Genomic DNA, 142,815 nt, shown 5'->3' on the forward strand with positions numbered 1-142,815 from the left:
AGTGGTCCGAGGAAGGACAACCGGTGAACCAGCGAGAGGGTCATGGGCACCCAAGGGTCATGTGTGGGGAGCGAAGGCTAAGCCCGTCTGGTCCGATCCCACAGAATTCAATTCAATTTTCAATTCATTTTTATTTGTATAGCGCTTTTTACAAAGGTCATTGTCTCAAAGCAGCTTTACACAAACAAAAGTAAAGTGAAGTGTGTGTGTGTGCCGTCTCTGATGAGCAAGCAGGGCGACGGTGGCAAGGAAAAACTCCCTGAGATGGTGATAGGAAGAAACCTTGAGAGGAACCAGGCTCAACAGAGAACCCATCCTCATATGGGTTTACACTGTAGTGTGCGTGTGTGTGAGCACAATGTGTGTTGGTGTAGTCCATGGAAAACAGCTGAAGCGTTTTCGTGGCAGTATGAAGCATTGCCGGTGGACAGGTCCAGAGTGAAGGGGGGGAGGTCTGGATCACCGGCAGCTCAGGAGTGTAGCTCGGCAGAAGGAGAAGGAAAGTGGTTAGGTACACTCACAGTCACCGTGTGGAGATAAAACTCAACATCCACGAGTCCCCCAGATCTACTCCTTTGATAAAAACACTAGTCGCTAAATGCTAGGTTAAATAAATAAGTCTTCAACCTCGACTTAAACACTGAGACCGTGTCTGCTTCACGTACATTAACTGGGAGACTATTCCATAATTTTGGGGCTTGGTAAGAGAAAGCTCTGCCCCCTGCCGTGGTTTTGGCAACGCGTGGTACTGATAGACAGCCTGCATCCTTAGAGCGAAGTAGGCGCGGCGGAACGTAAGGTACTAACATATCGCTTAAATACTGCGGAGCGAGACCGTTTAATGCTTTATAGGTTAGGAGTAATATTTTAAAATCGATGCGGAATCTTACTGGGAGCCAGTGTAATGTAGATAAGACTGGCGTGATATGCTCATACTTCCTAGTCCTAGTCAGGACCCTCGCTGCTGCGTTCTGAACTATCTGAAGCTTATTTATGCATCTAGATGAGCATCCAGATAGTAAAGCATTACAGTAATCTAATCTGGACGTGATAAATGCATGGACTAGTTTTTCAGCATCACTTAGCGAAAGTATATTTCTAATCTTAGCAATATTTCTGAGGTGGAAAAATGCTAACCTGCTTACATTATCTACATGCGCCTCAAATGAGAGATTAGAGTCTATAATCACACCGAGATCTTTTACTGTTAGACTACTTGAAACAGAGAGACCATCTAAAGTAACAGTGTGATCTCTAAACTTACTTCTAGCGGCTTGTGGTCCCAGTACCAGAACCTCTGTTTTTTCTGGGTTTAGCAGGAGAAAGTTGCTTAGCATCCAGTCTCTTATGTCTATCGCACATGCCTCAACTTTCTTTAACTGGCTATTCTCATCTGGCCTAGCTGAGACGTATAACTGTGTCTCATCAGCATAACAATGGAAGCTAATATTATGTTTATGGATTATGTTACCTAAAGGGAGCATGTATAACGTGAAAAGCAGTGGGCCTAAGACTGAACCCTGCGGAACGCCATATTCTACTCGATAACGTGCTGAGTGGTCACCGTTTAAATCTACAAACTGATAGCGATCGGTTAAATAAGATCTAAACCAGTCGAGGGCTGAGCCCTTAATTCCTACGACCTTTTCCAGTCTGTGAAGAAGGATATTATGGTCGATAGTGTCGAACGCTGCGCTAAGGTCGAGTAAAATTAATAGACTAATGCAACCCCGATCAGAGGCTAATAGCAAGTCATTGACTACTTTGACTAATGCTGTCTCTGTGCTGTGGTGGGGCCTGAAACCTGACTGATAAAGTTCATAGATATTATTACTTTGTAGATATGAAATTAGCTGCTGCGCTACTACTTTCTCTAGTATTTTAGATAGAAAGGGAAGGTTTGAAATCGGCCTATAGTTAGTTAAGTTGTTAGGGTCAAGGTCTGGTTTCTTCACTAGTGGTTTAATAACAGCTAATTTAAGTGATTTTGGAACGTACCCATTGAAGAGTTACTGCAGCACAAATTGCTGAAAAAGTTAATGCTAGCTATGATAGAAAGGTGTCAGAACACACAGTGCATTGCAGCTTGCTGCGTATGGGGCTGCGTAGCTGCAGACCGGTCAGAATGTTTTCTTTTACATCATGTGGATGGCTGGGCTCGTGTGCGTCGCTTACCCGAGGAAGAGATGGCACCAGGATGCACAATGGGAAGAAGGTACGCTGCCGGAGGCACTGTGATACTCTGAGCAATGTTCTGCTGGGAAGCCTTGGGTCCTGGCATTCATGTGGATGTTACTTTGACATGTACCACCTACCTAAACATTGTTGCAGACCATGGCTTTAATGTTATGGCTGATCAGTGTATATATGTACAGTAGATAACATTTTTAACTGCATATTTCCTCTCATTGTATAATGCCGTAATGTTATAGTGATTCTTTCCAACTGATCTGCTGGATACGTGTTAAGTTTTTAAATCATTTTAAATCATTTTTAATAGAAATGTCAAATTTGAAGTTTTCACATTTGTAGTTCTCTTAACTGACACTTCAATCATGCAACCTGTCTATGTGCAGCTCTTAAAGCCATCACATCATGTTGACGCTTTTCTGTGACGTCAGCCATCGACGACCTGTAGACTAGGAGCATCACAGCTGAGTATGTAATCCTATTTGTGTCTATCTACTTGCCTTCTGTCTCCTCTACTCCCTCGACACCTGTTGCTCCTCAGATTGGCAAATTATTTCCTTCCTGATCACATGATGTGGCATTTTTCTTCAGTACATGTATTCCTTGACATTTATATGAGGGCTTTTTTGTCCATTTGTTCTTCATGCTGCAGCTTCAAAACACTGTGGATTACAATACAGCTCGTAGGTTATTAGAGCAAATAATCCCTTATGGAAAAGTGCAAATGGATTTACAGCACCTCTGAGCAAAGCAGGAAAATATGTGTAGACAAGATGGTGAGTAGTTTCATTTTTTTAATTCTTTAATTCTTTTAATTTTCAGTTGTATTATGTAGCGAAACCCACTTAAACACTCCAATACAACTCTTTACCATCGTGATTTGTATCAACAGGGAAGACTTACTACACTTTCATATTTAATAATGAGCCATATACCCTGGGAACATCCAATTTTATATGGATATATACATTTTTAAAAAATGGATGTTCAGCAAAAGTCAGAGAAGCAACCAAGAGGTCAAAGGTAACTCTCATCATAATGCTACCACCACCATGCTTTACCATAGGTATGGTGGGGCATGGCGGCTTGGTGGTTAGCACTTTTGCCTCGCACCTCCAGGTTTGAGTCCCACCTCCTCCCTGTGTGCACAGAGTTTGCATGTTCTCCCCTTGCTTCGTGTACCGTGGATTCCTCCAGGTACTCCAGTTTCCACCCCCAGTCGAAAGATATGTGTTGTAGGCTGATGTGTGATTGTGCCCAGCGATGGGTTGGCACCCCGTCCAGGGTGTCCCCCACCTTGTGCCCTGAGTTCCCTGGGATAGGCCCAAGGCTTCCCCGTGGCCCGTGTAGGATAAGTGGTACGGAGCAAATGGATGGATGGATATGTGTGTGTATGTATGCGTGTTATATACCAGTTTGCAAAGTGGTTTTTGGTAAACAGGTTTTTGGTACACATTGATCACTGAAGACTAATGCCACCATTTCCTGAGGTTCCTAGCTGAGTTGATCTAAACAATTGGCCCAGGAATAGCTCCTGTGTGCCAGAGATTTGATTTCAGCTGCTGTCTGCCTTAACAAGCTCAGTACCAAATCTGGCAACCTGGCTCAGATCATCTAATGACATCTGAAATAGCTCCATTCTGTCCTCTGAGGGGTTCAACGCCTTCATCTCATCCTCGTTTAGAATGAGACTGTGACCCCTTTGAGACCAGATAATTCATGTAACTGGATGTTGTTATGCATTATTGGTGTTATGGATAATCATTGCACCTGACAAACCCTGTACTCTGGTCTTAAACACGACTCTCTATCTGATGACTTCTGTAGGTCTGCATGAATGGCAAAATTGGTATGAATATTATTCTATTCGAGCCAATTCAATTTTATTGAAAAGCAGACATTGTCACAAAGCAGCTTTACATAAATCAGGATGCAGCTTTAGATCCCTTGATGAACAAGCCAGAAGCAATAGTGGCGAGAAAAATCCCTGAGACGACATGAAGAAGAAACCTTGAGAGGAAACTAAAAGAACTCAAAAAGAAAGCCGTCTTCTCCTGTGTGACACTGGTTAGTGGGATTATGAATCATTGCAGCATACAGGTGTAGAAGAGGAAAGAAAAACAGTGCTGAATGTGATAAAGGATGTTCAGTGTGAGCAGAACGTAGAATAACAGTCCTAGGATGAGCACAAGGCAGTCTTTATGATTACAGCAGCAGTTCTTAGGTGCACATCTACAGTATCCGAGTGAGATTATCCACTGAAGCAAGAGTGAGACTTGAGTGTAATCTGTTTTTGGGAAGTGCAAATTTTTAGGGTGTCCACGTGGAACCATCCACAAATGGCAATGGTACACAGCCTGGACAATCGTAAAAGCTTCAGCCCTTCTTACCCTATAAGACAAGTATACGATGGCTGTTTTAGCCCAGTTGATTCCACAAATACCTGTCATCTGTTGGTTCATGTATACAGAAAAGTGCAGACAGCACTTTCCTCCAAGCCTGTTCAGCTGCCCCATTACACTGCAAGAGTGGCAGTTCACAGAGATTTGGCCTCTTGTCATTTCATGAACAAGAATATCATCCTTAATTAAATGTCAAGCCCACTACAAAGCACTGTGATATTAAAGCAATGATGAGTTGTTGGATTCATTGTAGTAGATTCAATCATTCATCTTTAGTAACCACTTCGTCCTGGTCAGGGTTGCGGTGGAACTGGAGCTTATGCCAGGAACACTGGGTGCAATGTAAGAGAATTCACCCAGGATGGGATGCCAGTCCAGTAGAGAGGGTGTTGTGATTGTGCAGTGCAGTCCTGAGCTTTGGTTGCATCTGTGTATGGAGTTTCACATGTTCTCCTTGAGGGCTTGCTCAGGGTTGTCAAATTGCTTCCCACTTACCAAAAAAAAAAAAACTCTCAGAGGAGGTGTACCTCCTTTATATTGAGGTATAAACGACAAAATTTCTTATTTCTGGTTACTAAATAATGAATATTCATAATTGTATAGAAAGGGTGCATACAAACTTCTACATCTCCTTATTAGGTAATAAGAGCTTCAGAAGATGATTCCCTATAACCTTGTGCATATAATATTGATAGGAATAGTGGCAGAATCATTATAAGAAAAGATACTGATTACAACAGAGAAACAACATACAACAGTAAAAATTACACAGCATATTCTTGCCTTGTGCCCAGTGATCCTGGGGTAGTCTGCAGATCCAGTATGACGTTGACCAGGATAAAGTAGTTACTGAAAAAAAATTGAATGAATTTTTCATGAAAATGAAGGAAATGATGATGACGGAAAGGTCTCTTTTTTGTCTTTTGCAGGTACATCTGTCTCTCTTACCTGAAAGACAGACAGGATTGTTAAACTTGCCATAATGTCGGGAGGGAACTGCTTCAACGAGTCCCACAACATGCAGAGGATGCAGGTCCCGTCCCATCTTGCCCCATCCTTGTCTCCGGGCCTGCGGCGCAAGCAGCTGATGTGGAAGAATGCCGTCAAGCACATCATCAGCCAGCCTGAGCTAAAGGAGCAGTATGGTGGCGAGCCAGCACACAAGATTTATGTCACTGACGTCTACATTGAGGAAATAAACCAACAGATACGCAGCAAGACATCACGTGGTTGCACCAAACGCCGTTCCTCTGTAGTCCGTGTTCATCCATCCTTTTTCAGAGAGCAAAACTGTTCCAACAGCGTGCAGGCAGGTGTAACGGCTGAGTTTGCCAGTGACGCTGATTTTTTTGTGCGCCCGGGTGGTACTATTCGTGGAGTCTATGTCCCAACTCTGAGACACACCTTCAAATCTCGTGATCTGGAGAAGCTCTACCAGAGGCACTCATCACACACCAGACGTACCTCACTGGTGGTCACGAACATTATAGACGCTGCTGCAAAGCTCCACCTGCTGGTCCTGTATCTGGCCCTCGCCCCAGATGGAATACACCCACTACATGCCTGGATAACTGGCTTTTTCATAGCATTTGCATTATTGCTTTGTGTTCTTGTGTTCACCTGCAAGCGTTCCCATTTTCCAGAGTGGCTACATTATGCTGGCATGGCCAGCTGGCTGTCACAGACTATCCAGGTGCTGGTTAGACTTGGGTACGGACTAGAAAATGACCCATCCTGGTATGTACTGTTCACCCTGTTTGCCACGTACACACTTCTGCCATTACCGCTGCTGTGGGCCATCGGGGCTGGCTCACTAACTTCAACACTGCACCTTATTGTAGAGACTGTACAGCACTTCAATGAAGCGGGACTGCTGAGAAAGGTGATGGATAGTTACTATGAATGGAGAGATATATATTCACTCAGACATAGTTCCCTTCCACAGATACTTTTCTACAATGTCTAGCTTTGGCGTAGGGCTGCATCGATACCATTTTTTCACTACTTGCTGAAACTGACAACGATACTGACACCAAAATGAGTAACCTGCTTAGTACTAATCACTCAGTGTCGTCATGGAGCAATTTGTTTATCTCTCTTAGTGTTTCCCCAGTCTAAATAGTGGCCTTGAAAAGCGCTTATCTGCATGTTTGTGTGCTTATGCTATGGTAGCCTGGTAATTTTAAATGAAGTGCATTAGCTAGCTACATTGTTTAGCTTGGATCAAGTAGGGTTGCAGTGGAGAAGAGCAGGGTTTTTTCACTTCCAAAAAGTGTTTCTGTCCATTTTCATTGCGGCTGAATCCCAATAACAACATGCTGGGTAAGAGCTGCTTTGTTCACTCACTTAGCGTCGTCTGTAGACAAATTTTTCTTGCCTAGCCAGCGTTTGATGCAAGTAATGAACTCCTCATGCTGAGTTTTACGTTTAAGATTTTTTATCAGGTTACCTGTATTGTAGGAAGATGCTGTAGTTCACAGAGCACAGGTTGCAGTCTGCTTTACTTTGATTGCCGTCACTAATCACGATGTACGTCATTAGGCTTACGTCACATAGTGTTACCTGAAAACAGATGTTGATATCAGAGCATTTTTACACGTACGAGTAAATGAACACAGTATCAGACGGATACCCGATACTGGCATCGGTATTGATGCATCCCTGCTATGGTGTATATGGGACAATCTTCCAGATCTCCGTACTTGATCTCTATGCTCTTTTCCCACCCCAGATTCTTGCAAAGGCCTTGCTGTATATGAGTATGAACACAGCAGGGCTATTCATCCATTATCTGATAGACCGGGCACAGAGACAGGCCTTCCTCGAGACTCGGCGTTGCATTGAAGGCCACATGAAGCTGGAGATGGAAAACAAAAGACAGGCAAGGAAGCACACGTAGCATCAGGGGAGTCATACACCATGCTGACTGACTGACTGACTGCAGAAGAGAGCTTAATGTTTATGTCTTCAAACAGGAGCGTTTGGTGTTGTCTATACTGCCTCGCTTTGTTGCCTTGGAGATGATTGCTGATATGACCTCCATGGATGATGAACTGCTGCCTCAGCAGTTTCATAAGGTCTACATCCATCAGTACACCAACGTCAGGTATGGAAGACCTCCTTTTTCTCTGGCTATTATGATCGATTAGGCTAAACAATTAAAGTAAATCTCACTTAATTCCAGTTTGGATGGAGGTCACTGATATTGTATTTATTGATATTTATTTTGAGTTTTGAAATGGGGTTCAGGATATCACCAGACTACTTTCTTGACCTTGCTAACTAGCCAAGTTGGGGGAAACTTTGCTATCTACTGTATCTATGCCATTTTGCTGACCTAACAGATAATAGATAAATATTTACATGTAGGCTTTTTTGATTAAACCCACAATCCTCCTTTAAAATGTCTTATTTGTGGTTGTATTTGGTCACTACTTCCTAGTGGAATATATATTTATATATATATATATGCATGTGTGTGTGTGTGTATAAAGTAATTATTGTATTGTGCATCTTTGAAAATTCCTATTTTCTGTGTTTTATGCTTCTGTCCTCCTGCCAGCATCCTCTTTGCTGATATCAAGGGATTCACCCTGTTGTCCATGACTATGTCTGCACAGGAGTTGGTGCGCACCCTTAATGAGCTCTTTTGCCGTTTTGATCGTCTGGCTGAGGTGAGAGAACGCGGTTAAATAAAGAACTGTTGCACGTTGCTATTATTATGTGTATAATGTTAACTCATTTTCCAAAGCGTGCAGTTAATAATTTGTGTGTGTGTGTATGTGTGTGTGTATGTAGGAACACCACTGCATGAGGATAAAGATCCTGGGTGACTGTTATTACTGTGTGTCTGGAGTCCCGGAGCCACAGAGAGCTCATGCTCGGTGCTGTGTAGAGATGGGTCTGGCCATGATCATCACCATACGGTACACAACTAGAACTCTTGATCCCACTGATCCCACTGTGCTTTTGTCATCCATTACAAACTGTGTTTCTGGCTTAGACTAACTCTTTACTTACATTTAACATGAACTTGCTTGTATTTTTTTGTCTTGGCTCTTAGAAATGTGCGAAAGCAGCTGAACCATGACATGGACATGCGGATCGGGATCCATTCTGGCTCAGTTCTGTGTGGGGTTCTGGGCCTGCAGAAGTGGCAGTTTGATGTGTGGTCCTGGGATGTTGGCGTAGCCAACATGCTAGAAGCAGGCGGTATCCCTGGGTGAGCAAAGAAGGAAAAACACCCTAAAGAAAAAGATTACCCTGACCAAGTGTATACTGAAGATGATTGAATGAAATGCATGTTACCCATCAACCTCAAAGATAGGAGATTTTGCTAGCTAGATTGTCTGATTCTGGATTTCTGTCGTCTGTGGTTAGCCGTATCCACATCTCACGCGCCACGCTGGACTGCCTGGAGGGGAGCTACGAAACCGAGGATGGCCGCGGTTATGAACGCAGCGAGTTTCTGCGCAAACACAACATCGACACTTTCCTCATCTGCCCCAAGGAGGAGGAAAACGCTGTAGAGGTGGACCCTTCCAAAATGCGCATGACCACTCGCACCCCCAACACAGATCATTTATTTGGCAGCGTCAATAATATGAGCTGTGTAAGAATCTCTTGGGTATAACAGATCAGATTTGACTGTAATGATGTGAGTGATAACGATCAGTTCGGTTCCGATGGTTCTAACGATGAACTCTAACCTTCACAGATCTTGGCCTCATTCACAAGCGGCTCTCTGGTGCAGCTGCCCAATTCGAGAAACAGGTATTCCAGCTCCAAAGAGATTAATAAACGGATAGAGCACGCTATTGACCTGCGCAGCAGTGAGCGTATGCAACAGGAGCACATCACCCCTTACACACTGGTGTTCAAGGACACACACATTGAGAAGAAGGTATGGAAAAGTGGCCAAGGTCTGGGGTTTGTCCTTATTTTTTTTTTAGGCTAACCACCACACATTTCTAAAATTATTTACAATTTCTTCTTATATTGCAAATAAAATAAGTGTAAAATATTACATTATAGGTAATAGTGAGTTTGCGTGCACATCCCTCACCCCCCATACACACCTTTCTTCCTCCATCCACCTATGATTACAAGTAAAAGGGGAAAACAAAAAGAAAGAAAGGAGGGAAATAATACAAAAAAGGAAAAGAAACCAAAAAGACTAGAAAATCCAACACTAATCATAAAATAGTCACAAATTTCTTAATAAAAAATTCAGAAAACAGTGATGACGGCTGTCATTTCGACTTCCAAGTAACAGTTGTTTCTTGCGTTCCAGTTCTCCCAGATGAGGGATGAAACGTTTAAGACCAACCTGATCTGCTCCTTCATCATGCTCCTCTTCCTCATGGCAGTCCAGGCTCTTATTCCTGCACCCAGGTAAACAGCCCACACTGAAAAAAATGGGAGTATGCAGCCGGTCAGATTTACGAGAACATATTACATATAGTTTACATAAAAATATTTAGTTTCTAATTACTAGTTTCAGTTATGTAAAGTGAATGCGATTCATTCGCATGGTATTAGCGTGATCCAAGTATGTTATGAAATCTCGAGAGGATGCTGGTGCTGGTGCTGATGTTGGCTATTAAAACAGGTGCAGTATAATATCCTCAGTGTAATTGAAAATACATGATGAAATCATGTTGGATGTACAAAAACAAATTGTTTTAATATTTCTTTATTCAAGTCTTTATTTATCACATATACATTACAATTCTTTTTTTTTTTTCTTTTTTTTTTTTGCATATCCTATATGTTAGGTGACCCCTGAGCAGATAGGGTTAAGGGCCCTACAGTGGTACAGTGGCAGTACTCCCAACCTTCTGATCAGTACCCTACAGCCTTTAACCAATGAGCCACTCTGTTTATATTAACAGAACGTGTGGAGATCTTAGAGTACTCTAGAATGATCAAGACTTTCAGACTTTCATTCTTCTTAAAATATTTTAAACTGTGTCTCTATATTATTGCACTGAGTCCGCACTTTTAGGAGTGCTGTAGATTCCAGTGAATGTGCCATATTGGTTTAATTAGATCATAGCACAGTCTTTGACATTGATCATGGTTTAGTTTTCGAGCATCTTAAAGTAGTGTGTCGAAGCCAAAGGATTAGCGCTTAAATGGTTTACCTCGCTTTTTCTCATCAGCTGCTACTGTCACCTGTGAGATCCCACAGGGCTCCAAATTTAGGACAAGGTTTATTTTCTTTCTTTTCTTTTTTTAATTAAATATAAAGTCTACCTCTGTGCCCCTGGAAACACCGGAAAACGCGGGAGATAGAAATGTCAGCAGTGTCAGGATAGTGTGCGAATTCTGGCTCTGACAGTTCCTCAACCTCAGCTACATCACTCCAGTCCACAACTGGTCTCAACTAGGGATATGGACTAGTTAAAGACTGCAATATCTTCTAACGAATTCAGTTCTAGTTCTATTTAGTTATATTTTCCCAAAACTCTAGCCTAATTTAAGCCACTGCAACCCTGACCAGGCAGTTACTAAGGATGAATCAATGAACACTTTATATTAATGTGTATAATGTGTTCCTAATGAATAAAGGAACGTGGTCTTTGTTTGTCTCTGAGCTTCATATCTGACCATTGGCTTGCACTTGAATGAAAGTAAAAATTTCTCACTTGGGCAAGTTTTTTGTTGCATCCCACAGTATCTTGATACACACCTCTAGTCTTGACCAGATGCCCTGTGAATCTTTCTGGTAATCTGAATAGTGTGCCTCCTATTCATATCTGTATTTATATCTGTTTATTAACATTAACTGTTCATTCTGAATAATATATTAGAACATATACTCATGTATGCATAACATTACATTAGCTTCACTTCACTAGCCCCTGGTTTTTTGGGATTTTAGTATCCAGTACAAAATTTTACCGTTCATCCTACAACCCTTTTTTCTGCAGGCCATATCCCATGGTCGTCCAGTTCTGTGTGGTGCTGCTGGGATATCTGCTGTTGCTGGTGATGGCTCTTGCTGAGGAGTTTAAACACTTCCCCAGTGCACTTCAACGAATCTGCTGCTGGATTCATGAGAACAACTTTATGCGCTCTCTGCTCACCATCACCGCCATAGCCTTGAACTTCGGCATGGCTTCTGCTGACATGGTAAGGCCCAGCACCACCAATCAGAAGCTGCAGTGGTTTTCTAGTAGTAACAAAAAGCTACTGATGATGCAGAGGAGTGGCTAAAACCCTTCCATTTGCACCACTGTTGCTTTGATTTATTCTTACTGGAAGTTTAAACAACATTTCTACGACTCCTGAGTGCTTTACTTGTCTACGGTTTTGCATTACCATGGAGGAGTCATGAGTTTGAATCCCAGTGATGCCACAGCTGCATGTGGCAGAGAGTTAAAGACAATCTAATTAGCTTTACCCTGGGGCTTTCCGGGTAAGAAGAACAGTTTAGTTCCCTTTCCCTCTGATGACTTGTGTAATGCTGTCAGGGATTGAGTCAGGGGATTAGCATTCAAAGGGTTATCTTAGAGCCTGAACCATTTTAGTTAACACGATTCATTTTTTTTCTGCTACTGCAATATGTGGGGTTCCACAGGGGTCCATTTTAGGACCGCTCATTCTGTATGCTATGCATTAGGTCAAATTACTTCCAAGCATTACATTCATTCCATTGTTATTCTGACAATATGCAGCTTTACATTTCTTTGAGATATGGCTCCTTACACAGGTTTTTGGTGTGATGCTAGGCAATCACTGGTTTCTGTCTGTTCATGTAAACAAAAAAATAGAAGTTTGCATACTAAAACTTAAACTTACAGCATTACCTTTGACTGTTACAACGTGCTGGGACTCCTTATATGCATGCTAAATAAACATCTCATAAAAAACCTTCACCATATCAACATTTTCATGTTTTTGATGAGCATCTATCATACAAGTCCCTGTGTACGTTGTAACTATAGAAATGATGACATATTAGAACGAGTGCATAAATATAGGCTACAGTTATAGAAAATTAATCAACAAATTAATCTAACTAGTCAAAATGGAGACTATAATAGTATTGTGGTATAAGATTCGTTTCAGTATTAGTTGTGATTGTTTAGATGTGGTGTAACTTCATGCATGAAGATGTGGAAAGCAGTGAAGAGACCAGCCAAAGACCTCTAACTGTCTGCACTTATCCTGAGGTGAGGCTTTTATTCCTTATAACAATATAACGATATTTACGTACTTGAACTGTTTTTTAACCTACTACGCGTCTCACGCTTTCTTCCTCTTTCGCGTAGTTTTTCGTACTGAGTGGCGTTGTTTCCATGGTTACCTGTGCAGTGTTTATAAGACTCAGCTCCCTTCTAAAGCTCACCGTTCTGTTACTGGTAGCCACCGTCTATACTTACTTTGTTGAAGTGGCCTTCCATAGTCTTTATGTCAATCAACAAGAGCAGGAGCAATTCTCCAGGTAAACGTCTATGAGGAAAAAAAATAATAAAGACAGTAGAAAGTGTTATACTGCTTTTACTCCATCAGCTCAATCTTATGTGTGTCATCTCCAGATCTCACTACCTGAGAAGAAAAGGCATCTCAGTTCTGTTAATGGCGATGTTTGTGATAGCTGTGTTCTACAACGGGCGACAGGTATGCGTCTGTATAGCACAAAAGTTTAGTGTAGATCAAGTGTTTAATCAAAATTCAAATCTAAATAAATTTTAAAGGTGCAATATGGAGTTTTCAACAGTGTTAGAACTGGAATAACTGAATAATAACAAAGCTACCTTTAAAAAACTGTGATAGTGCAATACAATGAATCACACTGTTTTTAGGGTTACTTATAATTTTCTGGCCCAGAAATTAAAAACAGCTGCTTAGTGCCACCCCTTTTCCTTAAAAGGCAACTTACAAGCCATACGCTATGTAGTTTCAAGAACATTTTAGTGTGGGAATATTGTCTCAAATCTCTAATATTCAAAAATAATAAAAAATAATAAATTTAATTAATAAATATAAATTTAAAGGTGCAATATGTGATTTTTTTTAACAGTGTTAAACCTAGAAAAAGCAAATAATAACAACATAACTTGCAAAAAAAAAACAAACATGATTTGCAATGCAAAAAATCTCTAGTTTTATGCTTATTTACAACTTTCTGGCCCAGAAATTAAAGCAGCCTGCTTCCTAATGATGATAGTGATAGTGATAAAGGGGAAATCTGTCATTTTTAAATTGTTAAATCTGAAATAATTAAAAAGTAACAACGCTACTTTGGAGAAACTGTGATATTAGCATGAAATGAATTTCGCTTGTTTTAGGCTTATTCACAATATTCTGGTCAAGACATCCAGCTCCACCCCTTTTCCATAAAAGGCAACTCACACGACATTTCCTGAATTTAGTATTATAATGACTTTCAGATAGAGCACTATAATATTTAGGGCATGATATGTTGTTTCAAATGATGGGTGGGGTCAGATGGAGGAAAGCTTGACCTCAATCAATTCGATTGTAATTCATGTTGCAGCCAACAGAGGGCTCTAAAATATGACAAACGGCCCCTTTAAATGCATTTAGATGATTATTTCTCAGTAATTAGATATCATTTTGAACAGTTTACCACTTTTAGAGTTTGGTCTTTATATTGTCCCGTGTCAGTGGGAGGCCACAGCCAGACTGGACTTCCTGTGGCGTCTGCAGGCCCAACAGGAAGTGGAGGACATGCGAGAGCTGAGAGAGCACAACGAGTGTCTGCTGCACAACATCTTGCCTGCACATGTCGCTCGCCATTTTCTGGAAAGGAACAAGAACGATGATGTAAGTGACGGCACTGGGGGTTTCACAGCAACCATTTATCAGCGATCCTTTATAGGGACGGTGATGAGAAGCCGGGAATATACAGATTTTCAGGTAGCACTTAGAACAGAGTTGGAGCTAAAGGGCCAAGCCAGGAACACTGTCTGGTTTATATATTAATGCACTCATTCTAGTATGTTATTGTTTCTATAGTAACAGCTAATTCACAGGAAATTGTATGGCAGACGCTCCACTTAAACTGATTAAAAAAACCGTGTAATTGTTGATATGGTGAAGTTTTCGGACAGAGGAACGTTTTCAGGTCATCTCCGGATTCTCCGCTTCTCCGCTTTGAGGTTCCTCTGTAACATGACAAGCTGCATTTTTTTTATTAACTTTAAGAGAGAGAACAAAATTGAGGCTTGTGAGGGAACGACTGTTTACAGAACAAGACCTAACTTGATTTGTCGATGTTCCACAACGATACACGTAACTATAAATGGATAAAAATTATGATGTGTTGTTGTCAAATGGACAAGTCAAATGGACATACAAGATGTTACGGAATGGAGATGGAGGCGGATGCAAGTGAAAACACATGAAACATAAAGACCATGAAACAAAAACGAGGAATAACGAGGCAAGGCAACAGCTTAAACATAGCCTGAGTAGGAGAGAGTGACAGAATGACAACAACGACAACAAAAGACAAACGCTAGACCCCGAAGTGCTGTACAAGACGTCACTTAAATACTAGTGCTTATTAAACATAAATGTGGATCAGGTGCAAACAGTCATGTGACGTGAGTATCATGATTATGTGCGGTGCAGTGGCTGATGGGAGTCATAGTCCTGCGCCGTGTTTGGCGCAACCATCACACAAGACCTGGACATGAGCCTAGAGTCAGTTGTGGAAATGAAGATTATTATTTTTTACAGAATATAGTCTGCACATGCATTGTCAAATTTAGGGGTGGGTTTTGAGGTTTTGTGTGATTGATCCTGATGAATCAAGCACAGTACTACCAAGGGCATGAATTAACAAGGTAAAAAAAAAAAAAAAAGAAATCAGTTTTGTTGTCAGTGAGTGAATATTTTCATGGTTTGAAATGATATTAGATACTAATTAGGAAGTAGGTGTCATGTCAATAGTGCATCTAGTGTAACGTGATTTTGTTATGTATGCTCATAAAAAGTTATATGTTCTGTTGTATTTCTCTCGATCTCTCTTCAGGAGTTGTACGCGCAGTCGTATGATGAGGTCGGCGTGATGTTTGCCACCATTGCTGGCTTTAATGAGTACTACGAGCAGAAAGAGATTAGGCAAGAAGGGGTGGAGTGTCTCAGGCTCCTCAACGAGATCATTGCTGACTTTGATGAGGTGAGTGAAGAATCTTCTGGAGTTAGTCGCTCGTCTAATGAACATGTAACAGGTTTTCAGAGTCCATTGTCTGGTAAAGGAAGTCTAAAACCCCTTCTCTTTCTTCTTCTGTCTGTCAGTTGTTAGACGAGACGTACTTTTTGGATATTGAGAAAATCAAAACCATTGGGAGTTGCTACATGGCAGCATCTGGCTTATCACCTAATAAACAGGTTGGTCAAGCTAATAACTTGTTTAATTAGCACGAGATAAACATTAAACTTGAATTCTTCATATATAGCGTCATATATGGCGTGTAAAGATGAATAAATGAAAAACAAGCTGGAACTTTAAGGGGACTTTATAGTGTTAAGAATGTTTAAACCATGCTAACTTTCTGCCACTTCAGACCCGTGGTGGCAGCGACTGGCATCACCTGAGCGAACTGGTGCTTTTTGCTCTGGCAATGCAAGAGACCTTGAGAGCGATCAACAAACACACCTCCAACAACTTCCAGCTCCGTGTCGGTAAAGTCACAAATCTTACTTGTAGCTTCAGAGGCTAATGTAACTAAAGCAGGGATGAAATATGTCCTAAGCATTTTGCAGCTCTTGCACAAATACCTTCAGCATTCTGACCCTGGAAGAAGCTGTTATTTGTCACATATACATTACAGTGAAACTCTTTCTTCACATATCATAGCTTGTTAGGAAGCTGGGGTCATTGATGATGCAGGAGGAGATAGAGTTAAGGGCCTTGCTCAAGGGCCCAACAATGGCAGCTTGGCAGCACTAGTTCTTGAACCCTTAACCTCTGATCAGGAACCATTGAGCCACCACTGCTCTAATAATAACTAACATTTATCTGTCGTCACACAGGAATCGCACACGGACCTGTCGTTGCCGGGGTGATCGGCGCTGCTAAACCGCAGTATGATATCTGGGGGATGACGGTAAACCTGGCGAGCCGCATGGACAGCACGGGCATCAGTGGGAGGATCCAGGTCCCCGAGCCCACCAAGAAGATTCTGTCCGACTGGGGATTTGTGCTGGAGCTGCGTGGAGAGATCTTCATTAAGGGCGTGAGCGAGCGGCAGGGACGCATACGCACCTACTTTATCAGCAACAGCAGGGCTTACCGGACCATCAACATATCCACGAAAGGGGGAAGGACAGCCGGACGCAGCATAGGGAGGAACACGCTGGCTTCAGTGGTGTTTAGTCTCCTCCGGGCCATCCAGAAAGAGAAGCAAAGTGGCACAGCTGGACGATTCTCACAGTCCACGAACAGCATGCAGTGTTAATGTTAAATAAGAAAACTGACACGACCTATGAAATGAGCTGTACTAGTTGCCTTCACTCTCCAAGAGAAATTTCACCAAATTTCATATTCCTCAACACTGCATAGTTATAAACAACAAAATTCCCCATTTTATTCATACACAATCTAATTCATATTTACATGCCACATCAAAGGTTACTAGACTTAATATCTTGAAACACTTTTCATTTATGCTGAATTTATTAATAGATACGTGTAATCACATGGTGAAATTTCCTTTTAAGTACCCTAAGGACCATTTTGAATAAAGAGGCAGTGAGGCAATTATGTATATTGTAGCTCTCCAAGAGTAAAGCTATAGTCCTGAGCCGTTACTTTACTATCATTTCATTACCATTCTTAACATGCCATAATCAATGACTTTTTCCTTCGGTTGAATCATTGTTGCTGTACCAAGGGCTCTTTATTTACTTCAATGAATAAGTAAATTTTTTTGATGAGTACTTGGTGACTTTAGAAGCAAAATTTAGTTAATTCAGGAACAGAGCTTGACTAATTCAGGTGCAGAATTATTAAGGAGCAGAATTTTAAGCACAACATGCATAATTCAGTAACAGAACTTGGCCAAGTCAGGGGCAGACCTTGGTTTGTTCAGAAACAGAACTTGTTTAATTCAGGATTCATTCTTGGCTTACTCATGAGCAGAACTCTGAAGTAGAACTAACTTAGTCAGGAGCAGAACCTTGTTAAGTCAGGAACAAAACTTGGATAACTCAAGATCAGAATTTGGATAATTCAGAAGCAGAATTTGGCTAACTCAGGACAGGAACTTGGATAATACAGAAGAAGAATTTATCAAATTGAGGAGCAAGACTTCTAAGAGCAGAACCTGGTTGATTCATATGCAGAACTTGACTAACACAGGAGCAGGAAATGGCTAACTCAGGAGTAGAACTTGGCTAAATCAGAAGCAGAACCTGGCTAATGTGGGAGCATTCAAATTAAAATTAAACTTGGATAATACAAGAGCAGAATTTGGCAAATTTGGATGATTGGTTGAAACTTGGTTGATTGATGTGCAGAACTTAATTAATTCAGGAGCAGAAGCAGAACTCGATTCGTTTAAGAGAATTTGGTTAATTCATGAGCAGAACTTGGCCAATGTAGGAGTATATCTTCACTAATTCAGGAGCAGAGTTTCATCCATCCATCCATTTTCTATACCACTTATCCTACACAGGGTCGTGGGGAGCTTATCCCAGGGGACTTGGGGCACAAGGTGGGGGGACACCGGTGCCAACCTATCACAGGGCACAATCTGGGGGAGGAAACCGGAGAACCTGGAGGAAACCACAGTACACGAAGCACAGGGAGAATATGCAAACTCCGTGCACACAGGGCGGAGGCGGGATTTGAACCGCCACCCCTGGAGGTGCAAGGCAAACATTAGTTAATGTGGCAAACTCAGGATCGGGACTTGGTTAATTCAGAACCAGAGCTTGGTTTATCAGAAGAATTTGTGACTGCACCCTTCTGTACCTTGTTTCAATTGTGTTGTAATTGTCTAGTCATTTCAAGTGGTTCACAGTGGAAGTGGTTCAGGTGGAAGTCAACATGGCCACGTTAAAAATGGTAATGAAATGTGATATTTTTGGGAGATATGATGCTGATGAATGTTGGGGCAGTTATAACATGTTCTAGCAGTAATAGCATGTGAAGTTTTATCCTCAATCTGCTGCGGTGACTGTATCTACTGAATCTCTTTGCCATACTTGAAGCACATTGACATCTTAGTTTTAGTTGAATATTTATATACATGCAGTAATATGTGCAGTCAAAGCCAACAGAGTCTCTAAGAATCCGGTGTCAAATTGTGTTGTTCTTTATTTTAGAGAATCTCCATCTCAAGGCCATGATGGTGTATGAATACCTCACACTTACATAGATGCATATTGTATACAATTTTTTTTTTCACATCCTATTGTATTGTATTATATTCCAAATATTTTGTATGCAACATATTAAAAACAATACAATTTTTACTTCTAATGCGAGTGATTACGAGAATAGTAGATGTGAGGTGTGGGACAAAATCTAGCTAAAGATTAATCTGAATCACCAATCTGCATTATGTAAATAATAATATGCTACTGATTCCCTTCATGTTTAGCCGCACTAGCATGCTAGGTTGAGCTATTCAAGGTTAAGAAGCAATTCAAAAAAATCCAAACCAATTTTTGTAAATTTTTCCCCAGATGTAGCCAACAAGCCCAGACGTGTAATGTCTAAAGTTTTGTTTCTTTATCTCGCAGTGATTACGTAGACACTCTCACGTTCACACTACAAATGTAACGTGGTCATATGCGTCCCAGATCTGAATGTGGTTTGCGTGATCGGCTCACAGCACGTCTTCAAGAGACATTTGACCACGTTCACACCTGTATTTAGTACTGACCAGTTATGATCCGCCAGGTGTGAACGGGACCTATTGGTGCGTCCCAAATCACATACTTATGCACTATTCTACGCCATTTTGTAGTATAAATAGTGTCAGTAGTGTGTTCATACTGAAAATTCCAACAAGAAGAAGTGCACTTAAAGTACCCTGCTGATTCACTTATTCAACTGAAAAAACGAAACGTTGAATGTTAGGCACTTCATGCACTCAACGATCGCAGCTTTGCTTACGTAGAGGAAGAGGGGCGGGGCTAGCAGGTGCTGATGCTGGCTCAAATTTGCTCAGAATCAAAAAAGGTCATGTTAGGCATAAAAGGTACCATTGACATAAAGAGTAAAATGAAGAAATTCATTTTCGTTGACTCTGAGTATTCTGCTAAATCTAGCAGCATTGTGTATTATGTACGTTTGACGTCATTTGCCGTGGACTGGGAAACGGCTTATACTTCCAGTTAGTCAAAATCCCTTAGTGTTCCATTCGAGATGATACTACCCTTCTAAAATTCATACACTAGACGGTAGAGTACATAGTGCATAGCGTAAGTGCATGGCGTACAGTATAGTACGTCCCATACTTATGAGCAGAGGCGTATCTATAGGGCAGGGAAGGCAGGCAATTGCCTGGGGCCTCGCATTCTGAGAGGGCCCCCGAGGGCTGATCATTTAAATAATCAGAAATTTTCTTCTTAAAATAATGCGCAGCAACATCTCAGCAACCCCATTTATCTCGTTTGGAGACTCGTTTATCTCGTTTGGAGACTCCTGCGCCACCCCTTCACATTTGAGTCATTCGAGCTTTAATTTCTGAAAATGAAGAGGACATAGCCTACCTATCTGGCAGCCAGAAGCGCAAGAGAAAACAGGAAGAAGAGGAAAAGACAGCAGAAGATATAATGGACAGCAGAAGATATAATGGAGATGGAGATAATGACGAATGAATGAAGGATAATTAAAGACAACAAACCCACATCTTGTAGTCCAATTTCAGTTTTATTTCACCTTATTATTTGCAAGACTGGTAATGGGTAATGGGAGGACTAGTGTTTAGGCCACAGTGCTCTTACTGCTGTGGCCTGGGTTCGATTCCCAGCCAGGGAACTGACCCCAGCCACTGGAGTTGTGTGCAACAGTGTGGTCTCAGTGCCGGTCCCAAGCCCAGATAAAATAAAACAATGATCCACTGCGCTGACCCTCAACAGGAGCAGCCGAAAGAGGAATAACAACATGGGCAAGACTGGTAAGAGTTAGCTCGAGTTAGCATGTTTTGAGTAGAGTTAGCAGTTCTTAATGTGAGCTGAAATGCAATAGATGTTAATAGGTGTTTGTTAATACATTAGTTCAAGATGGACATTTTGTTTCTTCACTAAGATTTGATTTCCTGTTTGTAAAACACACCATGAAGCTGTAAAAAATAAACACTTTATGTTCTTTTAGATGTGTTTTAAATGTACATTGTATAATTATATCTCTGGGTAACAAAAGGAAGACATAATTACAAAAAAAAAAAAAAAAAAAAAACTTTCAGAAGGGCCCCATGGTCATGGTTGAGCTCTGCTCATGGGTCTAACTTGGCGCCAAATCTATTACTCTGTGCTCGATTATTATTGGATTCTCTGTGCAGGAGTGGCGTTACTGAGTTCTGGTAGTTCGATTAGTCTGGTCTGGTATTCTGCCGCCACTGCACGCGGGCTCTGAGTCGTTTGTGATTGTTTGCCTGCGCACTTTAATCTCAATATCACGTTTAATAGCAACCTTCCTGCTGAGTTTTGTTAGACAAAATGGCGGAAACACAGGACGACAAGCTTTATAAAGCTGAGTATGCGAAAAGTGGACGCGCTTCGTGTAAGAAATGTAAAGAAAACATAGCGAAGGACTCGCTGAGGATGGCCATCATGGTGCAGGTAAAGAGCTGAAGCTAAGCTTAGCAACAACAACAACAACAACAACAGCAGCAACAACAGTGTCTTTATAACGAGGAAAAGTCCTGTGTGTTGAAACTTACTGTTAAAGCATGTTGTAACATGCTGGATTTTTACATTTAATATCCAGTAAATGTGCAGTTTTTCCTTCTAGACTGGTCTGTGTCTGGTCTGAATGAATGGCCTAGCAGAGTCCCTGCATGCCTTTAGCTAGCTAGCATCCTGTTTAAAACCAAAACAATCCAAAATAAAGCAAACCTGTGCATCTCACTGGCCATCATCCATATTATCTGCAGTATAACTACATATAAAACCAGTTTTGCAGCTAAGATTTACTGCTTTGTTTTCAGATTTTAGTGGAAATTTTCCAAAACATCCATTTGGTATAAAAATAATAATAATATCCTCACAATATCTGTAACAGGGGTGCACAAACTTTTAGCAACTCCTTTTCCAGCCTAAAACATTTCCATGGACCCATATTGTGAGCCCAGTGCTGATTTATTTAACTTATTACATACAGTATATCTATTGAAATAACACACATTTATTCATATCTGTGAAGATAATACAGATTGGACATGTATCATATTAACCGCTTTTATTTGTTTATTAAAATTTGCATTTTGATTCACTGAAATGATTTGTACTTGTTTTTTTAAAGTTATGGAGAATTAAACAACCGAACTTGTTAATTTCGAGTTAGATCATTTGTCTTAAAACTAAGAATGGAAAGAATAATGAAAAATAAATCATTGATGCATCACGATTGTCTATTCATCAGGTTTTTTTTTTTTGGTTTTTTTTTTTGCATTGCTGATTTTTTGCTGATGTTATAATCAGACTTTTATTCAAAAATGAAGTCAGGTATGCAAAATATTTCTGATAACGAGTAAATTGTCGCAGTGATTGGCGATATATCCATTACATTTATACATTATTAATGTAATATTTGTAATAAATAAATAAATAAATGGCCTCATAGTTTCTAGGTCGCTGGTTCGATCATGTGCTTGGACTAGTGTCCAAGTGTTCTCCTGCTTACTGCACAAATAACATGGTTAAACATGCCAAGAGAAAATAAATACGCTAGTAATAAATCCAATAATAAATACTAGTCAAAATGTTGGGGAACGACTTTCTGACTGTTTATTGACAGCGCAAATACGATGTGCAACATTATAGAAGATGATGAACATATAAATTTTCAGTTCTTAGTCTGTATTAATGCACTAAACGTTGCATTAGCTACGATTTTTTTAGCCAGCAGTCAGGTTTCCAGCATCCTAATCACGACACCGGGCAACATACCGGAGCTTTTACATGCGCTGTGATCTAATAAAGTCGTTTTGTCCACCGCTGAGGTGACTGGTTTAATCTTTATTCTGTGACATCCATCATCATCATCATCATCAAGTTTGTCATGTGCACAAAATCTCAGGGACAGTTGTACATTGAAATGCTTGTCGTGATGCTCAGGTACTCTACAGCTGCGCAATACAAAGCGTCTAGAGTACGTAAGATGACGATGGGGAAGGAAAAGAAGAAAGAAAAATGTACAAATGCAGTATATACACAAAATATGCAGCATGTATTAAGCACACTGGTTCATCATCATCATCATGAGCACTTTCACTTTGCACTTTTCTCTTTAAGACGTTTTGACGCTTGTTCCTTCGCAGTCGCCCATGTTTGATGGTAAAGTGCCGCACTGGCATCACTTCTCGTGCTTCTGGCTCCGCGCGGCCGTGCAGTCGACTTCAGACATCTCAGGCTTTACCGATCTCCGCTGGGAGGACCAGGAGAAAGTGAAGAAGGCCATCGAAAGCGGGGGGGCTGCTGGAGGTGAGTGTTTTGTTTGTCAGTCTTTCTGAATGCTTTTAGTCTGATATTAACCTAATGCTTGTAACTGGTAGATAAATACAGAAATGAATCGCAGAATGAACCCAGAGGTTTATACTAATGATGATACAAATATCTGCAAGTACAATAAGAGTCAGGGTGCGGTGTTTTCAATTATATGAATATATATAATATATATATGCAATTATAACAAACGTCTGCAAATATATTTTGCATAGTAGTATGCTATGATACAATAGTTGTTCATCCAAAAAAAGAAAAAGAAAAGAAGCTCATATGGTTTCACAGTTAAATTTTGGGAAACTTTGGGAAAGTGTGTACCTCTGCAAAAGCTTTTTTTTTTTTTTTTTTTTTTTTTTTTTTTTTAAAGCAATAAAAAGCAGTTTCATAATCTGTGAGTTAAACTATGAAACCAAAATGTTTTCCTGTGTGTTATAATGCCACTTGTTCTGTCAGGTAAAGCTGGCCGTAAAGGAGCAGGTAAAGGAGAGAAGTCGCTGAATGACTTTGCAGTGGAGTACGCAAAATCGAACAGGAGCACCTGCAAGGGCTGTGATCAGAAAATCGAAAAGGTACGAAACAAGTGTGTGCAACAAGTATGTAGTACATCTCAGATTGAACATATTGCAGTACACAAAAATGACAAAATACTGCATAGTACCAAAGTCCTGCTCTCGGTAGCCATCTTGGCAAGTTTCTTTCTTGGGCAGTTATTTTCAGTCCTGCAGTCAGACACCATGGAGAATGGAGAGAGACACATAAGCCAGGAATGGATTGTTGATGAAAATGAAAATGGCGTGAATAATAAATAACATTTCTGCTAGTAATTTACATCATTGACCAGTAACAGAACAGCCTCTACAGAAACAACCGGCTGTTTTAGTGGAAGAATCTGACAGGCTAGACTTTTCTGGTGACTTCTTAACAAGCAAGGTGATTGGCTCTTTTTAATAATGGGAGGGACTTTGTAAAACAGTCACCATGTCGAGCATTGCATTCTGCCCCATTCATATTTAAACCAATGAGCTATCTTTTCTTATTTCTGCTGGTAATTTACATCATTGACCAGTAACAGAACAGCCTCAAAGTATATAAGAATCTGACAGGCTAGACTTTTCTGCTAACTTCTTAACAAACATGGTGATTGGTTCTTTTTAATAAGGGGTGGGACTATGTAAAACAGTCACCATGCACCATGTTGAGCGTTGCGTCTTGCCCCATTCTTATGTAAAGCAATGAGCTATCTTTACTCATGTCTAGTTGTAATTTACACCATTGACCAGTAGCAGAACAGCCTCTACAGAAACAATCGTGTATTTAAGTGGAAGAATCTGATAGGCTAGACTTTTCTGCTGACTTCTTAAACAAGAAGGCGGTGATTGGCTCTTTTTTTTTTTTTCTTTTCCCCCCCTCTCTTCTTTTTTTTTCACCGAGGAGTGGGACTTGCGTAATACATCCACCGTGTCGAATGTTTTGTGCAGTGGGCTGTCTGTATTCAAACCATCTCTGGTGGTAATTTACATCATTGACCAGTACCACAGTCATCCATTTCAGTTTACAGTTGGTGTAGCAGCGTTGTCGCTCAGTGCGTCAAGGCATTCGGTGAAAGTTAAACCGTGGTGCGTCCTGGTGGCTCCGCCCCTTCAGCTACTCAAGAGCAATAGTCCAACATTCCACTTTATTTTTGCCGGGTCTTTATACTGTATGACGTCTCATTGAACTGCCCCACGTTTATACACAACTCGTATTAAAAGTACGCAAAATACGCCGCTTGAGACGCAGATGAAGAAGTGAATGTGAGCCATGCTGCTGAGTGTGTTCCCCGTGGTCCTTTAATTCCAGGACCAGATCCGCATATCGAAGAAAGCGGTGGACCCGGAGAAGCCTCAGCTGGGCCTGATCGACCGCTGGTACCACACGGGCTGCTTCGTGAGCCGGCGTGAGGAGCTGGTGTTCAAACCCGAGTACAGCGCGCCTCAGCTCAAAGGCTTCGCCGCTCTGCGTGCTGAGGACCAGGAGGAGCTGAAGAAGAGACTCCCTACTGTCAAGACTGAGGGGTGAGTCACAAACACTTCCATAAAAACCCGAATTTCTGATTTCAGCTCCTTCAGTCGAAATAATGAGGCATTGGCACTTTACTGTGCGTTGCTCACAACACTAAGCATAAAAAGATAAAAGTTCACAGTAGAACATTTGGGCTCAGTTTTATACGAGTATCTGTCTCTCTTGATATACTAAAAGGTTTTGAATAAATGTAATTATTTTAAATTCTCTATAGATTTTTCCAATTAAGGAAAGAATTCAGTTGAAATTTTAGTCGTTTTTGACAGATTTTTAATGAAGTCACTGTTTTTTTAGTCGGACTGCACTATATGGTATTTTCAGCGTCGTTGACTTTGTAGTGAGGAAAAATAGTGAATGTGAAACTATTTACAAGTCGGCTTGAAGTCGTCTAACTGCGTTTTTTTTTTTAAAAATTTGCTTTAATTATAGCTCTTAAAATACCCTCGCGCTGATTAGTTGACAAGAAAAGCGTTAACATTCCATTATTAAATTTGTGTTCATTTTTGGTTTTGCTCAAGTACAAAAATTTCTCAAAATATCTATTTCTTATTTGAAGATGAGTTTGTAGATGATGGATTTTTACATGAATTGTCTAAGAAATGAAAAATAGAGCTAAATATCAACACGAAAACACCAGAGTGCTAAATAAGTGCAATCATTTAAATAAAATAAGGAAAAATCTAATGTTATGGGGTTTACAATATTTTTTTACACTTTTTTGTTAGGTACGTGTGTGCTACTTAAAAAAAAAAACCTAGCATCACAAAAAAAAAATTTTTAAATTCAGCAGTTTTTATTTATTTATTTAATTTATTTATTTATTTTTTTTACAGCAACCTTATTGTGTTTGATTACTGATGAAATTACGACATGGCCTCCTCGTGATTTTTTTCCATTTTTAAGAAAACGACACAATTTTCACAATATGTAATTTATCCCGGACAAAGACATAGTGTAGTGCTTCTACTGTTTTTTTTTTTTTTTTGTGTCACTATAAAATGTTAATATTAATAAACAAATATTCAATATTTAAGCGAAAGCATCTGAATAAATTTTAAAGGAATTTGTCAGGCCTATTTCACACCGGTAGAGACTCAGGATCTTTTTTTTTTTTCTTTCTTTTTTCTTCTCTAGCTGTCCCATTGCATTGCTCTGCTTCATGCCTCAATCAGATATATTTATAAAAATGTATGTAAAATTATTATTATTATTTTTTTTTGTTTATTTATTTAGCAATTTTAGCATTTTTGCTTATTACCCGCTTTTCTTTTTTTGGGGATGTAGCGTGATGCTTCTTAGCAAGCTTGGATGTCTTGACTAATGAAACAAACAGAATTATAATTACAGTAAATTAAAAGTAAATTAAAACATAAATAATGTAGGCGTACATTTTTAACCAAAATATTTTGATATATTGTCATTGGAACATCAGCCTCTTGTGTCTCTTTAGCTCTGAGTTCAACACAGATTTTTATAGATTGGACTAGAAATGGTTTTAAAATGTAGATTATATTAAGAAAAAAAGTACAAACAGTATCCATGATTAAAAAACTAGATGTAACTTTATTAAATCTTCGCTCAGTGATACAGTTGATGAAGAGGACACTCAGTTCAGTCATTATTTGCTAAATAGATTACATGACAAAAGTGCGAGTTCAGGATTTGTGTATGGTAGCTACACGTCCATCGTCATGGTGATCCTGTCCCTCGCCGCTGCCTCGGCAGCACAGGAAGATACCTTTAAAAGCCTCCCTGAACGACTTCATCTTGTATGCGTAGAGGAAAGGGTTGACAGCCGAGTTGGCGTGCGACAGGATGATGGCGGTGAGCAGGAGGGGCAGGGGCACGTAGCATTCAGGGCACAGCAGCAGGAAGCAGTTGATGATGTGCAGCGGGATCCAGCAGACGGTGAAGAGGAAGAGCACGAGGAAGAGCGACGTGGCCGTCTTCATCTCCTTCTTGATGTTGGTGGCTCCCTCGCTGTTGGCCTGGCCTCCGCGATCCGCCGCGATCCTGCGCATCTGCTGCTTCACCGTGAGGAAGATCTGCGCGTAGATCAGGAACATGACGATGAGCGGCGTCAGCACGCACGCAAAGAAGTTGAAGTACACCATGTAGGTCATCTCCACCACGCTGACGAAGAAGCAGAAGCCGTCCCCGGGCGGAGTCTTGTGCCAGCCCATGAGCGGAACCAGGCCGATGAGGAAAGCCAGCACCCACGTGATCAGGATGACGAGCAGCGCGTTGCGTGGCGTCATGGTGCTGTGGTAGCGAAAGGGCATGAAGATGGCCACGTAGCGCTCGACAGCCACAGCTAGCAGGCTGAAGATGGAGCTCTGAGTCAGCATGATGAGCACCGACAGCATGAGCACGCACAGGTACAGGTTGTGGCGCGGGATGCCCAGGTCGGTCATGATGGCGCAGGGGATAGCCAGCGCCCCCACACACACGTCTGCCACCGCCAGCGACACCAGGAAGTAATTAGTGACCGTGTGCAGCTTCCGATTAAACCCCACAGCGGCGCACACCAGCAGGTTGCCCACAGTGGACAGGAAGGCGATGACCAGCTCCGCCGCCATGTAGGGCACGTTAATGGACGCCAGCGTTCCTGCGGGAGTCGTGGTTAAAGTGGTGAGAGTCGCGAGAGTAGAGTTAGTCTGTGGGCGTGGCTGAGTGACAGTCGACGTGGATGACGTTGTGGCATTAGTGACGGCTAGAAGGCTGCTGTTTTGATAAGAGGTGATGTTCAGGACGGTGGTGTTTAAATAAAGCAGAGCTGGTGAGAAGGTGGTGTTGGTGGCCGAGTCGTTCATTATGCACTGTAAAGAAAAAAATAGTTATTACAGAGCAGTTTTTATATGCCATAATAATTAGCAATGCATCGGCATATTGGCTGCCAAAAACAACACGTTCAGTTTTCAGCTGAGAAAATAAAAGTACCTAAAAGTTTGACTGGAACAGTTTCCATTTTTATAAAGATTTAACAGTTTACAGTTTATTACTACAGTTTAATCATGAAGGTGAGTTAGAGTTTAGTCATAAAAAGAAAGTGATTAAGTAATTATTAGTATTATTATATACATTATTGAAATCTCAATTTTCTGACTCACTTTTCAGTAATAAAAAGCAATAACAAATAAAAACATTGAAGCATCAGAGCATAATTTGAAGAATAATCTATGAATACTGAACACAGTAATGCATGTGTTGTGTAACACAGGACAGACAGTTGGCTTTAAAGTGTTATATCTCAGAGTACAATGTAGGAGACGGCGATATAACAAATATCATCTCGCAATTCTCGAAGGCAGTTCAACGATACATGACAAGCGACACGACACACAGGTTTGCTCCCAAACTGCCAGCAAAATACCAGCATTGCGTTAAAAAAAAAAACAGTTATAAATAAGAATACATTTCTAATCATTTCGTGGAGCAAATAACATTTTCAAGCAAATAACATTCTTAAGCAAATAACATTTTTATGTTAAAAATACATATAACACTAAAAAAGAGAAAGAATGTAAATTATACAATTTTAAAGATTAAGTACAGAATAACATCATGATAACTGTTTCCAGTCGATCTGTAATTATTTTTAAAAAAATTAATAAAATTTAATAAAAGGATATCAATATTCATGATATTTCAGAAAAGCATATTGTTGCGTAATTTATTGATGTTATATCGTGATACCAGCCCTAGTGCAATGACAAAAATATGGCTTTGTTCACACAGCAGAGTGGATCCGATTTTGATTTTTTTAAACATTTGTCCGTGCTGCAATGTACCACTGACCCAATCTGATCACCAAATCTTAGTTTGGACTGTTTCACAAAAAAAAAAAAAAAAATTGGCTAGCTAGACGAGGCTAGTTTGATTCGAGTTTTCTCTGTTCAGGAGGTTTAGTTTTTATTATTTAGTGCAAGGCATTGATTATATTAATTTCACCTGTAATATATTGACAAGCAGCATGAACATGACATTGTGACATTTCTAATTTGTTAAAAACAGCCTACACAGGCATTTTGTGTAAATCTGACACTACTTAGCTAAAGTGACACGTTCAGAATCAGGACCTAGTGTTACTAAGAAACACCATGATCTTCAATTTCTGCAAGTGTCACGTGATAAACATGATGAGTGAAAAGTCACAGCTTTTTCCACGTTGTTTCACCCCTTTTTCTTCCATAGACTCGCTAAGCTTCGTGTGTGTGTGTGTGTGTGTGTGTGTGTGTGTGTGTGTGTGTGATGGCTTCCTGAGTGCAGAGTATTGAATCGAATCAAGATCACTATTTATTTATTTATTTATTTTTTTTGCAGCGCTAGTCTCATGTAGAGAAATAAAAATTTTAACAAGTTTGATGCTTAATACAAAAGTGATGTGAATCCGAACAAAAACAAATTTTTGTGTGGTTCACATGGCAGAAAATCAAAACAGATCTGGCAGAAAAAACTGTGTGTACGAGTGTAGCCTATACACACACACACCCACACACACACACACACCAGTTTTAAGATGATTTACTCCAGAGTGTTAGCTGTACTTACGCGATCACTGTTGTTTCTGTGTCACAGAAACTTCCCCAGAAGAAACATGCGTCACTGCAGCATTTCTCTACGCTTGTGCTGTATCATTTCTACACTCCATTACACTGAGAAATATCCTTTCTACATCTGCGTCTCTGGCACTCTATAGCTCAGTCATCTAACCTGCATGTGTGTGTGTGTGTGTATATGTTTAGGGGTTTATATAAGACTCGCTGGTTCCTTTGTTTGTGTGGTTTTTTTCCACCGCCGGGGCGTCTGTGCTCCTCGGGTGCCCGTCTGTATATCCGTGGAGTCATTAGTGACCTGTCTGAGGGGTGATAAGTAGGGTAAGATGATAGATTGGGACGTCCCATAGGAGGCTCGTCTATAGAAAGATGATTTAATTAGACAGTAATGTCCATCAGAAAGCTGCCCGCGGGTCAGGAGAGCATGTTCAGACCTGAGCGCTGAGCTACTAATGAGCTCCACTGATAAATGTACATGCTCACGTTGTCTTATTAAAGTTTTCAAATTGAACTCGGACTTAAATGACCTATATAAAATATAAAAACTTTTTATTTAACGTAATTTCTTGTTGAAGTCCTTGATCCTACCTGCGTGAAGCTGAACAAAATGAGTCCTTGATTTGGGCGATATGATGTCGATATAGGTGTTTTTCTGAGATGTCACGGATATCATGATACATTTTTATAATAATTTTTTTTTTATTACAAACTGACAGGAGGCATCTGATGTCGTGTTAAAATCTTGTAGAAACTGTAAAATGTAAAAATTGTTCACAGACTTTAAATGATTTTTTTTTTTTTTCTTTTCCAGTGTTAAATATTTGTATTATTATTATTATTTTTTTTTTAATGTAAAAAAAACAAAACAAAAAAAACATGAAACTAAATGCATGTGATCACTATATATATCAAAGGTATACTGAACCTGTCCCCCTATAAATAAATAAATAAATAGATAAATAGCCTGGATACATAATGTGTTTGTCCTGGACTATTGATGTGTCTGAATTGTGTTTTTTTTTTTTTCTTTTTCTTCGTTCCTTATTTAGGAAAAGGAAAGCCGACTGTGTTGATGGAGACGGAGTTTCTAAGAAGCAGAAGAAAGAGGAGGAAGAGGAGAAAAAACAACTGGAGATGAGGCTGAAGGTCTGAACTTGAGATGAGAGTTGACAATATTTGTTTACTCAGACTCATTTTTTTTTTTTTTTTTAAATAATGTTTTGCCTCGTGTATAAGTGTCCTCCCAGGTTGCATGACACACACGCCTGAACAACAAAAGGTTTCCTGATTTTAATTTGTTTGCCTGAACAAATTAAATCCTGTTTTATTGTTCATACATTAGCGTTTTCCTAAATCCTGTGTGGCTTATTCATGTTTTCCACTTTCTCTACTGTTTTTTGGTTGATTACAGGAGCAGAGCCAGTTGATTTGGGGAATTAAAGACAAACTGAAGAAATACTGTTCGACCAACGACATGAAGGAGCTTCTGATCGCTAACAGCCAGGACGTTCCCTCAGGAGAATCCAATGTAAGATCTGAAAGAAAGAAAAAAAAGATTTAGGCCATTTATTCTTCTGACTTGTTGACATGCTTTTAAGGGATGTATTAATGAGGGGAAACTCCAGAGCTACAAGATTCAGTCAGTGGTTTTTTTTTCCTCTCTCTAAACAGCGGATACATGCACAGATAAATATACACACATGCAGAAGAACAAGGACATGAGAGAAAATATTAAACTTTTATTAAAGTCATATGGAGTCACTTTAATGCCAGATATCTGGGAGTGTTTTTCAGAGACGTGCTGCTCAGTGCTGCTCATTTCTCTCTGGATCTGTTTATACACATGCTCAAGTGTATAATAAGTAATGAATAACCCATTCTGTGTCATGCTGTTATAGGAAAATAATCAAAGACTAGGTGGTGTGATGAAGCGGCGTTACTGTTACCACCTTGATGTTGATTATTTTTCAGTTTTCTGGGAGTGATTTATTCCTTTTGTACCACAGCAATGTCACATTCCTTTTAAAAGTAAATAAGGTGGAAATACTTTTTATACCTGTATTGTTACATTTAATGTTAGGGATCATCCACGAAACAAGTCACTTCCTGTTATCACATACGTTATAGCAACTATATACAGTTGTCTCCCCAAATATCTTTTTTAATTAATAAAAGCCAAAATTTCTAACTGATTGGTCTAAATTAATTCTTGATTCTGACGCTCTGGTGTAAGGAAGACTATCAGATTAACGGTTTTACTGAAAATAACTAATGATTACCTAAACATTGAGGAATGGATTTAATCTAGTATGAAGAATTTGGTAATCAGATAATTATCATATTTTTACTGTGCACGTGTAACACTTTGGTTTTCCCAAGAACTGCTTTGAGATCATGATCATGCTGATTTGTGAACCGGTGCGATCAACAGATCTTGGACCGTCTGTCAGACTGCATGGCTTTCGGGTCGTTGAAGCCCTGCGAGACGTGTCAGGGTCAGCTCGTGTTCAAGGGCGACGCCTACTACTGCACAGGAGACATCTCTGCCTGGACAAAGTGTGTGTTCAAGACTCAGACCCCCAACCGTAAAGACTGGGTCACTCCGAAGGTCAGTTCCTGTTTACAACGTATAGATTTTCATGCTTTTGTGCAAAGAAAATGTTTTGTATTAAACTAGATGAACATACATGCAGGTTCCGCTTAGTAATTGCTGTTACATTGCTCTGATTTCGTTCTTTGTATTTTTTTTATTTATTTTTTTAAGGAGTTTCATGAAATTCCCTTCCTGAAGAAGTTTAAGTTTAAGCGTCAGGACCGTGTTTTCCCCAAAGAGCCTCCTGCTGCTCCTGCATCGTCCACGGCCGCTTCAGCTTCCGCCTCGGCTGCTTCCGGCACCTCCAGCTCCAGTTTTCCCACCGAGCTCCCTACAGAAGTGCCCACAGGTCAGTCTCACCTATTTCAAGCACTAACTGTGTTGTGAGAATCGGTGCACTCAAAAGCTCTTCAGAATTGTGTCAGGGTGACCTCAGACAGATTTCTGTCCCAGTGTAAACACCTACGGTGCCTCTCTGTTACCAGCTGAACATTATTTGGGTCTCTGCAGATAAGCCTCTGACCGGGCTGAAGGTGCTGGCCGTGGGGAAGCTGAAGAAGAACAAGGACGAGCTGAAGGCTGCTGTGGAGGAGCTGGGAGGAAAAATCACCAGCACTGTTAATAAAGCCACATTCTGCCTCAGCTCCAGGAGTGAGTGATTGTATAAGTGTGTGTGTGTGTGTGAGAGAGAGAATCGATAAGCCAGGAATTTTCAAACCTTTCCCATCCACATTTATTTGTGCACCAGTTGTCCTGCTAAAATGCCAATTAAAAATAATCATAATTAGCATCACATTACCTAGGATATGAAGCTAGTGGGTGCAAGTGTTGCGGATGCAGAAGATAGGGATAGGTGGAGAGTGATGATTCGCTGTGGCGACCCCTGAAGGGAAAAGCCGAAAGAAGAAGAAGATGATGATCACAGTACCTAAAAAAAACAAAAACAAAAAAAAAAAAAAAACTGCAGCACTGTTGCATTCAGGATGCTGATTGGTCAAAAGGTGTTTGTTAATTTTCCATAACAGCAGCTCTGACAGTAGTGCAGCTGCAAATCATAGCTTTATATACGTGTCTAATAATAAACAAATTAAAAAAAAAAAAAAAAAAAAAAACGTGTTATTTCAGATGGAAAATTGTAGAATCCTTTACATGGTGATAGGAGTTTTTTTTTTTTTTTTCTTTTTTTTTATCTCCATTGTCAGTGCTTTGTATTAGTCAAAGCTATAACTTTGTTTTTGTGTGGGCGATTTCCCGGTAACATGACAAGATGTGGTGTTTTTTCTTTTCTCTTTTTTTTCTTTTTTTATATTATATTTTTTATATACTTTTTTTAAATTTATTTTTATATATGGATGTGCTGTTATAGGAAAGTAATCAGCTTCGGGGTGGTAACAGTTACTCCGCTTCATCACACCACTCCACCGCTGATTATTTTCCTACAACAGCACCACTCCCTTTTTTAAGTTTTTGCTTAAACCGAGATTCCTGTCTTCTGTAAACTCTGTGAAGGATATATGTGTGTGTGTGTGTGTGTGTGTGTGTGTGTGAAAGATGGCTCTCTCAGAAGTCATGTTTCTCATGTTGTATTTCAGAGGAAGTTGAAAAGATGAGTAAGAAGATGGAGGAGGTGAGGGACGCCGGCGTGCGTGTCGTTGCTGAAGACTTCCTGACTGACATTAAGTCTTCAGGCAAGGCACTTCGAGAGCTCATCTCCCTGCACGGCATCTCGCCGTGGGGCGCCGAGGTCAAACTCGAGGCCCAGGCTTTATCAGCGGCCGCAAAATCCAGCGGAGCCTCCAAGAGCTCAGGGAAAGGCAAAGAGGACGAGGGTTAGAGCCATGGTTTCATTTCTCACACGTCTCACGTTAGACTATAATGTTTAGAGTGTCACTGAACTTCCAGGGCATCATTTGTATCTTAAATACGTACATTCGAAGTTAAAATGCATTGGAATATGAATGAGCCTGTAATGTTCTTGTGCCACAGACATGAGCAGTATGTGTTTATATCAACTAAGATCCAAATTGTGAAAATAATCAGCTTCTAAAGCGCCTTTTCACCATTTAGTTGTCATTTAGTTCAGCTCCCTGCGAACTTTTATGGAGTTTTGTGGGTGTGGCTAAATATAAATTAGCTGTACTGTGGATATAAGCAAAACTTTTGTAAGAAATTATTATTATTATTTTTTTGGCCACAAAAACATTTACACACAACTTTACCAAATGATCGATAAATAATTGATAAATAAATTTTAAATGTTTAGTTAAAAAATTTGCATATAATTTTAAATGACATGAATTTAGTTGGAGCCCGTTTTTTCCTTCATCAAGTGACACAAGGGTCAGAAAAAAAAATTATGTTTTGTCTGTAAATGGTTTTGTCTGTAAATTTGAATAATAGCTAAAACATATTTGTTTATTTTTGGTCATTTGGTTTCTCAGGTGGCAGCAAGTCGAAGAAGATGAAGCTCACGGTTAAAGGTGGAGCAGCAGTTGATCCAGACTCAGGTTATACACATAATCTCTCTCCTTCCTAGTTTTCTTTACACTTGATTCTGGTCATTTCTTTTCGAAGTGTTTTGCTGTATCCTGGTTTAAATAACGCATTGCTGTTGCTCAGGTCTGGAGGACTGCGCTCATGTGCTGGATCAGAACGGGAAGATCTACAGCGCTACACTGGGGCTGGTGGACATCGTCCGGGGAACAAACTCCTACTACAAACTCCAGCTTCTGGAGGACGACGTCCAGAAACGGTGAGGGACAGCACTGGGTGTGTCTCACCATCTGATCTGTCTGTGCTTGTGTTTTCTCTGTCTAATCCAGTTATTTACTACTGTAGCGCTTCTCCAATGGTCAGCTCTACAGCACATCTGTTTCCAGGGCTGTACTGTGAAAGTAGGAGGAGTTTCACTGGAAGGGAACAGGCAGTAAAATACCACTCAAAAAAAACAGTCATGTCTCATAAGATTAACATGCTCTCTCTCTCTCTCTCTCGAATGACTTATTAAACACGAGACACTGCAGTTGGTTTTTATGGCAGCGCACATGCCCAAGCTCGAGGGTGCCAATACTTTTCATGCCAATGCAAAGCCGTTGGAGTGCAATCTTTACCAGTCTACATTATTAAAACAAGGAGCTAAGAAGCAGTGCATCTAAAGGCTGAACCTCAAATGCCTTTCTACACTCACTAAGTAGGACGCTGCGCTCCGTTATGGTATATCCTTTGTAGGGCGCAAGCAAAGCGAACAGGAAGCCGCTTGGGATTTGTTCGTGTAAGATCAAGCTAAATAAAAGGAAGAAAATGTTACTCTGGGTAAATAAATGAGAAAAAAAACTGTTGAGTTTGTTAATAACTAGGTTAGAAGGTTAACCAAATTGATCAGGTGTACTCGATCACGGCTTGCTTGGCGAAGAAAATAGTCACAGCGTGGTGGATTATGGGTAATTTGTCTGCTTTCTTAGTGGAAATGAGTGCATTTTATTGTGTGGTGGTGTCTCTTGCTCTCAGGTACTGGGTGTTCAGGTCCTGGGGTCGAGTAGGAACCACGATCGGAGGAAACAAACTGGAGAAGTTTTATGACAAGAACTCGGCCATGGATAACTTCCGCAGTGTGTATGAGGAAAAGACGGGCAACTCCTGGACCTCGAGCAGCTTCACCAAATATCCCAACAAATTTTATCCTCTGGAGATTGATTATGGGCAGGTACGAGTGTCATGTTTGTGTGTGCTTTTCGGTGTCTCTTTGGAACATTTTGTGTGTAATTTTTTTCCTGATGTCCATTTGTGGTACATTGATCAAGTGTAAAAGCTCTTTCCAAAGCCGTGTGTGTAGGAATTCCTGTGAGTTTATAGTTTAATCTTTTAAATTCTCTCTCTTTCTCTCTCTCTGTGTGTGTGTGTGTGTTTGTGTGTGTGTGTATGTGTGTGTGTGTGTGCAGGATGAAGAAGCGGTGAAGAAGCTGACAGCCAGCAGCGGCACAAAGTCTAAACTCGCCAAACCAGTACAAGAGCTCATCCGCATGATCTTCGACGTGGAGAGCATGAAGAAAGCCATGGTGGAGTTTGAGGTGTGTGACTCGAGTGAGAGATCAAAGAAAAACTTTATTTATAACATCTTCAGCACCAGTTTGTTAGTCAGTTGATTACTTCATTCTATTGGGAGGAGAAATGTGTCTCTCTCTCTATCTCTCACTTTCACTGTGTGTCTCTCTCTCTCTCCTTCAATGTGTCTGGCTCTTTCTTTGTCTCATTCTCGCTCTCCGTCTCTCACTCTTGGGCTCTTTTTTTCTTTTGCTGTTTCTGTTTGACTGTCTCTCTCACTTTCACTGTGTCTCTCTCTCTCTCTATTTGTCTCTTTCTCTCTGTCTCTCACTGTCTTTTTTTTTCTGTTTGTCTCTCTTTTTTTTTGTCTTTTGCTCTCTTTCAATTTCTGTCTGTCTTTGTCTCTTTCTCTCTGTCTTTGTCTCTTTTTCTGTCTTTTGCTCTCTTTCCTTTTCTTTCTGTCTTTGTCTCTTTCTCTCTCTCTCTCTCTCTCTCTCTTTTTCTCTGTCTTTGTCTTTCAATGTCTTTTTCCTGTTTTGTCTTTTTCTCTGGGTCTTTCTCTGTTTCTTTTTCTGTTTCTTTTTCTATCTGTCTTTCACTCTTTTCTGTCTGTCTTTGTCTCTCTCTCTATCTTCCTCAATCTGTCTGTCTCTCTCTCTTTCTCTCTTTTTTCCTCTTTATGTCTCACCATCTTTTTTTCCCTCTCTCTCTCTCTCTCTCTCTCTCTTTTTGTCTCCCTGTTTCACTGTCTCTCTCACTCACTGTCTTCTTTCCTCTGGCCATCTCAGTGTCTCTCTCTCTCTCTCTCTCTCTCTCTCTCTCTCTTTGTCTCCCTGTTTCACTGTCTCTCTCACTCACTGTCTTCTTTCCTCTGGCCATCTCAGTGTCTCTCTCTCCCTCTCTCTCTGAGTTAGATTAACAGAATCAGCTGTGTTTATATTGACTCTGTGTGAATGTAACTCTTTTCTAACAGATCGACCTGCAGAAGATGCCTCTGGGGAAACTGAGTAAGAGACAGATTCAGAGTGCATACGCTCTCCTCACTGAGGTCCAGCAGGTCAGTGTGAACATTTCAGACAGTCTGGCAAATTAGACGACGCTACTGAGACTGTGATGTTGCAAAAATGCTCTGTCGGCATTATCCTGCATCGTTCTGTCTGTCTCCGCGCCAGGCTGTGTCTGATAACGCTTCAGAGGCTCTGATTCTGGACCTGTCCAATCGTTTCTACACTCTGATTCCGCACGACTTCGGCATGAAGAAACCTCCGCTGCTGAGTAACCTGGACTACATTCAGGTGAGACGCGGGAAATGTTGAAGTCTTGATCCAGGATTCCTGTAATCACTTGTGTATAAAAGGGCTGGAAAATAGGCACGGCATATTGAAAGGGTGAAGTATAAGTATTAAACGTATTACTAATAAAAAAGATCTTAATTATTTTCTTAATAAAGTAATTGGATAGGAATTACATAATCTCCACAGCATCTCAGTATGGTCATAGTTGCAGTTCAGCGGTAAGTATGAAAAGGAATTAAATCTGTTTTGTAAAAAATGAAGGCCCTAATTGAAAATGCAGAGTTTTCAGTGGAATTCAAAGGCGTTGTGTCTGTATAATACACATTCAGCAGAACCTTATGTTTTGTGGAACGTTAATAAAAGTGTTTCTAAAAGCTAACAAACCCCAAGTGATCTGATTAGAGAATTCATCATCGCTGTGGTGTATAATTTTAATAAACAAAACCACGACTATTTCTCGCTCACGCAGGCTAAAGTGCAGATGCTGGACAACCTGCTGGACATCGAGGTGGCGTACAGTCTCCTGCGCGGCGGAGCCGAGGACAACAAGAAAGACCCGATTGACATCAATTACGAGAAACTCAAAACTAAGATTGAGGTTTGCTTCCTGCTTTCTGCATTAAAATCCCTTCGCCGTAGCGTGGGATTCTAGTTGTGTAATGATGCCGATGTTGATGACTTGTGTGCAGGTGGTGGATAAGTCATCAGAAGAAGCTCAGATTATTCAACAGTATGTGAAGAACACACACGCCGCAACACATAACACCTACACACTCGAAGTAGAAGAGGTAAGAGGAGGTCTACAATGTAGTGTTTACATTTTTACACACAGATATTTGTATTAAAATACAGTATGTCGCAAATGTAGTACATACACATGTTGTATTACCCTCATATGCTGCAGCACAGTAATAAGTATTTTTATATATTATGCTTTAAAGAGCAATTTTTTCTGTTGTCACATCATTGTATACACACATCGTCTGCATTACTGTGTTATTTATTTGCTGGTGTATAGAGATGTGTGTTTTGGTTGTTCACAGCTCAAATGTTTGAGCGAGTCCATTCATTCCTGTGGTTTAACATAAAGTCTGTTGGGTTTGAAAAAGCTTAAAGGAAGAAATTTTGCTCTTGGGCTGTTGTATAACACATAATGTGTTGTAAATTCTTTATTTTTGCTTTACACGTGTCTAAATGTGAGGCGATGGAGTGCTGGGGGAAAAAAAAACGTTAGTGTTAAACGTATTTTAAATGTTAATAGCTGATGCCTCTTTAACCTGTGCATGGATAGCCGTTTTCGTGCGCACTAAACATTGTGTAGTTAATGAACATTTATTTGGCAAGTTTATAGTAATCTGACAGTTTGCGTGACATATTTCCTCACGTGTAGTAGGAAAGCACTGGAATGAAGCTCCTGGCTCCAAAAAATGAAGAACATCCTGGCCGGTGTGAAATGAAAAGCTTGGCCTGCACAATAAATAAATAAATAAAGATTATGGTTCTTTATCTGTTCATTAATTACTGGTGTTTGGCCGTGGTCTTCAGTTGATGTTGAATGCGTTTGAGTGAGTTTTACTTGACATTCTGCGCCGAAGCACCACGATCAGGGAAAGAAAAAAAAAAAGAAAGAAAAATCAGTTTAGGTTGTAGCTTTGTAGGGGTTCAACCACCAAAGGATGTAGTCATCTATAGGGGTGGGGTTAAATTCAATTAACAGTTGCTCAGACGCCGCTAAACATGCTAGCTGTAAACAGACGTCTGATGATGGTCTGATTTCGGATGTAATCTGACACGAATTGGGCGGCGCTATTTGCAGATGGTGCTTGGACCCCTCAGATCAACACTAACAATAACTCCAGCGCTCCAGTGAGAAAGAGGCTATAGCTTTAACTGTATCACCAATCAGCACTAAACACAGCACTATCAGCATCCTGATAACATGATATTGTGTCTATTCAGATCTTTAAGATTGACAGAGAAGGTGAGTACCAGCGTTACCGGCCCTTCAAAGATTTACCCAACCGCCAGCTCCTGTGGCACGGCTCACGCGCAACCAACTACGCTGGCATCCTGTCTCAGGGTCTGCGCATCGCCCCGCCCGAGGCTCCTGTGGTACGTATCGGTTCTTTCCAGTGACAGTGACTAGTGCTGATGTGCACATGATCACACATAACAGCCGCAGGAATGTTAATGGAGAACTCAACATGATACACAGAATAACAGCCGCAGGAATGTTAATGGAGAACTCAAGCGTGTCGGTAGCATACGCGTGATTACCAGAGACAAAAATTTCAACATGTTTCTCCGTACTAAGAAAAGAACCGAACTCAGTGATACATGGAAATCTAGGGGCAGATAGTGAGCTCTGTAAATAAACATTGAGAGAAAGTCTTTGTAGAGCTGGTTTCCTGAAGGTTTTGTCATGTGCATGCACCAAAGTACCCATCGCTGCAGAACCGGAAGTCCAGGGGTGGAGTTGGACCTGATCTGGCTCCTCCTATTTGGGCGGATTTGAACCATAAGTCCAGGGTATGGAGACAGCTTGGTGCATTTCAGGCTGGATAAGTGTGTTTTTGTTCTTTAATCTCACCAGGGTTACGCTTATAGGAGGAGTTGCATCAGGTCCAGCTCCACCCCCTGGACTTTTGGTTCTGCAGCAAGGACTCTTTCCCATAATGAAAACTTAAGCTACTTTTTCACATGCACTTTACAAAGGAATTCAGTGCTAATGAATTAGAAAAGTGTTAACGTTAACCAATATTTAAAACTGCTTTCACATGGCCTGTATTGGTTAAAATAGCTTGCTCTCTGTATTAGATTTATCATCAGTGATGCAGATGAAATAATCATTGGTGTAACTCTGGTGATGAAGAGGGTGCTATAGCTGTTGCTGTAGCTTTGGAGACAGAAAATCAAGAGAACTTGAGCTGCTTGTGTGACTTGATTGTATGCAGCCACAGCTGACGTACTGGTGAACTTTCTAAAAACAGACCTTATAATTAGTTAGATTTATTGACCTGATGGCTTGGATACTGAAAAAGCAGTTGATGTAACGCCGCTGTGACTAAAAACGCACTTATTAAATACTTTCTATAGGATTGCATAAAAAAATGTGCATTGGCGGTTAAGGGAAAAAAACAGAAAATATTTTCCCCTCAGTACACGGAAATGTCCATTTTTAGAGATTACACTGAAAAACGGCGCAAATGGAAATGAGTGATTGCAGGTGACATATGTTTTATTGGTGAACTCCATTTTAAGGCCCATGTCTGTGTTGTTTCTTTCCCATGTGCACTATAGACAGGTTATATGTTTGGTAAAGGTATATACTTTGCTGACATGGTGTCTAAGAGTGCAAACTACTGCCACACGTCCCAAGCGGATCCCACAGGCCTCATTCTGTTAGGAGAAGTCGCTCTCGGCAACATGTAAGTCATTTCCATTTCCATTTCTCTTATTACTGTGTGTACTGTGTGTGGTTCAGCTTTTATAATGAGAATGTTGTGTGTGTGTGTTCGTATTAAAGGCATGAACTTAAAAAGGCTTCACACATCACAAAACTACCGAAAGGGAAACACAGCGTGAAGGGTAAGACCTCGGGTTTTAATCCTGAATGAGTTATTTAAATAAAAAGTGCACAGAATTTGTAAATAAAATGTCTCTGATTTGCTATTCATAGGTTTGGGAAGGACCGCCCCCGATCCCGGTGCTACTGTCTCTCTGAACGGAGTGGACGTGCCGCTGGGCAAAGGCATCAACACCAACATCGATGACACGAGTCTGCTTTACAACGAGTATCCTTTCCACAGTGGTCTGGTTATTCAGGGGTTTTTCCACATCAGAGGGTTTTGTTTTTTCTCAGCTTGTTCTGTGTAACATGCAGCTTGTCAAAGGGAACGCTGACACAGGACAGAGGCACGTTTTTACTCCATTTTTTAAGATTATTAAAAAAGAAAAAATATAAAGTATGCTTGCATTACTGAAGCTGTTAGTGCAAATAATAAGGACATGTAGTCTTGTTTTGATGATATCATTTTCCAAAAGGTTTTTTTGGTGTATAAATTTATTCATTCATACGAAAGTATACATATGTATGTACGTATTTCCATTCTGTAAATGAGTGCATCTTCTAATTTTTGAGATCTACACTTCGGTATTTGCACTAGCACAACCTCATTTATGCATTTTATGCAATTTATATTTTTCCTTTCTTCTGATCTTTAACATTTTAACTAATTGGTGGAAACAAAACTCTGAAAAGGTTTTAAAATCATCTGGGAACAAGGCTTGAAATTATCTGGATTTTTAAAATTTATTTATTTAATTATTTAATTATTTTACAAGAGAAGGGCAGGAATTCATCCTTTTTATTTACCGTATACTCATGTTTTGAACTTCTCGTTAAGGCTGAACGATATGATTATTATATCAGTAATTACGTAACTATTCATCACAATAATGCAGTTAGTTTAGAGATGCAATAGTTGCATTGCACTTTGTCATTTTTAATCAGTAAACATGATTTTTTTTAATATCATTTTTACTTGAATTTTTATAGACACTGTCATGCCTCCTAAAAAAAAAAGGGATTGTTTTGATGCTAAACCATCTATTATATATAAGCCAACACATTACTGGTGCCTCTGTCAATTAATTTTAATAATTAGCATTTGACTATAATCTAAAGCCTCTGTGTGTAATTTTAATACTGACTGCAAAAGATTGAATAATGTTGTTTTGTCCAGTCAAGAGATTTCTGGACGATTCGAGGTGGGCGGGACTATAATCGGTAGAGGTGACGTCAAGGCTACTAAAGTACCAGTCAGAATTAACCGTCTGCTTACATCAACTCCACTTTTACCCCAACCACAGAAACTAAAGTGACTTCTTTCCTGCTCTCTTGGACGCTTTGTGCCTGAGCGTGAGCACAACTACACATAATTAGAGTTTTTGCCGTTTTTCTATGCGATGTTTTACTGTAGGGATAGGGATGTTTTTGAGAGAATTACCAGCCGAATCAGAGAATGTTTAAAGTATAAATCCTGCCAAATCAAAGTTACAATAAAATACCCAAAAAACTTCAATTCTACCAAGAAATCCAAGTCAACAATTAATTCATCAATCAGGATGATTCCGAAAAAAAGTCTGTCATCAGATGTGCAAGCGAAGTGCACTTTTGTGCACTTTTTTTCCAAAAACATCCTGTTTCTTTGAAAACGTTTGGACCTATGATGAATAAAAGCCCATATTGAACATCAGCCAGTGAATCAGCTCAGCATAAACACAACTGATGGTTCATTAATTGCAGACAAAAATTAAGATCATGATTCTTTTTGTGCAGCCTCAGCCTAGGCGTACAAACTAATGTGCATCATAAATAGCTGCGTGTCATTTTTTTGTGATACGATGTGCGTATATTATTGTGATTATATTGCTACACGTTGTAATGGGATATGCCTTGCAATATATTAAAACAAACTAGGTAAAGATTTATTTGAGTACATTTGAAAGAAAACGTATGCAACCGCTGTCATGGTCAGAGTGATGAGGGTTGACTAACGATCTTCTGCATTTCTTTCAAATACAAGGTCTAAAATAGCAAGACTTTAGTTTTGTGTCTGTGCCCCACTTCCTGGTGATTTCGCCTTGACTTCCTTTCCTCCAGGTATATTGTGTACGATGTTGCTCAGGTGAATCTGAAATACCTTCTGAAAGTTCGCTTCAATTATCAGACGTCCCTCTGGTGAGAGACGCGTTCCTGCAACCCTGATCTCCACACCACCATCAGTTCCTGATGAAGCCCCGATCTTCTCCACAGCACCGTCAGCTAACTGCAATACAGCCATCAAGACCGCGGAGCCACTGAGATCCTGTCGCTTATTCACTTCTGTCGGTTCCTCTGCTTTAGTGTCCAGCGTGGGACAAATAAAACAAGTTCTCTTACACTGTAAATAGTCTATTACAGTAAATGCTCTCTGTGCAACTTGTATTGTCATTTCTATTAAAGAGATGTACAGCTGTGGGATTTGATCTAATGGAGGTATTTCAAGGGATTATGGAGATTTCTTGGATTTCTCCTACCAACAGTATTAGGTGGAACAGTCTTCCATTAGTTTTGTAGACTTTTTTTTTTTTTTTTTCCCTCATATTTGGGCAAGTTATCTTGAAATCTTTTGTCATTGCAAAGTCTGATCCTTGTACGCTTTGTTTTCTTTAGCGAAAACAGACCAACATACTGTACAGTTTTAGTAACGAATGGTTTTCTTGCACATTAGACGGTTGATTGCTTAAACAAATGGCTAAGTGGAGCTTTTACTAGGATTTCTAGTATTAGGGCTTTTAGGAACAACAAAAAATAAATGTGTACGCTTTCTGTGTACCTCACCGATTTTTTTCTTTCTTTCTGGCTATACTAAGGTGTAACGTTAAGGTAAAATTGGTTCATTTTCAAACAGAAGTTGGGTGTTGGAGTTAATTGAAATAAGAAATTGTGTTTTCTTTGTAAAGCAACACCTTGTCAGGATGTCACTGATTGACTGTAAGATGGTTAAACCCTTCATATGCTTTGCTTTGGTTTTTTTTATATATATAATTTGGAAATCTGAATAAAAGCAGTTCTTTGGCCCATCATTTTGTTTGGACCTCATTTGTATTTTCAAGCATGAGATAAAGGAAGGAAATAAAAATGGCTTGAGCACCGACTTCCCAGTTTTCACACTTCATATGTGCGAAAACAAACAAATTTATAGTTATATATAATGTTAAACATAAATATTAAAGTTTAATGACTACTTCTTTTGCGTCAAAGTTGAAATAAATCTGCCTTATGATTAAATATTTTCAGTATAAGCAGTCGTTTTGCTTTCGACGTCTTGTTTTCAAACAGCCCTCTCAGCTCGTCTCCTTCCCACAATGCCTTGCGTCGGTCCGTCTTTGAAAAACCGGCGCGGCTAATTCAAGATGGCGGAGCACGAGCAGCTGTTGGACGAGAGTGAGTGATTAAAAACTAACTCGGTTTTGGCCTCAAACAGCTAAAAATGTTAGCTTGTTGCTTTAAAAACATTTACATACGTGCTTTTCTTTACAACGCGAATTTTTAAAAAATATATTCTAATGTCGTTTCTCTGGCGCAAACTAAACTGCTTAACCTGCTAGCTAGGAAGCTAACTGCTACTTAGCTAGGTGTTAGCTTTCAGGAGCCTTTTTTTTTTTGCTGCCTTTTTTTTCCTCCATCCGTATTCCGACAAGACCCGCCTTCCTTCCTAGGATTGGTTGCTAGGAACTCTTGTTCTGTGTTGTCATTGGCTAGGAGTTCAGACGTGCAGTTTATTATCCAATCAGAAACCAGGGTTGGGGTTTTTGTCTAGGAGGCGGGCTTTGTCATATTATGGGTAGGGAAATTTTGCGTTTTAAGCTAACTAGCTAATATAAACAATGTTGTTTAGGTGAACTTTGCTGTATTTTGGTGGTTATTGTTTGTATCACTGGTTATTAAATCATTGTGACTGGGCTATACATAACGATAATTCCTGAAATGAGTGAAGTGAAATGTTGAATTTGGGAAGGTTTACGAGTTGACACTGTCTCCACATAGCAGTGGTCCATATCGATGACAGCTGCTGGTTTATTTTCCTTGGGATCCTCTGTCACAGACACAGGGTCCATTTTGTTCAGTTTGTCACTAAATCTGACACATTTATCAGCCTGGCTCATGATATATTTCATGTAGTGCTATTTTGACATGCACTTTAATGGGTTAAAGTTAGTAAACAAGTCAGTTAGGTGGTTTGTCTTGTGATTAAATCTTTTTTTAATCATTAAATCTTTTCCTGCTTTCATGACCTTCTTTTCTCATCACTTTTGATCTGTTAGAATAAATAGTCAACTAACACATTTGTTCAATTAAATGTTGTCTTGGTTTATACCTGATTTAATGTAAAATCTATATATTTTAATGGTGAAGGTGAAGAAAAGTGGCACAAAACATATAACCATGTATATATGTATACACAGAGACAAAAAAAAAAATCAGACAAAACAACAATCCCAGAATGATTAATGAATTTAACGAATCAGAAATGTACCAATCTGATCCTAGCTGCATTTACATACAGCCTAATAATCTGTGAATAATCCCACCGGAAGCTTTATGTCTTCCTGAAGGCCGTACATCTCAATCAGAGTGAAATTCCTACCCGATAATCTTCAAATTAATATGTTAAATAGAAGAATAATAGTCGTGTAATCATCTGTGTCTGATTATTTTCACTATAGGAATCTGTGCTTACGTCACGATGCGTTTCTCGTGCCATAAAACAGTCGTGTGTGAAACCACGTTTCATGTTCGAGATTTTAATGTGTTAAAAAACAATTCTGAAGGATCAAACTATCATTCTGAGGCTTTGATAAAACCTTTATTGCTTGTGTTATTCCCAGATAATGACCTTTTAATGTTGTTAACATTAGTAAGGAGATGTGTAAAGCCAGAATGCTGATGTGTGCGTTTTATGTTATTTTCAACAACCAAAGCGACTTTTACTGCGCTCACAGACTGTCTGTGACCCCTGACCTCGTCATTATGGACACTAAACGTCCTTACACAAGAACGTTGGATCAGATTACAGTTATCCTCCATAGAAACCTACAGACTGAGACGCTGTCCCAAGACGCTGTCCCCCATTTTTTTCATGTATGTGTGATAACACAAATCTGAAATCTTGCACACGGAGACAGGACACACAACTTAAAGCATGCCACCATCACGGCTCTGGCGTTTCACATCTCTCGGTAACTGAAGCTCGCAGAGTTTCGTTCTGTTACTCTGAGGACGTCAATGCTGGATATCGACTGACGCACAGAGCTCTGATCATCTGATATCATATGGAAAATGGAAAACTGTTGGATTTGGAAATTCTGATCTGGAAAAAGAGCTTGGGTCTGATTGTGAAGATTTAACGCCTGCAGCGTTTAGTTCCACTTTGATGTTAAAAATGTTGGCTGTAACGTCTCTAAACCTCCCAAAGGATGTATAAAGTGTGTTAGATTAGGGCTGTAACTGATGCCCGGCTCAAAAGCAGGAAATCGGATCATTTTGGACCTCTGTGTTCAAGCTACAAAGTGGGAAAAACCATGGACGCCTCCATGTTTGTCTTTTGTTAGCAACAATCTACTTTCCTCCTCCAAACAGTGGACTGTTTAGTCAGTGTTATAGATTTAACACATCTGCATGTTGATTGATCTAAAGTAAATACTTGCTGAACTCAGGGTCGAGGAAACCATCCCGACTTTACGAGCAGGAAATCCCGAGAGTTAAGGAGGCGTTTTCTTTTGGTTTTCCCTAGTTAGAGTTTTAGTCGAATGCAGCGTTTTCCCTGATTTACATGTCATTTGTATGGTGTATGGTAGCATAGTCTGTGTTACATGTAGGCAGATTCACTGATTAGGGTGTAAATCGCAAGTTTCATGACGATACGATCTAATATCGATTCTTTTAGCCAGTGGTTCGATATTTGCCGATACCTCAATGACTGCCACGGTGCGATTTCGATTTGATCGATTCCGGGGCCTGCGATCGATATTAAACGATGTGTCTGTTCCACACAATCAGTAACGTTAATTCACAGAAATATATTTAGAAAATTTTTTCCACTAAGAAATGCTACATATTTCGTGATGAACTTAAACTTTGACGGACGTCACGTTCGGGACGTGACTGGAATTACAGTATCTTAAATAAAGGTCCAGTTTAGAAATTCTACATGCATCGATGTTCACGCACTGCATCATCGGATCGTCGGTTATTTGATCGATACTCCGATCCGTATCGATGGATCGTGACACGTCTATCGCTGATGTTAGACAGCGCCACTCTTTGAAAAACAGTAAATTTGAACAGTAAATGTTCACACTCTCATGTATGTTCATGACATGTTTGTTGGAGTCCCGACTCTAGTTACTTCTTTAACTGGAAAAGATCTGAATCACTTCTTGCACTTATTAAAAATGCATCTATCTTTTTCATGCATATTACCATAACTCCCCTGAAGTCGATTAATTACCTGCAATAACAGCACGTCCTGAAGTCTTTTATTCCTCTTATACCACAGCAATTTACCAACGAATTATTGTTTTTATTAATTGAAGACTGTTTATAGTTATATAGTTCTAACTTTTATATTGTTACAGCAGCTATAAACAGTCGTTCTCTCACCAGCGTGTTTTTTTTTTCCTCTCTCGAATTTAATAGATGAAAAAAAAAATAAAAACACTAAAACCTCCTGAAGACGTCGATGTTTTGGAAAACTTACTAACTGTTACGAGGAGCTGAAACTGGAGACTCCTTCCATAAATGATTCCATTAAAAAAAAAAAAAATCACCATATCAACGATTTCACGTTTTTCTTTGTTAAATAACAACACAGCTTATTATTAGTGTTCGATTGTGTGGATGGTCCGCCCTACACGTCTCTGTGAATGACCTGTTGCTATAGAAACGATGAAGTATTATAACGAGCGCATTAATTATAAATAAAGCTGTGATTTGCAGCTGCATTACTGTCAGATTAGCTGTGATAGAAAATGAATTAGCAGCTGCTGACCAATCAGAATCCATTTATGTTTAAACTATTCTGTATTATTGGCTTGAAACATATCTAATTTTTTTTTTTTCTTTTAATTTCAGGCTCTTCAGCTAAGGCTCTTGTCAGCCTGAGAGGTAAGAACAGAACTGAGTTAAAAGTCCTAAAATCTGAGAGAATTGTTTTTCAGTCCAAACGCTGATGATGATGATGATGATGATGATGATGATGATTTTTGTTTGCAGAGGGAAGTTTGTCGAACACCTTAAATGAGAAAAATATCCTCTCGAAATCTCAGAACACCAGAGGAAGGAGCAGCTACACGACTATGGAAACGGTGAGAAAGGTGTTTTATGTGAAAATGTAACGATGCTCTTTGTTTATACACATCCTTATACATTATTACGTGACACAATTGTTTCACTCTGTGCACCCCGTGTATGTGAAAACTTTAGCGTGTGGAGAAAGTCTGCTCCTGTAGCAGGTGTGAGGAAGAAATCATTAACAGCAGCGGACATGTTTGAATTCAATAGCACTTATAACTCACAAAATCACGCTGCGCAGTTTCTGTTCGACCTTCTGTTAGATACTGGATAGCGCTTTTGCCGTTATTTTGACTGTATCACTGTAATTATATGTAATAATAATAATACTCTGTATGTTTTTTCCCCTCTCTCTTGACATTAAAGCCAACAAGAAGCTCAAAGAGAAGTCGTTTTTCCTCTGAAGAGGAGGAGCGGTCTCTCAGCTCCAGATCCCCCAGGAGGAGCCAGAGAGTCACCACCGTTCCTCAGGTCAGACGATTAGACCAGGTGTTCTGTGATGATACAGAAAGATAGTTCCAAAAAAATGTCTAAAATTAATTTTTGGATTTTTCTCTTCATGCAGAAACTTGCAACTGTCGCAACACCAGATAAAAAAACCTCACAGAAGATCGGACTGAGATTACGAAATCTGCTCAAGCTTCCCAAAGCGCACAAATGGTGCATCTACGAGTGGTTCTATTCTAATATTGACAGGTAAGCACTCTATGTTGTGCTGGTGTAGGAAAATAATCAGTGACAGGATATTGTTGTTTTCCTATAACAGCATGTCCCGGAGTGTTTTATTCCTCTGACACTACAGCGATTTGCCAACTATTAAATTTTTTTATTTATTAAAGAATGACACATCATACGTTTTATTTTTTTTTATAGCTATGTTTAATGTCTATGAAACACGTTCCTGTTATCACTTGCATTATAGCAGCTAGAAACAGTCATTAGTCTCTCTCATTTTTTTCTCTCTCTCTTAAAGCTTGTGATATTACTGAGAAATTACAAACTCCTGTGTTGGAAAACTAAAATTTACAGCTTTAGCTCTGCCTGGTACAAAGCGCTGACACTGGAGACTCCTTCCGTTAATGTTAAATAAACGTCTCCTTAAAGCAAACCTCACCATATCGACGATTAAATATGTTTTATTTTATGTTCATGTGGGCCGTGTGCCATACAAGTCAAGGTGTAAGCTGTTATTACAGAAATATATAAATGATAACTTATTACAATGTGATTTTTTTATTTATTTTTTTTCAAGTCAAGTGGAGTTTATTGTCGTTTCAACCATATACAGCGATATATAAATGTATAGATATATAAATATAAATACATAAATATAAATATATATATAAACATATATAAAAGATAACTTATTACAATGTGATTTTTTTTTTCTTTTCTTTTCAAGTCAAGTGGAGTTTATTGTCATTTCAACTATTAGTTAGCACATAGTGAAACGAAGCAACGTTCTTCCAGGACCAAGGTGCTACAACACAAACACAGAACAACACAGAACTACAAGGGACTATGTAAATTTATACATAAAGTGCACAATACAAAACAGCACAGTGACTACTGGGATTGACAATGGGCACAGTAAGTCCCAGTGCAGCGCCGACCAGTACACAGTTCTATTTCAAAGTGAATCCAGTGACAATAGTGCAAAGAGTACAATATAAGTAGCTGAAATAGTGTAAACGTAAGAGTAGCAGCCTATGTACAGTATAATAAATATTGTAGTGATGTAATGTGATTTGCCTTGTAGCCAGACTTACTGTCCAATCTGCTGTCACAGGAAATTAATCAACACCTTCTGACCAATCAGAATCGAGCTGTGGTATAAATGTTAACCCGTGTGTTTCTCTTCTCCTCTCTTTTCAGACCGTTATTTGAGGGCGATAATGACTTCTGTTTATGCCTGAAGGAGTCTTTCCCTAATCTAAAAACCAGGAAGTTGACCAGAGTGGAATGGGGAACCATCAGACGACTAATGGGCAAACCCAGGAGGTAAACCTAATGTAGTTTCTTTAACGCGTTCGTTCATGTTTAAAGACATAGCTCGGGGATTATAATGACCTGTTGGTTGAGAGAGCGCTGAGCTGAAGATGAGTGTTTTGGCAGGTGCTCTTCTGCGTTTTTTGCTGAGGAGCGAACGGCACTGAAGCAGAAGAGACAGAAGATGCGTCTGTTGCAGCAGAGAAAAATCACAGACATATCACTCTGCAAAGATCTACCAGAGGAAATCCCTTTGCCGTTAGTCATCGGCACTAAAGTCACCGGTGAGTTTTAAATTTCTCTGGAAAAAAAAAAAAAAAAAAAAAAAGAGGGTGACCTGGAGGTATGAAGCCGAACACACAGCTTGTTAGAGTTATTCCCAGGGAATATAATACGGGAATCTTTCTAGTCTCTTTCTAACATCGGAACTCTCTAAAATTCCCAGAGAAGTCTTTATTAAATATTTAAAACGTTTGTATCATTTTAAACGTGAGCGTTATTTTAAACATCCAGGAGAGATTGATTGAAAAAAAAAAAAACATAACAAGCAGCAAAAATCAGAATCAAGAATTCAACCGTACTTAGTCCTCTTTAATTCTCAGTTCTGATTGGTTGGAAGGTGTTGATTAATTTTCTATAACAGCAGCTCTGACAGTAGTGCAGATGCAAATCACAGGTGTATATTAATGCACTTGTTTTAAGATGTTATTGTTTCTATGGTAACAGCTTGCACAGGGACTTGTATGTTGGACGCTCCACATAAACGTGCGTAATCGTTGAAATGGTGAAGTTTTCCGTAAGGATAGGTTTGTTTAACATTTATGGAAGTAGTCTCCAGTGTCAAATTTACGTTTCCCACCTTGGCACAAGACAAGCTGTGTTTTTTTTTTTTTGTTGTTGTTGTTTTGTTTTGTTTTTTTGGTGCCTAATTAACATTGAGAACGAGATGTTCCACAACGTTAAAAGTAACTATAAATGGATAAAAAAGTACCATGTGTAAAATGAAAATTTTTACAATTTTCTGTGGTATAAGAGGAATAAAACACTCCAGGATGTGCTGTTATTAAGAAAATGATCAACTTTGTGTTGGCAACATTAACTACGTTAATAATTAGTACTAAATATTAACTCATGGTACTTTGTAACCATCATATATTAGGACACGTTATTAAATTGTCGCGTTTATATATCGTAGCTCGACTCAGGGGCGTACAGGACGGCCTGTTCACCGGACAGATCGACGCAGTGGACACAAGTGCAGCAACGTATCGCGTCACCTTTGACAGAAGTGGGCTTGGTACACACACAGTTCCAGACTATGAAGTGCTTGTAAGTCTTCGGTTCATGAATTCAATCATTACATTACTCCAGCTGCACTTCAACACCTCACACACTTTAACACGTATACACACACACACACACACACACACACACACACACACACTTCATACTCCTAACTATTGGATACTTAGTGCAAACGACACGCACATTAACAATGCTGATTATAATGGTTGAAATCAACATTCAGTGTGAGATTGTTATATTACCTTGATTGAATTTTTTTTTTTTAAACAATATTAGACGTGTGTTCATGGGTTCCTGGAGGACTAGTGGTTAGGCCACTGCGTTCTCACTGCTGCGGCCCGGGTTCGATTCCTGGCCAGGGAACCATCCCCAACCACTGGGGTTCAGTGCCGGTCCCAAGCCCAGATAAAACTGAGGAGGGTTGCGTCAGGAAGGGCATCCGGCATAAAAACTGTAGCAAATCAAATACGCGGACCAATGATCCGCTGTGACGACTCCTAACGGGAGCAGCCGAAAGAGGAACAACAATATTAAACGTGTGTTCATATGCTAAGTAGCACACTCTATAGTGCACACTATTTAATATTCAGCCAGAAAAAGCGTGAGTGTGATGCACAGTTAAAACGTAAATCCCATTAAAACTAATTCTACAAGTACATTCTGTTGTAACAGCCACAGCTGCTTAATGCAGAACTTCAGAGCAGTTTAAAACTGAAGTGCTGTTCGAGATGTGTCTCCGATTCTCACCAACACTTCCACCTCACTTACATCCTGGATGCTTACACTAGAAGTACAGGACTGCGCAAAAGTCTTAGGCACATGCAAAGAAATGCTGTAGAGCAAAGATGCCTTCAAAAATAATAAAATTAAATGTTTGTACATTAAAAAAATACTATAAAGAGCAGTAAACAGTAATAAATGAAACAAAGTCAATATTTGGTGTGACGATCCTTCGCTTTTAAAAATAAAACAGTATCTCAGGTGCAGTGTGTGCAGTTTTATAAGGAAATGAGCTGGAAGTGTTACTGAGCATCTTGCAGAAGCAGCCACAGTTCTTCTGGAGACTTTGACTGTCGACTCGCTTCTTATTTCTGCAGCGAAACCCAGCAGCCTTCATTATGTTTTTATCTGAAAAATGTCTCTTATGGAATCTGCTGCTTTCTTTACTGACATACAAACATTTTTCCTGTAACATTTATTTTTGTGCTGGAAAACTAATGTTTTTGTACTGAATCAATAATGTAGAATCATAAAATAAAAATCTATAACAAAGTTTGTACTAAAAAAAAATAGGGTGTCTAAGACTTTTGCACAGTACTGTATATATGGCTGTATATTTGACTCCTACAGTCCTACACACACACACACACACACACACACACACACACACACATTTGTCTTGCTATCCTTGTGAGGACCTGCACGAGGATAATTATTAATGCTATGCGTACATCTAAATCTAATCCTAACCTTAACCTCAGTAACCAAAAGTTAACCTTTTGGATCTTTTAGATTTTTTTAAAAGCAGTTTTTCTTGTGGAGACCAGCCAAATGGCTCCACATAGTCAAACCTGTCAGATATTTCTATCCTTGTGGGGACCACGATATAAAACCACGACAACCCCCCCAAGCAAACCCCCAAATATAGTTATACATTTAGATGGTGTTGATGTTAGGACATTATTCGATACTGTACCTTTGTTATTTAACAGGTTTTACATTTTAATGAAACTATATAATATGTCAGAACCAGTGACAACCACAATCTTTTTTTTTTTTTTTTTTTTTTAAACTCTTTGCAGAGTAACGAACCTCCTGAGACGATGCCCATATCTGCTTTCGCTCAGAAACAGCGACCATCACGCTTCCCGAACTTCATGACTCCACCACGAGGGACGTATCCTGGCTCGGCCCAACCCATCTTAATGGTAATGAGCAGAGATTATCTCTTCAGGAACATTTTAAAACCTCATTAATACTCACGCAGAATGAGTATAACGGAGAAATAAACATGGAATCTCTCACTGTGTGCCTACAGGACAGCGATCCTCTGTTTAGTCAGTCGCCTTGGAAGAATAAACTGACAGGAAGTGACGGAGAGACACTTGGAGGATTCCCTGTCAAATTTCTCGTACAAGTCGTGAGTATGATGGGGCAAATAAACCTGTTTTATATAGATTTTTTTTCCAGAAAATTCCTTGATTCATTTCCTTTTTTGTTTCTTTCAGACACGATTGTCCAAAATACTCATGATTAAAAAGGAACACATAAGGCATTTAAAGGAGATGAACACCGAAGCTGAAAAACTGGTATATATTTTTTAAATATTCATATCTTGTTTACATAGAAAGAGGTTATTCTATTTAAAATTAGTATTTTTAATTAATTTCATAAATTTATCTTTCTTGACCCATTTCCTTTGTGTCACATGATCCAGGATCATATCAAGAGAACTAACGTGCCAGATAACTAATAATAGAAATGTTAATTAAAGTCACCCTTAACTTTATGAAGCATTTTTTAAAATTAAATGCATTTGGCTGATTTAATCTGACCACACATGCTGGTCAGCGTGTAAAAATTGTGCTCTAGTGTGTTTGTGTTTTAAGTTTTACCCAGAGGAAGCTGAAAATATCATTTGGAAATCGGTGTTAGTGTTAGAAGTCATAAAATAAAGTGTTATTGGCTGAGAGTCAGTCATGCTCAACATGCAAATATAGTCTTTTCTAATTTGCATATTTAAAGAAGCAGGATTTCTTGCATTTTATTACTCTATGTAGAAAACGTTAGAAGCCTTTAAAATAATTTGTAGGTGATTTTTAGAAAATGTGTCCCCTCAACTGGACAGATGGAATTAGTGTATTGCCCAAAAAAAAAAAAAAAAATCTAAATAAGACATGGACAACATTATTACCACAGTGCTGTTGAATTCTCAATTCTGATTGGTCAGAAAGTGTTGATTAGTTTTCAATAACAGCATCTCTGACCGTAGTCCAGCTACAAATAATAGGTTTATATTAACACATTTGTTCTAATACGTTATCGTTTCTATAGTAACAGCTTGTACATAGGTACTTGTATGGTGGACAAATAGATTTTTAAGAAAATATGTGTATTTATGTTAGGAAACATTTATTTAACATTTATGGAAGGAGTCTCCGGTATCAGAGGTAAAGCTGCAATAAGGTAGGAACTGCGATAGGAACTAACTTGTTTCGTGGACGTTGCACAACATTAAATGTATCTATAAACAGATTAAAAGTCATTTTTTTACTAAATAAAAATTTGTTTGTCTTTAAAAGGTTAGTGTTGCAAATTGATGTGGTGTAAGAGGAATAGAAAACACTTTGGAATGTGATGTTATTGGAAAATATTCAACTTCGGGGTGGTTTGTTTTTGCTTAAAATTTATCTGACTATGAATGTTGAATATCCTAATTCCTGTCCGTGTGCAGAAATCCTATTCCGTGCCGATCGGATTGGACTTCCAGAGGAGGTACGCAACCACAGTACTGGATCTGGAGCAGCTTAATAAAGACCTGAACAAAGTTCTGCATGAAGTCCAGCAGTTCTGTTATGAAGTGAGTGAGCGTTCTGTGAGAAAATTTTGCTCCACTGGAAATGCTATGTAATGTAAATTCTGTTCCTGTTCATTCTGATGGAGAAAGCTAGTATTTGCTGGTGTTCACTGTTGACACACCGAAAATACAGGACTGTGCAAAAGTCTTAGGCACATGCAAAGAAATGCTGCAGAGCAATGATGCCTTCAAAAATAATAAAATTAAATGTTTGTACATTAAAAAAATACTATAAAGAGCAGTAAACAGTAATAAATGAAACAAAGTCAATATTTGGTGCGATGATCCTTCGCTTTTAAAAATAAATAGTAGTCTCAGGTGCAGTGTGTGCAGTTTTATAAGGAAATGAGCTGGAAGTGTTACTGAGCATCTTGCAGAAGCAGCCACAGTTCTTCTGGAGACTTTGACTGTCGACTCGCTTCTTATTTCTGCAGCGAAACCCAGCAGCCTTCATTATGTTTTTATCTGAAAAGTGTCTCTTATGGAATCTGCTGCTTTCTTTACTGACATACAAACATTTTTCTGTAACATTTCATTTTGTGCTGGAAAACTAATGTTTGGAATCTAAAATGTTTTTGTACTCATTCTATAATGTAGAATCATAAAATAAAAATCTATAACAAAGTTTGTACTAAAAAAAATAGGGTGCCGAAGACTTTTGCACAGTATTGTATCTACACAGACTGTCTTCATGTAACTCTCTCGCTCGTACAGCTGGCCCCGGATCAAGGCATGCAGCCTGCGGATCAGCCCAGTGAGCTGCGGAGACGCTGCGAAGACGAAGCCCAGGACATGGTGAGGCTGTCCAACGCCCTGCCTGATGGAGAACAGCGTGTCCAGAGCCCTGGACTCACGCAGCTCATTTCCCGTCTCACTGCTCTCCTGCTGCAGATCAGGGTGAGCCACTGAGCCACTTCCTCACATCTGTATCCACTGAATTCATTGCTGCTGATTCATTCATTTTGGGATTTTGTTTTCTGCTGCAGTGCCTGGCAGAAGGTGGTGACCTGAATTCATTTGAATTTAAATCATTGACTGATTCCCTGAATGACATTAAGAACTCCATAGACAACTCCAACCTCAGGTAAGACACAGCATATTTATTCTGCTGATGTTCTACAGCACAAATTTAGTGTCACTAAGACAGATTTTAAAGAGCTTACACTCGATTCCTAAAAAGGACTTCCAGAGAATAAACATTGCTGATCCAAAGTGTTATTTTGAATACAAGACCTAATGACCAATCATACAGCTTGTTATTTATTTCCTACACCAATCAGAAGTCTGGACATTCAACAGCAGGTTTGTGTGCGCCCCTAAAGGCCGCAATTGGAGCGGCATTGTTCACGTATTTCGCCTGCGTACCTTCTAGAGAATTAAAAAGTGACGTCCACTAGATGGCACGTCTGAGTCATAACATCCCTGTCCACGTGGATTCCAAGTCGAACTGTAAAATATTTAGCGATTTCATGCACTGCGATGTTATACACACTGATGAGGTCTGATACACCTTTCCGTCGTCGTCGTGATTGTTGTCATGATCTGTGTTTCAGCTTGAAAACTCTGACCTCGCATGTACAAATCTAGGAAATCCAGAAGACTGGTGCTCAAAACAGGCCACACGAGAGGTTTCTAAATTTAAACACTAAGTGTAAATAGGTAAACCGGTTAGCGTTAGTTCTTAAGAACTATCTCGCCTCGTACATAAGTATGTGATTTGAGACACAACGCTAGTTTGTTTAGATCGACTGCAGCCATTTTGCATACATGTATACATAGTAAAAAGCAAATATAATCCAGCCTCAAGAGCTGTAAGTCACACAGATGGGACAAATGTCCATCTCAGTGGGCCATTCAAATCTTTTCTGCATTTTTTAATGTTGTTTTTAATAGTCCCACATTTAAAACTGTAGCCATATAGCCCTGTCTCTGCTGTGTGTGTGTGTGTTCAGGGACACCATTATAAAACACCACACACACACACACACACACACACACACACACACACACACACACACACACATATATATATATATATATATATATATACACAATACTGTGCAAAAGTCTTAGACACCCTATTTTTTTTTTTTTAGTACAAACTTTGTTATAGATTTTTATTTTCTGACTTCTACATTATTGATTCAGTACAAAAACATTTTAGATTCCAAACATTAGTTTTCCAGCACAAAATTAAAAATTAGATTTTATAGAGAGTTACATGAAGACAGTCTGTGTAGATACAGTACTGTGCAAAAGTTTTTTTTTTAGTACAAACTTTGTTATAGATTTTTATTCTATGACTTCTACGTTATTGAGCACAAAATGAAATGTTAAAGAAAAATGTTTGTATGTCAGTAAAGAAAGCAGCAGTTACATAAGAGACACTTTTCAGATAAAAACATAATGAAGGCTGCTGGGTTTCGCTGCAGAAATAAGAAGCGAGTCGACAGTCAAAGTCTCCAGAAGAACTGTGGCTGCTTCTGCAAGATGCTCAGTAACACTTACAGCTCATTTCCTTATAAAACTGCACACACTGCACCTGAGACTACTATTTATTTTTAAAGCAAAGGATCGTCACGCCAAATATTGACTTTGTTTCATTTATTACTGTTTACTGCTCTTTATAGTATTTTTTTTTTTTATGTAGAAACATTCAGTGTCATTATTCTTGAAGGCATCTTTGCTCTTCAGCATTTCTTTGCATGTGCCTAAGACTTTTGCACAGTCCTGTATATATTAAATAACTTGCATATTAGTATGAGTGCATTAATATAAACCTGTGATTTGCAGCTGCACTACTGTTAGAGCTGCTGTTTTAGGAAATAATTCAACACTTTCAGATTTAAAATTCAGCAGCACTGTGGTGTAATCTACACGAACACACGCAGAATTTGTCTGCTGCCTTTCTCAGATTTTGTGTTGTCTTCTCTCTCTCTCTCTCTCTCTCTCTCTCTCTCTCTCTCTCTCTCTACCCCAGCTGTTTCCAAGACAACGTAGAGATCCATGTAGCGCACATCCAGAGCGGCCTGAGTCAGCTGGGGAACCTGCACGCTTTCTCCGCCAACAACACCAACAGAACGTGACCGATACAGAACCCATCCTGTCTTAAACACAGACTGAAAACAAACCTGAAGCAGAACGAGCTTCAGCCAAGGAGCCATTTTCAATCCCACAATGTCTTAAACAAGAGCGACAAGCACGCAGACGCAAGAACAGCGAACGGAAGAGCCATCAGTAGCGCGTTATTTCTCCGCTGTGAAGTCTATGCGTCGGTATGTTTATAATGCGCACTGCAGGATTAACACAGGATAATGTTGCTCACATTCGCCTGTCTTAATCTTAAAGTTCCCTTTACATTTATGGCTGTTTCCTGTAGAGTCTTGCTCAGTTTCGGTTCTTATTTATTTTTTCCAGCTTTTTATTTTATGCTTCCCTCAAAAAAAAAAAAAAAAAAAAAAAAGGGAACTACAGTTTCAAGTGTCTAAGACAGAAGAGATTTTTGAATATGTATATTGTAGATAATTGTACAGTTTATTGATGCAATGGCCATGTATGTATGAACATTTTGTAACTACTTTTAAGTATTTTTGTAAAGAGACAAATTTGATGGAGGCCCAGGATGGAGGTGTAGATGACTGTGTAAATGGTAATGCTCAGATTGTTCTCTTCCCCCGTGGTTAACCTTCGCCAATACCGCTGTGTATCTTCCATTATTTTGGGTTTAGGAATTTTACTTTTAAATGATTTCCACCAGTTGTTTTTATTTACCTGGTATGTGTAAATGTATATACGTTTTGTTAATTTCTAATTAAACATTAAACACAGAAGATGATAGTTTTCCTGGATTTTGTAGTAAGTCAGACATGTTTCATGTACACTGTATTCTCTGTTTTATTATTTTTTTTCAACAGTAACATAGTGCAACTATTTATAAAATAAATAATTGATTGAAAAGCTCTTGCTCTCTCTCTCTTGTTTTTTTTTTTTTTTTTTTAAATACATTGGCTGAAAGAGGAACAAACTAATTATATGAAAGCATTAAATCCAGCCAGGGCTTCTTTCTCCCAGTCGGAGTCAGAATCGGAAAAATCTCCCGCGTCGCTGCTGCCGATCGGTGAAAAATGACCCACGCTGTCGTGTGGCACTCTGACTTGCGTGTGCTGCAGAGGACAGGCAATCTGCGTCGGTGGAGACCGGTTTGGGATGAAGTTCACCTGCGTCGGGACTGGAGGGATGACCACTCTCATGTCAGGGCCGATGGTTCTGTTAGGAGGGAAATTGTCATAGTCCACTAACATGGGCTTCACTGAGGGCTCGGGCTTGCTCTGAGCTGAAATGTGTCCGTTTGCCCTGTGGTACTGATGGAGGTCGCGCAGGTCGTCTCTCTTCACCTGATCCACTCTGATCCGGTCATCGCTAGCCTGACTGAACAAGCAGGACATGGAGTGGGAGTCGTAACCTCGGTGTGGTTGAGGAAAGATGCCTCTCAGCTCCTGGCCTGGTTGAGTGAAGTTGCCCCTCAGCTCCTGCCCCAGCTGCTCGTGTTGAAGGGGGTAAGAAGCCGGAGGTCTGTTTGGGATGATGGGAATGCTTGCTTTGGGCTTCACGGGAACTGGAGCTCCGACCTGACGTCGTGATTTGGCACGTCGGTTCTGAAACCATACCTAAAAAGAAAACATTTCATTAAATTATAGCATACATAATTAATAAGAAATTTCTTTTACAAGAAATGGACAAGCCTGAATGTATTCACACTTTATAGAAAGAGACAAAAAATCTGCCTTTAAATTTAATTAAATATAAAATATAGCACTTTATGCAGCACTTTAGTCAACGGACATTAAGTGTGCTTTAAAAATAAGATTGTGTTTGAGAAAAATAAGAATGTGTTTGAGAAACAAAAAAAATTAAGGTTGGAAAACATTTTACATTTAAGGAAGGGGGGAAAAAAAGGAAAAAAATCCTAGTAGAGCTGCTTTGCTGTTTGTTAAGAAATTCCCTATAAACAGCAGCATAGTGCATTATGGGTATTCTGTAGCAGCTAGGGTACATTGTTTCAGTGCACTGAAATTCTCCACTTAGCTTTCAGGAGTCATTACAAAATAAGAAAATTCCCAAAAAAATCTTGCATTATATGGTACATAAGATGTGTTTTTATATAACTCTTGATCTCCACTTCAGTCCTGGAGACTCGGGACTGAATCCAGCTCTTCAGCTCATTATTAATCCTCCTAAGAGTTGGGTTCCTTGTTCCCCAGGACTAGCGAGTGGACATCCCTTGATCCAGTATCCAGGTTCCAAACCCTGGACCTGCACACTTTTAGTGTTTTCTCTGCTCTAACACACTTTAACTCAGAAATGGATGATAATTAGCTGATGAGGTGAGTCAGGTGTGTTAGAACAGGAAAACACTAAAATGTGCAAGGGTTCTCCATGACCAGCGTTGGGAACCTGTGTTCAAGCATTTAGATTCTGTTAAACGTCTTACCTGGATCCTAGATTCAGGTAAGCCAGTCAGCGCTTCCAGTCTCTCCCGCAGGTAAATATCCGGGTACTTGGTGTCCGAATAGACTTTCTCCAGCACCTCGATCTGCTGCTGGGTGAAGTTGGTTCTCTTCCTGCGGTGTGTCAGAAGAGCCGCGCTGTCCATCACGGGCCTGCTGTTCTTCACCAAAGCCGCTCTCTCGTACACGCTGTAGTCTGCAAGGACAAACACGGAGACGTTAAAACGAGCTTCTGTAGACTCTTCTTTGGATGGTTAACAGTTCTAGCTTCCTAAAGAGGCTCTATTTGTCTGAAAGGGAAACCATCTGTAGTAGGGTCTCGATTCAATTCAATAGACATTGTGAAATCAAAGTAAAGCGGCTTCACAGGCATCCAGATGTAGATTTAGACACCTAATGAGGAAGAAACCTTGAGAGGAACCAGACTCAAAAGAAAGACTCATCCCGTCTTTATAAACTCAACTTTGTACTGTAAAGGCAAACAGTACTCAGAGAACCAAGTTGAAAGGATGTTCAATGTGAGCAGATTGTAAAGAAGAATCCTGGGATTCTTCTGAGCACATGATCGCCTTTATGATTCGAGCAGCAGTTCACAAGAAAAGGGTGCTACACTAGACCTTTCCTTGTTGCTGGTGCGCTACGGTTATCTTGTATATCTTCAGTATCTTAAATCTTAAATGGATAAAGGTACAGGTAAAAGGTGGACACTTGATATAACACCAGCGACAAGGAAAAGTACAGTTTGGTGTCTTCAACAAACCTTCTGAGGTTCTAAGAGGAATTTTAGGAATCTAAGAAACCTAACTTACAGCCATTTTTCCCCCCAAGACATTAAGACACTGGAGGGTTGCCAGATTGAGAGAGAGAGAGAGAGAGAGAGAGAGAATGATGCTGTAAAAGGCATCTCATTCACCATAAACCAAATGAGAGTTGCTCTAAATTACTTTAATCTTGAGCAAACAACTTTTCGGCTTTATAAATGTCAACCTGGCAACCCGGCTGCGCACTGAGCCGTGTTCTTACCTGCAGGCTGCATGCTGCTGCTCCTGCTCAGGGTGCTGGCTGGAAACGCGGGGTGTTGTGGGTATTCCGTGCTCATGAGCTGGCCGTGTAGAGTCGCCATGTCCTTCTGCTTGTATCCGTGTTCTGATGTGAGTGTGTGTGAGTGTGTGTGATAGTGCGGTGAGGTTGTATATATAGTCCTGAATGCGCTCGGCTGATCAAAGCGCACCGGAAGTGCGAGGATAAGCAGCGGCTGGCACCGGGGTGACCTCCGTCCACTTTGTTGTGCGCGCGCGCTGATGGGGCTGCGGGTGTGAATGCGTGAACGCGGCATCCACCCAACACGTTTGTGCACTCTTAATGGACTCTCCTCCCCGAATACACATCAGCTGAAAAAACATTTAGGGCTTTTTACCTGGAAACATCCTGCATCCATTGGCAACATTGCACCTCTCCAGGCTGCAGGGCTGCAGGCTGCTCAGTGCACAGGAGCTGCAGTAGCTCCCACTGCTCTCACTCAACCTCCTGACACAGTGGGTTAGTTAGTTACTCTGACACATGATCCATAAAATCAATCTGCATCATGGAATTCCTCTGCCTTGTCTTTTAGGACCCTTTAACATGCATGTATTTCACCTGGAAGTGTGTACACAGAGTACCTTTAAAATATTTTTTTTTGTAATTAGGAAAAACATTTTGTATTAAATGCAACAGCAATTTACATTTCCACCAATATACAAATGAACAAACATAGTGGAAAATAACATGGTGGTACAGCAAGATGCTACTCCTAATATAACAATCCCATTATCTTCCTCTACCCCCCTACAAAAAAGGTTGATTCAGGGGGTAGAGACTGCAGAGAGTTAAAGTATGACATGAAAAAAAACAGCCATCTACTGGCAAATTCTTCAGTTTCCTCTAATTAAGTATCTTATTATTATTATTATTTTTCAATTTTGAGAACATGGTGTCTTTAAGCCAGTGAGATACAGTTGGTGGTTTAGAGGATTTCCCAGGAAGCAACGACTGGCATCCAGCGATTAAAGCTGTAAAGGCCAGGATATCTAACTGCCTTGTGTTGTGCTGAGATAAATGCAAAGGCACACCAACTTTAAAAATGACTTAAAGTACATCATTGGACCGTAATTAGTTTTTAAAGTAAAGTAAAAGACATACTAAAGATTAAAAAAGAGTGTACGCTTGAGGATAACACCCCAGGGCTAAGAAAAGTACAGTTTAGTATCCTTCTTTTCTGAGAGTGTACTGCTACTACTACTACTACTACTACTACTTCTACTACGCTGTGCTTGCTGAGGATCCTAAAGATGACTTCATTTTTAATTAGAAAGTCGCCGTAAAATCAAACTGCATCTGCATGAATGATTTCTGAAAGTGCATGCTCAGGAGAAAAAGTACTAAACTGTACCTTTCCTTGTCACCGGCATGGAAAAAGAAAGTAAAAGATACGTACTAAAAGTACAAACAATGTATTTGTTTGTAATTCTATTAATTAATTAATTAATTAATTAATTAATTAATTAATTAATTACTGTTAGTACTATTTGTCCTGAGTGTGTAGATTTTTAATTATTATATTTTTACAAGCTGTTCAGCATCTTCTCTTACTTCTCCTGCAATCCATCCTCCTCAGGTTTGGTGCTCGTTTACAAAAAAAAAAAAAAAAAAAAAAAGGGCCTTCAATACACAACAGTGATCAGCTTGATGGTTCATCACTACCCAGACACATCTGATAAGCTTTTTGTGTGCGCACACACACACACACACACGCTACACTATTACAAAAGTGCTATTAGTATGTACTTTTTGTCCTTTTAAGCATACTTAATCAGATTCAGCCGTATGTTTATTCATATATTTAAGTTATATTGCTGTTGTAATGTGTCAGCCCCTTGAAGTCCTGGTTTAAATGTTATTAAATTTATTCAACTTAAAGCAATCATTGAGGAACAGCAGAGAAGCTATAAGGAATGGCTTGTACACTATTACTAAACAAAACGTTAAAAAAAAGCGTTCTTCAGCTTGTCCATCTGATGGGAATGTTTTATTAAACCTTTGTCTTTTTCTCGATCAGAAAGGGGCTTCGAGTTAAAGCAAGCTAACCATAACTATCCAAAGAACCACTGAAGAACTGTTTTTTTTTTCCTTCCTCTAAGAGTGAAGAGTGTAGGTCTGGACTCAGGGTTCTCGACCCTTTTAATTGTAAAATAAATTTCACAGACGTCATCTAAGCATAATCCAATTTATATTTGGTTCATTACTTAAATGTGTACAGTAATATTTTAGCTCTGTATTTGAGCAATAGAGCTTTTAATTCCTGAAAGTTCCACCAATTATTTATAGGTTGACTTGTTTTTGAGTTATTAAAGTTTAGAATAAAATCCATTCAATTCAACTGACTAATCAAAACATAGATAATTATAACACTAATAATTATAAATGATTCATATTAAGGATTTGTGATTCCAAGCACTGCAATAAAGTAAAAATGTAAATAACTTCATGGACTGCTGAGAACCACTGGCAAATATTTGGTCTGAGCTGTAGATTATAAAAATACATTCATTTTATGAACATCTGATTTTCCTGTTCAATTCACTGGTGAGACCTCGTCTGCATTTTTTTTAAAAAACTCTTTTACTTTGATCACATCTGCAGCAAACAGTTCTGCTCAATGGTTCAACAAAATGACCCTTCAAACATCAAACAGCGGATGCCGAGTCTTTTGATACAACCAATTGGAGCAGATAATGACGAGCCATTATCGGTGTGGCTGGCGGCCTTCACAGACACGGCTTTCACACCTTCAGAATAAGTCCTCAGACAGAGGGATTAGCTGAAAGACATCGCATTGAGCGCAAAATGCCAGCGAGCCAGAGTGAGTTGGAAAAGGTTTGGCTTGAGGTCAGAAATTTAGGAGGTTGTTGGACCTGAACATGAAAACACGCTTTATAAAATATCTGTAGATTGAAATTGAGTTAGCAAAATCTTAGCCTGTGCTTGTCTGCATTTCAACTAGATGAAACAAAATTGCATTTTCAGAAGTATTGTGGATAATGCTTTAGGTATTTTGGTATTTCTTCTATTGAGGCTGGACCTCTTGGAGGCTCTAGAGCATAAAAACTCTATAGATTACAAAATAGGTTGCAAAAAAAGGTCTTGGACTGTGCTTCAGTAATCTACACTACAGTAATCTACTGACTTCTCTTGGCAGCTTTTGGACTCCTAGTGAAACAAACATTACCCAAGAATATAAAATTTGTTTAGACAGAACAGATATTTACATATGAATAGATGTGAGCTGATACGTTTTCCGACTAGTCAGTTGCAAATTGCGTGGTTAAAAGGTCACGATTTTAGACTGTGATCCACAATGAGTCTCAAACTGCTTACAGTCTGATCTTTTTACAGGCCAAGACTTTATTTACAGCCCAACACTGATATTTACAATACTTAGCTAAGAGATGATTAAAATTTAGTTGCAGTGAAAGCTGGACTTTGTGATAATCTTTATACCTCTCTCTGAATGTCCTGTATTTTTATTTCCTGCCATTTCACCTGTGATTAAATCACTAATGCTAACATTTGATATAAGAATGATTTCACTCATTCTTATATCAAACAGATGTCTCTGTTTAGTCAAAAGTGCCTTTAAAATGCCTTTATCACATGATTTGCTTAGTATCATAAAACGGGCCATCCTACAACTTTTCTAAGTACTTTTAATACCGAAACATTTGTTCAGGATAAAAATCAGGAAATTAGAAAATTCACTTTAGAAATATTGTTTTTAATAAAGGAGTAAGCGCAACATTCGACGCGCTCTCTCTCGCTCTCTACCAGATAAGTTTATAAAGTTAAGAAATTTTTGGGGGGAAACTTGGGCCTTCTTTCGACTGGTATAAAATGTTCTTAAGAGACAGAATTGATATATAATCAAAAAAAAATTATAAAAGTTTTCATTTTGACATCATTCCTTGAAAATGTCAACACAAAACATATCCTGAAATAGCTCGTGGTTTTTCCTGCTTTTTTTTTTTTTTTTTAAACTGGTCCTCCAATGAGCTGATAAAAGAACACAACAGTAACAATTCATTTCACCAATGCCCTTAAATGTTGTACTTTTTTGAACCATGTTTATAGCGGCCATTGAAATTGTATGTATTTCATACATCAGTTCATGTAACTAAGGTCACCCAGAAAGCCTCTTCACACACTCAAACACACTCACACACATTCATGTGAACAGAGCTTATTTTATACCCATTTAGAAAAGTGATGGATTTAGTTTTTATCCAAAACATATTGGATATCCTTTTATCCGATTTGTTTTTACGCCATTTTATCTTACTCTTCTCTTAAAATCTGTGGAATACCTTGTCCACCTTTCAGCCTGTAAAGTTTCCAAAGACTTAGACAAATCAGACAAAACACAGAAAAGAGCAAACTAAAATGTCCACTTAGACTTTTAGATGGTCATAAGCTACCTGTAATCTAGCATAGGCTTGAAATAGTATTTAAGTGACTTGGAATGGTTTTTAAATGTTGATCAGGTTGTAATAAATCCTTGAGGAATGTCCACTGAGGGTTTGGTAAGAAAGGTGTGAATGAATTGTTATTCAAAACTCGCAGGTGTGAGCAGACATGACTGCATGGTTTGGTGACAGTTCACCTGGATGTAACACGTTTGAAAGAATCAAAAGGCCTCCTGAATAAAGTACCGAGTCGAGATACGCTTTTTTGACAGTGGAACAAGCTCGAGACACACAGCTTTAAGTCAACACTTTATTCACATCTGAACTACAAGCTGGAGAGGGAAATTCTTCCAGATGAGACCCACATCCTGTGCTGTTCACGTCCCATGTTTCTGCGTCCTGTTAGACGGATGAGAGTCGTGTCAGTGATCGAGTAGCTCGAGTTGTTATGACACGGGAGAAATTCAGTACACACCTCTTTTAACATTTTCAGGATTAGATAATGGACACTGCATATTACAGACACTGTCAGTCTGGTGGACGTCACACAGCACTGTTTCACAGCGGACAAGGATCTGAAAGGGGGAAAATAAAAACAAATTTAACCTCAAATGGTGCTTCATACAGGCTTATAGCTAAACAGTGATGAGGAATAAGTCACCTGATCCTGAAGAGGCACGTCGTCTTTAACAAAAGTGAACATCTCGATTTTGAAGCGTCTCACGTGGGTCGGGTACCGAACCCGGTCGTTGGCCGTGACAGGATAGAACGTGATTTGGTAACGGTCGGCCGGATTCGCACAGCTAATTGTAAAGCATCGAATCAAAATTAAATGTGTGATGTGATATAGAAATGAGTTCATGTCCTTCACGTGTGTGAGAGATTACCCGTTCACAATGAGATCCCAGGTCAGCATGGAGCCTCCGTGATTGGCCGAAGCCCAGCAGTTCTCCAGGACCAGCTCTATTTGCGGGTCAATGGACTGCATCAGCTCTACCTCAAAGTATAGAGGCTGCTTTAGATACTGTACCACTGGATAGTCCTCGTCCTTGTAGAAGGCATCATAAGAGGCGTCTGAGAAGAGAGAAGGCAGACAGGCGTTCCAGTTTACTCCCAACACTGCTTCATAATTCTTTGACAGAGATTTACATTTGCTCATTTGGTTGGCTGGAGAGCAAAGATGCCTTCAAAAATAATGAAATTAAATGTTTCTACATTTAAAAAAAAATACTATAAAGAGCAGTAAACAGTAATAAATGAAACAAAGTCAATATTTAAAATAAATAAATAAATAAACAGCAGTCTCAGGAGCAGTGTGTGCAGTTTTATAAGGAAATGAGCTGTAAGTGTTACTGAGCATCTTGCAGAAGCAGCCACAGTTCTTCTGGAGACTTTGACTGTCGACTCGCTTCTTATTTCTGCAGCGAAACCCAGCAGCCTTCATTATGTTTTTTATCTGAAAAGTGTCTCTTATGTAACTGCTGCTTTCTTTACTGACATACAAACATTCTTCTGTAACATTTAATTTTGTGCTCAATAACGTAGAAGTCATAGAATAAAAATCTAACAAAGTTTGTACTTTATATAAAAAAAAAAAAAAAAAAAGACTTTTGCACAGTACTGTATCTACACAGACTGTCTTCATGTAACTCTCTATAAAATCTATAACAAAGTTTGTACTAAAAAAAAATAGGGTGCCTCAGACTTTTGCACAGTACTGTATATATTTATATTATAAAGCTTACAACTGAGACAGGATACAGTTAAGGATTTTGCTCAAGAATCAAAACAATGGCACGTTGATGGTGCTAGGATTTAAACTCTCAACTTTCTGATCTGTAGCCCAATGCTTTAACCACTGAGCTACCACTTCCTGTACTGATTTGGACAAATTTCCAAAAGTATGCAGCCTGTAGTGAAATGCCTATAAAGAGCAAGTCGACAATTTGAGGTGAAGGTTAGGAGCCTGTTCGCATATCCAAATAAACTTCCACTTAAAATTCACCAGTTTTCTGTATCTCTAATGCCTTTAATCACATACAGTGCAAGTGCGACCAAAGTGCATCTAGTGAAGATGAATATCTGGCTCATGCACAGAATTTTTTTTAAACAGATAAAGGAGAAAAAAGAAATGCATGGTGAAACCTGTAGGTGTAGCTTATAAGCTCATGCAGGCGGTGCACTGCGAATCAAGGAAAATTGAGTGATTATACACTGAATCTACTTTCACACAAGGTTCAAGGCCACCATTTTGAGTTCTGTGCAAATGAGAACCCTAGGAGCAGTATAGTCAAGCACCTGAAGCATTGGGTTTAGCTCCATATGGGGCACGCGGGTGTGAAACGTGAAAAAATAGTGAAAAGTGTACACAGAAACTTACCTCTAGCAAGCCTCATCCTGACATGCAGTTCTCCAAAACCAGGATCTGCACGAAGTTCGCTTGCTTGTGGCCCAGTGGAGAACGTCATAGCCAGTGTTTTGGTTAGCTTGTAGTTGCAGACCACTATCACACTGATTTTGATCATAATGAAACGTTAATATGCATGAAAAGGAGAAAAAGGGATTCAGAATAAATGTAAGTACTGCACAGTACCGATATTCTGGACCAGTTTTTGTGCCATTTTGCAACGCCTGTGCAACAGCTGTCCTGTTGCCCATTGAGATTTTGTTCTGGTACGTCATGATGCCATTGTGGAACTGGAGAAAAGAGATGCAAGAGGATTAACGGTTAACATTTCTTCCTACAAAAAAGGAGACGTAGAGATTACGTACCGTTCTGGTGGTTTGACAACTGTTTGCATTAAAGGAGAAGTAGGCAAAGCGGTTGTTGCTGAAGGTGGGTTTACATGAGGGATCCCTCAGCGTTAACTGGCTTGGGATCATCCCTGTTGCTGCTTCCACCTTGACGGCAAGCGCAGTTATGGATCCATTTGCGAAACATTCTGAAGAGGATTTCACACTGAGTAAAACAGATTCTCAAAGCAGCCCCTTCTTTTTTTTTTTTTTTTTTTTTTTTAATATCTTACTCACTCTGCTGAAAAATCCAGCTTGGGCTGACCAACTATCAGCTGCCAAAACACAGTTAAAACAATTAAACTGCCAGTTGCTGCTTAAACAGGAAGCTATTTCCCAGCTTCCCTCTTACTCATTAAATTGATCAATAAATACATCTGACTGCCTTAAATATGGCTTTATACTTTAAGATATTTCATAAAAGAATTCTCTGGTCATGAGTTTAGATCGGTGGTCTTAAAATGTGTAAAGCAATATGCTCACCAGCAGCTAGTTTAGTGCCAATGTGACCAGACACAGCTGACGACAAAATTCAGGCATTGTGAGGGTTTTTTTTCATTCAAATCTCAGACTGTGACATGGTTTTACGCAAACCAGCTACAAATATGGTAGCGGCAAAGGTGAAGCGCAACCAAATCAGACTAAAGTACTGAAAAACATTCTTCAAAGTGAGCTTGAGGTAATAATGTGTTAATCCAACCCCGTTTTCTGCACAAGCTGACTTCCGAAACATGCTGATTGACGACGTAAGCAGAATGTAGTCATTCTCTTTAATCACAGATCTATCGTTATAGAATCTTCAACATTTAATCTGACAGATAACATGTTATCGTTCAGTCCGTTATGAAATTCAGTCAAGATTTTATTGGGCTCTTGTGAGAAGTAATAATGTTAAGAGTAAAATCTTCTTAAGCTGAATTTTTCAGCAACAAACTTCACTTTAGGGCATTTTCACACTTCTTTCTGTACCCCCAGAACGATCAGGACAAACAGACTGCTCTAACTGGTACATCTCTTTAGCTTTCTTATTAAAGTAAGCAATAATTCAAATTGGTCGCACCTACTAATAGCACCTTACTTTATACTGTCAATAGGTTACACACCTGGAGAAACATAATTTAGCATAAAACTGGATCAGTTTTTGGCTAGACTCTGTGTTGTGTATTTTATAATGGATGGATGGAAGGAAAAGTAATACACCAGAGCGCCAAAAGAACAACAATCAATAGAGGTTGATAAAATTTGATGGTGTATCACAACATTTAGCAAATCTATACACAATAGTATAAATTTGTACATGGCCTCATACACACTGGTCCAAAAAAAAGTATGAAATTGCTCTTTAAAGTCATGAAAGATGATGAACATCCATTCACATGCCATTTATAGTATTACAACCAATCATAACTTGGAGTAGGAAGCAGTAGAAAAAAAAAAATATACCAGTCATGATGAAGGGAAAGGTGCAAGCCATGGAGAAGTTTTTAAATTGCCAGTTGTTGTATGATATTACTACATCAATACGAGCCCTCACTGATGACTGATCAGCCTTCTGCAATTCAGAGAGAGAGAGAGAGAGAGAGAGAGAAGGCACTTAAAAATGTTCATAGATCACGAATCGCAGCATGAGAGACAAAGTAAATGCATGCTGTACCTCAAAAACAACATCTTGTGCCAGGAAAGGCACAGTCATATTTAGATGAGTGCCATTTTCCTTAACACTGTACTCCGTAGAGAAGTCAGCCGAGAGGTCACGCGTGCCGACCCTTACGTGAAAGTTTATGCCTTGGTTCCTGTGTCCAATTGTGATGTAGAAGTTCTTATCATCACAGACGCCATTCATATGAAGCGTCGCTGTGCAGAAATACAAGAAATCAGCTTAAATTAAATCCATCCATCAATCCAGCCATTGATGCCTTTTACATCGTCATACTTACTGATGTCCTCGCGAGTAGCTTCCACTAAAGCAGAGTGAGAAAAGGGACTGTATTCAGGAAGCACTAACAAACCAAAGGTGAGGGAGAGACTATAGACGATGTTCACTGGGTTGACGTTCTGTAATATAGTGTAGCATCCAGTCAGAATGAGCAAACGTTTAAATAAATAAATAAATATTTAAAACAATTATACAATATTACATTTGATCTTTGCAGCCCAGAACACAACTGTATATCATATCATTACTAACATAAAATCCCTGGCTGAAGTGTGATAAAAACTGGAAAAAAGAGAAAAAAAAACAAAAAACGTGGTTAAAGGTAAAGTGCATGCTGAACATTCTACATCGATTTAATATCATTTCAACTAAAATAAAATGCATCTTTTCCACACATTTCAGGTGATAAAACATATTGGGGTGTGCTGTTATAGAGAAATAATCAACGACAGGGTGGTGTGATGAACTGGAGTTACTGTTTCCACCCTGGAGTTGATTATTTTCTTAAAGCAGCACGCCCTGCAGTGTTTTATTCCTCTGCTATTGCATGTTGTACTTTTTATCCGTTTCTCTCTCTTCAAGTTAATTATACAAAAAGATTGCAACTTGTTACTGAGAAACTGGAACACAGAAGACCTTCCCTTGCTGGAAAACCAAGTTACAGTTTCACCTCTGACTTACAAAGTGCTGACACTGGAGACTCCTTCCATAAATGTTACATAAACATCTCCTTCCAGAAAACACACTCTCAACAATTACTAATTTTTTAAAAAATCCTTTCTCGCTCTTTTTAATCACTGGTGAAATGCTGTGGCATAAGAGGAATAACACTATCTACTAACTTTGCTTCGCACTAGTCTGCATCACACTACCCCAACTCTGATTAATTTCCTATAACAGCATGCACCAAGAGTTTTATTCCTTATACACAGTATGAATCCTTCAAGATCAACACAGAAGCACATTTTAGCTAGCCTTGACTGGATCCCAGAATCTGGTGCAAATCAGCGAACTCTAATCTGTACATTTAAGCAATCGACACTTACCGTTCTCCTCAGGACAGCGGGATCGGAGAAGGGGATCTCAATGCTGAAAGCCTTGGAGCCGTTAGTAAATAAGTGTTCCTGCACGTTAAATCCTTTTCCATTGGCCTCTTCCACGCTCATCACTCCAGTTGACAAGGTGACGTTCAACAGCTCCACATCAGGCAGGAAGGAACCCAGCATTATTTTAAACACGTCTGAGTCTGCACCAGTATCTGTAAAAGGAAAGAAATGAATTTAAACTCTGCAGTTATTATTTCCATGACTGTTTTCAATAATGAAAGTCACTCACTGTCTGTGACGTGGGGCGGCCGAGGCTCTGGTGGTGTGATAATGGGATAATGGACTTTGTATCTGGTGATTTCAGACTTTCCTTCTCGCCACAGCATTTCAAGCATTGGTTCAATACTGTAAGTGACGTGGTGCTCATAATCCAACACAATACTCTACAAAAGGGGGAAAAATGTCATCAGGTAACACAAAAAGCCATCAGAAGCTGTGCCTTACATTAATTTTATCACAGTAAAAGGATTTTTAAAAAACGTGTAATTATTGATATTGGTGAGGTTTTATGAGAGGAGACATTTGTTGCATTTATGGAAGGAGTCTCCAGTGTCAGTCTGTGAGTAAAATGGCAACAAAAACAATGTGATATTGACTATATCCTGTGTTCAAGAAATATTTTTATTTATTATAAATATTTCCGGCAGCCCGGGTTTGATAATTGACAATTCTTCCACCCCACAATGTAGTCTGTTGACAGTAAGCTTTGGTTGCTAAGCAACATGACAGGTAAAAAGTAAGCTATTCCATGGACAGAACAATGGCTTAAGTGTAAACTAAAGAGTAATCCTGGCAAATTAATACAGAATTCAATTACTGTGATATGGTCACAGGTGTACGTATATCGAGGATTTGGCAACAGCTTCAAACATGGTTCACCAATCAGATTTTAGAACCTAAAATAGCTATCCACTTCATAATTGATGTTTCAGATTACAGAAATTGATCCAGTTGAACCTGAGCAGTACTGACCAACCTTATAATAGCCATCTGGTCCACCGACAGGCAAGGAAATTTTAATTTGGCTCTCCGTCATCGTCAGGGTGTAGCCCCTAGCTTTCATCTCGGTTTGATTGAGCCTCTTTCCGTCAATACCCATATATATTTCGAGGATTTGATACTGAGGATTAGTCACCAGAGGCATGATGTATTGGGGCATGTACCATGTGATGAGTTCCTTGGTAAAATGGAGACCACCTGTAAAATGATGAGATTATAGGAACAGTAGATCCCTCATCCAAAATCATAACCCATGTATAATTGCATACCAGTTGGACAGACAGCAGCACTGTCAATAATCATTACAGACCACGCCTGCTTGAAGTAGGTGCTCACTTTAAAGACCTCCATTTGCACCCCATTCACCTGGTTGGAGGGGAGGAAGAAGAAAGGAAAAAAAACACCAGAGAAAATCAGTATCATCACTAGCACAGAGAGTTTACACACCTGTACTCACTCACATCCTCAGTATAAGTTTCAGGCGTGTTATAGGGACTTCGCAGAACCAACCGCGTGGGAGTCATCGATACGCCATAACCTGCGTTCTGAACCTCCTCTAACATCATTGGCTTTTCTTTGGGTGTGTAAAAGACCATCCTCCAAATATTGCTCAGAGCGGTGGAGGCCTGAAGAGAGGAGAATTGAGGGGGAAAATAAAACAAAAAGATTTGAAGACTTAAACATTATTTAAGATCATATGGGACACATTAAGACAAGTTTTGTATACGTCTTTGTCACAAATCACATCTATGCAAACCGTCTGTGAAAAGCTGCATAAACAACTGTTGACCATGACTAAGGTAAGGACATCATGAGAATGGCCGAGCGAACATTAAAGCAGAGAGAACTCCAGCGGAGACACAGGATTTTGCTTGTTCAATTACAAAAACAAAAAAGAGAAAGGTATGCACAGGAATTCTGACCATTCCTACTTGCTTCTACACACACTCTTGATCAATCCTGCCTGCTACTGAAGAAATTCTGGCCAATCCTCCCCGCTCCCTAAGGAATTCTGGCCAATCCTCCCCGCTCCCTAAGGAATTCTGGCCAATCCTCCCCGCTCCCTAAGGAGTTCTGGCCAATCCTGCCTGCTCCCTAAGGAGCTCTGGCCAGCCCTGCCCAGAATTTGGGGAAAAACCATAACATGAAAAACACAAAATGCACTGCATGTGAAAAATGTGTGGAAACAAATAATGCGAAGTGTCTAAAACTCACAGATTTTCATTTAAAGATTATCTAATATCTTGTCCCACCTTAAAAAAAGATTCTAGCTCAGTTTAAACTAAACATGGCACCATCCATTCTTGAAAGTCATGTACCTTTTAAAAAAGAAATACTGTACAGAATAATGGCAGGTATTATTTTGGGGGGCCACCTAAGACAAAAATATAAAGAAAAGTGTCCCACACATGATACCTGACTTCACCCTACATTTACCTGTTGATTAGTGGAGAATCCAGTGACTCCTGTGACTGCTTGTCTTGGCTGCTTAAGCAGATTGATATCGTGGTGTCCTCTGTGAACAGAGACCTTGAAAAACAGATCTGGATTACAACTCCAACATGAATACTCTATAGAAAGACAAGGGTAAAAAGCAGATCAGGGGTTAATAAGGGAAGCAGTTTCGTATATACAGTCTTGGACTTGAGTCCGGTCTCAAACAATTTTCTGTATTGTCTTGGATTTGTCTCAGACTTGTGCTTGGGCAGTGGTCTCGATTAATATGGTCAAAGTTTGACAAGTGATTCCTTCTCCTAGAAAACAGCCTAATCATTAGCGCAATGCACCAATTAAGCCAACTAGTTGGGAGAACTAGCATAACTGATTCAACTTCGACTAATGATTTAAGAACAGGTGTTGACATTGGCTGCGATATTATCTTGTTTATTAATGGCAGGGTGAGAAACTATATTAGCAGTGAACAAGCAATCATTTGGCATAACTGCATTTTCACAATTGCATATTGAAGTAAACAGAAGTAAAGGCTTGGCCTCGAAAGAAGCTGATGGTTACTGATTTCGATCTTCACTCTTTCATATGAACTTGATCTTGACTTCACTTCAACCTGCTTAGGACTTGGTCTTGACTTGATTTCAGCTAGTCCTTGGGTCTCATTCGTCAACCGTGTGTACACAAGGATGTGATTTGTCAAGTTCTTCTTGTGTGACCATGTGTATGCAAGAATCCCTAGTGGAAGACAAGTGTAATTGTGGGTAAACTGTTTACAAGGAACGTCCATCCCACTTACTGTCAGTCATATCAGCATAACCGACAGAGTAAATACTGATTCCGGTGCTTACACGGTGCAGAGAGTTGATGCAGATGAAGCCTAAAGTAAAATGGTATAAAAGGTACATCTAAAAAATGATCGCTGAGAATGATGAGTGGCTTATCAGTTGAATTTTTCTGGCCAGGGCAGTTTTAGGTGATCTCTATTCTAGGGTTTTTAGCCACGGGCTCATTTTAAAGAGACATAGGACACAGGTCTGGCATTTCCCAACCAGCTATGAGACAGATATGCCTTGCACATGCCTTACATGCATTCATATCGCTCGAACTGCTGTACAGTGCATATTTCCGAAAACGGCAGCGGCAGAGACAGATGTGTGGGATTTATCAACATCTTTTGCATACAGCTGTGCGTCAGCACATGTGACAAATGTCAGTTTTCCTTTTCACTTCATGAGTACAAATTTAGAACTTGTTCTATGCAAATGAGACCCCAGTGGCGCTCTTGAATGCACCAAGCACATCGTAATCAGAGGAGTAGCTACAATATAGTCAAGACAGGGCATGAGGAGTTTATATTCTGCAATCCTACTAAAATATCCCTCTCTATTGTCTATGCGGATGGACTTTTCTTGCTGATACTCTGATAACATCCCATATTATACATATTGCTAATCTCCTGAAGCAGTTTAGCCCACCCAATCCTGAGGATCAGTCACTGGAAAATTGGTAGATTTTCCTCTTCTTATATCACCCTTAATCTCTGGAATAGTATTTTAGAGAATATCAGGTACTAATAACAGTTTTGAAATCCAGATTAAAAGCATTTAAACTTGATGTACATTGGTCTTTCTTGGAAAGACTTTGATCTGCAGTAATTCTCCAATAGATACTTGGTTAATTAGTGATGTACATTGATTCTACAACTTAATCCACTGATGTGATCTATAGTGAACACCTTGTCTTGACCATCTTTTATATTACAAGCTCTTTCAGATGTTGTTTCCTTTTTGGGGAAAGAATTTCAGGGAATGTAATTTATATAACATTGGTCATGCCTTTCTTTCTTCCCCTGGTCCCTCGAGTTTTCTTCACACACATAAAATGCAAGCCTGTTCGATTTTAGAGTAGCAGATATTTACGGTCTAGTGAACGCTGCTGTGAGGAAATTACCTCCATGAAGTTTCGCTCACAGAGAATCTCACGTGAAGCCCATTGATTGTATTCGCAAGTCTTTTCCACCTCATGTACATCATCAGACATCCGGTTGCCATACAACTGCAGGCGCAGACCAATATCAAACACAGCATCACCCTGAGACCAACAAGAAACAAGAAGCAACAGTGAATTCACCACAGATGTTGAAATCAAAATTAATTATGAATTATGTTGAAATTTCCATAATATTAATGCACGTTGTATTTTTTTAACTGTCTAAACATCAGTACATGGTTATGAGCAAAGCAGCCTAGCAGTGATGTGTAGATTTTCGTATTTCCCCAGGGATCAGACTCGATGCTGTAGCCACACTGAACCGCCAGGGCGGGCGTCAAAGTCACAATTTGTGAACCACCTGAATATTTAAAAGGGAAAATATTCTCATGTAGTCACAGTCTATATATTGATAATGTTCAAGGCTTGAGCTCAGTTTTAAGAAATACTTACTGATGGCTTCAACTTCGAGCTGACGTCCAAAAGACAGAGAGCTATCCAAAGTAAGCTTCATAACATTTCCAACACACTCCAAAGTCAAGCCAGGTCCTGCAAAGGACCACAGAATTGTAGTCATCACAAAGTGCTAGTCAAGGTTAAGTCTAAAAAAAAAATTACATTACTTACGTTGACTGAAAGCTTCACCTGCAACAGCAATCACCAAAAGCCAGAAGGCACTAATGGAAGCATAAAGTACAATTAATAAACTTGGCTTTGCTTAATTAATCTTACTTCAGAGAACTTACCAAAATTCACAGAAACGTGCCATCGCAGTGAAAGGAAGACCTGTGTGCTGTCAATGCTGCAACTTAGACAAGTTTAAAGGTGTGTTATGTTGAGGAAAACACCTACAGGTCTATAAACAGATCCTTTAACAAGCTGCTGAATATCACAAGTCCTGAGGTTATTTATGTTTAATGGGTCTGTAGATTTTCTTGGGTGGCCAGGATAAATGGAAATCACCACAAAATATAAGAAAAGAAACCAAATCAAGCTCAACAGCTCAAACTTGATAACGGATGTGCTGTTCAGCAGATCCTCTCCAGCAAAGTAAAGCCACTCCTCCACAGGTGATCCTAATGACACTGATGCTCGTCAGGCTTGGTTAAGACGCAGACTTCAGTCCCAAGCAGCCGTGTTGACCAGGGGGGAAAAATCTAGTCATTTCAGACCAAGATGTGACAAAGTTAGAGTCTTTCTTTAATGCAAATAATAATTATTCTGCTCTCCTTTTAAATACAGAGACACCTTTATTATATACAGTGTATATTTTACAAAAATAAAGCAGTAATCAGTAATGAAATCTTTTAATTGTATCTGATTAATCTGAGATTACTTTACTTGTGTGATCTAACTGGTTTACCTGGCTACAATTATTCATTCATCTTCCGTAATGCTTTATCATGGTCAGAGTTGCAGTGTATCGGGATCTTATCCTGGGAATACTGTATGTGCGGCAGGAACGCACCCTGGATGGGACAGCAGTCCATCACAGACCACCATGCACACACATTCACATTCACCTAGGGCCAATTTAGCATAGCCAGTTCATCTAATGGCATGTTTTTGGACACTGGGAAGAAATCGGAGAACCCTGAGGAAACCCACATGGACACGAGGAGAAGATGTGAAACTCCACACAGGCAGGATCCCGAGCTCAGGATCAAACTGTGGACCATGGAGCTGTGAGGCTTCATGTTCTTTTTATATTCATATTTTGCAATTAAAGAAAGGTACAACAAGAAAGAAGGACATACAACGTATTGACTTTTTTTTAATAGGTATAAGTATTGACACCTTTTGGGGGCTGTTTCAAGCTTTAAGCCTGAATCTAACCCTCTGAGCCACCAGGGGACCCCGGAAGAATGCAGGATAACAAAAAAAAGAGCACGTAGGCTGTCACTTAGGGTCTCTAAAGTTCAGAAACAGCCCTAATGACACACAGTGATTTTTATACCCAAACAAATTGAGTGTACCAGGATATTTTAGGCTAAAGATGATCTGCTTTCTACCAGAGGGTTATGACTTGCTGTAGATGCAAGTCATAACACACAGCCAGCTGGTTGTAGGATACAAAATAATTGTCTTGTACAGATCTCAGTCTGTATATTTGAAACTATTGAAAACCGGTGGTGTGAATTATAGTGGACGTCCACATGCACAATACTAAAAATTAAATTAACTAAAGGAACTTGAAATATATGGAAGGGTCTACGATGCTCTAGAAGTGTCTGTAACCTTGTTAGACTTTACAGAGGGAGTCAGTGTTGTTACTCATATCGAGGAAGGCAGATAGTAAGGGAGGGTGAGTCAATCATTTTAAAACCAGTGTTTTGCACAAAAAAAAAACCTCTACTGCATATGGAGTTGAAACTGTAGTGTCCTCATAGGTTCAGGCTAAAATATCAGTTACTGCATGTTTTTTATTTAGATTTTAAGTATATTTTCACAAAGTGTGCCAATAATTATGGACTAATCTATACTGTAGAAATACAGCATGAATTTTCTCTGCAGGGGATTAAACACCAGAGAAGCCAGCGAGTCGCTTTCCTGTTGGTCAGTCGTCTGATGTCAACGTTCTGATGTGTCCTGATGATCAGCATTGAGTTTTTGAGGGGAAAAAACGTGTTGATGGAGTTGTTCATGGTTAATGAAATTATTCTGAGCAAATCTGCCAGCAAAGTGCAAATTCAGGGAATCTGTATCCATGAGACTGGTCTGTTTAAACATAAAAAAAAACAGCAGCCAAAGAAACACAGGGAAGCTATGAGATGACAAAGTAGATTATTTTATAATAATTTACAATAAATTTCACTACAGACATTTTATTTGAGGAAATGAGACCTGTTCAAAACAGACATTGCATTAATAATTATTTAGTAACCCTAAATAATTTACAAATTTACAACGAGATTAAATTACAAAAAGTAATTTTTTTTAAGAAAAAACTTCTGCTTTGAAGCAAATCCAAGCCGTTCACAACACACACTTAAAAATCAGTTAGGAATTAAGTTCTTTCAGTCATAAACACGGCGGTGAAAATCCATCATCAATAGCCTCTCCTTCTTTTTTCTTCAGAGTCGAGAATTGCCTGATGCAAACTTAGTCTGGCGTCTTCAAAGTTGGAATTTATTTCCAAAGCTTTCTTAAAATCATTCTCAGCATCTTGGAAGAAACCTGCGGGAAAGAAAAACATGTGTTACGTAAGGAATAAAACACAACAGGGCATGCTGTTATAGGAAACTAATCCATGACGGGGTAGTGCAATGCAGCCTGATGTGAAGCTGACTTACTGTTGTCATCCCGAAGTTGATTATTTTCTAATAACAGCGCATCCTGAAGCGTTTTATTCCTCTCATACCATCATCAAAGATTTAATTTTTATTTTATTTTATTTTATTTTTTTTAAAGAACACATGCTTTTATCCATTTATAGTCACATTTAATGTTGTGGAACATCCACAAAAAAAAGTTAGTTTCTGATTCTGTCGTTTCATCACCAGCCTCTCTTTTTCCTCTTTCTTGAAGTTAACCTATGGAATAAAATTTGCATTAAATGTAAAGAGACAAAAAAAAAAACCCTCAGCTTGTCATGTTACCAAAAATCTGGAAAGTCCAAGGAAATAAAGACTTTCCCATGGTGGAAAACTTACTGACTGTTAAAAAGTGCTGACACTGGAGACTCATTCCATAAATGATAAATAAACATATTCAGCAGAAAACAGTCAACAATTACACACAGTTTTCTTGTGAAATAACAACACGCTTGTTTATCTGTTTATTATTAGTCTTAGATTATGCAGATTATCCACCATATAAGTCCCTGTGAATGAGTCGCTACTATAGAAACTATATCATATAAACCTATTGTTTGAATTACTGCCATAACTACTATTCTGTGCTATGCTATACTTCTAAATAATACATAAATAATAGCTTTCTAGTGATTCACAATATATGATTTTAAGATAGTATTCTTGTTGTTTCAGATATGAGATACAAACTGACTGTAGGGTCAGAATACAAACGTCTTTACGTCTCGTTCCAAAAACCGTCTCTAAACACATTTCTGAAGTCGCTTAATGCTGTTACACTATTAAACACACTTTCTCATGACCTTTTCAGCACTATTTCATTACACACCTGTACTCGCTGAGGAGACACCTGACTACAAAGCCACTCAATGTTTTATTTAAAAAAAAAGTAGCCAAAAAAAGGACTGGCTGTATCCCAAATGGCTCCGTGGTGAGCATGTAGAGACACATAGGCCCTGTATAGCCAACACCATCAGGCTCAGGGAAAGCTTCTTTCCTTGCACAGAGTCACAGCTCATCCCACACAGACACACACACAGAGACACACACAGAGACACACACAGAGACACACACAGAGACACACACAGATGAAATACTTTGAGAACAGATTTCACAAGACTGCTCTTGGCACAACACTCACTGACATGTGACCAGAATCGTGACACTGTCTCATACTGATACAACTCCTATCAGTCTACATATTTATAAATCATATGGTACAGTCAATACACTCTTTTCTGCATGTTAATCATATTGCACATACACACTGCATAATCCTATTGCATATTCATCTCTCTCTCTCTCGCTCTCTCTCAGCACGGCTCTGACAGTAGTCTCGGCTGTAATGTAAATGACAGGATTATATCAATATGCTTGTTCTAAAAAGTTATTGTTTCTATAGTAACAGCTCACACATTGAGACTCATATGGTAGACACTCCACATAACCTAAGGCTAATAATAGAAAAAACAGATGCAATCATTTATACGGGGAAGCTTTCTGTCACGAGATGTTTATGTAACATTTATGGAAGGGGTCTCTAGTGTATTCAGGACAGACGATTTTGTGCTTTCTAGTTTCGCAATAACATGACAAGCTAGGTTTTTTTTTGTCTTAATTAACTTCAAGCGAGAGAAAAAGAGAGGCTTTGAAGGAACGACTGTTCCACCATTTTGTGTCAGGCCACATCACACCACCCTGCCATGAATCATTTGCCTATAATCGCAAGACCCGTCGTGTTACTCCTTACATAATATTATCTTTCATTACCCTTTCTCCCCCCTCCATTTTTCTCCCCAAGTTGGTTAAATTCAAACCCACCAGCCAGCTCTCCCGAATCAGTGGACAGCTACTGCATCTTTTCAAACTGGGTTAGGGTCAGAGGAAGACTATCTACCCTCTTTCTCATACATGACGGCCATGATTGGCTAAGTGTCGCTGTCACTGACATCCCTTGCCCCCAGCGATCGCATGTTTCATCTGTCTCTGTCTTGACTCCGGCCACAGACAGCTGTTTCAATGTCGTGATTCGAACTCGCGATCTCCCAACAATACAGCCAATGCTTTTTTGTTGCTCCGCTCAGGAGCCCATAATATACATTGCTTTTATTCTTCAATGACTTTATTCTAGTCTACGTGTCTTCAGAAAAACGTCGTTCTTCCTACATGATATCCAAATAACGAATTCAGGACGAATCACTGAATATGCAAATTAGTCTGTGAGGTCATCTGGTGACTTCTAGAGAATTTATGCGCATGCACTATCTACTTTCCCCTGAAGAGAGTCTCAAGTGTCAACAAGTGTCTGTGTACGTTGGTATTTAAAAATAGAAATAAGATAAGATAAGACACTTTATTATCATCGTAGGAGTTTAGTGACGATGAAATGTACACAGAATATCTGATATCTGATATACACGATAAACACTAACAACCTCAATAAATAAAAAGTGGAGGACTCCAGTTTAAGGGTTTACCAGGAAGTGGCACAGACAGTGAGGTCAAGAGAATATAAAAGCCAGAGATATCATGATAATGCATGGATAATAATAATAATAATAATAAAAAGGCTGTACACCTACCCAGTCTATACCTTATTAATCCTCGGTTGTAATAAGGCACTTCAAACTGCCTGTTGGCTTTAACTGCTGCGCTGTAATCATCCATGGCTTCATAAAAATCAACCCGGAAGTACTTCACCTGGCCGCGGTTATTGTAGGCTATGGCGAGGTCATTACTGTCGCATTCTCTGTAATGGCAACAGAAACAGGGCAGATTTCATTAAAACACAAACACACACACACACACACACACACACACACACACACACACAGGTTAGCGTCTGTAGCTAGTTCCATTCTCCTAACACACTTATTTCTAAAGTTTATAAAGTTATCCAGCATGAATCACCCAGATGCCATGCAGATGTTGATGAACTCTGTGTACAAATCCTCTGCGCGTTTTAAATGTTTGCGGTTAAACTCATCATTAGCTTCATTCAGGATAGTTTGTCTGTCCAACACCTTTGTCTGCTCCTCCATGTGTCTGTATCTCAGCTGACAACAACAAACAACAACAATAAATAACAACAATGGCGCCGTTTTCTTCGTTTGTGTTTCTGGGGTAGAGCTGTTCGTCTTATTAGCGCCACCTAGCGACCAGGAGGCACACGAAATGGGAAATATCATACAACACAAACATCTAAAACAACCTACCACATAATCATCCATCCATTGTACAACATAAACATCTAAAACAACCTACCATATAACCATCCATCCATCCATCATACAACACGAACATCTAAAAAACCTACCACATAACCATCCATCCATCATACAACACAAACATCCAAAACAACCTACCATATAACCATCAATCCATGGTACAACATGAACATCTAAAACAACTTACCACATAACCATCCATCCATCCATCCATCGTACAACATGAACAGCTAAAACAACCTACAACATAACCATCCATCCATCGTACAAGATGAACATCTAAAACAACCTACCACATAACCATCCATCCATCCATCGTACAACATGAACAGCTAAAACAACCTACCACATAACCATCCATCCATTTTAAAACATGAACAGCTAAAACAACCTACCACATAACCATCCATCCATTGTACAACACAAACATCTAAAACAACCTACCGCATAACCATCCATCCATCCATCATACAACACGAATATCTAAAAAAACCTACCACATAACCATCCATCCTTCATACAACGCAAACATTTAAAACAACTTACCACATAACCATCCATCATACAACATGAACTTCTAAAAAAACCTACCACATAACCATCTTTCAATCATACAACACAAACATCTAAAACAACTTACCACATAACCATCCATCCTAGGAGTCTATCCCAGGGGACTTGGGGCACAAGACAGGGGACACCCTAGACAGGGTGCCAACCCATCACAGGGCACAATCACAATTTGGAAATGCCAATCAGCCTACAATGCATGGTTTTAGACTGGGGAAGGAAACTGGAGTACCTAGAGGAAACCCTCAAAGCACAGAGAGAACACACAAACTCCACATTCACACAGAGCAGAGGCGGGAATCAAACCCCCAACCCTGGAGGTGCGAGGCAAACATGCTAATAACCTCTAGGCCACTGTGCCCCTGACTACCACATAACCTTTAATTTAATTCAGAGTAAATTTTTTTTTTTTTTAAGTTTTCAGTCACTGAGCTTTCAAACTAACTGTATAAAACACCTAACAGCTACATGCTAGCCAGTTAAATTATTAACTGAGATTAACACTGCTGAATGCTCAATTCTGATTGGTCAGAAGTTGTTGAATACTTTTCTATAACAGCAGCACTGACAATAGTGTTTTATATTAATGCACTTTTTCTAATATGTTGTTTCTAATATGTATGACTTAAACACTCAGAAACAGTCTCAGTGTATAAGTCTAGGCTGACAACATATTTGTTTAGTCAAGTCTTTTGTGATTATAGTTTTCTTAGGTAAAGGAGCAGATCGAGAGGGTTCACTGGCAAAGAGTGTTGTGGTGATCTGGGAGGTTTGGATGCTGTCGCCCGCCCCACTCTCACACGTTCACTCAGATTTGTTGACGGTAGAATGGCTGGCTGCTTTATGTCCCAGGGCGCCCGCATGTCTGTGTTAGCTTCTGGCTCTCCCTTTTAGTTATGATGTCATAGCTAGTCTTCCCGGAGTCCCTGCTTGCACTCTGCACACAATGTACAATGTCCTTAACATTACATAACAATATGCATACCTAATAATCTGTGTTTCTCCTTCTCTCTCTCCCTCTCTCTATCTCTTTCTCTGTTGAGCTACACATGCTATTCCGAAGATACCAGTGATCCTGACCCCTTCTGCTCTCCACACCTGTCTGATCCAGCCTGATGCCCTACTTCTGGTTGGAGCTCTCATCACTTGGAAACCACTCACTGCTGTTGAGGATGGCCCACATGGACAGACTAAAGACACATGAGATTACTGTGGATGGTACCACTTAAAAACCATGAAGATGGCTTTGGACGGCAATTGCTATGATAGCTTTAGGACTGCAATTTCCACGAACAGTTTTGCACTCAAGTCTCCATCAGTGAACAGTGAATAAGTTCAACAAAATAGACTTCATGTGAAAACTCTAACGAATTTACTGGTTACCCAACTGCACTATTTGTCCATGTAGTACACAGTTATAGAAGAGAAATCATTTATAATCGCACTATCTGGTGTCATTCAGATGAGGATGGGTTTCCTTTTGAGTCTGGTTCCTCTCAAGGTTTCTTCCTCGTATCGTCTCAGGGAGTTTTTCCTCACCACTGTCGCCTCTGGCTTGTTTATTAGGGTTAAATTTATAAATTTAAAATTTAGATCCTGAATTTATATATTTCTGTAAAGCTGCTTTGTGACAATATCCATTGTTAAAAGCGCTATACAAATAAAATTGAATTGAATTGAATTGAATATGGCAACAGCTCCATATTATATACAGTTCTGTATTATATACGCTCCACGAAGACAGATTTAAAAAGTGTGTATTTGTTGATATAGTGAAGCTTTCTGTGAAGAGATATATGTAACATTTTTGGAAGGAGACTCCAGTGTGAGTGTTTTGTAACTGTCAAAGGTAAAGCTGTAATATTAAGTCTTTAGGATGGAGAGCTTTATGGTTTATTTTTTCTTGGTACCATGACAAGCTGCTTTTTTTTGTCTTATTAACTTCACAAGCGAGATAAAAAGACGCTGCTGAATGAACAACTGTTTATAGCTGCCATAACGTAAGTGCTAACAGGAACTTTTTTTGTGGACATTCCAAAACACTAAATGTAATTATGAATGGATAACACATGTATCATGCCATTCTTTAATAAGAATTTGCTTGGCCAAAAAAAATAAGACATCTTGTCAAATTGTCAAACTGTTTTTGTAACAAATGAGGTAATACACTAATGCCGTAATACTACACAGTTTATCTCATCATCCAATTGCTTTCTTTTTTTTTTTCAGAGACTGATTTCTTTTAAATTTGCCACACCAATGAATATTTGCTTTTCAATTCCTTGATGAATGAGGTTGATGTACTATACTTCAATGATCTTAAAAATGATGTTATGTGCTTGAGATTTTGAATTGGATTTGGTAAATCTGCTACTACTATGAATTTAAACACCTTGCGCAGTGTATTTTAACTTTTAAATGATTTCCTGTACTTCATTTAAACACTTTTTTCTACCTGACAGTGTTAAATAAAGGATTCTACAGGAAGCTACAGAGGACATTTACAATCAGAAAACAATCAGAATTTATACAAGTATGATAAAAGATACATTTTACTGTGGTATTTATTGAGGTATAAAACCTTTCAGGTGGTAAGAACTGATCATATATCACTTAGTATCCACCCCTGTGATATTTGGATTGGACAGGAATTTTACACGTTTTCATTTGAGCTCTTCAAATAGAATGTGGCCACAAGCACTTTGGTGTCAGTCGGCTATAGGGACAGAACAAGAAGTGTAAAGAGCACCTCGGCACAATGAAGCCCTTCATCGCGGTTTTACTCTCTTGCCTTTCATTCATCCATTTGGTGGATATCTCTGACTGCTATAATGTTATTTATCCATCACAGATTTTAGCCCAAAGTTACGCACAAAGAAGAAACTATGCTAATCCATCCAACACCAGACTACCACTGAGGACGCTTAATCCAGCAGGTACAGTTTGATTTAACTAAAATAAATCTTACCTTCTACATTCTAACCTGACTTAATGTCAATTTCTTTGCTAATTAAGCACCACTTATTTGATGTGTATGATGCATTTATGTTTTCCTGACTGGTTTTCAAGGCGAGGATAATTAAATTGTGTAAACTTGTCATGTTTGCATTTTGTCTCAGCGTGCATCAGCAAATGGAACATACAGTTTCATTATTTTTTTCTTGATGCACTGCAATTAAAAACCACAAATATGACTTCTCCACCTTTCGCATAAACACGTTTGTGTGTAACTTTCATTTAATCTACAGTGGAATAGAGTAAAAATCAAAATATATAGTAAATATACTATATTTATTATTTATTATTTATAAATATATATTTATATTTATACTATATTTTTCATTATATAGTAAAACCAAAATCTCATCTCTAAAGAAAACCTTTATGCAAACATTAAAGGAGAACTCCAGTGTTCTTCAACCTTATCTCTATCCACCACATCTGTAGCATGTGTGTGTGTGTGTGTGTGTTGATCATGTTTCCCTGTACGAGAAATGAATGGAAAAATCTAAGTGCAGTTGTTTTAAATGTGTGACTATATAATGTGAATTCAAATCTTTCAAGACAAATAAGTGAGAAAGTCTTAGCAAAGCTGTTCTTAAGGAGCTTTATTAAAACTTTGCATCTTTTTTTTTATTTTTATTAAAACTTTGCATCTTTGAGCAAAGCAATGTACAGTAATTTTGATTATTTATGCCTTTTGTGGTATCTACAAAAATACAATCTCCACACATAAATTCCTCTCTCTGAAAAAGTAGTCCCATCTCTGTAATATTCAAGGATGAGTTATAGATATTTAGATTCAAATTCAAATTCAGAATTTATTGGTCACACACACAAAACTATACACAATACGACATGCAGTGAAATGTTTCACGACTGTCCGTGACATAAAAATGGAATTTACATAAACCAGAATTTACTTCTTTTCTTTTTACAAGTAGAAAAGAAAAATATAAAATATAATATAAATGATATAAGAGATAGATGGCTGCAACAGTATGGACTATATTTTTATACTAGATTGTTATTCATATTATATAACATTTTTGAGTGAAGAATTAATAAGAAATATGTTCAGAATTGAACGCAGAATACAGAATTCAGCCCTTTGACTTCCATGACAAGTTAGTTTCAAGTAACCAGGTTTTCCGTTATTTTCCTTTATACAAGGAAACCTGTTGAAATGACTAACTATGGTAATCATATATACATTACAGGTGTGGTGGATGGAGAGTAGGTTGGAGTAAAATGTTGGAATATTCCTTTAAAGGCATGTTTTGTAATATGCATTTATATTGTAATTCCATGTTCTTTTTAGTTGTGACTATAAGGCATGATTTTTTTCTTTTAAACTAACAACTTTTGTCTTGTCTTTGTGTCACTAATTTGAAATCCGACTTTTCCCTGTTGGTGGACCGTAGTAGACAGCAGTAAATATCGGTTAAATGGAGAGCAGTATCTTCATAAAGACCAGCCAAAGGTTTTGCCACAACTGGTGAGCTATCCTATACCCAAGAGTCTTTCTCCAGCTAAGGTTTATGACTGGCAAAAAGACTTATCCACAACAGAGAAAAGGCCGTCTCCATCGCCGGAGAACCAGCAGCTGAAGGGTGAATGGACACCAGTAGTTTGCCGCAAAGTATCAACTTCTGAAGGATCGCTTACAGGTTCAGACGGACGCGTTACAGTCACGGAAGAATCGCTTGCAGGTCAGGAACGTTCGCGTGCAGCTCCGGAAGAAACACTTGCAGTTCCAGGACTTTCAACCACAGTTAAAGAACAATCACTTGTAATTCCAGAATTATCACCTGCAGGTCCAGACAGGTCACATCCAGGCCAGGGACAATCACGAGAAGGTCCAGAACAACCACTTGTAGTTCCAGGACTTTCAACTTTAGTACCAGAAATTTCGTTTACAGATCCAGAACAGTCACTTGTAATTCCAGAACCTTCACATGTAGGTCCAGAAAAGTCTCTTGTAGTTCCAGGACTTTCATTTTCAGACCCAGAACAATCACTTGTAGTTCCAGAAGTAACACCTGGAGGTCCTGAACAATCAGCAGCAAATCCAGAACGATCACACATTCCAACAGGTGACCCAGGGATACCTTTCCAACCAACATCTCCTCCTGTACACCAGTGGACCTGGATAACCTCCTCACTGCGGCCAAATCTCTCACTGCCAAAGTCCACTCTGGCGCCACAACTATTCCGTGAATCCACCTCATCTCAGTCCGTGCCAGCATCCACTCTGGCGCCACAACTATCCAATGAAGCCACCTCATCTCGATTCTTGCCAGCGTCCACTCTGGCGCCACAGCAGTATCCTAAAACAACCTCAGCTCAGCCTCAGGCTCCACTCAGTGCAGGGAGGACAGGTACTAAAAAAATCAGCTGGTAGTGTCAAATCTCAGCCTCATGAAAGCAGAGCTTCCTTTGCGCTAAAGGTGGATTCAGGTGTATGGCATCATGGACCATAGTTTGTGATAATTGAGCAATATATTTCATTTGACATAAAAGTGGCTTATGAATTTGACCACTAATCAATTAAGCAGAGGTGGTACAAATAGTAAAATCTTTCAGCTCAAGAACAGATGCTTATATTAAGTTAGAAGTCAATCTGGAAATGTAAACAATTTACAGAGGTATAAATATTCACCAAACTCACAAAATTGACTTTGACCACCGGCACACCAGCCATGAAGAGCAAGCCCCACATTTCTGACCGTGGTATTTTGATAAAAACTCCTCTGTCCTGAAGGCTTTCCCGTGTCAGCTGCCTGACACTGGAGACTCCTTCCAAAAATGCTAAATAAATATCTCCTCACAGAAAACTTTGCCATATCAACAATTAAGCATTTTAAATCTGGTTATATGGAGTGTCTGCCATACAAGTTGTAAGTTGTTCCTACAAAATTAACATATTAGAACAATCACATTAATATCAACCTGTGATTTGCCTTTACAAAGTCAACACCTTCTGAGCAATCAGAAGCTGAAAATAAATAAATAAACAAAACAGCCCATTGTCTTCTCATATTTTTCTGTTATTTACCCTTTCATATTGTGGCAGTTTTGGTTGTGATTTACGTTACATTATACTGTATGGTGATGTCATATTACTGAATCACCTTTAAGACTTTTTTTAAATGACCATAAATGTTCATTTAAAAAAAAAAAGTAACTGCCTTTTAAACGTAACGAAAAGTAAGCAGTGCTAAGAAAAAGATACTTAAACTTAAATACAACCCAATGCCAGTACAACATATCAGTGTGTTGTGCTTTAGTTTTTTTTTTAAATAACAGAATGAGACAAAGGAATTAGACGTAATACCAGTGGAGCTTGAGCCCAATGCTGCAGATCCAACAGGAGTGAAAGTGGGAGTGTTTTATCATTTTGGAGTCTCCACTTTAGATTAAAGACCAAGAAAAACCTGCTTGTATGTTGTTCTGTACTTTCCCTTGTCATGGCATTGGGTCAGATTTAAGTCACCATCATACTAACCTCTGTGCTCAACTCAAGCTTGTGCATCAGGAAGTAGTTGGTCCCGAGTGTCTTATTAAACCTCTACCCAACAAAATAATCCATCTTTAATACAAAACATTAATAAAAGGGTTTTTTTTTGCTCTCAGCTACAGATTCTCACTGTAGGAGCCGCCCACTGGACCTTGTCTTTATCATAGACAGCTCTCGCAGTGTGCGTCCAGGTGAGTTTGAGAAGGTTAAGGTCTTCCTTTCAGACATGGTGGACACTCTGGACATCGGCGCTGATGCCACCCGGGTCGCCGTGGTGAACTACGCCAGCACTGTCAAAATCGAGTTCCTCCTCAAAGACCATCTGAAAAAACAAAACATGAAGCAAGCAATCAGTGTCATCGAACCCCTGGCTGCGGGGACCATGACCGGTCTGGCCATCAAGAAAGCCATGGAAGAGGCCTTCACCGAGCAGTCAGGGGCACGGCCGAAATCACAGAACATCGCAAAGGTGGCCATCATTGTCACGGATGGGCGTCCTCAGGATCAGGTGGAGGAGGTGTCTGCTGCAGCCCGAGCCCGAGGGATCGAGATCTACGCCGTGGGGGTGGACCGGGCCGACATGCGGTCGCTCAAGCTCATGGCCAGCAACCCACTGGAAGACCACGTGTTCTACGTGGAGACGTACGGCGTCATCGAGAAGCTCACCTCCAAGTTCAGGGAGACTCTGTGTGGTAGGAATACGGGTTGGGGGTTGCTATTGGTTTAAAAATCTCTTTTAATTTAATGCATTTATACCAATCTTTTAATGGGCATTGACAACATGATTGGAGGATTTTTTAGATTATAAAATAAAATCCTTTCATTTCCCCATGAGGATTATCTTTATTATATGTATAAAAAGTAAATTTTTTAAAAATAGGAACTCCAGAATAGCATCTAAGTTGAATTTAAGATATTGCATTTTTATGCATTTATATTTGTATTAGCAGGTTTGTGTGCAAAATCAATTATTTTTAAATCAAGTATTTTTCAATATAATGTTGATTCTGCTTTTACAATATTTTGCAAAAATTGTGATTTCTATACAGATAGCACTTTAAATATACACATACATGCATGTTATATGAATGCATTAACCATTTACGTTCTAGGACTGGTTCCCGCTCTTCTTCTCCCAGCTGCAGAAAAGTTTCGTAATCTTTTTCAGGAAAATGAACTCGTGTTCTATAATGTTTTAGTTTGTGCTGCTGCACTGGAATTTCTCAGAAGCAGGCCTGGCTAACTGCTTTGATATTTTAGTTATTTATTTTTGTGTTGAGACGGATTTGAGGAGATAAACCTCCATCTGTATTTCACCCTGGTCTCATTTAACTGTGAAATCATATGTATCATGTATGATGAAAAAAAAAGCTTTTAAGATAAAGTGCATGTAAATCCTGGCAGGAGAAAAGTGAATCAAGTGAATAACGTCATCCCAGAGCTTCTGGCTCAAAAAAGAGTAACCGAAAAAGAGCTTGTTCCAGGTATGGATCCCTGTGCCATGGGAAATGACTGCGAGCACATTTGTGTCAGCAGTGGCTCCTCCTTTTACTGCAAGTGTCAGAAGAGTTATATTTTGAACGAGGACCAGAGAACATGCTCCCTCAAACGTAAGAGTCTGCAGATGGTGCTAATTACTCTGATATATCGTGATCAGAGTTATGCCTGGGCCACACTACAAGATTTATTTCTTGAAAATATAAGAGATTCAAAATCTAATGATAGATTTTACAAGATCATCTACCAATCATCAAACTAAACCACAGTGCAAAACTTGCGCGGAACAAAACAAATCACAGTTTTTAATTATGATCACGAATCAATGACGGGAATCTGAGACCTTGCAGGATTTCTCGTGAACAAATGTGACTTTGGATCAAAGCAAATATGGCGGACAACTGTGCAGTTCAGTGCGGATGTATAATTTTTAAATATTTTTTTACAGTTATGGAGGGGAATGACTCAACAAAACATATACGATATATAAACATACATTCATTGGCCACTTTATTAGGAACACATACACGTTCACATTCATGCAATAATCCAATCAGCCAATCATGTGGCATCGGTGCAGTATGTACAATCATGCAGATACAGGTTCAGAATGTGATCTCGGTGACTTCAACTGTGGCGTGTTTGTTAGTGTCAGACAGGCTGGTTTGAGTATTTTGGAAACTGCTGGGATTTTCCTGCACAAGTCTCTAGTGTTTACATAGAATTGTGCAAAAAACATCCAGCTAGCAGTAGTTCTGTGGGCAGAAACACCTTGTTCATGAGAGAAGCCAGAGGAGAATGATCACACTGGTTCTAGCTGGCAGGAAAGCTACGGTAACCCAAATAACCACTCTTTACAACAGTTGTGAGCAGAAAACATCTCAGAATGTACGAAATGTCAAATCTTGGGGCAGATGGGTTCCTCTCCTGTCAGCCAAGAACAGGAATTCGAGGCTACACTGGGCACAGGTTCACCAAAACTGGATAGGTGAAGATTGTAGAAAGGCCAGGTAACGTAGCGTGATTTTATACGTTGCACTGCTGCCACATGATCGGCTGATTGGATAATGAGAAGCTGTTCCTATTAAAGTGGCATTAAATGACACATTACAAGTCATTGATTGATAATTGATTCATAATTTAGTAGTTAATTAATAATTAATACATTGTTAGTAGAAGTGTTTTTTTTTTTACTTTCTTATTTGTAATACATTTCAAATAATTAAAATAAGATAAAATATCAAAGGTAGAAAACTTTCATGCATGTCATCAAGACTGCATTTTCACGAGACAGTATGTTAAGTTTTATACATTCCAAACCAAAGGATATCTAGGAATATAATATATTGTGGAATATAATATTGTGATCATTGAGACTCAGGAAGGGCAAATTAGCCTCAAAGTCAGTCCGATTTTTCTTTACTGTGGCCCAGGCATTAGTTATTTTTGGCAAATTGCTTTGCTTGCACACAGCAAGACATCATTAAAAATCCTTCATAACTAACCTACTTATTTAGTCATTAATTTAAAAAAAAAGAAAAAAGAAAAAAATCAAAACTCCTGCTACACAGCTGCACTACCAAAGCTGCCTTTGTCATGACTCTGAAGGTCATACAAAATTATATATTACATGATACATATTATACTGTTAGAAATCCAAGCACACCTATACATTTTTTGTGCTATGTGTATAACAGAACAAATCCAACAGAGCAGTCAGCTGGATTAAAACTCTGATCCATCCCATGCTGTGGAATTTCGATGGATGGTCGACCTGCATAGACCCTGTAACATTGTCATGATGTTAAACAACTCATGCAGGCAACGTCGTCTCCTGGTTTGCACTAATGTTACTGTTCCTTTCAGCTCAGTGAAACGTCTTTCTCTCACTGACTAGCGAGACAGATGACAAACGCGTGCCCTGCATCCTGGTGGTTCTGCTTTATTTGGGTTCCATGACGTATATGTTGTTTAAAAAAAGTACCAAAAGTATCAAACTTTACCAAGAATAGCAGCTCAGGTCTATGGGATGACAGCGTCTCTTGGTTCTAACATATTTGTTGTTTGTTAAAGAATATTTGGTTCTTAAAACATTCGGTCTGCCAAGTTTTTGCAAAGGTACCTCCTATACTTTTTTACATTACTTCTGGGTAAAAAATGTGTTTAGGAACTATGACTTTGGTTCAAATTAGACGTGAAACTTAACCGTCATTACTTTCCATAGTGCAGTATAAACCAGACACGTTTGGGGAATTTTTTTCAGGAAAAGATCCCGAATTTCTCTTTTGTTATGGTGTATAAAATTGTCCATTCCAGGTGTATCCCCATGCAAAATTGGACACAGCTGTCAACACATCTGTGTTGGAAGTGGAATGTCCTATTACTGCAAGTGTCGTCCTGGCTATGTCTTAAACGAAGACAAGAGAACATGTTCCATTGGCAGGGATGGTGGCCGTGATGGTCACACCGATGGTGCAGGCAATGGACGTAATGATGGCGACGAAGATAGTGAAAGTAGCACCAGTGAGTTTTAATGTCATGGCAGAAATGGTACTGAATGATTTTTTTCATGCCATTTCTTCCTGAGGAATTCAATAACAGTTAAGGTGAAAATATGTCGTACCATTCCAATAAAATTTATAATAATCTTACTTCACATATTCAGCACAATCCGATTAGTGTGGCACATTTCAGAGATCATATAACCAAATTAAGTAAAGGGCAATGTTTTGTCTTTTGCGTGTTGTGAATATTGTAATTTTTGCACAACGCTCCTTTCCCACCCAGTACCTAGCTTTGCTTATCTATCGTGAGACAAGTACCAAGCAGGGAGGGTGAAGGCTAGCGTGTGCTTCCTCTGAGACATGTGAAGCCACTGCATGTTTTTGAACTGCGGCTCATGCTCTGTCACAAGGTAGCTGAATACACTTGGAGGAAAGTGCTAACTGCCCTCTTCTACATACATGAGCTCACGATTGGCTAGTGCCTCTGTGATGGACAGGGGAAAGAGAATTGTCATTCCACACAGAGAGCACGGGCAGTTCTGCTCTCTTGGACTCCCGGCCACAGATGGCTGTGGCATTGTCAGGATTTGAATTCGCGATCTCCCATGAATACTTTTCTATTGTGCCACCTGGGAGCCTTGATCTATTTCTTATCCACTTAATCCAGACAATGGTGAAAAAAGCAAACAATGTTACAATCAGTCCTAATAATATGTGGTCTGTATGCTGGTTGGAAATTAAATAGGACTGTTATAGACTGAGGAAACAAATTTTAAACCAAAAGTGTCCAAGGTTCCCGAATCAACAGAGGGAACCCAAGGAGACTTTGCGTAATGAAAATTTTCCAAAGGAATGAAGATTGTCCAGGGTGTTGGGCCCAAAATCTGTACTGGTGCATACGGTTAACCAATAAGCAGATCATCATTTATTAACTAATAAACAATAGTTGCATATTTTAAGCATGATAGTCTTAATGCAGAAGAAAAACATAATAGGGGAGCCTCAACACCCATAACATAACTATTAACTATGCTATTTCAAATATAATTTCACAATGTTCATGACTTGTTCCAGGTATCGATGCTTGTGCACTGGGTCATGACTGTCAGCACACTTGTGTGAGCAGTGGCTCCTCCTATTACTGCACCTGTCCCCCAGGCTTTGTCTTGATGCAGGACAAGAAGTCTTGTTTCAAGGCCAGTGTTGGTGATGATGATGATGATGATGATGATGACAGTAGTGCCAGTGAGTTACTTGGTGTAATGTGTCATAAATGGTAATGACTTGTTTCATGCCTATTTATGACCATTTAATATATGTATCCAGTTCCAGCAGCTTAGCCTCATATTCCTGTAAAGTTTTGACATCTAGATTTCTCCAGTACCTTCCTCATGACTCATTGCAGGTCTGGACCAGTGTGAGATGGGACATGACTGTGAGCACATTTGTGTCAGCAGTGATGGCTCCTATCACTGTGAATGCCGGAGAGGCTTTGTCTTGAATGAAGACAAGAAAACTTGTTCACGTAAGACCTTGTAGACCAGGCTATTCATCTGAGGGTTCAAGCTCAGTATGTTCAATCCAACCAAGCACCCTACCTACATAAAAATAATTCATACCTATTAATTCACAGCATTGATTTCCAAATCTCAGTATCTCCTGAGTACCACCACACTGAAATTGTTTTGAGAATTGATAGGAATCTACATCTTCTCGATTGGATGTACATGGAGTCATCCTGTAAATCTCACCAGTTGTGGTATGCACAACCAATCAGACTCCCAAACAAACAATATTACTGAAACAAAGCCTCATAACCTGGTATGGTGCATTTCACTGGTATGTTGGTTGGAGAAACTACTGGTAGACTTTGCAGCCAAAAGTGAATAGTCCTGTTGTAGCCTGTAAAATCAAGGTCAGTTCACCAAGAAGCTCTAATTTGATTAATTGCTTAAGGTTTGGGAGTATCACATAGACAACGTCAGCATTTTTGCCATTAGTTAAACCCAGGGGTTCCATAAAGAGGGGGAAGTTGGGCCTGATTTTAAATGCTCCAAGGAGGTTGTTCATGGAAGGGAAAGTTGTCCAGAGGAATGAAAATTGTTATGGGTGGAGGCCACCCCTCGTTAAACTATTAGCCTGAAATAAATGTATTGTTTTTCAGCTATACAAGCTGTTTGCATTAATCGAAGGTTTTACAGATATGGAGTGCATTAGGTTCTGAAAGCTTATTCTCAGATTCCTGTAAACATACGAGATCTGGAATTCTCCAGTATCTTCCTTGTGACTTGTTGCAGATCTGGACCATATATTCACTCCAACCAGGAATACTACCTACATAATAATAATTGATACACCTTAATTCATCGTGTATCGATGTACAGCCACCAAAACATTTAAATCATTTTGAAAATTGAGAGGTATCTACTTCTCCTTGATGGGAGGTACATGGGGACATTCTGTAACTGTGATCATGTGCGGTATGCACAACCAATTAGACTCCTAAACAAAAAGAAAAAGCATTAAAATGAAGCTAATATACTGGTATAGTGCATTTCAGTGGTACGTTGGTTGGAGAAACTACTAGACATTACAGCCCATGAGTCAAAACTGAGTTGTCCTGTTGTAAATCATAGAATCAACTCTGAAGGACACCAAGAAGCTGTAAGTTGGTTAATTGTTTAAGGCTTGGTAGTTCGTCACTAGCTGAACCCAGGTATGTCATAAAGGGGGAGGGAAGATGGAGATGACTCCCAGAGTCCTGAGTACACAAAGGACCCAATGTGACCCTGTAAAACAAAAATTGTCCACTTGTTCAGAAGAATTGAAATTTTACAGGGCGGAGAGCCAAAAATCTGTACTGGTGAGCCCAGTTAAACCATGTCATAAATGGTAATGGCTTGTTCAATGCTACTTAACTGATGGTTTCACAGAAATCATATTTATATTAGGTTTTAAAGCCTTAGAGTCTTGTAACAATATGACATCTGGATATCTGCAGTGCTTCACTCATGACTTGTTGCAGGTCTGGACCAGTGCGGGATGGGACATGACTGTGAGCACATTTGTGTCAGCAGTGATGGCTCCTATCACTGTGAATGCTGGAGGGGCTTTGTTTTAAATGAAGACAAGAAAACTTGTTCACGTAAGACCTTGTAGACCAGGCTATTCATCTGGGGGCTCAAGCTCTGTGTGTTCACTCCAACCAGGCACCCTACCTACTTAAAGATAATTTATTCCTTTTAATTCACAGTAACAATTTCCAACTCTCCAATATCTTATGTGTACTACCACCATCATTTTGAGATGTGAGAGGCATCTGCTTCTTCTTGATTAGTTGTACATAGTGACATTCTGTAACTCTAATCAGTTGTGGTATACACAACCTAAACAAACAAATATTGTTAAAAAGAAGCCTTATAACCTGGTATGCTGCATTTCGCTGGTATATTGGTTGGAAAAACTACTGGTAGATGTTGCAGCCTTCAGGAGCCAAAACTGAATAGTCCTGCTGTAGACTATAGATTAAAATCTGATAGTCAGCCCAGGACACTCTAAGTTGGTTAATTGTTTACGGTTTGGGAGTATCACATAGAAAACATTGGCATTTTTTTGTATTAGTTAGACCCAGGGATGCAATAAAGGGGGGAGGTTGGGCATGCTTTTTGAAGGGAAAGTTGTTCAGGAGAATGGAAATTGTCAAATGTAGAGGGCACCCCTTGGTAAACCTGTAACCTGTAAATGGCTTCAGCTTTATAAACAGCTTGTATCTACTGAAGATACCACATCTAGATTTCTCCAGTGCTTTACTCGTGACTCGTTGCAGGTCTGGACCAGTGTGGGATGGGACATGATTGTGTGTGAGCACATTTGTGTCAGCAGTGATGGCTCCTATCACTGTGAATGCCGAAGAGAGTTTGTCTTGAATGAAGACAAGAGTCTTGTTCCCGTAAGACCCTGTAGACCAGGCTATTCATCTGTGGGTTCAAGCTCTGTTTGTTCACTCCAATCAGGCAGCCTACCTAGTTAAAGATTAATTATTCCAATTCAGAGCAAGGGAATCTGTACATATCTTAAATAAAACATATACATATGTCTTCTTCTTGATTGGATCATTGTACTTCATGAAATTCTAAACTTCATTCACTGGCATGCTGGTTGGAGAAACTACTCTTAGACATTGCAGCCCTCAAATCAAAACTGAATAGTCCTGCTGTAGACTGTAGAATCAAATCTGAAAGTCAGTTGCCAAGAAGAGTCTGTAGGGTTTTATAGAAAGAGTCAGCATTTTGGTCATTGGTTAATCAATTGGCATGTTTATGGACTACCAGCACTGAGTAGAAAGCTAAATTTTCGTAACATTTGAGGCTGCTTTAATTTGAAAAATGATCTGGCTCAGACTGGTTATTGGGCGAGACCTCATCTGTCCTGTTTGTGTCCGGAATCAATTTTAGCATTGATTCGGGGGAAAAAACACCACGTAGCACTCGCAATGTTGCGAAAGCGTATTTGACAACATTGCATTAGCTGTTGCTAAGTGTTACATTTTCACTAACAAACTACAAAAAAATACCGAAGACACTAGAATTTTTCTTAAGGAAAATAACTTCTGAGTTATTTACTTGTAATTAATAACTTTCAAAATGTGGGATCAATATGAAAACCATAATTAACCTGTTTGATTATTCATTAAAAGATATTCAGATAAACATTATATAGAAGGTAAGGTGTGTTGCAGTTTATAGTTAGTTAGAATGTAACAAGTAGTGTTTTATAGGCTAGAACACACAGAAAAGTAGCATCTGACTAACAAACTTTGCTTAATTCCGATATGAAGAGGTGAAGGTGGAGGTCATTCAGGATCCGTGTCACTGTGAGGCCATACTGGCTTTCCAAAGGCAGACACAAAACTCCATCCAGGCCCTGAATGGCAAACATATCCTTTCCTTGCAGTTTTATACATGGATGAAACTAAAAAATTTTTTTAAAACTGGGACTTAACGAGTCAACTCTTCCAGGTGAATTTTGAAAGCCAACTCACTTTTAGTCAAAGTTTGGTAAAGAAGTTGAATCATTTGTCAAAATATCACCAATTAGAAAAAAACGGGCAAAGAGTCAACTCTTATTGGCGAACTGAGCCAAATGATCTGACTCACTGAAAAGAGCCAGAATTCCCATCACTACTTAACACTTAAACATATACATACCTTGGTCTATATTATACTGTATATTGATATTGATAATAAGTTAGTCTTTGGTTTGAAGATATTGATGCCCATACAGTAGAGTACATTCTGGAGTTATACTGAAGGTGGAGCTCTGGTATTGTAATTTGATGGCACTTGTACCACTGCAGTTTGTACCATAGTTTCTTTGAGTTGTTGTTTGTTTTGGGGGGTTTCTCCCTTCAGTTTCCTCTTCAGGAGGTGAAATGCTGCTCAGTTGGGTTAAGGTCTGGTGATTGACTTGGCCAGTCTAAAACTTTCCACTGTCTTCCCCTGATGAAGTCCTTTGTTGTGCTGGCAGTGTGTTTTGGGTCATTGTCTCGCTTCATGATGAAGTTCCTCCCAATTAGATTGGATGCATTTCTCTGTAATTTGGCAGACAGAATGTTTCTGTAGACTTCTGAATTCATTCTGCTGCTACCATCATGAGTTCCATCATCAATAAAGATTAGTGAACCTGTTTCAGAAGCAGCCATGCAAGCCTTACCCCTGACACTACCTCCTCCATGCTTGACCAATGAGCTCGTATGTTTTGGATCATGAACAGATGCTTTCTTTCTCCACCCTTTGGCCTTTCCATCACTTTGGTAGAGGTTAGTCTTGGCTCCAGAACTTCTGTGGCTTATCTCTGTATTTCTTCGCAAATTCAAATCTGGCCTTCTGATTTTCCCTGCTGATGAGTGTATTGCTTCTTGTGGTATGGCCTCTATATTTCTGCTCTCTAAGTCTTCTTCAAATGGTGTTTTGTGATACCTTCACCGCTGCCCTGTGGAATTTTGTTGGTGATGTCACTGACTCTTGTTTTTGGGTTTTGCTTCACAGCTCTCACAATGTTTCTGTCATCAACTGCTGTTTCACTGGCCGACCTGTTCGATTGTTGTTAGTACACCAGTGTTTTTTTGTTTCTAGGGCATTCCAAATTGTTGTATTGGCTAAGCCCAATGCTTGTGCATTGTCTCTGATCGATTTCGTTCAAAATGACTTGTTTTTCTCCCAAATACAGCTCCCTGGTCTTCATGTTGGTTTACCCTTTTTAACAAGAAATGCAGTCTTCACAGGTGGAACCCAGGGCTCAAACCAAGAGTAGACATTCAGTGCTATTGATTGGTTAAACAATCAATCTAATAGAGCACACCTGGGCAACAAGAAACACCTGTCATATATTATATTTTTGGTCACTTGAAAAATGGGTAGGTTCAAACAAAAGGTGCCATGTTCTAAGTTGTTTAACACTTATAGATGTAAATATCAGGAAATAAAAGCTGAAATTCTGATCTATCGTCTATTATTCATCTTTTGATCTCACACCCAGATGTCTTCAGTGTATAGCAAAAACAAAAGAATTGGCCTTGCAGTTCCAATACTTTTGGAGGAGACTGTATATGAGATGGAAAAAAAAAGGAGAAACTTGTGTCCTGCTCTTTAACTCAAATCACAGTATTTGTCTTAGTCACAGCAAAGCTGCTATGTGTTTATAAATGTTTTCGTTGTTCTTAGTTTAAAGTCACAGTGGGTAGTGTTTTCGTGTTACAGCTCCATCCAGAGCTCAGTTTACTGTCTGTGTGGAGTTTCTCATGTTCTCCCTGTGTCTGTGTGGGTTTCCTCCAGGTTCTCCACCTTCCTCTCAAAAACATGTTCATAGATTGATTGGCTATGTTAAATTACACCTAGGTGTGAATGTGGGTGTGTGTGTGCCCTGTGACGAACTTGGGTTCCATTCAATGTGAATTCCTGGGATCAGCTCCAGATCCACCATGACCCTGACCAGGATAAAGCACCTCCTGAAAGTTACTGAAATACCAAATGACAGTAAATCATGAAAATATTGCCCTGTTGTTTTACACAGTTGAGATAAAACTGCTATGTACATGGATTAAAAGCTTTGCTGAATCATGAAAGCAGAAATTAATCCAAAGGTTGTTGGTATAGTTATATATTAGAATAGTGAAATATAATATATAAGAATAGTGGAAAGGTAAAGTCAAAAAATTGCTTTAATTTCCATTATTCAGTCTTAAGAACTCCATATAATTAGTGGAGTCAGAATGTGAAGGATCAATAACCTTAACCGCTGTTATACTAGCAGACATCACCAAGAAAGTTGAGCAAATGGAAAGGATGTTGTCCCACAAGTGATCGTTCCTCTGGTAAGTGAGAATTCTCTAAATCATAGACTGCAGTAGACATCTATAAACCATCACATTTTAACTACTTTATTATTGATTAAAAGGTAAACTGGATTTTGTGAAGATGCCTTCAGATGCCTATTCTGATGTTTGGATCACTTTCTATTCCAGTGAAGCTACAATATGGACCACACTGACCTCCAACACAACAACCTCCAGAGCTTCAATACCTCAATACACCTGGAAAATAACTGACAAAGATGGTGCTTATTTTACCGTTAATATGTGTGTCACTGGCTCGTAACCAATAATACTGGCAAAAGAAAATTTATTATAAAGAAAAATAAAACACTGATTACATTACATACAGTTTAGTGCAAAAGTTTGTGCACCTCTCATGGTTTCTAGGCAATAAAATGCATGACAATTTATCTTTAAAAAAAAAAGGTACACCAATTAACAAAAAGTGCAAAAAAATATAATCTTATGATGGTGAGTAAAAAAAGTTATTGGAGAAAGGGACATACAAACTTCTGCACTAATATCATCTAGTCTTTTTTAAACTGTTAAAATCTTACATAATTAATATTACACACAATTTGAGCATTTTTATTACTTGTGATAAGGGAACATCTGTGACTGAACGCACTACATGCCTTCTACATTTCCATTCTTAGGGGTGTGCAAACTTTTGCACTAACCGTATCTTGTATGATGGAAAAATCTGAATAGGTTTGTTATCTAGAAAATGATATATAATGTACGTATTTACATTTTTACCATTTAATGGTAGTTTATTTTCTGTTATTAAGGTAGTATTGACAGTGATATATGTAGATGTTTTTATATATATTTTAACATTTTTTGCATGTTTTATACATTTATTATATTTATAGATATAATAATTTTAATAAAAGATTTTTAGCATGTATGAGACTATTATTCTCATTTTATTTGTTAATCAAGAAATAAATAAAAGCATTCATAGCATGACTGTATAATTGATGAACATTACACAAGAAAATAAATGAACAAACCCATATTAAATTCTAAGTCTAAGCTGCCAAATGTTCCTTTTTAGCTGTACGATCAGCGACCTACAGAGCTACAGAGACCTGTCTGATACTTTTGTGAGACATCTGAGTCAACATTTCCAGACTTAGTACAGATGTTGACCTTTAAACAACGGTTGTACTGTCAGATTGTACCAGTTCGATGTAAAGGTTAAATGTAGTTGCCAGGAGTTGTCAGGAGGGCTTGTGCGATGTCTGCTTGCATACAGTCTCCCTCGTCACTCAAACTAGATTTCAGATCTCTATGTTAATTCTGACAGCAAACACCAATATTTATGACTTATAGAGGAGCAGAAAAATCGTCCGGCTTTCGTGCTTTCTTTCATCTCAGTGCCAAGGCTAGGTTGCTCAGATGTCGGACGACCCTAAATCTCACCGTGATGGATGAAGGTACACTCAGACACTCAGCCCCTCTCTATGCCCTCGCTTCGAATGTCTGCTATTTCATACACTTTCACTGCTGCTTTCACGTTTCACAGTGTCATGTGCACCAGAGGCTTGAACTGTGTCTACTGTACTGGGAAAAAAAAAAAAAAAACACGTTCTTAGAAAAGATTTTCGCATCCTATGCTCAGATGCAAACAAGGAGATGAGAAATTCCCTGGATAATCCCGAGGGTTGAAAAGGTTAGGAATGTCTAGCATAAAATGGCAATGTGCTCTATGTGATGTAGGTGTTTTTTTAATATAATGTCATGGTGTATACTGTATATTTACACCACAGTGCTCGAATCTCCATTCTGATTGGTCAGAAGGTTGATTTTCATTTTCTATAACCGCAACTCTGACTGATCACTATAATACAAACCACTGGGGTCTATGCTGTCCCAGAAACATGCTTGTAGGCAGACTGTCTACTCTGAATTGCCCCTTGATATGAATGAGTGTGTTAATCTGTTTGTGGGATGTACTGCCGTCCCAATCGGGGTGTCTCTCCCACATCCAGGGACTGGCTCCAGACCAGGATGAAACACTTACTAAAGATGAATGAAGAAATATATAATAGTGAAACATAATATATTAGTAAGGTGAGAAGTTCATTCCACTCAAAAGTAGTTAAATTTAAGCCCTAGGACTGAAACAGGTTTGTCACAACCTAAACCTTTAGATCATGTCTGCATTGTTCTAAACATTAAACTGCAGCTACCTGATTTGCTGTTTGTTGAGGTTTATATCAGGAACTGTGTGGACTTTCATAAACAGGAAGAAAACCCAAATTATGTGAATTTTTTTTTATGTTGTGGAACATCCACGAGAGATGTTAGTTCCTGTCATCACTTACATTATCACCATGCTTTCTTTTTCTCTCTCTGAAAATTAATAACACAAAACACAGTGTCATGTTACCATGAAACTTTGAAACACCTCTGTCTTGAAGACTTAAAGTTACAGCTTTAACTCTGACAGAGTGCTGACACTGGAGACTCCTTCCATGAATGTTAAATAAACATCCCCTTACGGAATACTTCTCCATCTCACCATCTCAACCAGCTTATGCAGAGGTTCCACGATACCAGCTGCTGTGAATGAGTTGGTACTATAGAAACAATAACAACTACTACTTTTGGTAATGATATACAGACGTGGACAAATTTGTTGGTACCCTTACAGTTCTTTGAAACAATGATTCATTGCTCCTGAAAAGTGATTAAACCAAAAGCAATAGTCTTATATATATCTGCCTGCCCATAGTATGTGATAGATTAAGCCAATAAAATTGTGAAGAGAAATGACTCTCTTAAAATTGAATAAAATTGTGAAGAGAAATGACTCTCCTTGTAAACTACCGCAATCGCTTGTTGGTAAGGGTACCGTCTTTTTTTGTCCAGGTCATTTTCATTTGGTTCATTATGTAAAATATTCAGTTTAATCGAAAATCAAAAGTAATGTCTGATGTGTGTTAAACATGGAATTAACACTGATTGATGCCATCAACTTTTGTCAGTTTCAAATTTATTCAGAGATAGTTCTGGGTTCTTCTTTTTCATGGAAGGGTACCAACTAATTTGTCCACGTCTGTACCTGCATTAAAAGAGGATAATGTGTGCATTTTCTGCATAGCAACTCACTATGGTAACACTATGTTTGATACTAAATCCTGCTGCATAACTTTGTGTTGGTTTAAGATTTAAGACTAGTTTAAGATGCATATAAACAGTGCATTTGAGATCTGAAATCAGAATGAGTTATTTCATATTGCTGAAAATGTTTGCATGTAAACATGCTCAGTGAAATTCAGTATTTTCTTTGTTTGGTTGTACTTTACGAGTTTGTCCGTGCCACACTTCCCTTCATTGCAGACGTTCACGTTACAAGTATATAGTCAGACTCCTATGGAGTGCACACGTTCTTGACTTCCACCGAAATGTCATCTCCAGGAAAACAAAATGAACCAATGTTTCAAAATGTTTATTATTGAATTAATTGACTTACCAGAAAGTGTACAAGAAAAAAAAAAAAGAGAGAGACCAAGAAGGAGAGTAGCATGCATCTACTGAATTTCACAATACTAGCAGAGAGTCATGTTTATCCAAAGCATTGTGTCGTGAGAGAAGAGCCTCCTCTCTTGTCAGCAATGTGTCGAAAGCATGATCACTATCTACCACAACACAGCACGATAAACGCTGCCAAGATGGTGGCATGTGGTGGGATCTGATGGATGATGATTGGATGTAGGGATGGATGTATGAACTGTTACAAGACTTGAATATAAAACATGATAAAGTGCTAAAACCTCTTTTGCCTATGCATTTACATTTTTTTTTAAACTTTCACACAAAATACACAAAAGGAAAAACAAAGATTTCTTTTAATTTCACATTGGATTGTCATGATCGGTGTTTAAACTAAAGCAGAATCCTTCGCATTAGCCGACTGAGAAAGTAGTGCTTCAAAATGTTAGTAGACAATGAAGCGGTAAAGCAAAACAAAAAAGGCTTTCACAACATCTCTTCCAAAGAAAGCATTAAAAACAAGAGGAAAAGCATGAAAGGTGAAAGCGTACACTGCTTCATGTGCGTTGCCCGCTGGCAGATGATCTACGTCACCTAAGTAGAAACGTTTTATTAGAATGGTTCACTATGAATAAACTATACAAAAGCTGTCAGAAGCACAAGTCACTATGCAACCGAGCTCACAATGAGGCTCCAACACTGCAAACCGAATTCCCCCCTCGACAGGGAACAACTCTTTTCCCCGTAAATCCCACTCGCGGCGTCTTTACTTTCTATTCATTTACAAAAATAGATCTGTGATGAGCTGTCACGACATGTTTATGAGAGTCATGCGGATGATGACGATGGTTAAGTCTATGCAATATGCAGAGCTTTAAAAGTGATAGTGGTGGGGAATCGTAAACACCCTCCGTTTTACAGACTGAAGAGTGGAATCAATCAGAAAAACCAAGGACAGCATCTGCAGTGACTCGATCAGGGAGGCTTTTCAGGCGGGCATGTAAGGGGGCGGAGGCTCCTTCGCTGGCATCGTCATGGCCATCTCGTAGGTGGGGAGGATGTACTGTAGAACACACAACACAACACGTTTAACCGAGATATTCTAAAACGAATTGCAAAACATTGCGGTTGTGTAATATGTAGGTGTTTCTATTTATGTAAGGAATAAAATATGGTTATTGGAAGATAATCAACGAGGTGGTGAGCTGAAGTGGAGTTTCTCTTAAAAACACAGCAACAAAAAACATTATCTGTTTGTGAAACGTCCACAAAACAAGTTCGTTCCTGTTCTCGCTTTTGTTATAGCAGCTATAAACATTCGTTCCTTCACCAGCCTCTCTTTTTTCTCTCTCTCCAAGTTAATAAGACAAAAAAAATTGCAGCTTATCAGTTTACAGAGAAAGCGGAAAGTGCATTTGAAGACTTCCCTGAAGACTTCCCCATGTCAGAGAACTGCTGAACCTGGAGACTCCTTCCATAAATCTCATTACAGAAAAAATTACATTTTACATTCATTCATGTGCAGAGTTCCCATGTGCAAGCTGTTACTATTGAAATGATTACGTATTAACATAAACCTGTGATGTGCAGCTACACTACTGTCACAGCTGCTGTTATAGAAAACTAATCAACGCCTTCTGACCAATCAGAATCGAGAATTCAAGGCAAAATAATATTTTCTAAACATTTTTTAAAAATATTTTGTAATTGTACATCTCTCATAATTAACAAGGACAGAGTTATGCAGGCTTACACAGCTCCGTGCAAAAGTTTTCACACCCATATTTCAAAACAATGTAACCAATATAACATTTAATGTGAGTTTTAAAGTCGTTACATTCATTATCACGAGTAATAAAGCTGGCCAAACAGTACATGCTAACATCTGAACCAGCAGACAAAGTGATTTCACTGAACGTAATATACAATCCAATTTTATTCCATAAGCCTCTTAGGAACTTTTCAAGAATGTGGCTTTTTGTTTTGGCTTTTGTTTCCTGTTATTTATCTTCAGCTCTTTGCATACATTCCTGTTTTTTTGCTATCCTTTCCGTTCCTGAGAGATAGTCATCTTCCCTAAACACTTTCATATCTATTTATCCCCTGCTTCATCTCGGTCACTGTTTTCTGGTTTGCAGCATGTGATCATTGTTTTCCTGATTCCCACGGACTCTTAACTGCTCACAGGAAAACCGCTCGAGACTTTGAGACTGTTGGTTAAGTCTATCTAAAGACATATAAAGCTCAAAGGAAGCTTACTTAAATGTGTTAAGTAGACCATGTGAACAGGGATGCAAATATTCAACTGTGTTACAACAGGATTTCAGTATAAAAACATATCAGCTTTAAGATATTTTTTAAACTCGTGGAACAAGAGGGAGGGCAGAGTTGTGCATCTGAATCTGAAATCTTGTACACATTTACACAATGAGAGCCCTCTACTGACTAAGCAGGAGAAACGCACAAATCTGCATGTACTGGTGGGAAAACAAGTCTACAACTGGCCATGTACAGCTGTGGAGTCACTGGGATTCGAACTTGCCATCTCCTGACAACAGGGCAGGATGCTAAGACAGTTGTGTCACCTTTCTGAATAAAAAACGGTTTATAATTTAAATAAATATATATTTAAAATATATATAAATACATTCTTCCGTCTGATCAGTCGGATTAATTTTCTATAACCAGCTCTGACAATAGTGCAGCTACAAATCCCAGGTTTATATTAAAGCGCTCTTTCTAACAGCTCATTTGCAGCGGCTTGTTTGGTGGCTGTATAATCGTTAATAGGGTGAAGCTTCAAGAGAAAGTGAAGGGGCGACTATTTATAGCTGTTACAGCAGAAGTGGTAACAGAAACTAGTTTCACAAATGTTCCACAGCATTAAATATAACTGGAACCAGATATAAAGTTGTTTAATCTAAAATTATAATTGTTGGCACCTTGCTGTTGTATCTCTACGTGCATGTTAGGACGCATTGTTACGGAAAAATAGTTAACTTTGGGAAGGAAACAGTAACAGCACTTCATTATAGACCACCTGGTTGTTGAGTATTTTCCTATAACAGTACACTCTCTTAAGTTTCTTACATATGACACATACTGAGTACACTGAGTGATGAGACTTTGAACTGCATATTTGCTATTCAAACAGAAGTGAAGAGTGAAAATGAAATATGGCACTGCTGAATAATTTGCATAGACCCAGACTATATATATATATAAAACTAAATTACCTGCTGTAAAGTTTAGCGTGAGCTACAGCAGTGGGAGCTCGGTGGTTATGGTTCTACTGACTGGAAGGTGGAGAGTTTTTGTGCTCATTTCTGCTAATCTGTTCATCTCTATGGCAGTCACACGTGTAAATGTACATATACCTGAGGTGGAGCCTCGAAAGCAGGATAAACAGCGATCTCTGGCATGTTTCTGTTGTTGATGTATTTGTAGCAGTTCCACACGCAGTTGATCAAATAAGCCTGTTCGAACAACAACAACAAAAAATAATAATATTAAAGGAGGACTTGAGACTCCTAATATCAATCAAGCACACACATGAGGCATTGGTGAGAAAGAAAATACCAAAAATATATATTTAAGTGACTGTTTCAGGTTTGCCCACCTTTACACAAAACACAAAAATATGGCGAAAAGAGCAGTCTTCATTTTTCCTTAATGAAAACAACGGATGTGCTAATCGATATTTGAATACAGACTCAAAGGCCCTTGCTTTCTGTCACTGTAAATACTTCATTACTGTGATTTTTTTGTGTGAAAACTATCAAAGTATGTCCAACGTAGCGATCATTAAATAAGCATACAGTTAACGTCAATTATCCGTATCAGAAAAGTACAACTGAAAATCAACAAAACCTGGACTTTCCATTTACAAGCAAAAGAGAAAAAAGACTGAAAATTTTGACTGGAGCAATCTTTCAAAAAACGGGAAGGAGGCTCATGGGGAAAAAAAGTTTGAGTGTGTCAGCTCTCAGTATTGCAAAACAGTTATAAGGAAATGTAAAAGCATTATAGAAGTAACATATAACTTGCTTATTATGTGTTAAAGTATTTTACTGCCTTCACAGATTCACAGACATCTGGTCATGTGACCTTTCAGACAGAATGCATCAAATAGTCATCATTTTTCTTTTTCTCTTAATTTCTCTTTTGGTGTAAACTTTAGAGGCAACAACTCCAACAACACAGATGTCGTGATGTGATGTGTCTATGGAGGCCACAAGATAACTACAAATTCCCTCCAATCCAAGTCTTTCCTCAACGTTACTGATGACACTGGGTGAAAATATACGTCTCTATATTCCTTTACTAAACCAGCGCGGTTTAAATATATTAAATTGTTGAATTAAACATTAAACATTAAAGGAGGTCATACCTTCAGGATGATGAGGAGAGCGAAGAAGATGAGCACAAAGAGCAGGAGACAGCTGGAGTCCAGAGAGAGGAGATTGTCTTTGTACGGGAAGTCCGGCTGCAAGCAAACAAACGAGAGACATGGAATGAAAAACGTGCGTTTCTAAAATATCGTTCTCTCAACACCAAGGGACAGAGTGATGGATAACAACAGAAAAAAAAAAAAAAAACCTGACCAGCTGATCCAGATAATCCTTGATCCTGGGCAGGTAGGTGAGGGAGCTGATGGCCACCAAGCAGCTCAGAGCAAAGTCAAACAGCTGATAGCAGAAGAACGGGATGAGCCAGCCATCACGGTGCTGCGGGAGACGAACACACACACACACACACACACACACACACACACACACACACACACACACACAGCGTCATTTTCATGACGTAATTGTTCAGCATATCATTTCTACACTGTATATTCAGGAATGTATTAACTGATGAAACAGACTTTCACTCCTGAAAGGTTTACATTTTAAGACGATATCCCTGCCCTAGATTTTCTGACTCCATTTTGACTCCCAAAGAACGCGCCACTCGAAGCGAGTCTAATGTGGAAAAGGTCAGGGTACTACAGGACGGCACCTATCTACATTATACATTAATAAGGTTAATAAGTTATTAAGTGGACGTAAAATCAAGGACAAAGGGTAATCTATTACAGCCGTACAACTCACAAGCCTCATTTACTGAGTAACAAACGACAAGGAGATTATGTGCCCTTACACCGGGAACTATTCTACAAAATGTTAAAGAAAAATCAAACCTGATGTGGATGAAGAGCGTGCAAGACTGCAAAGCGTGGATTAACATGAAACAATGAAATATTACACAACCGTAACAACTTGGACAAACAGGACAAAAGTTTCACTCATGAATTAATGATGGCAAGGAACAAAGCTGATGCCTTGAAGGTGTTATGTGATAAATACTTTTGCATATATGCCAGGGTTTTTTTTTCCTTCCTGTGTTATCACAAGAAGGTTATGCAAACTGGTTTAATGCAAATACACCATTTTGTTTTCACACACTGGAACGATGACCAGCGGTAAAAGTTTTCTGGTCGCAAAAGTCCCTAAGCTTTACTTCCATATTTCAGTACAGAGGAGACCACGTCTTAACATTAACACAGAGATGAAAGGCTAAAACAGAAATACTCCGTGTTTAACGATAGGGTTAAACACTGGCTCTGTAAAACTCCGAGCAGCTGTAGTTTGCTCAGGTACACTTACGGTAATGGCTCCGTACACCATCATGGCACTGATGGTGAGCATCAGGAGGGAGATGGCGAATCCCACGCAAGCATTTTCTAAATCGGAGGACAGAAATAAACCTATTAGCCACTTTCGGTAAAAAGTAAAATCGGCAAGTCAATGACAAATTCAAAGGACAGCATTTGGGGGTGATTGTAAAATATCTGTACCTGACATTCTGTCTGAGGCGAAGTAGTGCTCGATGACCTCGTACTGCAGGTCAACCGAGGGCACGTTCTCCGGATGAGTGACTGCCACCGTCAGCAGGATTCCCATCAGCAGGTTCACAACCTGAGGGAGGAAAATCGGCTGTGAAAATGACGGCATACTACAGAACATACAGAGGAGAGCGGTGATGTAGCCGTGTTATAGGGAGTTGTACTGTGATGGTTTGGGACTACGGTTGCTGTGGCGGCTTTGGGGTTGCGGTTGCTACGAGCAGCTTTGTACTCAGGACAGTGGATAGATCGAACAAACCAGACTCAGGGCTCGAAAATCGCGAGCCCGACGTCCCAGGGCTATTGTGTCATCCAGTCGGGTCACCAAAATGTATTTCCGCACTTATAGGGAGGAAAAATATATCGCAACGCTTTTGCATTCGCTCATAAATTTCGGGTAATTATGTTGTATGTAATTTCCGGGCATCGGGGAGCCACTATCAATATGCGGGGTATTGAATACACACTTGCTTTCGACTTTCACTTTCGATTCGCGATCGCGCGAACTGTGTATCGGTGACGCTCGTCCTGTCAGTCATTACTATCCTCACGCGACAAGTGAAATCTCCCGCAGCAAGCTTAAACATGTGATAGAGATCGCATGCGCAGTGGAGAAAATCGCTGATAGTTTTGTGTGTTGATATTTCAGATTCAGAATCGGACACAGACTGAATTATGTTCTATATTGTTTCATAGAAATTTCAGTTCAGTTAGAACCAAATATTTGTACTGATGATTGTAATTTGATTATTTCATACGATTGTTTTTTGAAAATGTTTTTGATGGATGTTTTGTCTCCTTTACAATATTCTACATTAAAAATAATGTCTTTTTTTTTTATTTGAGCTACTTAAATTCAAAATCTGAAGAGTGCCTGTCCGAAGGACAACCAGGGATTTTGATTTTGAAATTTTGCGAGCCCTGAGACTTCTTGTGAAAACTGTGAGGAATTTACTGGTTAGCCAACTGCACTATTTGTCCATATAGCACACAGTTATAGAAGAGAAAGTATTTATAATCGCACTATCCGGTGTCACCCAGATGAGGATCTGTTCCCTTTTGCGTCTGTTTCCTCTGAAGGTTTCTTCCTCGTATCGTCTCAGGGAGTTTTTCCTCACCACCGTCACCTCCGGCTTTCTCATTAGGGATAAATCCACATATTTAAAATTGATTTTGGTTTAATTTAATTTGAATCTATTTATTTCTGTAAAGCTGCTTTGTGACAATGTCCATTGGTGTTAAAAGCGCTATACAAATAAAACTGAACTGAGCTGAATTCTCAGTACTCAACATATTAACTACAAGGACGAGGTGTCTAACGTTCCACAAAGCAGCTGGATTAAATCGAACTTGTTTGACTGTTCCTGCTTTCGAAATCCTGAACTAGAATGGTTTACAGATTAACTTTTTCTGGTGGCATCCTTGAGCAGGTTTCTATTTAAATATTTAAGCCTGTGGTTAGATAAAGAAAAGTTTCATTTAAAATGCATGTGGAAAAACTCGTGATTAGGTTGAAGGTCATCATAAGGTCATTATTTTTATTTTTTAAGTATATAAACAATTCTGTTAAAGATAAATCTCATTTACACAACATTTTATGTTTATGGAAACTTATTTAAAGGAAAAAAAACCCACAATGTCAACATAAACATTTAAAGCGCTTTTATGTTTTGCCGTTAGCGAGAACTTGATGATAAATGATAAATAAACCCGTGCTGTAATTAGTTACCCTTCTTCCCCAGGTGGTATCACGTGAGCAGTGCTTGGACATGTGGGCGGAGCTAACAAGAGTGCAGACGACTCATTGGTCAAACAGTCGTCATAGTCAGCGCCACAGTTTCTCATTCCTCTCAGAAGTCTTTTTCCGGTGGATTTAAACAGCAAGAGCACAGTTACTGACATTTCTGTTTTGTTATCCTGTGATCTTACATTTCTTTCCCGTTATCCGTGTGATCTTCTATTTAGGGCGAAATGGCTTCCTGTTCAGTTTTTTTCATCCTGTACAGGAATTGACACCCAACCAACTGCTCTCACGTACAGCGTACGACGACTGCGTGTGTTTTTTAAAACTGCGTGTTACTCAAACTGCTCTGTATTTTCATTAAACACTGTCCCTTGTGTATGGATGCGTGAGGCGCCTTTCAAACAAAATCGCTGTGTGTCGTATTTACAAGTTATACGAGGGGAAAGAGCACAAGCAAACACACACATACACACACACACACAATAGAGACAGTCCTGAATTCACATTTTGCAGTTCGCTGGAGACGCGCTATTAAAGTCAGGAGATTATAAACACTCAAATGACTCTACAGGCTTCATCATGCAGCTTTTAGCTTTTTCCCCTTTTTCCTCCTTGTCAGTTAAATGAAATACAGAACACATATATGCTTCAGTCCAGCACTGATTAGTCGTTTCATGTTACTCCTGATCTGTTGAGGGTTAAACTGACTCCATGATTGTTAACGTTAGCGACGGACAAAATCGTCGAATAAACCACAAAGACTGTGATGATGCAAATCCTGACTCAAACAGTGACGCTGCGTTTGACTCGGCTGGAAACGACGACTTCAGGAATAACAATATTTGTGATCCGAGTGCTAACTTTAACCTTTGTGATAAATATTAACTTCTCTACACAGTGAAAGGTATGGACAATGTTATAGATTTAACCAGCGTGTGTCGATTGCTCTAAAGCAAAGAAATCTCCTTTTGAGGCGTGAGCAGACATGTTGATACATCACCATGTGCTGAACTCGTGATTGAGGACAAGCTTCCAAGTTAAAAGGGCGTTTTCTTTTTTCGGAAAAACATGAAACATGAGTTTCAGGTTAGCAAAATAGTAAAGTTAGCCAACGTTTCGCCGTTTAAAAGGTGTTTATTAAATTGCATATTCATGCATCTTTACATATCATGGCTTTTTACCAAGAATAAAGGTGTCGCCCTGTTGCTAAGATGCTTTAGGAGTTATTTAATGTGCACAAGAAAAATCAGTGTTTGAGGTTTTTTTTTTTTAAAACCTGTCCCTTACTGTTACAGAGACCAGTGAGACAGTAAATCTCACATTTCAAACACGAGGCCTGAGGGCCAAATCCGGGCCGCAGCCTCGTTTCATTTGACCCGTGTGAACTTGAAAAAAAAAATTAAAAATACTGAAACGTACACTACTGCTCAACATTTTCACCTTATCCAGAAGTCACAGCAGATCCATAGTGTAGCGACCTCCATCGTACAGCGCGCGTACTCATCTCACAGCGTTCAACTAAAACTGACAAGCCCTCCGAAGGCAGTTACCGTAATCTGCTGTATATTCGTGCACTCCTGTTTCTGTCGCAGCTGGCTTGACGGTGGTCTGAAACGCGGGTTAAAATCAACGTCTACGTGCTGCGCTTGATGTAAGTCACACTCGTATCGAAAGGCGTGTGTTACGCTGGCAGTGGTGCCTCCAGAAATTACTTTCAGTCGGGATGAGGAAATATACAAAATAACATCATGATTGTTTTCCTGATCTGTACAATTAAACTGTGACGCGCTCGTGTACTTCAGGTGGACGTCAGACAGCAGTAGATACGGCGGTGATACGAATTTGTTATTTAATCATTTAAGGCACGTCAAACAATCTTTAATCTTTATTCATTTTTCAGTATCAATACTGTTACCATAAAATGCCTTTATGATACAAAATGATTAAAATAAGATGATAATAATAATAATAATAATAAGGTGAAATTCCAGCAGCTACTTCACCTACTTCACCGCTATCTGCTATCTGATAAAATGTGTATTAATAAAGAAATGTATTCATACAGAACATTTTATTATAATCAGTATAATTTTATTACCTTTAATAGTTCTTCTTTTTCCTATAGATATAAACTACTCTAATTTCAGAGCTTAAGTTACTGGTGTTAGTCAATAAAATAAGTGGGGGGAAAAAAAGACAGACTTCAGACGAGACTAAAATGATCTGCTGAGTTTGGTGAAAAACATTAAATCCCTATTCAGACAGGATTAAATGAACATGTGGTTCTGGGGGTTATTTCCTGTTTTACAGTTGCGTCTCTGTGATTTTATTTCCGTTCAGATCATGCAGTCATGCTGGTGTTTTTGTAAAATTTTGTTCGTCCTTCTTTCAGAAAGTTTCCACCAGACTCGGCGCTCGGCTGATAATTTTAGTTCGGATACACGTTCGTGATTTTCTATGCAGATGTGTTGGGAAAAAACGAAGTGCCCCGCCCACAGATATTAATCAATCACTTCCTGAATCACCGAACGAAAAATGAAAACTTCTTGTATATTGTGAGATTACGGTTTTACTGCATTTATAAACTGCTGATGAAACTTTAGTTCTGTAAACTGAATTAAGAGCAGTGTCTCTTCTCTAGTCCAGCGCCTCTCCGTGACACGGAGCGTGATCACATGACCGCACGACGCAAATATCCGAGTTCGTAGAAAACGTGACGCGCTAGGAGCTCTATTGCTGCCCGGATGCAAGACGTCCCGCTGATAAACTAATCCGATCCAGACAGGGCGTACGCCTGTAATTTTCTCACAGGAGGACGGAGAACGACGCGGATTCGAAAGGAAATAAAATCCCAGAGGAGCTCCTGGAAAACAGGAAATGATCCCAGGACCCTGTGTAACTTAATCCCGTCCGAATAGGGCTTTAAAAACTCTTAATATTCAGCTAGTTCAATAAAAAAATAAGGTCAAGTTCGTCTGTCAAACACTCAACTCGCCGTCACGCCGACTTCCTGTTTCAAAAGGAAATACACCAACACACAGAATCACACCACAGCATTCGAACCATTACATGAGAAATTAAAATAATAATAATAATAATCATTTTGTTTTCCTTTTAATTATTTGAAACTTGACAATTTGTACAATTACATACTCCGGACTCGGTGGAATGGTGTGACATTTTATCAAATTATGACATATTTATTTTTTATTTGAAATTGCTTAGGTTTTAATATCCACATTTATATTTTCTTTAATTCTGCTGGCTTGTTTTATGTGCCATAAACTATCTTCTATTTTATAAATAATTCTAATCAAAGGATTTACTTCATCTTATTGAATCTTGTCTGATGTTCTGCTGTCAGTTTGATATTTTTTAGTTTTATTTTAGTGTTTAAAACACATGATTCACATAAAACACACTGCTCTGGTCTCAGGGAGGGTTTTTACTGTTTAATGAGATTTTATTTAATCTTAGCTGTGGAAGAAACACGTCTCAAAAAGCTACTTCATCAGATTTCAGGTATATATTGATAACGATAATGATAATAATGATAATAAGGATAAATCTTTGCAGTGATGTGTGGTCTCGTCGTCGAAAACTAGCAGGTTAGCAAAGCAAGCTCAGGCCTGTGTTAATGCTAAGCGTATTATGTTTAGCTAGCGAGTTTAAGCACAATGCTAAGCCCAGGATACCATAGTAACATCAAGAATAATTTCGTTAACTAACCTAAATTTAATGGAAATGAGCCTTTTGTGGTTTAGTTTGTTTTCTATAGCAGCGAAATACCGTTAAAGCTAACGGCAAAAACAAAAAAAACAAAACAGCAGAATTAGCAAAATGCTAAAAAAAAAAAAAGAGAAACGTACCATGTACCAAGTGCCGAGAATAATCGTCCCCGTCCTGACATGGCAACATCCACAACATCTTGTTGTATAAAGTCTGTCTCGACTCGGTTTAAAATTCATGTTGGTGCCCAGATTGTGGAGAAACATCAAGTTAAAATAAAAATCCTCCGCTGTAACCAGCAGCGCTCCAACAACCGCCGCCTCCGGCTAACGCTATTCTCTCTCTCTCTCACCCACTCACTCCTATTCTCACTAATCCCGCCCCCTTTTCATTCTCATTCGCTGGAAGTGTTTACATTCAGGACTGCGATTGGTCAACTCCCAGGTATGACGTAAAACATGTTAAACATTCCAGCCAATCGTAGAAAACACTATGAATGCAGGTAGGGATAAGAATAAAGCCTCCACCCGATTTCAGAGGAACAAATGGGGCGTGGTCAGGATAATGAAGGGACGCTGCGGTTGTTCCAGGAGAAAGAGAGAGAGAGAGAGAGATTCACTGAACTCTCATTTTTCTGGAAACTGTGGAAAATAAAGCGCAGGGTCATGCAGGCAGACACTACAGTGCTTATACACACACACACACACACACACACACACAGAGCCTATAACATTCCGGAGAGACTGTTATCCGGTACAGCCAGTTATACAGGAAATTATAATAAATGCTATAAAGAATATTATTATTATTATTATTATTATTATTATTATTATTATTATTAATAGTAGTAGTGTTCACTATATTATTATAATGCTTTAGTTAGTATTTAATTCAATTAACAACAACAACAACAATAGCAACAACAACAACAACAACAACAACAACAACAATAATAATAATAATAATAATAATAATAATATCTGTGGGTTAGTTTTATTGGAAGACCAGATGTGTATCATTATTAAGAAAGAAAGAAAGAAAGAAAGAAAGCACACAGTCTATGGATTGTACATACAGGTTTGCATAACTGATCATTAAAAAAAATTCATTAAAAATCATTTAAAAATATAATAAACATTTAAAAAATGTATCTGAAATTCATTCATTCATTTATTCATTTTCTTTCTTTCTTTCTTTCTTTCTTTCTTTCTGTATTTTCAACTTCTGGTCCACCAATAAAACTAACCCACAGATGAAAGTTCGAGTTAGTAGAAAACGTGACGCGCTAGGAACTCTATTGCTGCCCGGATGCAAGACGTCCCGCTGATAAACTAATCCGATCCAGACAGGGCGTACGCCTGTAATTTTCTCACAGGAGGACGGAGAACGACGCGGATTCGAAAGGAAATAAAATCCCAGAGGAGCTCCTGGAAAACAGGAAATGATCCCAGGACCCTGTGTAACTTAATCCCGTCCGAATAGGGCTTTAAAAACTCTTAATATTCAGCTAGTTCAATAAAAACTACGGTCAAATTCGTCTATCAAACACTTAATTAACTCGCCGTCACGCCAACTTCCTGTTTCAAAAGGAAATACACCAACACACAGAATCACACCACAGCATTCGAACCATTACGTGAGAAATTAAAATAATAATAATAATAATCATTTTGTTTTCCTTTTAATTATTTGAAATTTGACAATTTGTACAATTGTACAATTTTATTTGCAGATGAAATATATTTATTTATCATATCATATCATATCATATCATATCATATCATATCATATCATATCAGAAAGAAAGAAAAAAAGAAAGAAAGAAAGAAAGAAAGCACACAACCTATGGATTGTACATACAGGTTTGCATAACTGATCATTTAAAAATTAATAAACATTTAAAAAATGTATCTGAAATTCATTAATTCATTCATTTTCTTTCTTTCTTTCTTCCTGTATTTTCAACTTCTGATCCACCAATAAAACTAACCCACAGATAAAATATATTAATTTATCATATCATATCATATCATATATAAAATAATTAAATAAAATACTAAATAAAGTGCTCAGCGTATATATTTTACATACAGGTTTGCTGATATATTAATTAAAAAAAAAACATTTAAAATGATGTATTATGTATAATAATTCTGCATTATAATTTATTATGTAAATTATGTACTATTAGTTTGGTTTATTGTGTCTGAAATACTGTATTTGTTTGTTTGTTTGTCTGTTTATTCCTTTCTACAAAATGTATTTAAATGTGCGCCATCATATGTATCATACCTCCCCAGGTCGTTTCTTCAGGCCGGTTATTTATATCTGTATTACTTTGTCTACATGATAACAAGGGGTCGTGTTGTTCATGTCCAGGAGCAACAGTCAGCACACAGAGGAAGCAGGATCCTCTAACAGAGTTCTCTTAAAGGAGAAGATTGTAATTTCTGAATGTGTTTCTAGACTGGTACTAATGACAAAATTATACGAACACTTTCGAAAACTTGTGAGTAGCAGTACTGCAAAGGAACGGCGTAGTTTCTCCTTTTCAGGAAATTAATTTCATCCAAAGTCTGAACAGATCTTCTCAACTCAGCCGCTTTTTTTAGATTAGATTAGATTAGATTCGACTTTATTGTCATTGTGCACAGTAAGAATACAGAGCCAACGAAATGCAGTAGTTTTTCCCTAAAAGTCAACTCGGATATAGTTTTATCTTAATGGTGATGGATGACACAGGAGTGCACAAGTGTCACAAGTGTCAACGTCATACCGAGTCGAATAAAAAAATGAAAATTTTAAAGGCTTTTTTTTGTTTAAATCTTTTTACCAGAGGCCAAAGAATGGAATTTCCTCCTGTTTTGTTGTTGCCCATGTTCAGCATTGAATTTATTTGTGATGTCACACTTCACAATAATTGTTAATGGCTCACATGAATGTAGACACTCAAGACTTTAAAAAATGTCCTGGTTTTCATAGTATTTCTGTTTTTTACCTAGCCTAATAGGTTTCAATGTTATAATTTTATTGTGAGAGTTGTATATAGTGTTTTACTATCAAAAAAGCTTTAGTTGTGCTGTCCGGTTTATCTCTGTACCAGCGTTATTGTGAATTATTTCCCTTCACCCTGTTCACCAGCAGCTAAACACAGAGTCACTATACTCTACACACAGAAACCCAACAGTGTCCTGACTAATCTTATAACAGACTTGCAGCGATACAATAATTTATTTGTTTATACTGATTGAAAACGTCTAATAAGTGGGTTATTTTGGCGCTGTCATTAAGTGTTTTTTTTTTAATAAAAACCTATTCTGTAAGGAATAAAACACTTGTAGACATGCTGTCATAGGAAAACAATCAACTACGCAAGGGTGTGATGAAGCAGCGTTACTGGTACGACCCTGACGTTTCCTATAACAGCATGTCCAGAAGTGTTTAATTCCTTTTACACCACATCAATTTGTCAACTGTTAAAATTTTATTATTAATTAAAGAATAAAAGATCATATTGTTCATCTGTTTATAGTTAATGTTGTAGAACATCTGCAAAACAGTTCTCATTAGTTCCTGTTCTCATTTATGTTATAGACATTTACTGCAGGTGGCAGATGCTCTTATCTAGAGCAACTTACATTTATCTCATTTATGCAATTGAGGGTTAAGGGCCGTGCTCAAGGGCCCATCAGTGGCAGCTTGGTGGTGCTGGGACTTGAACTTCTGAGCAGTTGGTGAACATCTTAACCACTCAGCTGGCACTGCCTACTTTATAGCAGCTATAAACTTTTTTTCCATGAAGTTAATGACAAAAATGCAGATTGTCATGTTACAGAGAACCCAGAAAGCGTAAACTCGTCTGTCCTGAAGATGTCGGAAAACTTACAAAAAAGCTACAGCTTCACCTCTGAATGTTACACAGCACTGACACTGGAGACTCCTTCCATAAATGTTTACAGAAATCTTCCTCTCATTAATGATTGCACCTACATTTTAAAATCTGTTGATTATTAGGTTTACGTTATGTAGAGCGTCCGTCATCCACACAAGTCGCTGTGAATGAGCTGTTACTATAGAAACGATAACGTATTAGAATGGTAATGTAGACCTGTGATTTGTACTATTGTCAGAGCTGCTGTTATAGTAAATAAATCAACACTTCTGATGGATCAGATTCAAGTTATCTTTTTTGTTGTTGTTGTTAAAGTTTGAATCATTGTGTAAAATGTTCATACGAGCAATCACTTTTAAATCTTTCTAAGAATAATAATAATTTTGGAGCTGATTCACCTACTATTATGATATTTGGTTTGATTTTAGAAAATATTTAAATAATTCTGGGACAGCACTTCTCAGATAGACATGTTTTACTCCATCCTGTGATACTGTAATGTAAAATTAAAGTCCATCCTCGTAGGACTGCAATGCTCAGCAATATCTTATCTGGCTCTAGATAAGATAGACTATAAAGCAGTCAGCTACATATCCGGATTCGCCTTGTTTAATGAAACCATCAGTCAGTATGAAGCTCGAGCTCCTGCTGGTGTTTGCTGTTGTGCTCTGGGTGGACAGCATGCCGTTGTCCAGCACGGGGAGGAAGAAATATAACAAGCTGCTACTAATATCGTTCGATGGTTTCAGATGGAACTATGATGAAGATGTTCACACGCCGAATATGGACCAGTTGGTCCAAGAAGGAGTGAAGGCAAAATATATCACACCACCGATGATCACCATGACCTCTCCGTCACACTTCACCACTATAACCGGTAAGAAAAAAAAATGTGTGAACCATCACATGCGAAGGGTCTTGAAACCATATGTGTAAATGTTACATGTAAATCTTTAGATTCATGTGAATTTTCTGTAAAGATTGTAGAGACTGTCAGGGAGCAAAAAAAAAAAAATCAGCCCAGGAATTAGCTTTAAAGTCTTGTAATATGTCCAAAATAAAAGTGTATCTACTAGTTTTATGACATATAATAGTACATAAATAAAATCTCAAAAGAAAAAAATGGCTAAAATGATGCTAAAACAAATAGCTCAATTTTGTATACTTAACATTCAATTTTTTTAATAACCTTGCTAAAAAAAAAAAGCAAAATATTGAGTAAATGTATTATTATATACACTCATCATCCACTTTATTAGGAACACCTGTACACCTGTACATTTATGCAGTTATCTAATCAGCCAATCATGTGGCAGCAGTGCAATGCAAAAAAATCATCAGGTCAAGAGCTTCAGTTAATTCTCATATCAAACATCAGAATGAAGAAAAAGTGTGATCTCTGTGACTTTAATCGTGGGATGGATGTTGGTATCAGATGGGCTGGTTTGAGTATTTCAGAAACTGCTGATCTCCTGGGAGTTTCACACACAACAGTCTCTAGAGTTTACACTGAATGATGTGAAAACAAAAGACATCCTGTGTGTGGAGGATCCGCAGGCTGAAACCCCTTGTTGATGAGAGAGATCAGAGGAGAATGACCAGACTAGTTTGATCTGACAGGAAGTCTATAGTAACTCAAATAAGCACTCTTTGCACCCGTGGTGAAGAGAAAAGCATCTCAGCATGCACAACGCCTCAAACTTACCAGGCTCTCCAAGTTATCAGACATGAGCCATTAAAACCAGCACAAGCTCGTCCTAAAGATCTCTGATAAGATTTTTAAAACTGAGTCCATAGTATCTTCTGATAAAAAAAAAAAAATCGTCATAATCAGAGCAATGCACAGATGCTATCATATGTTTAGTGCTGATTAATTTCACATTATCTTTAGCTAAAGATCTTCGCTGCATGTTCAAGGTCATGAGGTTCCTGATCAAGGCTATGAAGTGTACAGTAACCTTTAAAGATATTCAAAGCTTATATGTTCATGTTTGGCGACATTTAATCATTTAGTAGTATTACAGACCAAAAATAAAAGAGGATTGGCTTTACTCTGATTGTTCTCTAACTGCACTATGATTTTTTTTTCATAAAGTATAAATAATAAGGAACACTCAGTGCCATGCTTTTATAGGAAAATAATTAGTGAGCATTAACAGGCAGTCATACTTTTTATCAGTTTATAGTTATTTCCTGTTTTCAAAACAGTTAGTTCCTGTTATCATTTATATTGCAGCTATAAAATCATTCACTCATTAGTTCCTCTAATTTCATAAAGCTTGTGGAAGGATTTGTGATCTCTGCATGCAGACACTAACCCATGAACTTCAGGGTCAATACAATCAACACTTTCCTGTTAATACAGGGAGATGGATAGAGGATCACGGCGTTGTCCACAACATGATGTTTAATTCCACAACTCTCTTGAAGTTAACTCATAAGAACACGCTGAAACGATCTGCGTGGTGGGACAACGGGGCTTTGCCTTTATGGATAACAGCTCAGAATCAGGTGAGCAATCTTTTAAAACCAACCTGGTTGTTTAAAGCTTAACATTGAGATGAATATTAAGATTCCACAGTCAGTTAGTTGTACTGAAATAAGCACAAAGGTTTGTGCCAGAAGAAATACAGTTGAACACAAAGATTTGTGTTTTTGGGATGAAACTAAATATATCTATAGTATTATAGATTTGTTATTATACATCATATAAATATGTATCATATAAAAATATGTATTTATTGTTATTATTTTTATTTTATTATATTACTTTTTATTTTATATAATATAGCATTTTATTATATTATTTTGTATGCAGAGTATTACATTTTATTAATATTTTTATATAATATTTATATATATATATATATATATATATATATATATATATATATATATATATATATATATATATATATATAGCATGCATATGCATATACAATTATTAGAATACAATTTAATACAATATAATACAATACAATATAATTTAGCCTAAACAAAATAATAATGAAAATGAAATAAAAATGAAATAATGAATGTGTCCTGCAACATGACAACTATTAAAAAAAAATTTTAAATCATAAGCAGGAAGTCAGAGTTTTTCTACGATCATTTCTGTCTCCAGACCTTCTTCTGATTTTTTAAAACTATTCATATCTTAATATACAGTATTTTATACTTATATTTTTTGTTACTTGTAATAATGTCGTCTAGAGACCTCTAAGAAATCGATTATGCCTTGTTGGAATACATTACATTTATGTGACGTATTAATTTTTTTCTCCACAAACTTTTGCTGTACTTGGAATTTTGACAGGGCCTGAAGACGGCGTCTTATTTCTACCCCGGAGGTGGAGTGAATTACAGCAGGCAGGCTGTGGACAGGTCTCTGGTGGAGGCAGAAGGTCACCCTGATGCTAACGAGACCGAATGGCGGCAGAAGATCGATACAGTTATGGGATGGTACGCTAAAGAGAATTTCGACTTTGTTACTCTGTATTACGGAGAACCGGACAACGTGGGCCACAGAGTTGGACCAGAGACTGAAGAGAGAAGGAAGATCATTGGGCAGATCGACCGCCTCATCGGCTACCTGAGAGAGTCCATCCAGAAGAACAATTTATCCGATCACCTCAACGTCATCATCACCTCAGATCACGGCATGACCACCATTAAGAAAAGTCCAGCGGTGAAGGAAATAAAGCTGTCAGAGTACATTAATTTTGCAAATCTGACCCACTTCGACATGCTGGACTATGGAGGTTTTGGGATGATAAGACCCAAGGAAGGGAAGGTGCAGGAGGTTTATGATAAGCTGAAGAACGCACATCCGAACCTAACTGTTTACAAGAAGGAGGAGATTCCCGAAAACTTCCACATCGCAAAAAACAGCCGAATTCAAGACATCGTTCTTATTGGAGATTTAGGTTTCAACTTGAACTCGGTAAGATGTGTGAGCTCTTACCAGAAATTCTTCATGGCAAAAAAAATAATAAATATCGAGTGAAAATATCTTCAATAAAGTCAAATGTATCTAAAAATAAATGACATACAATAATATATTTTATCCGCTGCATTAATGGTTAGCGTGTCAGTAGAAAAGAAAATTAATATTAATAATAATAAATATTTTAAACATTCAACATCACAGAGATTTTTGTCAGATTTTTTTTATCTTATATAAGGAATAAAACACTTGGGGAAGTGCTGTTATAGGAAAATAATCAACAACAGGAAGAGTGTGATGCAGTCCAGTGTGAAGTTGATTATTTTCCTATAACAGCACATCGCGAAGTGTTTTATTCCTCTTATACCACAGCAATTTTCCAACAATGAATTTTTTTTTACATTAAAGAAAAATGTCTTACTTTTTATCCATTTATAGTTACATTTAATGTTGTGGAACAACAACAGGGTGGTGTGATGTGGCCCAGCGTTGATTATTTTCCTATAATAGCACATCCTGTTTTATTCCTTTTACACCACAGCAAAGTGCCAATGTTTTTTTTTTTAAATTTAGTATGACGTAATATTTTTTATCCATTTATAGTTACATTTAATATTGTGGAACATTTTCGAAAACCAGTTATCTCTAATTATAGCAGCTATAAACATTTTTTTATCTCTTTTTTTATCTCTTAAGTTCGACATCATTTAAAATTTGTTTTACATTTTAATACATTCATTATTAGACTTAGATTAATAATAAATATGACTGAGCTGTTACTAAAAAAACGATAACGTTAGAACGAGCACATTAATATAAACCTGTGATTTGCTCAATATAGTCATTATTTTGATGCTTAGTGACTTTTCACAGTGACTTTTATTCTTTTATTCTAGACATGTATGCTTGACAGAGTTTCTTTAGATGTATCTAAGACATTTGCATGTTATTCTATTATATAGATAAATATGTATCTTCCAATAGAACAAGAATAAAATTCATAATCTATTATGATCTCATAATTATTAAATACATTTTTCCAGTAAGATATATTCACTTACTAAAATATATTTTTGCACTGATTGGAATAAAAGCTTTTACCTTCCGAACAGAAAATATTATAATATAATATTAATATTATAGTCAATTTCTTAAAACCTTCTTATTTTGCAGAGATACATATTTTATGTGAACAAAGGAGACCACGGCTTCAGTAATCAAGAAATGGACATGAAGGCAATATTCCGAGCATTTGGACCTGACTTCAGGAAAAATTTCATAGCTGAGCCGTTTGACAGTGTGAGCATTTACCCGCTGATGTGCAAGTTGCTGGGTGTAGATCCAGCTCCAAACAACGGCAGCCTCAGCGACACTCAAGCCATGCTCGTGGATTACTCTGATGCTGGTAAGATGAGATCTGTTGGCTTTGTTGTAATGCATGACGGTGCAGTGAGGTCTGTCTGCAGATCACAGCCCACAGAAGTCTTTTTACTCAGAGTGAAATGTGTTCTGTGTCTGTCATGATGTCTCCACGGGACATGGTTTCATGTCCATTTAAAAGGCACGATTAAAAATAATACATTTCTTTTAACCTGTTAACCTTCTGCATGTTAACTTTTGCACTTCTGTTTTTCTTAAACTTATAATATATTTACACAAGTAATACACTGCAGCATTTCAAAGTGAAATTTATTTTAATTAATTTAGCATTCTTACATGAGAAACTGAGTGGTTTTTTTGCTTTGTGCACTTCAGGTGGACACGCTGGGAGAATCCAGACGTCTGTCAGTCTTTTAGTCATCATGATGTTCATCTTGCTCCTCCTTTGAACTGCACAGATCTATTAGTTAAACTGACTCCTAAAATGTAATAAGCTATTTTTAAATAAAAAAAAACAACAACAACTAATCTATAATAAAACTAAATGCTAAACAAAGACTAATACTAAGTCATTTTAACATTGTTTTTATATTACATTATAACGTTTTTAATCACACACAGAAAAAAACCAATGGAAATACAAAATAAAATATTTAAAGGAACTGAATGGATAATTCTTCAATGGAGAGAGAGAGAGATGAGAGAGAGAGAAAGAGATGAGAGAGAACAAGAGACAGTCATGAGAAAGAGAGACAGAAAAGAGACAGAGAAAGAGACAGAGATAAGAAAAAAAGAAAGAAAAAAAGAGATGAGGGAGAAAGACAGACAGAAGAAGACAAAAAGAAACTGAGAGATACAGATGTGAGGGACAAGAGAGTAAGATAAGAGATAGATCGACAGACAGACAGACACAGTTAGATAGATAGATAGATAGATAGATAGATAGACAGACAGACATCTGACAAATGCCATAAAGGTAAATGTAAATAGATGAATGCGGGGATTAACTACAGTGTACTTAAGTAATTATTATAAATGTACTAAAATTAAGCCAAATATAACATTTTCTAAAGAAGTCTTGGATATTTTTGACAACTAAACTACTACAACAGCTTGTGTGCAAAGTCCTTCTGAAGCTGTAGGAGGTGAAACCAGATCACTAGTGTAAAGTTGTAAATCAGAAATATAGCTGCAAGCTGTGATTAAGGGGGCCAAGCACTTTTGCCCCCCACTCCTTAGTGATGCAGGAAGAGCAGAAGAGCAGAAGACATTGGAACCATCAGCTCTTGCTCCCAATGAGATGTACTAAATTTGATGGGGAAAAAAAACAAAACATCAAGCTGTTACTGAGATATTGCCTCACTTCCTGTTTTCAGTAGCCCTCTCAAGTTGCAAAATGAACTCAAAGGTTGTTTGCAGCATTAAGTTAAGTTGCTCTACGTGAGTGACAAGTTTGGTGTCAACAAGTAAAAGCATTACTGAGATATGCCTTTATTTCCTGTGGTGACCTAGCTATCAAATTTGTTTGCAAACAAGTCCGAGAAATAAGTTTAATCCGAGTTGGTCTCAATGCTGTCACCTAAATTTGGTGATGATTGAATACAATTTGTAGGAGAAGTAAAAAAAATATATATATTTTTAATAATAATTCAAAACAGCAGAAAATTCTCTGGTGCTTGGCCCCTGAATTAATAAGGAATCTTCATCTAAATAAGTAAATGCAACCGTAAAATTGAAGAGGTTATTTATAAATGCTGTGACGTACAATAAGATCTGAAATTCTTACGCTGCGTCACACACATTGTCACTTTCACCCATCTAACCTGAGAGGGCGGAGCTCTAGCAGGTTCGGCATCTGATTGGTACATAGACCTTGGAACGAATAGATTTGTTCCTCTTTAGTTTTGGTTTCTCTTTTCTCATCACCTTCTTAGTTGAAGTTTTAACATCATCGAAAAGATGTTCATACAATTGTTCAAGATGAAACACGCCATCAGTCACTGAACAAAAGGCATTCATTGATCCATTCATTCATCTTCAGTAAGCATTTTTCATCTTGGTCAGTGTTGTGTGGATCCAGAGCGAAGATATCTTAGATCTTAGACAGGATGCTAGTCTATCGCATAGCACAAGGTACACCCTTATTCACGCCTAGAGGGCAATTTAGAGTGACCAATCCACCTCCTGGCATGTTTTTGGAAACCGGAGAACCCAGAGGAAACCCACATGCACAGGGGAAGAACATGCAAAAGTTTGCATGGACATTACACTCAGAATCGAACCAGGAACCCTGGAGCTGTGAGGCAGCAAAGCTACACTGGGTGAAAGTGATTTGAGGAAAGTTTCAATTTTAAGTCGTATTTCATCACACATACAGTAATTTCATGCATCAACGAATAAAAGTACTATCTTAGTGCAGCGTTTAACTGTATGTTACTGTAGGTATGTGGAAGAGGGCAGACGGACTCCAGATTATTCACTTACTGTCACATTACACAATATAACCGTTTATTGTTTTTTTTTTATGCATTTATTTAACCTATTCTGAAAATGTCCCCCCAAACATAAGGCTTAGGTTGTGTTTATGTAGTTTCTAACAGTCAAAGACAGAACAACAGTCGCTGTACATAAAGGAAAGACAGTCTTTGTGGATGAATGGCTGTTGGATGACGTCAGGTCCCTAATCATCCGTATCGTTTAGTGTATGAAGTGTTTCATTTAATAGCCACAAGGTCACTTCTTAAGTCACTAAAATGTTAAACTACAAAAGTATTTTATACTTTGTATAAATATCAATAACAAAATACTCAGAGAAGTCAATATATATTTTCTACAATTTATACTTTTCATATACAAAATACATCCGATTGAAAATTACCCTTAGTTTTGTGGAATAAAGATCAAAATAATAGTGTATCCTTGAGCTGATAATACAATACAATTGTACAAAATACAATTTCCTTGATTGAAATTTCTTATTTGTCTTTTAGCCTGAACAATCCTTTTTTTTAATAATCAATTTTAAAGAGTTACATTAAAAACATATTATTTAACATAATATATGTAAAGTTATATAAATCAGACATTCATAGAAAATATTCCCTAAATTATTACAAAAGGTGCTCTAAAATTTGCTATATTATAGGGAAATGATAGACAGTGAGCGGAGGTCATGGAGTCTGTGTTCAATCTACATTCAGACTTCTTAATGAGAACACATTATTCATGTTAAATTGCTATGTTGTTACAGCATGTATTACATATCACAACACCCTAAAAACAACAAAACCTAATATTACATTCACGCCATCCCTTTGGTTATTGTGTGTAATAAACAGTCCACTGGATTTGGAAAAGATTTGGCTAAATAAGTGTCGCCCCTTCTGGAAAAAAAAAAAAAAAATTCTCATCGCCAGTCATCGTCTCTCTCATTGTCTGGCTCGATCATGTACTCCTCAGCTTCGCTATCATCCTCAAACCTCTCCGTCTCTGCTGCCTTGAGCCTGGCCAACGCCGCCAGCCGCTCCTCTTCCTCTCTCTGTCGCTGAGCCGCTGCTTTCTTCTCCTGCTCGGCGTGGCTCTTCATGTGCGCGCTGCGGCTTTTTACTTTGTAGAACACCCTGTTGGAAAACAGTCCAAAGGTGCTATTTGAAAGTTCTGAAATCCGGGTCTTTTCCATAAACCATAAACCACAACACTGCTGAGTTCTCAATTCTGATTGGTCGAAAAGGTGTTGATTAATTTTCTATAGCAGCAACTCTGACAATAGTTATTGTATATCATGACTCCCATCAGCCACTGCAGCTCACACGTCACGTGACTGTTTGCACCTGATCCACAGTTATGTTTAATAAGCACTAGTATTTAAGTCACGTCTTGTACAGCACTCTGTGTCTAGCTTTTGTCTTCTGTTGTCTGTGTGACAACAGTGTACTCATTCGTGTCACGTTCACGTTGTTGCATTGCCTCGCTAACCCTCGTTTTGTTTCTCAGTCTTTGTGTTTTGTTACTATCAATCTAATCTCTACAATTCTGTGACATTGTATCTACAGCAACAACTCATTTACAGGGTCTTGTACAGAGGACATAATCTAAAATAAACAAATAAAATAATAATCTAATAATAAACAAATAAAAAATGTGTTGTTTAATATAGAAAAATGTATGATTACTGATATGGCGAGGTTTTCTGTGAGGAGATGTTTATTTAACATTTATGGAAGGAGTCTCCAGCGTCGGTGACGGTTTTCCGCCGTGGGAAAGTCTTCAGGAAAGATGACCTAGCGATTTCCAGTTTCTCTGTAACATGACAAGCTGTATTTTTTTTTTGTTTTATTCATTTCAAGGAAGTGAAATAGAGAGGCTGGTAAGGGAGTGATTTTATTCGCAGCTGTACAACATATAACTATAACAGAAACTAACTTCTTTTTGTGGATGTCCACAACACTAAATATAACTATTAATGGATAAAAAGTAAATTGTTCATTTCTAAATTTAAAAATTGTGTCTCACTGGCGTACTGCTGTGGCATAGGAGGAATAGAACACACCAGGACATGCTGTTAAAGGAAAATGGCAGTGGTAGCTCCATTTCATCACACCACACTGTTACTGATTTTTTTCCTACAGCAGCCTGCTCCCAAGCGTTTCACAACTTACAGTGTTGGAAATGTTGGTACGAGGGTGTAAGAACACCGCCAAGCTACACTGCCTGGCCAAAAAAAAGGTCGCTGTTTGGGTTTAAATAAGCAAATACTTAAGAGCCTATGATTGGATCATTACTGCAGTGATTACTATGTTTCAGCTGGAAACAGTTCTTTTAACCTTAACTGATGCAGTGTGTAGCTTCTCATTTCTTAAACCACCACGGCAGATTACGTATCCCGTGGTCGTGGAAAAGATGTTACTGAAGGGGAAAATTGTTGGCCTGCATCAAGCAAAGAAAACAACTAAGGAGATTGCTGAAATCACTGGAACTGGGTTATGAAATGTCCAGTGCATTATTAAAGCCTGGAAGGATAGTGGTGAACCGTCAACTTCACAGCAGAAATGTAGTCGGAAAAAAATCTTGAATGATCGTGATCGGAGATCTTTAAAACGCTTGGTGATGTCACATCGTAAAAAAATCCACGGGAGAATTCAAGGCTATGTTTAATAGTGAAAGTAAGAGCATTTCCACACGCACAATGTGATGAGAACTTACAGGATTTGGACTAAACAGCTGCGTGGCCACAAGAAAGCCATTTGTTAGTGAGACTAATCGGAAAAAACTGACTTCAATTTGCTAGGGAGCATAAAGACTGGACTGTGGAGCAATGGAAAAAGGTCATGTGGTCTGATAAAATCAGATTTACCCTATTCCAAAGCAATGGGTGTGTCAGGGTAAGAAGGGAAATGCATGAAGTGATTCACCCGTCATGCGTAGTGCCTACTGTACAAGCCTCTGGAGGCAGTGTGATGATCTGGGGTTGCATCAGCTGGTCAGGTCGAGGCTCAGCCTCATTGTGTGGCAGTAAAATGAAGTCGGCTGAGCACCTGAGTGTCCTGAATGACCAGGTTATCCCATCAATGGACTTTTTCTTCCCTGACAGCACAGGCATATTCCAGGATGAAAATGCTAAGATTCATCAGGCTTAACTTGTGAAAGAGTCGTTCAGGGAGCATGAGGAATCATTTTCACACATGAATTGGCCACCACAGAGTCCTGACCTCAACCCCATTGAAAGTCTTTGGGATGTGCTGGAGAAGACTTTACGGAGCGGTTAGACTCTCCTGTCCTCAATGCAAGATCTCAGCCAAAAATTCATGCAACTCTGGATGGAAATAAATGTTTGAAATGTATGAAGTTGCATAAGGTTGTTGAAACGTTGTTGCCGTAATCAAAGCTAAATGCAGTGCAACAAAATATTAGATTGTGCGACTTTTTTTTTGGCCAGGCAGTGTAGTACTCTGTTTGAGAGGAGTTAATGTAGGAGTTGAACATGTTAAGGTGTGTTTTTTCTTCCCTCCAGATTAGGTTTATTGCTCACTTGTTAAGAGTGTTTACTAAAGAGGTGGGTCTTCAGCCAGTGACTCAGCTGTTTGAGCACTCAGGAGAAGTTCATTCCACCTCCTGCCTGTCAGAACAGAAAACAGACTTGATTCATGACTTCCCAGCGTCTTGAGGAATGGTGGGTTGGGTCGAGTCATACGTGTTGCTCTAAGGGAACAAGTACAGAGCGGGGTTTGATAACCGTCTTGAGATAAGTGTGGATTGATCCGGTCTTGGCATGGACAGCTATAAACACAGCAGTGGGGTGATGTAGGAGAACTTGAGAATAGTGAAAACAAGTTGTGCAGCTGCATTCTGTTGAAGGCAGACTTGCCAATATTAAGTTGTAGTCAAATCTCGAGATAACAAGAGACTAAACAGACACCCATGCGGCCTCTGTGAAGAGAAACAGCTGGATCCTCCCTGGATTTTGAAGGAGAAACCAACATGGCTAATCTGAGCTTCATGAAAGCTGGTTGTCTAGAACCAGACCAAAATTTCTTCGGATGGTGTGAACCCAGAGGTGACATGGAAATGTATTTCCAAGGATAAACAGCAGCTCAGTATTGATGGCATTTCATTTCAAGTGATGAGATTAAACCAACGTATAAATGCTTCCTTACACATACATGTTCGAGTAAAGCCACCAACCTCTTTTATATTCTCTGAACAGGTTTGACACCCACATTTCAATTTCAACTTCTTGGAATTCCTTTTGTTTATATATAAATTGTATGATTTCCGTTTTTCCATTCAGAAATCATGTGGCAGGGAGGGGGGGATTTGTTTAATATAACACACATTCAGCTCAGCTAAATGTGCTCTAATGATGTTCATAAATGGAGTCAAGAGTCAAATGAACATATCTCATTTGTTTAATCACGTTTTACTGGGTACCATGTGATATAGCATTAACCAATCAAGGTCATGGATCTTCTGTTTCTTATTGGGTGATAAAATAATTTATTAAATAATAAAATGATTGAATAAATTAAAGTGCATGAAATTCTGAATAAATTTAAGTGCATAAAATATTTTACAAATCACTCTGTGATTTTATGTATTTTTATTTATTTTTGTGACTTATTTTATTTCCTCATCCCCCCATAAATTAAACTTTTACACTATTGATTTTTTTTTTGTAAAGATCATCAATACACTTTTGTTCACCATAACACTCAACTGACTTTACAGTACTCTGCAGGTTAACATAAAAAATAAATAATAAATAATAAGGGCTTCTAAGTGGTGTAACGGAAAAGTAGGAGGGACTGGTTATTCTCTCTCTCTCTCTCTCTCTCACTCTCTCTCTCACTCTCTCTCTCACTCTCTCTCTCACTCTCTCTCTCACTCTCTCTCATGTCAATCCCAGCAACACTAACCAATCATGGGCATCTGTGGAAGCGGGCGGAGAGCGCTTTCCTCCGAGTGTGTGTGAGGTCCAAGAATGATCCGATTTCAATGCCAAGAGTTAGCCTATCTCTCTCACACACAAACACACACCCACACACACACACACACATTCCCCTCACCTGCTGCACTTCTTGCAGGGAAATACGCCCTCGGGTTCTCCCTGACTCTTAGGTGCATTTGACGGAGTGCTTCTCCTCCCTGCACTCTCACGTGGTTTCGGAGCAAAGAAAGGAGGAGTCCGTGTTTCCTGCCTCAGTGCGGTTACCTCATCCAAAGAGACGACCTTTGGGTTGCTCAGCACCAACACTTTCCCCTCCTGAAAAAGGGACGGTTCACAGTCATTTAAACCAGATCCGATACAGCAACGAAAGCCAGCAGCTAAGGATATTATTCATACAGTACTCTGTAAATAACATTAGTAAATTAATTTAGAGTCAGGATTCCTCTATTCTTTAAAGGGAAAACTACAAAGCAGCATACACATCATACTGCATTGCAACTAGGAGTGTGCCCCGTGACACCGTCATAAAGGATGGCTTTACAAAAATGACATTTCTAGGTGTGCCACGTCACTTACAAGATGTTATGCTAGGAGTAAAACACTTGGGGGCGTGCTGTTATAAGAAAATAATCAACGACGGTGTGATGTGATAAAGCGCAACATATGTTATCAACTAGATGTTGCTTATTTTCTAATAACAGCACCTCTCAAAGTGTTTGATTCTTTTTATACAACAGCAATTCACCAATTATTACAGTTCTTTATTTATTAAACAATGACATGCTTTTTATCCATTTATAGTTACATTTATTGTTATTGTACATTCACAAAACAAATTAGTTCATGTCATCATGTACATCATTTCCTCACGTTCTTGAGAAAAAGTCTCCTCCTTCCTCCATCCTAAAGACTTCAGTTACAAGTTACAGCTTTGCCACTTTTACAAAGCGCTGACACTGGAGACTCCTTCCATAAATGCTAAATAAACATTTTTTTTTTTTACCGCAAACTTCAGTTTATCAACAATTACTCATCTTTCTTTGCTAAATAACATTTTTAATTTGTTTATTATTTGAAGATTATGTGTATCGTCCACCATACACATCCTTGTGTAAGCTGTTACTATAGAAACGATAACGTATTAGAAAGAGCGAATTTATATAAACCTGTGATTTCGAGCTGCACTACTGTCAGAGCTGCTGTTATAGAGAATTAATCAACACCTTCTGACCAATCAGAATGGAGAATTTAACAGTGTTGTGGTGTAATATGTTTACTTTCCAATTTTAAAGAGGATCTGCAAGATAACACTGCATTTATTTTCACCCTTTCAGCTCTTGGAAGTTCATCATGCTATAGGTTTGGCACACTGTGATTTTTAATTATCATTCTCCTCCTATTTGGAAGACATTTTTAGATGCGTGCAATCACTGTGACATGTGCAGCAGCCAGAGTGATCATATACTTACATTCTCACTGACCTGAAGAGTCTTCGTCACGTTTCGGAGGTGGTCAGAGCCGGCGTCTTCGTGCTCTGCCTTGTGTTTGCTCTCCTCGACTGCTTCCGGCTGCTCTTGTTTGATCTGTGGGATCTTCGATGAAAAAGGGACGACATGCTCAGATAACAAACTTAAACCAGTTCATCAAGTCTGAGAACCGTGATGATCCGTGTTCCCTTGTGGTCACGTGATACAGTCGAGTGCAAAAGTTCGCACACCCAAAAGATATTGAATGCAGATGTTCCTATTTTATCAACAAATAACACAAAGGGATTAAAAAAAGGGAATTTTTAGATGTTTAGGCCCATGTATGTTTCATTCATTTGTTTTTCGTTTCAAAACAAAAAAAAGACGTGCAAAAAAAGATGTTCAAACAGATTTTTACTTTAAAAAGATAAATTGATGACCAATCTTGAATGACTGATACTGATACGTATCAGAAGTTACTGAGGAACTACCCTGTAATCTTCTTGCTACTAGCTATGCAGTAATTGCTGATATACATCCGGGTCATTCAATATCTTTCATTAATTTTATCCCCAAAATAAAATTACGAGAAACAAGCAACAGAGAAAAATGGAGAGCTTTTTCATATCTTTGTTGTTTTAAAGCCAAACACTTTTTCCGCCCATTCTTCTCCCCAATTTGGTCACGTGCCAATTCCCACCCATCAGCCAGCTTTCCTCTGACATACGACCAGCTACCAACCAGGCAGGCTGAAGGCTAACATGTTCTTTCACACGAGACATGTGAAGCCAGACACCCACATCTTTTCAAACTGCTGCTCTTGCTGTGTCACAGGGCAGCGTAACACACTCAGAGGGGAGTGCTATCTATCCTCTTCTGCATACATGAGCTCACATACGCACAGGATTACTTACTAGGATTATTTACTAGTGTAGCTGTGATTGACAGGAGAAAGAGAGTATGTCCTCCCACCCAAACAGCATGGCTAATTTTGCTCTAAACCCCCGGCCACAGACGGCTGTGACATTGTAGGGAGATTGCAAGTTCAAATCAGTAGGGTAAGAGCTTTTCTGCTGTGCCACTTGGAAGCCTCAAAAACTGTTTTGGTAACTTCTCATTTGCGTATTATAATAATAATATATTTTAAAAAATGATCGCGTAAATAGATCGTACACTGACCAGATTTACTCCAACTTCCTCAAAAAAAATAAATAAATCAGGTTTCTTGCTGTGTGTTTTAAGATTACTGCCAAATCACTGGCAGATTTTCTTTTTTTTGTTTTGTTAATTTTTCACTCTTTGGTCATCTTTGTGGTTCGTCCATTTTTTGAAAGATGGTTGTCACTGTCACTAAAGGTCTCCTTAAACACTAGGATGTCTTTTTATCTTCCTCTCCAGCTCAGTGAAAAGCTCTAGATTATGAGCCTTGTGGTTTTAAATATGACTAAACAAAATAAAAACATGTGTTAAGTGTTTTAAGTTGTTAGGAGGCAGCAGGGGGTGTAAACTTTTGAGCTCACTCATAAACAGATTTGCTGATTGAAACTGTAATATTCTGTCAGTTTTAATGATTTTTTTAATGAACAGGGAATTTGGTCTGTAGATGAATTTTAATTAGAGTGACATACAGCAATTCTGTTTATGAGTGGGCTCAAAAGTTTACACCCCCTACTGACAGTGACAACCAGCTTTTCACACAGAAACGGGGGGGGGGGGAGTGTTCAAACTTTTGCATTTGAATCTAAATGGAAATGTAGATAATGCGTATGATTGCATTACCTCAGGGACGCGCTCTTCTGGATCCGGAGGGCCGTAGATCAGCGTTCCACTGCGCCCGACCTTCACCTGTTTCTTATAGGTGTAATAAAATTCCACACACTGTGCCAGTGTTTTACTCTGCACCTACACACACATATACACACATACACACACACACACACACACACACACACACACACACACACAGATTTACACAACCCCAAAACCTACACTGGACAGAACAACAAAGCCTGGTCCACAAAATCAGTTTCAAAGAACACAGGACGCAGTGCGCAGAGAGAAAACAGGAAATAGATACTTCTAATAAACGAATAATCGTCCGTACCACTTTCTGCACTAAAAAGAAGTCCTTCCTGTAAGCAGAGATCCCTTTATTGAAGTAGCGCTTTTCATCCACAGTCCAGCAGTCTGACCCTGATGGAACACAAAGCGTTATATAATTTACTAATCTTTTCATTGCACCAAAACTGGAATGAAATGAAATACTCAAATCCATAAGCATGCACGCCTAAAAGAATTAGCACATCTTTGTTTAAACAGCTGTAACTGAGTTAGCCAGCTATTTAACTACAGCACTGCACTTATTTTAGCTAAGTAGTTAGCTTAGCTAATGTCACCTCGTAAGCAACAGTAGCTTGACTTTAGGAGGGAGGAGGGTTTATGAAACATGCTAGCTAATGGGAATTATAATATCATGCCAGCACAAGCAAGCTGGCTAACCTTAGGCTAACTAATATATTGTGCAGACGAGCAGTTAATCTCGCTAGCAGGCTAGCTAATCTTGTGTTAACTATTATATTGTGTAAACCAGTCACTCAAGTCGCTAGCAAGCTAGCTAACCTTAGGTTAAGTACTATATTGTGTAAACCAGTAGAATCTAAGCAAAGAAGACAAAGAAGAAGTCCTTAAATACAAAGATTTAGGTGTTTGAAAGAATTTTTTCCTTATGAAATTGACAATAGTGAGTAATGTAAAATAGAAACGTTAAACAGTGAACATTCTTACCTGCGTAGTGGTAGTTAGAAAGGTGGTGATCCTTGGGGAAAATAGGTTTCTTCAGCAACAAGACTTCCAGAGTTTTCTAGAGAAATGGACAGAATACATTTCAATCTCTAATAAGAATGTGTTGTGAATAAGTCAGAGAGAGCGATATGGCAAATATCTGATATATAATTACATCATGATACTTAATATTTACACAATATGCAAAATATATTGCATTATTAAGGTTTTGATAACAATGAGCTGCATTTAAGCGAATATAAAGACATAGATAGACATAGACAAAGAGAGACAGACAGATAGAGCAGCATACAGGCCAACAGACAGATGGATGGATAGATGGGAAGATGGATGGAGGGTTGGATGGATGGGTGGGTAAAAAGACATACAGACAGACAGACAGGTGGATAGATGGATAAATAAACAGACAGACAGACAGGTAGAAAGACTGATGGATGGATGGACAGACAGACACAAACAGATGGATGGATGGACAGATTGATGGATAAATAGACAGACAGATACAGAGGTAGACAGATTGATGGATGGATGATTGGATGCTTGGATGGATGGATGGATGGATAGACAAACAGACACAGACAGATGGATGGATGGAGAGATTGATGGATAAATAGACAGGCAGACAGACAGGTAGACAGACAGGTAGATAGATTGATGAATGGATGGATGGATGGATGGATGACAGACAGATAAGTAGACAGAAAGATAAATGGATAAATAGACAGACAGGCAGACAGATATATAGATGAACAGGTAGGTAGACAGGTACATGGATAGGTATACAGATGGGTAGACAGATAGAGAGATGGATAGGTAGACAGATAGGCAGGTAGATAGATAGATAGATAGATTGATAGATAGATAGATAGATAGATAGATAGATAGATAGACATACAGGTAGACAGATAGATAGATTGATGGGTAGACAGACAGAGATAGATAGATAGATAGATAGATAGATAGATAGATAGACATACAGGTAGACAGATAGATAGATTGATGGGTAGACAGACAGAGATAGATAGATAGACATACAGGTAGACAGATAGATAGATTGATGGGTAGAAAGAGATAGATAGATAGATAGATAGATAGATAGATAGACAGACAGATGCGTAGACAGATAGACAGATGGATGGGTAGACAGACAGGTAGACATATAGATAGACAGACAGGTAGACAAACACACAGGTAGACAGATAGATGGATGAGTAGACAGACAGACAGGCAGACAGATAGATAGATAGATAGATGGATAGGTAGACAGACAGAGGAATGGACAGATTGTTAGTTAGCTTACCATGACATCACCTCCGTTCTCATGAAGGCAGTGGTGCATGAGCTCCACGTTGGTTCCTCCTCCATGCAGCACACTGGAGCAGGCCAGGTGCATCAGATTATCCACTGCAGTATGAGACATGTGACAGAGTGTGGGAATGAATCAGGACACGTCAGGGAGAAGGAGTGAGCGAGGGATTAGACCACAGTTCATTAGAATCATGAGCTCTTCTGATTAGCCATCATGACTCACCTGTCTCATCCTGGGAAGGAGAAGTTTCCGCCTGTGGCAGCGGGAGCCACACCAGAGTAGCTTTGTGCTGATCCTGTTCAACCAGCGATGGCACCTGGAGCTCAGGAATCTCTGCCTGGTACTGAGAGCCGATGTTTATTCGCCTGTAAAACACGATATCATATCCATGTGACACAGAACACTGACAGGAAAGGTCGAGGAGGATGTTTGCCAATGTGGTTTTAATCCTATGTGACGAACATTTCCGGAAATTAATTAAGAGATAATGATGTTGTGGAAGAATTCAAATGAAATTAGAATGAACGTTTATGTCATACTCACGGTTCTAAGCTGACGGGGGTGGCCTCTCCGATCAGAGGGAGCATTGGAGGAGTAATATCAGAACTGGCTGCAAAATCACAACATAAATATCTGTTCATCACAGAACTTCTTAAAGAACATACTGCTGTGGGTATGAGGCATGTGCCGATGATCACTAATGTAAACTAACACACTGTAAATATAATGAACTTACAGTATATTTCTAATCCGATGTGGTACTGTTACTTTAAAACACAAAGAATATGCAATAAAATAAAGATCTATAAGATTTATCTGTATTCACGTAGTATTTTTAATGTGCAATAAGATTAATGGAAAAGCAGACAGACACACATGCAATCAGACAGACAGACAGACAGACAGACAGACAGACCGACCATCAAACAGACAGACAGACAGATAGATAGATAGATAGATAGATAGATAGATAGACAGTTATACAAATATAGACATACAGATAAGCAGATAAATAAACAGACAAACAGACAGACAGATAGAGAGAAAGGTAAACAGACAGATAAACAGACAGATAGGGAGATAAATAGATAGACATATAGAAAAAAATTAAGACAAAGAATCAGATACATGAGCAGTCATAGACAGATAGATAGATAGATAGATAGATAGATAGATAGATAGATAGATAGATAGATAGACAGACACATATACAGATAGACAGAAAGATAAATAAACAGATAAATAAACAGACAAACAGACAGATAGGCAGATAAATAGATAGATCAGTAGATAATAAACAAACAGGTAGATAGACAGACAGACAAGGACAGACATATTACAAAGAGTCAGATACATGAACAGTCAAAGATAGATAGATAGATAGATAGATAGATAGATAGATAGACAGATAGATAGACATGCAGACAAACAGTTACACACATATACAGATATCCAGGCAGACAAGCAGCTAAACTGATTAGATAGAGAGAAATACAGACAGACAGACAGACAGACAAATAAATAAATAGACACACACATAAGATAGATAGATAGATAGATAGATAGATAGATAGATAGATAGATAGATAGACACAGACATGCAGGCAGACAGATAGATATACAGATTGATGTGCATACAGGAAACAGGCAGACAGATAGAGAGATAGTCAGGCAGACAGACAGGCAGGCAGGCAGACAGGCAGATAGGCAGACAGACAGATAGGTATATAAGTAGATAAACAGTTAGCCAGGCAGGCAGAGACACAGATGTACAGACAGACAGACAGATAGACAGAGAGACAAACAAATCAATCAATCATTTAATTAATTGATAGACAGACAGACAGACACAATAGATACAGACACAGAATATGTATCGCAATATTTTAGTTCGCAATATTTTAGTTTACATTTGGAACATACCATGTGCTTTTATTTTTAAAAAAAAGCATATTATGACACAATTTATCACAATAACAATATCATATGATCATATCACTCAACCCTGCGTGATAAATGAATTATAAACTCATTGCTCACTTGAGCGCAGGAGGCTCCTGGAGGCGGTTTTGGGGGTTGGCGGTGGAGGCAAGCCCTGATTCCCGGCTGCTATTGAGGACAGGAATGTAGAGAAGTAAAGTCCCGAGCCCTCGCGCACAGGCGACAGGATGGGTGGAGGAGTGTACGGTGGCAGAGTCAGAGGGTTGTCCAGCAGGCGTATAGGGGAGCGCAGGTGGCTCTGGAAGGGCGAGATGCTGGAGTAGACGGAGGGGGCGATGAACGTGCATGGTCTGGGTGGAGGGATGACCAGGGGCTCGGGTCTAGGGCGACGCTTTATCTTGTCCGGGGATCTTCCGTCCTCCATTGCATCCTCCTTGAGCATAACAATAAATAATAAATGTTGCAGCAATAAAATAAACTACTACAATTTTTAAACTGCTGGTAAATTGCTGCAGCATAAGCAAAATAAAACGCAATGGAATGTGCTGAAAACAAATCGAATTTGGAAGGGGTAACTTTCTGCAAAGCAAATGATTTACAAATTTATGTAAATTATATTTCATTTAAATTATGCATTTGACTGATATTTTTCTCCAGAAGTGAATAAAGTTATCTGTTAAGCACAAGATTTGGAGTCAGTGCTAGTACAGTAGTAGGAGACTAACTTGCACTAGAACTTGCGGTAGATTGTCTTGTAATAAGTAAGGAATAAAACACTTGAGGGCATGCTGTCATAAGTAAATAATCAACCACAAAGTGATGTGCTAAAACAAAGTTACTGTTACCACAGTATTGATGGATGGATGGATAGACAAACAGACACAGACAGATGGATGGATGGAGAGATTGATGGATAAATAGACAGGCAGATAGATTGATGGATGGATGACAGACAGATAGTGAGAAAGATGGATGGGTAGACAGATAGGCAGGTAGACAGATAGATAGATGGAAAGGTAGACATACAGGTAGACAGATAGATTGATGGGCAAACAGAGAGAGATAGATAGATAGATAGGCAAAGCGATGTGCTAAAACAAAGTTACTGTTGATTATTTTCCTATAACAGCAAGTCCTGAAGTGTTTTATTCCATCATACAAGTCCCTGTGAAGTAGCTGTTACTATAGAAACAATAACATATTAGTTTGTTTGTTTGTTTGTTTGTTTGTAATTTAACGCCATGCCAGCTACCATGGCTATTTTTATGGCGAGAAGCAGGTTAAAATGTAGCAAAATATGAAGAATTCACAAAAGTTTTATTTTAAAGTTTATCTCTGTCAAAAAAAAATCTAAATCTAGGTCTGACCTGACTTCATTAAAAATCATTTAATCATTTACTTTTCATATGAATCAACCTAATAAAAAAGAGTCCTATAGCAGTTGAGACCATCACAGTCCATTAAAATATGAATAATGGAGGATCTTCACCTGTAGATGATAATAGATAATAGATGATAACGTATTAGAACGAGCGCATTAATATACAAACCTTTGATTTGCAGCTGCACATTTGCAACTGTTATAGAAAACTAATCAAGAATTCAGCAGCACCGTGATATAAAGCAATTTAATACATTAACTTTCAATACTTCAAATCTTTTAAAATTTCTTTGAAGTTATTTTAAAAGGATAGCAGTATTCTGATGTTGTTTTATGCTGAGCAAGAAATTTACGATTCAGTAAAATCGCTAGTGAAAAGTAACACGTTGTTTTCTAAATATACACCATAATATAAAATTATAAACAGATGTTGTTTAAGCTCACCCAATGGGAACGATTTCATTGTGAGATTTAATGTTTAATTAAGGCCTTTAGCATCTAAATCATACAGATGACGAGTTTTAATCAGCA

The 142,815-nt window shown here is 38.7% G+C and overlaps 11 protein-coding genes across 21 annotated transcripts in view; 5 read left to right on the forward strand and 6 right to left on the reverse strand.

Annotated features, from left to right (window-relative positions):
* Nucleotides 1-5,530: 5,530 nt before the first annotated feature.
* On the forward strand, nt 5,531-19,052 carry si:dkey-206f10.1 (adenylate cyclase type 8). Its single transcript, XM_034313915.2, has 18 exons — nt 5,531-6,474; nt 7,324-7,473; nt 7,568-7,698; nt 8,155-8,266; nt 8,391-8,518; nt 8,656-8,814; nt 8,973-9,204; nt 9,310-9,495; nt 9,886-9,986; nt 11,528-11,729; nt 12,689-12,772; nt 12,872-13,044; nt 13,139-13,220; nt 14,232-14,390; nt 15,604-15,750; nt 15,870-15,962; nt 16,139-16,256; nt 16,608-19,052. The coding sequence occupies exons 1-18, from the start codon at nt 5,575-5,577 to the stop codon at nt 17,030-17,032; spliced, it is 3,582 nt and encodes a 1,193-aa protein (XP_034169806.1). The 5' UTR covers nt 5,531-5,574; the 3' UTR covers nt 17,033-19,052.
* Nucleotides 19,053-21,100: 2,048 nt separating this feature from the next.
* parp1 (poly (ADP-ribose) polymerase 1) lies at nt 21,101-44,428 on the forward strand. The gene is made up of 23 exons (XM_026923396.3): nt 21,101-21,368; nt 23,069-23,231; nt 23,706-23,821; nt 25,092-25,306; nt 30,919-31,015; nt 31,281-31,397; nt 32,301-32,477; nt 32,634-32,811; nt 32,973-33,113; nt 34,055-34,291; nt 34,904-34,969; nt 35,082-35,214; nt 35,970-36,165; nt 36,401-36,529; nt 37,477-37,560; nt 37,676-37,798; nt 38,268-38,396; nt 38,488-38,586; nt 39,758-39,910; nt 41,099-41,226; nt 41,325-41,386; nt 41,478-41,592; nt 43,464-44,428. Exons 1-23 carry the CDS (start codon nt 21,246-21,248, stop codon nt 43,543-43,545), a joined length of 3,063 nt encoding a protein of 1,020 aa, XP_026779197.3. The 5' UTR covers nt 21,101-21,245; the 3' UTR covers nt 43,546-44,428.
* Nucleotides 25,320-29,558, reverse strand: LOC113531763 (adenosine receptor A1). The gene has a single exon (XM_053242179.1). It carries the CDS (start codon nt 28,124-28,126, stop codon nt 26,969-26,971), a length of 1,158 nt encoding a protein of 385 aa, XP_053098154.1. The 5' UTR covers nt 28,127-29,558; the 3' UTR covers nt 25,320-26,968.
* Nucleotides 44,429-44,681: 253 nt separating the features above from the next.
* Nucleotides 44,682-59,471, forward strand: lin9 (lin-9 DREAM MuvB core complex component). The gene is made up of 15 exons (XM_034313429.2): nt 44,682-44,789; nt 48,480-48,512; nt 48,621-48,712; nt 49,065-49,169; nt 49,264-49,394; nt 50,574-50,699; nt 50,814-50,971; nt 51,883-52,016; nt 53,795-53,920; nt 54,031-54,132; nt 54,221-54,301; nt 55,447-55,572; nt 56,284-56,466; nt 56,556-56,653; nt 58,550-59,471. Exons 1-15 carry the CDS (start codon nt 44,759-44,761, stop codon nt 58,653-58,655), a joined length of 1,632 nt encoding a protein of 543 aa, XP_034169320.1. The 5' UTR covers nt 44,682-44,758; the 3' UTR covers nt 58,656-59,471.
* A 100-nt stretch (nt 59,472-59,571) lies between these two features.
* mixl1 (Mix paired-like homeobox) lies at nt 59,572-62,764 on the reverse strand. Its single transcript, XM_026923667.3, has 3 exons — nt 62,100-62,764; nt 61,061-61,272; nt 59,572-60,236 (listed from the first exon to the last, which is right to left on the reverse strand). The coding sequence occupies exons 1-3, from the start codon at nt 62,410-62,412 to the stop codon at nt 59,598-59,600; spliced, it is 1,164 nt and encodes a 387-aa protein (XP_026779468.2). The 5' UTR covers nt 62,413-62,764; the 3' UTR covers nt 59,572-59,597.
* Nucleotides 62,765-66,870: 4,106 nt separating this feature from the next.
* Nucleotides 66,871-77,913, reverse strand: zpax1 (zona pellucida protein AX 1). The gene is made up of 21 exons (XM_026922729.3): nt 77,596-77,913; nt 77,477-77,526; nt 77,303-77,398; nt 77,086-77,210; nt 76,811-76,951; nt 74,846-74,938; nt 73,870-74,034; nt 73,678-73,774; nt 73,386-73,606; nt 72,639-72,792; nt 72,350-72,561; nt 71,305-71,422; nt 71,022-71,221; nt 70,811-70,919; nt 69,347-69,516; nt 69,168-69,271; nt 68,955-69,085; nt 67,462-67,648; nt 67,236-67,377; nt 67,050-67,149; nt 66,871-66,973 (listed from the first exon to the last, which is right to left on the reverse strand). The coding sequence occupies exons 1-21, from the start codon at nt 77,616-77,618 to the stop codon at nt 66,900-66,902; spliced, it is 2,712 nt and encodes a 903-aa protein (XP_026778530.2). The 5' UTR covers nt 77,619-77,913; the 3' UTR covers nt 66,871-66,899.
* Nucleotides 77,914-79,616: 1,703 nt separating this feature from the next.
* Nucleotides 79,617-83,287, reverse strand: ttc32 (tetratricopeptide repeat domain 32). The gene is made up of 3 exons (XM_026923331.3): nt 83,074-83,287; nt 82,746-82,912; nt 79,617-80,026 (listed from the first exon to the last, which is right to left on the reverse strand). The coding sequence occupies exons 1-3, from the start codon at nt 83,202-83,204 to the stop codon at nt 79,899-79,901; spliced, it is 426 nt and encodes a 141-aa protein (XP_026779132.3). The 5' UTR covers nt 83,205-83,287; the 3' UTR covers nt 79,617-79,898.
* A 3,377-nt stretch (nt 83,288-86,664) lies between these two features.
* Nucleotides 86,665-102,278, forward strand: matn3a (matrilin 3a). 9 transcript variants are annotated; one of them, XM_053242201.1, is made up of 10 exons: nt 86,665-86,896; nt 88,385-89,341; nt 90,597-91,172; nt 94,294-94,500; nt 95,556-95,726; nt 95,887-96,006; nt 97,507-97,626; nt 99,319-99,415; nt 101,785-101,853; nt 101,937-102,278. In XM_053242201.1, exons 1-9 carry the CDS (start codon nt 86,719-86,721, stop codon nt 101,840-101,842), a joined length of 2,484 nt encoding a protein of 827 aa, XP_053098176.1. In that variant the 5' UTR covers nt 86,665-86,718; the 3' UTR covers nt 101,843-101,853; nt 101,937-102,278. The 9 variants fall into 9 exon arrangements, with proteins under 9 accessions (XP_053098176.1, XP_053098175.1, XP_053098177.1 ...); XM_053242200.1 differs by having other exon boundaries at nt 102,004-102,278; XM_053242202.1 differs by having other exon boundaries at nt 88,388-89,341; nt 102,004-102,278.
* A 3,019-nt stretch (nt 102,279-105,297) lies between these two features.
* On the reverse strand, nt 105,298-117,081 carry laptm4a (lysosomal protein transmembrane 4 alpha). Its single transcript, XM_034313848.2, has 7 exons — nt 116,864-117,081; nt 111,203-111,323; nt 111,012-111,088; nt 109,962-110,084; nt 109,748-109,843; nt 108,735-108,833; nt 105,298-106,420 (listed from the first exon to the last, which is right to left on the reverse strand). The coding sequence occupies exons 1-7, from the start codon at nt 116,987-116,989 to the stop codon at nt 106,346-106,348; spliced, it is 717 nt and encodes a 238-aa protein (XP_034169739.1). The 5' UTR covers nt 116,990-117,081; the 3' UTR covers nt 105,298-106,345.
* A 4,146-nt stretch (nt 117,082-121,227) lies between these two features.
* On the forward strand, nt 121,228-126,529 carry zgc:153896 (uncharacterized protein LOC569930 homolog). The gene is made up of 5 exons (XM_026922774.3): nt 121,228-121,492; nt 122,981-123,126; nt 123,932-124,558; nt 125,735-125,966; nt 126,317-126,529. Exons 1-5 carry the CDS (start codon nt 121,228-121,230, stop codon nt 126,388-126,390), a joined length of 1,344 nt encoding a protein of 447 aa, XP_026778575.2. The 3' UTR covers nt 126,391-126,529.
* Nucleotides 126,530-128,763: 2,234 nt separating this feature from the next.
* The window catches only part of mideasa (mitotic deacetylase associated SANT domain protein a), a 21,096-nt gene continuing 7,044 nt past the window's right edge, over nt 128,764-142,815 (reverse strand). For 2 of the 3 annotated variants that reach the window (XM_034313821.2, XM_034313820.2), the window contains exons 4-13: nt 141,003-141,336; nt 139,506-139,572; nt 139,185-139,327; nt 138,954-139,057; nt 137,636-137,711; nt 136,956-137,044; nt 136,631-136,753; nt 134,855-134,977; nt 133,504-133,700; nt 128,764-129,561 (exon numbers count right to left, since the gene is read on the reverse strand). In XM_034313821.2, coding sequence (XP_034169712.2) covers nt 129,348-129,561; nt 133,504-133,700; nt 134,855-134,977; nt 136,631-136,753; nt 136,956-137,044; nt 137,636-137,711; nt 138,954-139,057; nt 139,185-139,327; nt 139,506-139,572; nt 141,003-141,336 — 1,470 coding nt within the window. In that variant the 3' untranslated portion in view covers nt 128,764-129,347. The remainder of the gene's footprint in view (nt 129,562-133,503; nt 133,701-134,854; nt 134,978-136,630; nt 136,754-136,955; nt 137,045-137,635; nt 137,712-138,953; nt 139,058-139,184; nt 139,328-139,505; nt 139,573-141,002; nt 141,337-142,815) is intronic. The other variant, XM_034313822.2, reaches the window with a different exon arrangement.

The sequence above is a fragment of the Pangasianodon hypophthalmus genome, chromosome 19 (genome assembly GCF_027358585.1).
Source record: "Pangasianodon hypophthalmus isolate fPanHyp1 chromosome 19, fPanHyp1.pri, whole genome shotgun sequence".
Classification (NCBI taxonomy): domain Eukaryota; kingdom Metazoa; phylum Chordata; class Actinopteri; order Siluriformes; family Pangasiidae; genus Pangasianodon; species Pangasianodon hypophthalmus.

Excerpts from the sequence above, each read along its gene's own strand:
- si:dkey-206f10.1 (XM_034313915.2), top strand. The coding sequence starts at position 5,575 with ATGTCGGGAGGGAACTGCTTCAACGAGTCCCACAACATGCAGAGGATG. Across the intron at positions 9,205-9,309 it reads GCGTCAATAATATGAGCTGT|ATCTTGGCCTCATTCACAAG; the intron begins GTAAGAATCTCT and ends TAACCTTCACAG. Across the intron at positions 12,773-12,871 it reads CTGTCTGCACTTATCCTGAG|TTTTTCGTACTGAGTGGCGT; the intron begins GTGAGGCTTTTA and ends TCTTTCGCGTAG.
- parp1 (XM_026923396.3), top strand. The coding sequence starts at position 21,246 with ATGGCGGAAACACAGGACGACAAGCTTTATAAAGCTGAGTATGCGAAA. Across the intron at positions 41,227-41,324 it reads GAAGTCGCTCTCGGCAACAT|GCATGAACTTAAAAAGGCTT; the intron begins GTAAGTCATTTC and ends TTCGTATTAAAG. Across the intron at positions 41,593-43,463 it reads ACGAGTCTGCTTTACAACGA|GTATATTGTGTACGATGTTG; the intron begins GTATCCTTTCCA and ends CCTTTCCTCCAG.
- LOC113531763 (XM_053242179.1), bottom strand. The coding sequence starts at position 28,126 with ATGAACGACTCGGCCACCAACACCACCTTCTCACCAGCTCTGCTTTAT.
- lin9 (XM_034313429.2), top strand. The coding sequence starts at position 44,759 with ATGGCGGAGCACGAGCAGCTGTTGGACGAGA. Across the intron at positions 49,170-49,263 it reads GAGTCACCACCGTTCCTCAG|AAACTTGCAACTGTCGCAAC; the intron begins GTCAGACGATTA and ends CTCTTCATGCAG. Across the intron at positions 55,573-56,283 it reads TCCAGCAGTTCTGTTATGAA|CTGGCCCCGGATCAAGGCAT; the intron begins GTGAGTGAGCGT and ends TCGCTCGTACAG.
- mixl1 (XM_026923667.3), bottom strand. The coding sequence starts at position 62,412 with ATGCCGCGTTCACGCATTCACACCCGCAGCCCCATCAGCGCGCGCGCA. Across the intron at positions 61,273-62,099 it reads CAGCAGCATGCAGCCTGCAG|ACTACAGCGTGTACGAGAGA; the intron begins GTAAGAACACGG and ends TTGTCCTTGCAG. Across the intron at positions 60,237-61,060 it reads TACCTGAATCTAGGATCCAG|GTATGGTTTCAGAACCGACG; the intron begins GTAAGACGTTTA and ends TTTTCTTTTTAG.
- zpax1 (XM_026922729.3), bottom strand. The coding sequence starts at position 77,618 with ATGGCACGTTTCTGTGAATTTTG. Across the intron at positions 74,035-74,845 it reads GATTCTCCACTAATCAACAG|GCCTCCACCGCTCTGAGCAA; the intron begins GTAAATGTAGGG and ends TCCTCTCTTCAG. Across the intron at positions 71,222-71,304 it reads AGCTACTCGCGAGGACATCA|CGACGCTTCATATGAATGGC; the intron begins GTAAGTATGACG and ends ATTTCTGCACAG.
- ttc32 (XM_026923331.3), bottom strand. The coding sequence starts at position 83,204 with ATGGAGGAGCAGACAAAGGTGTTGGACAGACAAACTATCCTGAATGAA. Across the intron at positions 82,913-83,073 it reads AACATCTGCATGGCATCTGG|AGAATGCGACAGTAATGACC; the intron begins GTGATTCATGCT and ends TTGCCATTACAG. Across the intron at positions 80,027-82,745 it reads ATTAATAAGGTATAGACTGG|GTTTCTTCCAAGATGCTGAG; the intron begins GTAGGTGTACAG and ends TCTTTCCCGCAG.
- matn3a (XM_053242201.1), top strand. The coding sequence starts at position 86,719 with ATGAAGCCCTTCATCGCGGTTTTACTCTCTTGCCTTTCATTCATCCAT. Across the intron at positions 89,342-90,596 it reads ACTCAGTGCAGGGAGGACAG|CTACAGATTCTCACTGTAGG; the intron begins GTACTAAAAAAA and ends TTTTGCTCTCAG. Across the intron at positions 97,627-99,318 it reads AGACAAGAAAACTTGTTCAC|AGGTGAAGGTGGAGGTCATT; the intron begins GTAAGACCTTGT and ends TCCGATATGAAG.
- laptm4a (XM_034313848.2), bottom strand. The coding sequence starts at position 116,989 with ATGTTTCTCCACAATCTGGGCACCAACATGAATTTTAAACCGAGTCGA. Across the intron at positions 109,844-109,961 it reads AGGATTATCTGGATCAGCTG|CCGGACTTCCCGTACAAAGA; the intron begins GTCAGGTTTTTT and ends GTTTGCTTGCAG. Across the intron at positions 108,834-109,747 it reads CTCTCCTCATCATCCTGAAG|GCTTATTTGATCAACTGCGT; the intron begins GTATGACCTCCT and ends TTGTTCGAACAG.
- zgc:153896 (XM_026922774.3), top strand. The coding sequence starts at position 121,228 with ATGAAACCATCAGTCAGTATGAAGCTCGAGCTCCTGCTGGTGTTTGCT. Across the intron at positions 124,559-125,734 it reads TAGGTTTCAACTTGAACTCG|AGATACATATTTTATGTGAA; the intron begins GTAAGATGTGTG and ends CTTATTTTGCAG. Across the intron at positions 125,967-126,316 it reads CGTGGATTACTCTGATGCTG|GTGGACACGCTGGGAGAATC; the intron begins GTAAGATGAGAT and ends TGTGCACTTCAG.